This window comes from Podarcis tiliguerta (genome assembly GCF_965153285.1).
Source record: "Podarcis tiliguerta genome assembly, chromosome: 2".
Classification (NCBI taxonomy): domain Eukaryota; kingdom Metazoa; phylum Chordata; class Lepidosauria; order Squamata; family Lacertidae; genus Podarcis; species Podarcis tiliguerta.
This window is the reverse complement of record NC_139535.1, coordinates 100,286,526-100,402,249: the sequence shown is the minus strand read 5'-3', so window position 1 is coordinate 100,402,249 and position 115,724 is coordinate 100,286,526. Positions and strand designations below refer to the sequence as shown.

General features: G+C 42.0%; 3 protein-coding genes and 1 long non-coding RNA gene across 10 annotated transcripts; 1 reads left to right on the top strand and 3 right to left on the bottom strand.

The window, feature by feature from the left end:
• Nucleotides 1–5,156: 5,156 nt before the first annotated feature.
• DDX5 (DEAD-box helicase 5) lies at nt 5,157–11,979 on the bottom strand. 4 transcript variants are annotated; one of them, XM_083427569.1, is made up of 13 exons: nt 11,805–11,979; nt 10,406–10,571; nt 10,190–10,286; nt 9,962–10,095; nt 9,810–9,875; nt 9,023–9,164; nt 8,738–8,898; nt 8,456–8,628; nt 8,205–8,315; nt 7,712–7,773; nt 7,547–7,606; nt 6,147–6,371; nt 5,157–5,824 (listed from the first exon to the last, which is right to left on the bottom strand). In XM_083427569.1, exons 1-13 carry the CDS (start codon nt 11,810–11,812, stop codon nt 5,451–5,453), a joined length of 1,779 nt encoding a protein of 592 aa, XP_083283695.1. In that variant the 5' UTR covers nt 11,813–11,979; the 3' UTR covers nt 5,157–5,450. The 4 variants fall into 4 exon arrangements, with proteins under 4 accessions (XP_083283695.1, XP_083283693.1, XP_083283694.1 ...); XM_083427567.1 differs by having other exon boundaries at nt 11,781–11,955; XM_083427568.1 differs by having other exon boundaries at nt 7,712–7,777; nt 8,206–8,315; nt 11,805–11,954.
• Nucleotides 11,980–15,495: 3,516 nt separating this feature from the next.
• Nucleotides 15,496–16,818, bottom strand: LOC310671838. The gene is made up of 2 exons (XR_014508245.1): nt 16,484–16,818; nt 15,496–16,063 (listed from the first exon to the last, which is right to left on the bottom strand). It is a non-coding gene; the product is annotated as an uncharacterized lncRNA (long non-coding RNA).
• A 48-nt stretch (nt 16,819–16,866) lies between these two features.
• On the top strand, nt 16,867–44,380 carry CEP95 (centrosomal protein 95). Of its 4 annotated transcripts, none has more exons than XM_083427392.1 (22): nt 16,867–17,054; nt 20,453–20,581; nt 21,768–21,875; nt 24,046–24,159; nt 24,845–24,953; nt 25,561–25,676; nt 28,343–28,450; nt 28,886–29,091; nt 30,816–30,888; nt 32,220–32,308; nt 34,181–34,299; nt 34,562–34,697; nt 35,958–36,081; nt 37,457–37,638; nt 39,619–39,711; nt 39,971–40,121; nt 41,182–41,342; nt 42,023–42,097; nt 42,569–42,721; nt 43,473–43,619; nt 43,704–43,775; nt 43,991–44,380. In XM_083427392.1, the coding sequence occupies exons 1-22, from the start codon at nt 17,036–17,038 to the stop codon at nt 44,168–44,170; spliced, it is 2,664 nt and encodes an 887-aa protein (XP_083283518.1). In that variant the 5' UTR covers nt 16,867–17,035; the 3' UTR covers nt 44,171–44,380. The 4 variants fall into 4 exon arrangements, with proteins under 4 accessions (XP_083283518.1, XP_083283517.1, XP_083283516.1 ...); XM_083427391.1 differs by having other exon boundaries at nt 16,868–17,054; nt 24,842–24,953; XM_083427390.1 differs by lacking the exon at nt 16,867–17,054 and adding an exon at nt 18,375–18,447.
• A 3,309-nt stretch (nt 44,381–47,689) lies between these two features.
• SMURF2 (SMAD specific E3 ubiquitin protein ligase 2) lies at nt 47,690–115,007 on the bottom strand. Its single transcript, XM_083427461.1, has 19 exons — nt 113,599–115,007; nt 80,901–80,939; nt 79,776–79,884; nt 74,740–74,873; nt 74,465–74,530; nt 70,694–70,778; nt 69,516–69,599; nt 67,818–68,020; nt 65,814–65,898; nt 63,844–64,002; nt 60,556–60,766; nt 59,439–59,542; nt 55,531–55,645; nt 54,704–54,882; nt 53,935–54,072; nt 53,389–53,509; nt 51,361–51,562; nt 50,282–50,357; nt 47,690–49,795 (listed from the first exon to the last, which is right to left on the bottom strand). The coding sequence occupies exons 1-19, from the start codon at nt 113,648–113,650 to the stop codon at nt 49,696–49,698; spliced, it is 2,262 nt and encodes a 753-aa protein (XP_083283587.1). The 5' UTR covers nt 113,651–115,007; the 3' UTR covers nt 47,690–49,695.
• Nucleotides 115,008–115,724: the final 717 nt, after the last annotated feature.

Below are 115,724 nucleotides of genomic sequence, written 5' to 3'. Positions count from 1 at the left end.
GCTTCCCCCAACCCCAGCCCCCAAACAGGCAGCTCTCTGCAAGCCGTGGGAGCCCAGCGCCGGCTCCCGCTGCTTGCTGAGAGGTGTGCGAAGCCTGGACGCGCTGGGCTCAGCGCGTGCAGGCTTCAGCATGCAGGCAACTCTCCGCAAGCAGCGGTAGCCCAGTGCCGGGCTCCCGCTGCTTGCAGAGAGGTCCGCGAAGCCTGGAGAGCGAGAGGGGTCAGTGCGCACCGACCCCTATCGCTCTCCAGGCTTCAGTGAAAGCCTGCTTTCGCCCCATCGGACGCACACACATTTCCCCTTCATTTTTGGAGGGGGAAAAGTGCGTCCTATAGGGCGAAAAATACGGTACCTTAGTTCCTTAATCTCTTACACATATCAATAGTTTCCTCAGCTTATCAGATACTTGCCAGACAGTATTTGCAGGGAGGTGTAAGCCCCTACAATTCAAAGACAATTGGAAAGCTTTTCCCATTTCCTTCCTCCTTGCAGAGAAATATTTGAGGTCAATTTGGGAGAGTCAAAATGGCTTCAGAATTGCTCTCCTGTACTATTTCAGACACATGATTTATATACTTATGTATGTGTGTTTGCATTGTATATTGATGAACATTTATTCTGTATTTGAGACCTTAGAATTCATATAACACATAATAGCATATATGCAGTGACTTCCCTCCTTCCATGGTTCATTTTATTTGCCTAGCATTCCTGCATATTTTACTGTAACCATTTTAGTCATTTTCCAGTTTACATCATTCAAATATTAATCACACTGTTGAATTTCTCCTAATGCTGCATCTTCAGCTGTACAGTTATTTTCCAAAGACTCAGCAAAGATTTTCCACTCCTCTATTTATATAGAGTCTCTTCTTGTTCTCTTATTCTGTATGTTAAACCTGCTAGTTTTGCAAATTCTATCATCTTAGGGGAAGACATTAGTCTTTGTTTTTCATGCGAGACCTTTTCAGCACAATCATATGTATGCATTAATACTTAAAGGTAAAGGGACCCCTGACCATTAGGTCCAGTCGTGGCTGACTCTGGGGTTGCGGCGCTCATCTTGCTTTATTGGCCGAGGGAGCCGGCGTACAGCTTCCGGGTCATGTGGCCAGCATGACTAAGCCGCTTCTGGTGAACCAGAGCAGCACATTAATACTTACTGAGTTCAAAAGGGCTGGCTCCCAGGTAAGTGGGGATAAGATTGCAACCTCCTTTTGGGGCATTTCAAAGTGGTGTCTGTCAACAACTCAGCAGTCAAAGCAGTAGGAGGCCTATGAATCTAGCTGGGTGCTATATGTGTCACAGGAGGCCTGCGGTTTGGTGAGAGCTATCCTTGCATTTTAGGTTTTTCTCCTGAAAACTATTGTTTGAACAGGCCTTTGCAACACCATTCCCTGCCTCTTTTAACCAGCCACTATTGATGCTTTTAATTTGTGCTTTACTGGTTTTATTTTTTATACGTTTATAATTTTCATTTTTAACAAATAAGCATTTCAACAAAAAAATTAAAACAATTCTCACCTATCAAACCTCGACTTCCCTCCCCCCTTTCAGAGGTTCAATGAATTTACCTTCCTTTTCTACTTCTGCATATCCCGGTTAACTCTATTTATTCTTTTCCTCATCTGTTTCATATGTTTTAGAAACTGCAAGTTTTTACAATAATCCTGCTAATGTCTTAATTTGTTTACAATTGTTTGTAATTACTGGTTTTATTATGACCATGTATATACTTGTATGACCTTGACATACAATGAAAGAGCGGACTATTAATACATCAATGAATGAATGTAGACCGAATTTGTTGTAATTCGATGGGAGGGGGATTATATGGATGAATTTTGAGTAGAAAGCCATACAAATCTCAACCCCACATTTGACCTCTAGTGTTTACAGTATCATAAGCTTCTCTCTCGGGATCCTCAACTTGAAATGTGGGAGTAACAATGGACAACACTGCAGGGATGTTATAAGCTTCTCTCATACTCATTTCCAATATGGTAATAGAAGCAGAGTACATTGCAATGTTGAAAAGCAGTCTCCTGCCCACAACCTGACCTCAATTATACATTATAGGGCTGTTGTAAACCACTTTTTCAGTTAGTCTCCTTCAACTTGCATTATGGAGATATAGTAAAAGGTAAAGGAACCCCTGACCATTAGGTCTAGTCGTGCCCGACTCTGGGGTTGCGGCGCTCATCTCGCTTTATTGGTCAAGGGAGCCGGTGTACAGCTTCCAGGTCACGTGGCCAGCATGACTAAGCTGCTTCTGGCAAACCAGAGCAGCACATGGAAACGCCGTTTACCTTCTGGCCGGAGCAGTACCTATTTATCTATTTGCACTTTGATGTGCTTTTGAACTGCTAGGTTAGCAGGAGCAGGGACCAGGCAACGGGAGCTCACCCCGTTGCGGGGATTCGAACTGTCAGCCTTCTGATTGGCAAGTCCTAGGCTCTGTGGTGCCACCCACATCCCTCATACAGTAATGGATTACAAAAGACCTGAGTTAGAAAGATCATGAGTTCCTCTCTTTGCTAATGCTGTCCAACCACAGTTGTGATGAAATCTTGAGTTTCTGTATTGATTTATTTGCACAGTGCCCATTTGCACCCCAGATGTATTTTAAAATGTGTTCTCAATTAGAACCAAGGGGTGGCTCATTTAGGTAAAAAAATGGTTCAGTAGAAACATTTTGCATGCCATTGGGAAGCATCCAAGACAAGAGTAAATGAAACCATAGCCACAGTTCTGGTTTCAGATTGAATGTGGTAGGCATTGTTGGAGACAAGACACTCAGCTAAGGCAGCTTTCAAATTAAAAGTAGAATGAGGACTGTGGTGTGCTGTGATTGCTAGTAAAGACAGGAAAAGAAAGTTTTGTGTCAGATCCCATTGATCTCCATGATTGCTAAGGCTTTAGGAACATAGAGGCAGGAAGGTTAGAGTAACAGAAGCACCTTGCAAGGCTGTTTTTCTGCTGCTGAATTGAAGGTGTGCATACAATATTTTTCTATAGGTGTTTTATACTTCCTGCACCTAATAAATGGAGGGAATGTCAGTTTTCATTTCTTAGTAATGACCTGATCTGGAGAGATTTTTCCTATTCTGATTAATTCAAGAGGATTCTAGGTGGTTTTCTTTCCATGTGAAAGAAACAGGCAGAAGGTTCTTGTTTGGATTTGATCTTCTGGGAAGCTGAATACAGCTGGTTTAAACTGGTTGCTTGATCTTTCTGTCAAGGTTGTACTTTGCCTCCAGTAGCAGTAAAGCTCTGCTAGATGAAGTACAATTGCCTCTGGTCTATTTTTTGAAAAAACTGCTATAAGTTTTTCCCTCTTCCAGTGCTGGCGCGTCACTCATGTTCCTGCTGTATTGATGGTACTGGAGTAGTATCGACACTACCATGTCTGCAAGTGGTGAAGGCACATTTGCTTATTTGGAGCCAGATTTGAAGTAGCAATTAAATTAGCTTGGTCTTTGCTGCAACCAAAGGTGTACCTTTGGGTCTTTTTTAGTTGTTCCTCTGATTTCTTCATCACCATAGCTCAGTTCATGTGTTACTGATGTGGACAAATGTGTTGACTAGGTAGCAGAGCTGCACTTTTAGTGCTTCCTCCAATATTGCATCTGTACCTATGCAGTCACTTGGAAGCAAGCCCCATTAAACTAAGTGGGGCTTACCTAGAGGGATGAGCGAGATCTCCCTGCCAGGTCTTCAAGCAAGTACTGAAGAAGGATGCTGCTCTAAGCTCAAGATGACCTGCACTGATAAGTGTGCAGATTTGCTGACTGACACTGCTGCTGGACTGAAGGGGGGGGGGACGGGACGTGCAAGGGAGAGATCTGGGTTAGAGGGGTACAGGTAGCAAGCTGATCAAAGCAAGGGCCATTAGTAGGTAAAGAGCACAAATAGAAGACTGCACCATTAACAGATGCTTAAGTGATAACAGCTGATACATTTTGAGAGGAGGCGTGTTTGACAGCAAGGGAGCCAGATCAGATAGGTAGCTGGGACAGCTAATAGGAGCTTGTTAACAGGACTGTGAAACTCTCCTGCATAAGCAACATGTTCCTTCCTTCTTTCACCATCTCGGGATCTGTGAACAGATTAGTCAGATACGCACTTCCAATTCAGAACATTATCTGTGTAAACTTTGCACAGCAAAGTGTTACATGTATCTGAAGTCATTTGGCTGAAACTTGTGGGTCTAAGGCTGAAACTCCAGACCCCTTAGGGCCCTGCATTGGAGATTTAGGTATAAAGCAAACAAAAATAAAAATCTTGTTGTGGTTGACTGCCTCTTGTTGCGTTACTAATCGGTAAACCAGATTTAAAAGTATACTCCACTGGATGAAGCACGGAAGGCTGCTTTGCCAACATTAATTATTCTCGTTTGGCACTCTGACTCATCAGCAGGCCAGTGGAAATTTCCATCATACAAGATTTGTTAAATCATGGTTATAACCTACTTCCATTAGGTGGAGCTTATGGAGCAGCATTAAACCTGCTGAGCTTGTTATCAAGGATGGAGGGAAATCAGCATTGTTAAGTTACAGTGAATCCGAGTAATCCTATTATGGGTGAACCAGTAAACTGGAAATGCAAGACAAAGCATGTATGAGATCACTATGTCAAAATCCGGAGGTTATGAAATATTTTTAGCAAAGGAAATCCAACACAAAGCCAAGGTTCATCATCCTGCCTTCCACCACAGGCTGGGCAGGGGAGCTTCGACACTGGAAATTTGGTTACTGTTACTTTATTAGCTCATCGGGTTTCCCTGTTGCTGCAAAGGCTTTGTGTTACACTAAGTTTGAGAAATGATATTTTGTCTCCTAAACCGCCAAGAAAAATGTGTGGATTTGGGGGGGGGGGGGCGGCCGTTAAGACATGAAGGACTGATCAAAACATTAACATTGTGGGAGCTACTGCCAGTCCACACCAACCCATCGTTTTCAACCATTTAGTTGGATAGTAGCTAGAGCAAAATGAAGAGCTCAAAGTAGTTAAACAGCAGGGTTAAGCCACTTCATGAAGCTTTTCTTGTCCTTCCAAGTATGAGTTCCCTCCCCCCCCCCATTAGATAGAAAGCGTTCACCACTGATCGTCAGCTTGCTTAATTTATTTGTGCTCAGAATCATACAGAACACCAATTGTGTTTTCAAATATCTTTATTGGAAGGCCATGCATTGCCCCCAGTTGCTGTATTTCAAATCACTGTACATTTACTTTGTGAAAACACTGGCTGCATTTTCTAGTACAAAAAACTAAAAATTGTTCAGGAATGTAGAGAATATTCAACTTAAATAGCGGAAAAGTGCACCATAGTTAACAGCTGCACTGCAGACATGTCTGCATGTTCCATAAGATTTTAAATAACTATCCTGTCTCAACACACAATATAAAGAGCAATTATGAAAAACAAGACACTTAAATATACTTCTAAGTTATTGGGTATAGTTTGCTGGCATTGGATAACCTATCATTGGCGTGGTGCCAGTTGCAGGGTACGCATACTGCTGCTGGTTCATTGCACCGTGCATGTTTGCCATGTTATTCCCATACTGCTGATCATAACCATTCTGATAAGCTGGTGTGCCAGCCCTAAATCCACCCTGCATGCCAGCTCCTCCAAAGTTGTTTCCAAAGGCAGTTCCGTTACCAAAACCTTGAGCACCATAGCCACCATTCTGAGCTTTTGCACCGAAGTCTCTCTTGCCCACTGCACCATAGGTTCTTTCAAAGTTTTCCCTCTCTCTAAAACCAAATCCACCTCTTTTGCCCGCAGAGTATCTGTCACGTCGGTCACCTCTGGAACGACCTGCAGAAAAATTAGAAGGCAAATTAAGAAAACCCCTTGTTGCAATTTGGGACCTCCAACTCCTAACAGGAGCGAGCAAAGCAAAAGTTGTATTCTGAAAAAGCTTAAAAACAATACAACCACAAAGGAATAAGGACTAGAACTGAACACGTCATTACTGGTTACATATTTAAGCACTGAAAGCTACTGTTAAAGAGTTATTTTCTACTGTGATATTACAGGAAGATCCATTTTAGGGCAAAAAGGAATTCTGATGTCCATTAAATAACACATGCAATGGAAGAATCAAATGCTAGAAATATCATACTAAGACAAGATTTACCTGAACCTCTGTCTTCAACCAACTGGAGCAATTTTGGGTTGATTGCCTGATTTGCTTCACGAAGTACAGAGATGAGGTCGCTTACTTGCTTTATATTGTTAGGTGTAAAGAATGTGTATGCTGTGCCTGTTTTGGTACTGCGGGCAGTTCGTCCAATTCGGTGGATATAGTCCTCAGAGGAGTTAGGGTAGTCATAATTGATGACAAATTTCACATCTTCCACATCTGTAAAGTGTTGCAGTGCGGCAAAAAGCAATGTACAAAATTTTGCACACCACAACAGCCAGATGAAAAAGCAAGTTAGACAGTAATAGATTTTAAGATGGTAACTGCTGTAAAGAATGTTAATTATCTATTCCTGAAAAAAATAAAAAACCACAACACCTGAGATCATGGATGCTCTCCCTCCTCTGAACCTCTTTTCAATTCACCCCGTGATCTAAATCCTTACCAGAGTGCCCCTAACAAGTCAAGTGACATCTGAATGCTTCTTGCAGTAAGACCAAATAAGTTCACAGTAGCCTCTTCCGTGTGCTCCAAAGGACCTCGGTATAAAAAAATGAGGCCTTGCCACACACCAGAAGCTCTAATAGAGGGCCACACTGCTTGTCTTGCCAAGACCTTTCAACCGCAGCTGCAAGAAAAACATACCTGTCCCCGAAAGGTCATCAAGTTGTTTTCATGCACTGTGTCTCGTCTAGGCAAGCGCTTCCAAGAAGCCAGCGTTCACTTGAGTGTGTGTCTCTCTCTGGCAGGTCTCGACATGACGGTTAGGGTATAGGTGACGGAGGAACTCCAGGTTTGAAAAGCCACTGCTTTTCCCACCCCAACTTGTAAAATTGAGAGGTGGACTTTCAAATTTCATGTGCCAGTACTCACCAATTTGTACAAGGCTCAGTACATTTTAAAGCTGCTCTCTCTCCATTTCAAAGGTTGGAAAAAAAACCAGAGATCACTGTAGTTTAATTATTCTTCGACATTTCAGCAAACTCACTGAAATCCAAAGACTCACGGACCACAGCAAACAATATGCACACAGACTAAACAGCAGTGCACCATGGCAGTCATGCAAAGCATGGAACAGTAGAAATAACCGGGCAAAAGTGAACCGTGAATGATGCTACCGTTTGAGAGAACAGTTTATGGACTCGTAGTTTTTGTCTTTGCCTTTTGAAGATTACTGGCACACAATGTTCAACTTTCACCTCTCTATTGGACTGGAAGCGTCCAGACGATCACTTCCACTAGTCCTCCATCCCCCTCGAGTCCTCCGATTGTCATGCCTAGGCCTTGCCACAAAGACTGCACCTTTATGTGAAAAAACTTAGAAAAATGCAGAGGTTAAAGAAAGCAACGAACTTTCTTTAAAGTTGTCTGTCACCCAAAATAGTTGTACTAACCTAGACCTCTGGAGGCCACATCTGTAGCAATCAGGATAGGAGCCTTTCCGTGTTTGAATTCTGAAACAAAGAAAACCGTATTAATTCATTTAAAAAAAAACATTTGGTATTCTAGCAGAATAACCCTCTGAATTCATAATTTAGAAGCTGTTCTGAATTACTCACCATTTAGAACCCAGTCGCGCTCCTGTTGACTTTTGTCACCATGGATACCCATTGCTGGCCACCTGCAGTAATATTTACCGTCACATAAGTATCTTTTATCAAAGTCACTAAATTAACCAGTAATACATTAGCAGTGACCTTTTATTTTGTCCTTGCACAGCCAGTAAACGTACATGGCACCCCTACCCCAGCAAGTTCTTCCACTTTTATCAGGAAGACACTTCTATAGTCCTTATCCTGCTACAAAATTCACACTTCATAAAAATCTATTGGAAAACATTGCTCTTGAAATATAGAATTATATTAATCTTGACCTGACAGTTCTGGAATTATGGTAGGGAAACGTAACTGCTTTGGGTTCTGCAGCACCAGCATGGGTACCACGCAATAGGCTACCCCTCCCCACATTTCAGGTATACAATTTTTTTCATATTTAATTAACTGAATTATTCCTTCAAGTGCTATGCTAATTTGGTTCACTGGAAATATTTACCCATCTCTCCTCATTTTTCTAGTAAGATCATCACATCTTCTTTTGGTCTCCACAAAGACAATAGTTTTGTTTTCTTTCTCGCTCATTATTTCTTCCATCAACCGAATAAGCCTGTAAGAAACAGTAGTATCAAAAACTTTCATAAGTATGGGATTAATGCAAATTACTTTGTATAAGAGTATAAGACATTTAAAGATCTGCAGAATGCTTCAACTATTCTTTCAACTGAAAGCATTTCCAATTTTACTTACTTATCATCTTTCTCTACATCATGACATACATCCACTATCTGCAGAATATTGTGGTTTGCACTTAGTTCCAATGCGCCAATGTTGATGTGTACATGTTCTTTTAAGAAATCTTCTGCAAGCTGCCTAACTTCTTTGGGCCATGTTGCACTCCACATCAGAGTCTGCCTGTCAGGCTGGAAGTAAATGGATATTTTTTAACATTCTGTCAGTTGCCCAGCTCCTAGAACTAGCAAGTTCCTGGGCACAACCTCCCGACTGTGTCCAATAATAGTGTGAACTTACTCTAATCTGTTCTACAATTTTTCGAATCTGAGGCTCAAATCCCATATCAAGCATTCTGTCAGCTTCATCAAGAACGAGGTAAGTGCATCGCCGGAGATTGGTTTTTCCAGCTTCCAAGAAGTCTATGAGCCTACCAGGTGTTGCAATGCAAATCTCCACACCTGAAAGCAAAATGTAAGTTACTTAGCAGTCATTTCTCAAAATGATTTTACACTCTTTGTAGCTTATAAGCTATCATGGTGAGGCTTAACATACTAGAACTTTGCTCAGCTGTCATTTTCATACCTCTTTCCAGGTCACGTATTTGTGGTCCCTTAGGAGCACCTCCATAAATACAAGTAGACTTCAAACGGCAGGCTCTGCCATATTCTGCAGCCACTTGCTGCACCTGCTGAGCCAGCTCTCGAGTTGGTGCCAGCACCAAACACTGTGAACAGAAGTACAAATATAGTCATACTGTACTCTGGGTAATTACTGGTACAGATTGCACTGAAAATGATAGGACATTCTATTTTTTACTTCATTCTTTACTTTTTTACTTCATTCTTCAAAGTAAAGTAAACACACTGGTGCAGATTCACTTCTGGCAGTAAAGCTCATTACGACTTTATGCCTTTTGGTTAGCGTTTTTCCATCTGTCTGCAAGTTTGTGATGGACAAATAAATCATATGGCTTCAACAACTGCTATAGATGATGTAATGAACTGTGTTTATACTACTGTAACAGGGAATTTGGCCACTGGAAGGTCATAGGGAGCAAAGCAAAACTCATCAATACTGCAGTGGCAGTACTGTTCTGTGGCACTCTAGGAAAAAATGGAAGTCTTCTTCTCAGCAGCTTAAAAAGGTAATGAAATAGACATGCTCCCATTATTTCTTCGCAGAACTTTAACAGGAGATCCCTGCCCGTTTTAGCCCTCCTGTTCAAGCTGTACCCCCATGAGCCCAAAGTCAAAAAACCAAACTTTCAGCTTGATCCTATCACAAATACAAGTTTCTACAGCCATGACATCCAAGGTTAAGTTTTTGTTACCCCTGCCACACAACAAATTTCATGTTGCTCAATACTTACAATGGGCCCATCTCCTCGTTCTAGGAATGGCTGATGGTTTATGTGTACTATGGCAGGCAACAAATACTGTTGGGGAAAAAGGAAGGATCTTAGTTCAAGGAAAAAAATATCATTCATTTAAGTCATCTGAACAGCTAAACAGAAGTACTTACAGACAGTGTTTTCCCCGATCCAGTTTGTGCTACGCCAACCATATCCAGTCCACTCAAGGCAACAGGCCAACCTTGTGCCTGAATAGCAGTTGGTTCCGTAAAGTTCTGTCTTTGAATAACTTCCATAACGTTTGCTAAAATGCAAGAAAGTATGCTAGTTAAGTCCAACAACTTTATTAAAGAGGTGTATACAAATATGTATTTACCACCAATAAATTTACTACTTACCTGGAAAGTTAGCTTCATAGAAATTCATAACTGGTTTTGGACAATTGTGGCCTTTAACTGTGATCTCTTTTCCTGCTCTGTATTGTTCAATCTCTTGCTGAAAATAAAAAAACCACAACTCATCAGGCATAATATTCAATAAAACAGTGATTTAAGCACACTTTAATTACAGCACAATTCAAGCAACATTGTCCACAAAGTTAGTAGTTTTCATACCATAGGACGTCTGGCAACGTCAGGATGTTCCTGGTAAAAGTTCTTCTCAAATTTAGGAAGCTCATCTAGATTCCATTTTTTCTTTGTAAGCTTTTCTCCAGGGTTCCCAAACTTCTTCCCACCTAAAGATCCCCCTCGACTTCCTCCAAAACGAGGGCCACCAAACCTGCCAAAGCAAAATTTAATTCAGTGTCGTAAGTAGCCATGGTTAAGGGACATATTAAAAAACGATCGCTGGCATCTGTGTATCCCATAGCTTCCAACCCAAAAGTTAAAAACACAGTAAGGTTCAGAACTGTTAAGATACTAGAAAAGAGAACTGAAGTTGGGTTAACGCTACAAAAACAAACGTCGCCGTCGGTAATTGCCGGGCACTCCCTCTTTGCGTCAGGCTCCTAAGTGGGCGGGGATGGTTATGAAACCTACACGGTTCCGGTAAGAAGGTAGCTTTTTCAAGCGGCGGGATTAGGCTACTTCTCTTTTTAGACACATATCTTAACGCTTCATTCAGAGCCGGGGGAGAAATTCGAAGCACGGGGCTTAAGGCGCCTGCGCGCACCCAAAAAGGGCTTCTAAATCCCGCTTAGCCTACCCCCCGCCTGGCCTTCGTTCCCCTAAATTAATCCCATTTCTAGACTGGGCTTTTTTGTCCGGGGCGCGTGGCAGGGGAGAGGGGTGGCGCCGGGGGAGGCCGCCCGCCCAAACGCGCCAAGCCGCACACAAAGGAGGCCGAGAGGCGTCTCCCCCCTCCCTCCATCTCTCTCTCTCCCTCCCTCCCGCTTTTGTCTTTTCCGTCTACGCCACATTTTCTAGTCGGCGCGTCCATTTTGACGCCGGGGCGGGGATAGAGAGAAGCAGACCGAGGAGGAACAAAGGCAGCCGCCGGCATTTTGATTTCCCCCTCGGTCGCCGCATGGCGGGGCCAGCCATTGACATCCGCCCGAGTCCAGAGACAAAAAAAAAGGGGGGGGAGGGGAAACGGGTTTCGGCGAGAAGATAAATCCCAGCCCGCACGTCCTTTTCTGCTTCCTGCCCGCTGCGCTTCTCTTCCCCGCCCCCCGCCTAAATCGCCTTTTTTTCTCTCCCCCCCCTCAGCGAAACACCACCGTCAAATTAACCTCCCGCTTCTCGCCCCCCCCCCGCCCATCCTAACTATCGGGCCTCGGCCAGCGACGACGTCCCTGAGGCGGTCGGTCATCCTTCTTCCTCCGCCCCCTCCCCTCATTCCGCGCGCCTCGAGCGGTCGCCGGGAAACGGCTGCTTCTCGCCGCCGCCATTTTAACGACCCCCGCCATCCCAGCCCCAGACGGTATTTTAAGGCGGGAGCCTCGGGGAGCCGGCCGCGTGTTAAGTGAACCGAGCCCCTCAGGCTCACCCGCGGTCCCTCTCACTGGAATACCCAGGCATGCTGACGGCGACAGCGACGGCGGCGATCAAGACGTCGAGGATGAAACGGCACGGACGGTCCACAAGCGAAACGCCGATGACGAGGGCGACTGAATGGGGAGGGTCCGGCCGGGCGGATGCCGGTTATATACCCGGCGCCGCCGCGAATGCCGGGAAGCCGGCTCGTGACGTCAGCGACGAGCTCGTTCGCGCCCTCTTCCCCCGCCCCCGCAATATTCTCCTCTGCTGTTCCTCGAAAGGCGGGGCAGGGAAGGGAGCGCGCACGCGCACGTTCTCGTCCTCGAAGCCGGCTGGCCGGCCGGCGTGCCGGGTGGTTGTAAACTAGGCCAAACGGAAGCGGCTCTCCTTGTCCGGGTAGCCATCAGCGCCGGCCCGGGAAGAGTCTCGGCCTGAAACGACCTGTAGGGCTCCCCCCCCCCCCACTTTACGCTACTCCCCCCATTTAAAACCGAAAGGAGGGTCGCCCCCGCACACCTTAGGGAGCGAGCTGCCTGCGCCCCCGGGAAGAGAAATGCCGTGCGATTAACGGTAATGCTGAACTCCTCCCGGCTTAGGGAGCCTTTCAAAGCGATGGTAATGAAGGAAGCCCTTCATAGCGCATAGGTTTCCAGGAAAAGTACAGCATCCGCTATGGGCGTAGCCAAGGGAGGGGCAGCTGCCCCCACAATCTATTTGTTGTTTAGTTATGCCCGACTCTTCGTGACCTCATGGACCAGAGCATGCCAGGCACTCCTGTCTTCCACTGCCACCCGCAGCTTGGTCAAACTCATGTTCGTAGGTTTGTCCAGCCATCTCGTCCTCTGTCATCCCCTTCTCCTTGTGCCCTCCATCTTTCCCAACATCAGGGTCTTTTCCAGGGAGTCTTCTCATGAGGTGGCTAAAGTATTGGAGCCTCAGCTTCAGGATATGCCCTTCTAGTGAGCACTCAGGGCTGATTTCCTTTAGAATGGATAGGTCTGATCTTCTTGCAGTCCATGGGACTCTCAAGAATCTCCTCCAGCACCATAATTCAAAAGCATCAATTCTTCGGCGATCAGCCTTCTAGCAAACTCAGGTTCTGCCCACTAACAAAAGGCCTACTCACCACGATACCCGCTTTGGAAAGTCCAATCCTAATGTCAGAGCAAGAACCCCTGACTGCACTGCACTTAACAGCAGTAATAAAAAAAGTCTCGCGTCCCAATCCTATTAATTTTGTGCATCGTGCTCCTCTTCAGAGAAGTTGCTTCTAAATTTCAACTGCAGAGTGATCTTTCTGCGGGAATAGTGTTGCCCCAAGGCAACAGGCTCATTTCCCCATTCCCAAGCACCCCACTCTCTTCCCTTTTCGCTTGCCAAAACATGTGGCAATAAGGACTATTTTGTCTTGAATGTAGTTCAGAACATGAAACAACAGGTTATGTGGATGGCATCAGTGGTACAAAAGCAGCAGCAGAGGACTTAACACAGAATAGGAGAGGGGAAGGGCACACCCCTCTGGATGATGACAGCATCCATCACGATACTGGAATGTAACAGGCCAACTTGCAGCACTGAAAAGAGTCATTGCAGAGGTCACTACCACAAGTGCATATGAGCTGTAGAAAGGAAAGAGAGTGCATACATTTGTGTTTTTAACTGCCCTGGGGTCATCTGATGGAGGGTGAGCCAAAACAGGTATTTAAAAATAAATAAGACACATGGCATAAGACCATAGCATTCTGCTCTCACACAACTCACAGGAAACTTGAGGCTGATCCACACCCTATATTTAAAGCACATCTAACACACTTTAAAAACACATGACTTCCCCAAAGAATCCTGATAACTGTTGGGTTTTTTTAAAGGTGCTGGGAATTATAGCTATGGTCTTAGGGTTTTTTTGAGAAATGATGTGTATCGGATGTGCTTTAAAAGTTTGGTGAGACTACCCTTTGGAAACAAGATGGCAGCACAAAATTATTATTATTATTATTATTAATAATAATAATAATAATAAAATTTGTACACTTCCCTTTATCTCTAGATCTCAGAGTGGTTCACGACATATACAAGATAAAAAAGACAAAAGAAATAATACAAACAAGAATAACTCCTCCCCCCACATTTTATTATTTTTATTTACTCATCCAAAACCTATTTTGGTATTACCCAGGAATCAATTCAGTTTGAGAAAGGCTGCAGAACATGACTGGAGTGCCAGGACTATTAGTATTATAAAGGAAAAATGATGATTGGAATAGACATTGAAAGCGCACAGAGCCAAGCAAAGAATACCCATACAACAAACAAAGCAACAAACAAAGCCAAAAAGCAGAGTAACAGTACAGCAATTATCAGATTTCCCAGAAGACCTTCATGCCTCTGGATAAAGATACCAGTGGGACTCCCAACAGAAGCTACAAACAACACCATTTAAGTGCAGAATCCATTTTTGGAAAAGGAGAGCTGAGGTCAGGTTTATAAAATCAGCAGTGCTAATACTATACTGGTGATTGAGCACCCACACACCCCTGTACCCCCACACTATACCTACCTTGGGAATTTCAAATTATCATAGACACTGTGTGTGTGTGTGTACATGTGTACACTAGTTTAAGTGTCAGCTAAAGGCTTACAACAGACTAAGGGATTGCATCATCAAAGCAGTAACCACACATGGAAAATGAAAGCAAAAACTCAGCGCTAGCTCTAGTATGCAACAGGTCCCAGATAAATTCCCCAAGCATAAGTCTTTATTTCTTCAAAAGTTTGTAGCCTGGACTTTATTAGTCCTATCAGTACAGCATAAATTATAAAGAGAAATCCACCACACCCCTGGATCTTAAAGCACCAGCAGACTACTACAGGGAGAGGTACCACTTCGTGTTTTTAGTTGCAATGTAGGTAATTTAGGCAATGTAGGTAATATCAGCACCTTAGATTGGGCTTGTAATTGAATATGCAGCCAATGCAGTTGTTTTAAGGATCAGTGAAATATGAACCATGCTATCCATACCTATTAAACATCTGGTAATTGCATTCAGCACTAATTGACTCTCTGGCTTCAAGGATAATTTATTGCAATAATCAAAAGAGAAAGTTACCAAGGCAAGGACCACTGTGGTCAGACTATCCCTGTCCAGGAACGGTTGTAGCTGGTGAACTACTTGAAACTGGAAAGAGACACTTCTCACCACCAAGGCCTCAAGTGACAGTACTGTATCCACAAATACCCAAGAAGTACATACTTGGGTTACACAAGGTTGTAGCCAATGCTGAAATGAATGGACCCAAGTTAGCCATATTCATTGATAATAATGGGTCTACTCCAAGTACAACCTACCATAAGTCAAGATGTAGGATCAGTACTTGGGCAATGCCCAGGACAATGAATATTACTTTAGGATATTGCAAAACTATACACAATTGTGTAGTTCAGCAAGTATGTGTTGCTGGTATTTCCTGGACTAAAGGAAATACAACAATGTTTTGAGACATTAGACTCATTTTAATCAAGTGTTTTCAGTCTTTAGCTTTATCTCTGTTGTGACTGAACTCAACTACAACATGGATGCTAAATCCAAAACCATTATTATCAAAACTCAATAGTATACAAAGGTTATAAATCTAAAATCAAGTGTTATGTTTCTGGACAATGTGAAACATGAATGGATAAAACAGTGAATTCCATGAAGTAACAAATGAAGATTTGGGGGGGAAACTATCACGCTTCTCAATTTTATTTCTTTGGAATAGGCATTTAAGCAAAATGGTTCTACGACAGCTAGAGAATAGAAATTGTTAAGGTTAGTTTTATAGACTCCAATGGAACATTAAGAACAAAGGCCTGGGATGGGATATAGCAGAATTCCAATTTTGCATACACTCTAGAATCAAACGAATATCAAGCAAACTCCTCAGATCCCGCTGATGAAACGCTGAAAACTGTTCTCTTTCTCAGAGGAATCGCCTTCCAAGACTCCTGCAGTTTTGACCTTGCTAGGCTCGTCTTGGCTCTCCGTTAAGTCACATGTGCCTTAATTCTCCTGCCCACCTTCCCTTGCCTTCCAACCTATAAGCATGTGCTCCGTGGCTAGTTGGCAGCAGGAGCAGGCGCTCTCAAGGCTGGCACAATGTCCTTGATAATCAAAAATGAGGTCTGCCAAGGGGCCTGTTCCGCTGGTTTACATCTTTCAAAATCGACACGAATGCCACCATCCGAAGAGGTTTCTTCTGCCCTGTCTGGAAAACTGGCGGTGGACCCAGGCACCACTGGGCAGTGGCCTAGGTCTGCAAAAAAAGAGGACACCTTTGCTGACTTCTACTTTTAACTATGACAAGTCTCCTTTTACATACCCGTAAAAAGGAGATGCGGGTGGCGCTGTGGGTTAAACCAGAGCCTGGGACTTGCCGATCAAAAGGTCGCGGTTTGAATCCCCGTGACGGGGTGAGCTCCCGTTGCTCGGTCCCTGCTCCTGTCAACCTAGCAGTTCGAAAGCACATCAAAGTGCAAGTAGATAAATAGGCACCGCTCCGGTGGGAAGATAAACGGTGTTTCCGTGCACTGCTCTGGTTCGCCAGAAGCGGCTTAGTCCTGCTGGCCACATGACCCGGAAGCTGTACGCCGGCTCCCTTGGCCAATAAAGCGAGATGAGCGCTGCAACCCCAGAGTCGGCCACGACTGGACCTAATGGTCAGGGGTCCCTTTACCTTAAAAAGGAGTGTGCGTCCTGGAAAAAGAGGACGCATGGCAACCCTAGCTGGGCCGCATGGTGTTTTTGTGTCTCTGTGTGTGACCGTAGGCCGCTCGCTGCCTCTGTCTCCCTAGCCCACCTCACAGGGTTGTTGTGCGGATAAAGAGCGCGTGGGAGAGGGGAGGACGCCCTGAGGGGCCCCGAAGGAAAGGCAGGGCAAAAAACCAGCACGCAAATCGAACAAGGCAAAACGGGAGGCTCGTTCCCGCTCCATCCCGCCATCAATTCCCCCGCCGCCGTTGCCACGGCAACCGGAGCGGCCTGGAAAATAAACAGCCGCGGCAACAAGGCGGGCAGGAAGGGGGGCGGGGAAGGCGCGAGCCGACAGTGACAAAAGGAAGTCCTGCCTCTTCCGCTCCCGGCTGGCCAATCGCAGAGCAAAAGGCCGTAGAGTGGGCCAATCGTTTAAATATCCCTGGGCATCGCTTAAGGGCGAAGGAAGCGGGAGGTGAGGGGGCCGCTCGTTTGGGCCCGGCTGCGGGAGATTAAGTCGCCTCCGCGTCCCAAGATGGGCGCCGCTGAAAGAGGTGGGCGGGCCCGCTCCGACGAGTTCCGGGCGGGGGGGGGGGCGCAGGAAGGAACCCCCCCCGAAGGCGAGGGACCCTAATTTCGGAGGCGGGAGTAGGGAGGGCGACACCCATTTCCCCCCCTCACCCCATTCCCACGTTCTCATAACACCTGTTGCCTCTCAGCTGACAGGAGTCGGGGTTCAACGGCTCCGGGGTGGAGGGTCCACAGGTTCCCGTTCCCTGTGGTAATAATGCTTTCCGTAGGCTCTCCCTTAGCACGGGAGCGAGCAAAACCGTCGAGTCTCTTGGGCTTGCTGTTCGGAAGGTCGGCGGTTCGAATCCGCGCGACGGGGTGAACTCCAAACATTGCTCCGTCCCAGCTTCTGCCAGCTGGACTTCACCATCCAGCGGTCCTTTACCTTTTTACCTATGTAAAACAGCGGGGCCACATCAGCCCCTATCTCGATAGAAACACAGCTCAGTCGTCTGTGATGTGTGTTTTCTCTTAAAAGCATCAGATCCTCCCAGCCCCGTTCCTGTCTGGAAATCTTCTGGTGCTGTACTACAGTGTGATCTAATTTAACATGGTTATTTTCCCTTTTTTATAAAAAAGACCTAACCAACTTTGAAACAACCCAGTAAAGGTAAAAAGGTAAATTGGTAAAGGACCCCTGGATGGTTAAGTCCGGTTAAAGGCAACTATGGTGTTGCAGTGCTCATTTCGATTTTCAGGCCGAGGGAGCTAGCGTTTGTCCACAGACAGCTTTCCTGGGTCATGCGGCCAGCATGACTAAACCACTTCTGGCGCAATGGGACACCGTGCCAGAGCGCACAGAAACGCCGTTTACCTTCCCGCTGCAGCGGTACCTATTTATCTACTTTCAAACTGCTTTTGAACTGCAAGGTGGGCAGAAGCCGAACTTCCAATCAACACAAATACTGGGTTGCCCAATATTGTTTTTGCAATCAGTATCCATGAATGGTTGCTAATAATGAATTTGTTGGAGGGGAATTCTGCACCACACATCCCTGTAATTCATCTCTAGGCATACAATCTGACTCCACACTGGCAAAGTCAAGAGAGCTATATGTTAAGTCTATCTAGTATGGTATAAGTGTCTGTGGATTTGAACCAACTTCATCAGGTATGGTGAGGAGGGCCCTCATCTAGGAAAACACAAGGTGCCCAAGAAGCACATATATGTGACCAATCTATTGCATGTCTTTATTGCTCTTGCCTGTGAAGTGCTGGTAAATAATTCTTTTAAGTTGTCTGATGACACAGATGAGAAAGCTACTCTTAGAGGAATTTTGTTCTCTTAACAATGCACAGTTAAAAGGGAATCAATCCCTATGGCTATTCCAATTGTGAGTGCTTACAATAAATATATGATTGATTCCTTGCCTTCAGGTAACTAAACACCTGATAAAATGCTGCTTCTTTTAGCACATTGGAAACAAGCATTTTTCATTATATTTGTAATAACATGTATGTTTCCATTTAGCAATATAAGCAAGCTTTCGTTGGTTGTGTATGTTTTCTCTTTAATTTGTGCCTTTACAAGGTATCTTATGTGTATGAATAACACTCTTGCCTGCGAATGAGCCCCACTGAAGTTATTTGCACTTAATTTTGAGTATATCTGTATAGCACTGGGAGGGGGGAAGCTCATGTTCTTAGAAAACTGAGCACATAGTGCTGTCCTGGTTTTTGTCTTGGCTTCCTCACTTGGCACTAATCTAAGAGAGTATATTTGGCATTGCTCTGAGAGATCTGTTGCTTGCAGCTCCTTCCAACAGGTTTTGACAGAGACTATACAAAAACAAGTATGCAATTGCAACATGATATCCCAGAACTGGTTCACAGGGCTCTATATTAAACTTATATTATCTGGCAAGGTTTATCAGATTTCCATATATTTGAGAACAGAATGCATCCCAAATTAGGTAGCAGTCTTTTAACAGAGTTTGTTGCAGAAACTGGAAATTGGCTAAAAGTTTGCATGCTCACTAATATTTTTCTTTCTTAAACCATTTATTTATACTCAGAAATAAGATTTAGTACATCACAATCTAAATATAGTAGCTCACCAATGTTTTGATACCCATAGTGCTCTATATCATTAAAACAATGCCTGTAAAAGCTAAACTAAAATGGTCACAATGGCATTACAACCTTTATCATTCATCAAAATATATTTAGTTTTGGTTTCCTACTGCATGTTATGGACCCAACAAAATGCTAGGTCAGGGATGGGGAGCCACTTTTGTCAGGCCACATTTGTCAGGAGGGTGGGGCCACCCACCTGTCAGTCACCTGCAGTTATGATTCAAAGTTATGATTCTAAGCCATGCTCTCCTGATTGCTTTTCTGCAGCAAGGCTGACATTTGGCATTGCTTAAATTTGTCAGTGAATTATTATTACTATAAAATGACTGACACACCACTTAATGCCCGGTTGGCAAGTGCAATTACTTTTGGCAATAGTTGGATCTACTTAGGAATGCAAACGCCTGCTGAGAAGGAACAATCAGGAGCATACACTGAGCTTTATGTTCCTGGTTCTTCATTGGCACCCACAACTATACGAGTCTCACATCTGATTGGCGTGAATGAAAATGGCCTCACAGGCCAGATTAGGCAGCCTTGGGTGCTTAATTTGACCTGCAGATTCCCTACCAGCATGGTTAGTGTTGGGTAGAAAAAAATACTTTCCATTGCTGTTTCCAAAGGGCTTTCAGCTGAAAAAATATAGTAAAGACAAATGTGAAAAGACCAGATTCTTACATTTGGATGGCATGCAGCCTGAAGAGAATTGTGCAATCAACTATCATATTACCTTTTTTCTTTCTAGTAATCCCTCTAAGCATAAAAAAAAAGGAATCTGAAGATAATAAATCAATCATTAAAAGAAGCAACACTACTACATATTCCTTCCTGAATTGTCTGCAATATCATACCAGGCTGACAGAAGAAACACATGCTACATTTTAAGCTAGTATTTTACATGCATTTGTAATAAGATGAATGATAAGGTCTAGACTAGAGAGTTATTTTAAAAATGTGATAATATATTTTTAAAAATATATTTTTAATTACTAAACTTGATACTCCTATACGAGTTTGATATTGACCTCCAAACACCACTTTCCCTACCCAACAAGATTGGTGAGAATGTTGGTTCATCATGGGCTACTGCAGTGGTAATTAACAAATAGGCCTACCAGTTCAATTGCTGGAGATTAATATATGCATTATGAGATAAATGGCAATTTTGCACCCATTATTTCAATAAACTTGTTTTTGATGGAGATTTTAAAAAATTGTTAAGTCCTTGATAGAAGATTTTGTAGCCTTTTTTATGCAAACACATTCTCTGAAAAGCCATAATGTTTCATCTCTTTTATTTTAATAGAATGGGTCAATGTTGCCAATGATCTCCTGACAAAATGTAACATAGATCTGCATGTTAGCAATCTCTCTGACTGTGGAGCTAAAGTGTTTATTCATCTTTATGAATCGATACTGGGAGAGAGAGTGCCAGGTAAGAATGCATGCCTCCTACAATGTCTTTGTTTTCTAGGGTAATGTTTCCCCCCCTATTGTCTATGTATATTTGAAATAAACAGTAATGCTGTGAGATTTGGATTTAAATAGGCATCATATGTTCTATATCCAAGAGCTTTTAATAACATAATGAGATATATATATATATATATATATTTGCTTTCGTAGATTTTCACGGGTACAGGAATGCAGGTTTTGGTGTCCTCGGGTGTCTTCCCGTGTAAAAGTTGGGGTGTCTAGGCGACGTTTCGACGAGGTCTCACTCGTCATCTTCAGGCTGGTGCTTTCGGCTTCTTGTTACTGGAACAGAGCAGGATCTCAGTGTTTGAGTTCCTATAAATACTGTTGAGGAGGTGTGGTGTATAGCCTCCAATGTTCTGGGCAGAGAGGAGGTTCCCAGGTTAGTGTGCCTTTTCTTCTTTTGTTCCTTAATTACTTGAGGGATATCTTGAGTGATTTCTTGAGTGATTTCCTGAATCCAATTCCTGAAGCCAAGCCAGAGCACAACCAAGTGCAGTACAGCCATCTTCTCAGAAAAACTCTTCACAAAGTTCAAGAGTTCAAGACACGAAGGCTTTAGCAACTAATCCACACCTAATGACCCACCTAAGTGGGATTCAGGAAATCACTCAAGAAATCACTCAAGATATCCCTCAAGTAATTAAGGAACAAAAGAAGAAAAGGCACACTAACCTGGGAACCTCCTCTCTGCCCAGAACATTGGAGGCTATACACCACACCTCCTCAACAGTATTTATAGGAACTCAAACACTGAGATCCTGCTCTGTTCCAGTAACAAGAAGCCGAAAGCACCAGCCTGAAGATGACGAGTGAGACCTCGTCGAAACGTCGCCTAGACACCCCAACTTTTACACGGGAAGACACCCGAGGACACCAAAACCTGCATATATATATATATATATATATATATATATGAATATACCCCCAATTGTAGCTAAACACAAACTTTGCTCTAAACTTCTTTTTAACAACATTGGCACAAGAAAGCTCTGAACCATTATACACAATCCACTGTTATATAGATTTCTGCCAAGTGACTCATGGGGGTCTGTGCAGACTTGCTCTCAGATTACATGGAAAGCAGCTTACGCAGTATACCGTTCTGTGAAATAATAGCATGATGCACTCCCATTATTTTATAGATGTCATAGCCACACCTCTTTGCCCTGAAGACGATGCCCATAATGTGCAGGCCGTAATAGATTCTTTGGCTTTGGACTACTTGCAGATCAGCTTATCGCATATAACTGGTGGGTACCTAACATTTGTGATCTAGTTGAGATTCCTGCATTGCAGGGAGTTGGACTAGATGACCCTCAGAGGCCCTTCCAACTCTACCATTCTATGACTGCTATTGAAAAAAAATTAATAATAAAAAATTATATGTACTTTTATGGTTGGTGCGAGCAATAATTTAATTATGCTGGATGTATGTAAGTCTGACAGTGCAATATTTATTTATTTCATGAAGTTCATTAACCTTTATGAATTCACTTAATTATAAACAAAAGTTCAAAGTGGTTTACAAAAAGATAAAATTGAGAAAAATTTTTTAAAAAAGTTAAAGTACTAAAGCGAATTAAGATCACCTCAACTATCTAAGCATCTGGATAGGCTTTTCTAAACAATAATGCTTTTAGCAGGCGCCAAAAAGAATACAGTCATACTTCGGGATACGGAAGCTTCAGGTTGCATTTTTTTGGGTAATGGACTGCCGAAACCCAGAAATACCGGAACGGGTTACTTCTGGGTTTCGGCGGTCGCGCATACGCCTAAGTGCTAGGTCGCGCTTTGCGCAGAAGCGCTGATTCGCAACCTGCACATGCGCAGATACAGGTTGCGAACGTGCTTCCTGCACGGATCACGTTCGCAACCTGAGCGTCCACTGTACAGTGAAGGCACCTGCTTGATCTCGATAAGCAGGGAGTTCTGAAGTTTAGGCGCTGCCAAACTAAATGATCAAGTTTTTACAGGTGCAGAAGGGGTATTACGTGGCTCTTGTAGTAGTACCAATTCTGTTGATCAAAGGGTTCAAGTGGGCACCTGTGGGGTAAAGCGATCTCGTAGGTAAACTGGTCTCAAGTTGATACGGGCTTGATAAGATAAGTTGGCTTATGTCGATAAGATACTAAGAGTATCGCCTTGATATGATACAAGTATCCCCATTGCCTCCTGAATCTGTGGTATATAAAGAACTGCAGTCCAGTTTACTGAGGAACTCCATGTGTCTTGGTTGTGGGAACCAATATAGAGCATATTGTAGGAAAGGAAAGAAGAGAGAGGTTTGGGGGGGGGGTGCTTCTGCAATAACTCGGTAGGATATAACCCGGTCCACTTAGGGACCAGTATTTAGTCTCTGTATGAACTTGGCAGTTTCCTCCTCCCACATTTTTAATCAATGTTTTCACTTACTGGAAATGTGTGACCTGGGCTGCAATCCTAAACACACTAGGGAGTGCGTCTCTGTGCTTCTGCATAAAAGCACACAGGGGCTCATGCTGCTCAAAGAAGCACCTTTTCTCAGTAAGACAAATTGATAGGGCCTTCCTAAAATCTAGGAAGTATATCCGACTTACTGAAAGATTTAGGACCCATATCTTTCATTAGTTAAAACACATTCAGAGAGCAGTATCCCATGAAGTAGCTCTGTTAGCGTAAGGATTTTGTTAGTGCATGAAAGACATTTGGGACTCAATACCAGTTGCATTTCTTTCTGGCTGACTCTTCCCTCTATCAGCAGTTATCTAAAGAGGAAATGTCACTGCTTTGGATAATGGGTTTGTTCATGGATCTCTATTGTTAGCACCCTGAGGAGGGTCAAGCCCCCACCAAGGCATACAAATATACTTATGTCAGAAACGGTTATCCCTCTCCTAGCAAAACAATTGCACCTTGTTGGGGAGAGGGAGCTTACAAGAATTCTTGGCATGCAGGATTGTGCCCCAAGTGTTCTAATGCAGCTCATTAAACAAAGCCAGAGAGTTGACATTCCCTGCTGCTACCCTTTCCTTCCATTTTAAAACTGTGACTCAGAGGTGAGGTTACTTGAAACCTGTTGTGAGTTTCCTTTTCAACACTATTCTCCATGGAGCAGCCTCTGGTGCTTTCCAAGGGCTTCCAATTTTTTTAAAAAAGGCATTCTGAGGGATTTGGAATGAGAAAGGAAAACATCCTCTGCATAATTTTCTCTCACTGTGAATTTCCCTTTACTTCATCTAATTGTAATAAGCAGAAAGAACAATCAACAACACGGATCGCTTTACGCCAACTGTTGTACTAGGCTTGATTTAAGCAGGATTTTGAGCCATTTGCATGGAGCCCAGCCCTGCCCATCATTCTCCCGGTTGTGAAAGGCATACGCTACCCATGTCCCCCCCCCCCCCATTCTCTGCCAATCTATTAACACTGATTTTTGTCAAGGGGAGAACATTGTGAGAGGAAATAAGGAGTCCATCAGAAATCTCTTGGAAATATTTGATGGCTTGCTTGAGTACCTGACAGAAGAAATCAGCGAGACGGCTTCTCAGAATGGCGGTGAGAAAAGGGGCATAATCAATGGCATGTGCTTCCTCTGCGCAGCTAGCGTATTCTGGTTATTTGTATGTAGTAGTATCACTTTTTGCACCTAGAGGGGTATTCTTAAAAAGAGAGAGCACTTTCAATGCCTTGCTTAGCATCAGTATGTTGGTATAAAGTGAAAGGACTTGCAGTGCCTCTCAGTCACTGTCAGGCTGTAATTACAGGAACAAAAAAATAAGAGCATAGGAAAGAATAGAAAAGAAAGAAAAAGCTTATTATTAGTTATTGAATTCATATACCGCCCTGTACCCAGAGGTCTCAGGGTGGTTCACACAACAAAATCAAAATATAAAACCACAAAATATGGAGTAAAACAATACTAAATTTCTTAGCAAGAAGTTTTTATTTAACAATATTGGTTGCAAAGCAATCAAGCCTGTCAGATTTAAAGCTCAAAGTGGCTGGTACCGGATGAAACTGGGTTTTTACAACAGTGCCAGCACACCTTACATAAACAGACAGTGCATCATATAAGCTTCTGTGCCAGAACAAATATTTTGCTGCGTTAGTCATACGCTGACCGATATGCCACTGCAAATGTGTGGGCTGAGGAGGGGATTGATATTGTCACGGTCATCTTTGTGGCAGGCAGAAGTCTGTCTTGCTCCTTGCTCATAATAGTTTTGTTTATGAACAGAAGATCTTAACCAGAGGGCTGAAGATGAAGTCCAGACTACCGGTCTTGAAGAGGAAGAAGGTGGTGTTCATGATGTGCCAGTTGCCTCCCTGACACTTCCGTCTGCCTTGGGGTAAGGCAGGTTCATAGTTCCCTTAGCTTCCCAAGTCTTTACTAGGTTGCAAAGTGTGCAACACGTTAGTGCCACTGGTCCCTGCTTCCATAGGTGAGGCAGTGGTGCAGCTAGGTAATTTTAGACTATGGCCTTTCAATGACCATGGGCACCACTTTAGTTGTGAAGCATACAGTTAACACCTCTCTTCTTCTCGCTCCCCACCATTGCTTGCTCCACAACTGCTTCTGCATTTTTGATATGTTAGGCCCTCTGCAAGCTGATGGAATGCACTGAACTCAACATTTCTGCTTGGCTTCTCAGGGAGGGTATTGCTGCTGCTTTCTTCCTCCACCGCAATGCCATGACATGACATTGGCTCTGCAACCAACGCACTGGTGCAACCGATTGCCAGATGCTGTCCCTGTTCCCAGTTGTGTAGAATGGCTAAAACGTAGTTGTCACCTGGGAAAATGCGTTTTCTCCAGTTAATGTGGTGTCATAGCCACCTTCAGTTGATAAACATGTAGCGGTGATCCTGGGTGTTGGAAGTGTGCTCCTCTCAGCTAGAAGCACCACCTTGTGGCGAAGTCAAGCAAACAAATTTACTTCCTTTCATTCTGTTTAGGTCTTCTCCGTCATCAGAGATAGACGTTCCATCATACGAGGTAGATGGTTCGGAATCTACAAGTGAGCTCATTAAGCTTGGCGACACTGCTTATTTGTTTTCTCTAAGAAATGAAGGTGAGTTCAAGCAACACACAAGAGCAGCCAGATCCCAGTAACTGAATGGCTGCCGTGTGGAGTTTCTTCCCTGGGCAGACACATTCCCCGCAAACAAAAACTGTTGATATGCAGCAGCTTGCTACAGGGAATTGGCAATTTCTCTCCCCACATTCACAAATTACTTGAGATGAACAGGCATGAGACAAAGTAAGAGCTGTTCGACAGTGGAATTTGCTGCCAAGGAGTGTGGTGGAGTCTCCTTCTTTGGAGGTCTTTAAGCAGAGGCTTGACAACCATATGTCAGGAGTGCTCTGATGGTGTTTCCTGCTTGGCAGGGGGTTGGACTCTATGGCCCTTGTGGTCTCTTCCAACTCTATGATTCTATGATAAACGATTATGAAATCTATGGTTCGTTGTAATATCTTCTAGCGCAGTAGTAAAAAACTAGAAGAGTCACAAGGTCAGTCATTCCGAGCAGCAGATGAAATAAACTGTAACCCTTTAACTACAAACACAAATGAAAAAATTCAGATTGCATTTTTTTGGGGGGGGGGTAGATCCTGGTGTCAATTGGAAGTTGGTGCTCAAGGATCGAAATAGTGTAAGAGGTTGAACAAAGTTTGAGATCCCCACCAATTCTGCTTATTAGCATACAATTGAAACCAGCATCTTAATGGCCTGAAACGTGAAGCTGAGAGATGTAATTCATTTGAGTAGTCTGTATAACTCCACAAGTAATTAATACTTGAAATCAACACATTTGGCAGGCTATAAATAAAAACACCCATCTCTGCTGCAGATAGTATTAGCAGAAGTACGGGGTATAATGTTTATGTCAGATTCATGCAACAATATGCCGAGTCACAAAGTTATGTGGGGAAACCAGTGGTCCCTTTTGGCTCCTCTTTTGTGGGAAGATCATATCTTAATCATCATTTACGGAAACACTACTACTTGCTGACTTGGAATTATTGTAAATTCCTGACTTCCAGAGTTCATTGCTGGGTTTGGACTCATCCAGGACTTACTTACACACTACCGTCTACATTTCTCTGTCAATTTCTCTCTCTGGGTTCTTGGATATTTTGTGATTAAATAGAACGAGCTGGTTGATAAAAATGGTAACTTGCTGAGTGGTTACCGTATTTTTCACTCTATAGGACGCACCCGACCATAGGACGCACCTTGTTTTAGAGGGGGAGAACGCGAAAAAAATTCTCCCCCCTTCCATTTCTCCTGCTGCTTCGCTGAAGGGGCGCTGCGCAGAGAGGGGTCAGTGCGCACCAACCCCTCTCGCTCTCCAGACTTCAGCAAAAGCAACGCGAAGCCTCTGGAGCACGGAGGGAGCGCTCCCTCCACACTTCGGAGGCTTCGCGTTGCTATCGCTGAAGCCAAGGAGCCTGCATTCGCTCCATAGGACACACACACATTTCCCCTTAATTTTTGGAGGGGGAAAAGTGCGTCCTATAGAGCAAAAAATACGGTAAATTACTAACTTACTAAAGATTTTTAGTTGTTGGATCTGAATTTAAACCCATCAGTTTTGAACATTTACACTGGCTTTTGCATGTTCCCCAAACCTTAGCATGCATATTTTCGAGATATTGTTCAGGACCACAATACCACAAGGAACACCTCTTCCCGGATGAACTGACCTGGACCCTGCAATCATGATCTGAGGCTGTTATTGGTGTGCCTCTTCTGTGAGAGGTCTGGAGGGCAGCAACACGAGAATGGGATGTTTCTGCGGTGTCTCCCCGCTTGTTAAATGCTCTCCCAAGGGAGGCTCGCCTGGTGCCTTCCTTACCTATATTCAGGCTCCATGCAAAAGCATTCCTCTTCTCCCAGGCCTTTGGCTAATTAAACAGTCTGTGACCTTTAAAACTGGGGGAGATATTGTTTTGGTTTATTATTATGGTATGTATCTTTGTGGTTTTTATATTGAAAACCGCCCTGTAATCTTTGGATGGAGAGCAGTGTACAGTGGTACCTCAGGTTAAATACTTAATTCGTTCCAGAGGTCCGTTCTTAACCTGAAACAGTTCTTAACCTGAAGCACCACTTTAGCTAATGGGGCTTCCTGCTGCTGCTGCTGCCGCACCACAACAACTGTGTGGTTTCTGTTCTCATCCTGAGGTAAAATTCTTAACCCAAGGTACTATTTCTGGGTTAGCGGAGTCTGTTACCTGAAGCATCTGTAACCTGAAGCGTATGTAACCCGAGGTACCACTGTAGAAATTAAATTAAATAAATGTTTAAGGGCACTTACAATATGGTAACTTTCAGGATCACTCGCTGGGTTGAACCCCAAAAGTGCCAGGGGAGCTGTCATGCTATGGGGCTTACCTGGCTCCTCCTTCCTATTCCTGCTCTCAGCATCCACACATATATCCCAAGCTGCTCCTGAGGGTTAAAAGACCTTATGAAATGCAATGGGATGAAGCACTGGGGGCTGCAGCACGGTGGAATTGGCAGGATTTGCTATGTGCAGGATTCCTTGCACAAGGTGCCAACCTAATATTTTATTCTCTTTTTCTGCTCCCTGTTACAGCAATAGTCTGTTTGGATAATACATCTCCTTTGTAATTAGCAGTGAAATAGTCAAACACAAATGTTTGACTCGCGCGCTCCCTCTGCACGTAGTCACCTCCAAATGCTGCCCTTAAAATTTCAATTTCTTACAGAGTTACCTGCAGAAAGAGACATCTCAAAGAAGATTACAAAACCTGAAGATCTTGTGGCTTTTAGGGGACCATCTAGTGGCAGAAGAGCTCTTGTCAGAGAAACTCAAGGTGAATCTATACCAAAGAACCTCAGAAATATATATTTAAAATATATTACTGGCCTTTTCTTGTGTCCACTGTATTTTAATCAAGTAAGGGTTCTCTTTGTTTTACCACCTGGGCTTGATCTATCTTTGGTGATCTGGTGGGGGAAAGAGAACTGGCTTAAGTTTGTTACTATGTTTCATCTTACCTGTGCATCTTATTCAGTTAAATAAAGCCATTCTTTTTGTGTGTGAAAAGTCTGGATGGGCTAAGTTGATAGGACCTGTGGGGGAAATATCCTAATCAATTCTATGAAATCCCATAAATTGCTTGCTTCCAGCACTGGGCCCAAAATTTCTATAGGAAACTTCCCAGCGGAGCGATTAATTATAATAATTATATACCCCCCTTTTTTTAAAGTACATGGACTGAACCTCTAAACTGCTTGTCTTTCCTAAGGAACAGCCAAATCTGCTTTGTCGTCTAAGGAGCAGTTGTGTTCTAATGCAAAAAAGCTTGGGGAACCAATCCGCCCAGCTATTCCTTTGCAGCCACCATTCCAGCCTTCCGCATCCAGGCCCTCTTACCTAACTGAAAGAGGCGCTGGAAGTTCAGGCAGACGTTCGCCGCCACCAGCTAAACCTTGCAGACTTGCGTCCTCTGATGTAAGTGCTGAAGTTTCCTTTGTTTCTGTTAGTATTGTCAGCCTTTGTAGAAATGCATTGCCTTGGGATCCTTAATTCAGACTGCTTCCAGGTTAACGCTGCTAGGCCTTCCTGTGTTCAGGAAGCTCAATATGTACCGTATTTTTCGCTCTGTAAGACACACTTTTCCCTCCTAAAAGGTAAGGGGGGATGTGTATGCGTCTTATGAAGCGAATGCAGGCTGCGCAGCTATCGCTGAAGCCAGAAGAGCAAGAGGGATCACTGCACACACACCGATCCCTCTTGCTCTTCTGGCTTCAGGGATAGCCACGCAAAGCCTCTTCAGTGCAGCGGGAGCACTCCTCCATCTTCACTCAAGAGGCTTTGCATTGCTTTTGCGAAGCCTCTTCAAGGCAATGGGAGGAACACTCCCCCTGTCCTGAAGAGGCTTGGCGCGGCTATCCCAGAAGCCAGAACAGCAAGAGGGATCACTGCTTTCGCTGCGCAGCGATCCCTCTTGCTGTTCTGGCTTCTGGGATTCAAAATATTTTTCTTCTTGTTTTCCTCTTCCAAAAGCTAGGTGCGTCTTATGGCCTGGCGCGTCTTATAGAACGAAAAATGCAGTATGTTTCACTTTCAGAACGTAGGTGAAAGAGTGTATTTCTGACTGAGTTACAGTACGCTGTCTAAGCGTATTAAACCACCACCACGCCTGCTGATTTAAGATAAAACCAATATATAAGAATCATGATAGAGTCTCAAATGCTGTGTTTGAAACTGCCATTGTTCGAGGGTATTTTGCGACAGGGAATTTCATTAGGACATGCAGTTTCTGGGCGCAGAACTGCACCACAGATTTTCAGATTAAAACTGCAGAGTGAAAGCAAAGGAGGACCTTTTTCTGCCTCCCCACTTCCAGCTACTCTCTGAAGACTGGCGAAGAGACCCTCTTAATATTAGGAGGGTGGGGCAGGGGAGGGACTAGACCATGTGAAAAACGAACATAAGATTTTAGCTGCAGTTCATTCATTTTCAGCTTTGTATTCTTGTTATAAAAAAGCACGCCTAGACATTCCATTGTTGGGCCCACAACCTAGGTTTAAGGTGCCCTTTAGCTCCTAGCTTTAATATCTCAGTTTCTAACACTGTCCAAATGGTGTGGGAAGAGGCACATCTTCATAGTGACTTCCTCTTAAAGCAATAAGTAATTTAGGGGATATAGAAGATGTTGTTTGAACAGGACATCAAAAGGCAATGATTAATCTACTAGCAGTACCAAGGAATGAGATGACTAGTCAATGGAAGTAAGCCAAAGCCTTTCTAATTGCACAAGGAGAATCAGGGGTGTTCTCTGTATGTTGAAGCAAACTCGTATCTGGATGGAAGAAAAAGGATGAATTGTTAGGAGAATTGGCAATTATTTCACTTACTTTTGGAGTGTGTGTGTCAGTCATAATATACCATTGGTGTTATTAGCTATTTAGATGAGAAATGACAAGGCCTACACCAAACGCAAATAAATTTTAATGTGGTGTTAGTACATCTGGTTATTTTTACGGTTTGGATAATATTTTAGGCACAAGCAGTGACCATTTTGCAGGTGTTTGATTGGTGTGCGACTGTTGATGTGCACGATGACTTGGAATGCAACCCCCATGCAAACAGGAAGTTGCTCATATATGCATTTTAAAAAAACAAACAAGCAAATGCCACACAAAATTTACATGTCCCACGTTTTTTAACAGCCTGCAGAGTCCCTTGGGGAAGAGTCTGGAACCCTCTCAGGTGACATCCTTTCTTTATCCACGATCACTTCCGGTAAGAACATTCCTTGAGTTATTGAAAAGTGTAATCTTAATATCTCTTCTACTACTCTAATTAGGGACGCAGGTGGCACTGTGGGTTAAACCACTGAGCCCAGGGCTTGCTGATCAGAAGGTCGGTGGTTCGAATCCCTGCGACGGGGTGAGCTCCCGTTGCTCGGTCCCTGCTCCTGCCAACCTAGCAGTTCGAAAGCATGTCAAAGTGCAAGTAGATAAATAGGTACCGCTCCGGCGGGAAGGTAAATGGCGTTTCCGTGCACTGCTCTGGTCCGCCAGAAGCAGCTTAGTCATGCTGGCCACATGACCTGGAAGCTGTACGCCGGCTCCCTCGGCCAATAAAGCGAGATGAGCGCTGCAACCCCAGAGTCAGCCACGACTGGACCTAATGGTCAGGACTGGACCCAATGGACATAGGGAGAAAGAGACTTTTGAAAAGTGCTTGTAAAAGCGACTACTTGTGGATCTATCTTTCTTTCTTTTTAATGTAATTTCAAAATGTTCTCATTTGCCAGGGAGCATCACTGTATGCTTATGTTCAGTTTCATTTTTCACCTTCCCAAGGATACCTTGGGTAGTGAAGTTTTTATAACGGTATGGCAAATTCTGTCAGAAACTCCCTTCCCTCCAAGAGCTCTGCATTATCCCAAAGAGACTTTTCAACAAACCAGGAGCTGGTCCCACTGAACTCAGTGTCAGTTACTTTCTTTGGCAGATTATATAGGATTGCATTGTAAACCAGTACTGATGTTGCTGCATCACAACTCCCATCATCCCTGGCCGTTGGCTGAGGCTGATGGAAATTGGAGTCCAGCATTTGGAGGGCACCATGTTGCTACCCTTTATCACTTTAACACACAGTTCAAGTGCAGCATTAACAAAGGCACCAATTCTTGTTGGCAAGAACATTTGATTATCTTTCACCTTTAAGCCTTTCTTTTCCCTGCTCACCTTCTTGGGTAATTACATCACTGAACTAACATTAGCAAAAAAAAAATGCTGAACAGAAACCATTCTAGAAAATGTGATTAACCATCCTGTGATAGGCACAGCCAGAGAAAACAAATTGACTCCCCACCACACTTCTTATTTGGAGGTTTGTATTATGTTTACAAGTTAAACTTATTGTTGCCAATGATCCTTGCAGAAAAATCTATAGAAGTCTTCATGTGGAGGTAGTTTTACAAGTCACTAGTCACTGTGTTATCCTGTTTGCATATGCTGTGACAAGTGTGTTTAGTTTTTTGAGACTTGGGTTTGTCTCTATTTGCGTAAAGAAGTGAATTATGTAAACTAATTTCTTGTGGCTTCTGCTGTTGGCTCTTCCAGCTGTAGATAATGAACCTGCATCTGAAACTGGTGTGAATGAAGAAGCTGATGAGTCAGTGCTAGAAGACACCATAGATGATGCAGGAAAGGTAACTGTTAATTCATACCCTGTTGGGTGTAGATACATGTTTATATAGGGACGCGGGTGGTGCTGTCATCTAAACTACTGAGCCTCTTGGGCTTGCCAATCAGAAAATTGGTAGTTCGAATTCCCACGACAGGGTAAGCTCCCGTTGCTCTGTCCCAGTTTCTGCCAACCTAGCAGTTCGAAAGCACGCCAGTGCAAGTAGATAAATAGGTACCACTGCAACAGGAAGGTAAACAGCATTTCTGTGTGCTCTGGCTTCTGTTACGGTGTTCTGTTGCACCAGAAGCCATTTAGTCTTGCTGGCCACATGACCCGGAAAGCTATCTGTGGACAGACACCGGGTCCCTCGGCCTGAAAGCGAGATGAGCACTGCAACATCATATTCGCCTTTAACTGGACTTAACCATCCAGGAGTTCTTTATCTTTTACCTTACATGTTTATAGTATTTGAATTATAGTACAGTGGTACCTCTGGTTGCGAACAGGATCCGTTCTGGAGCCCTGTTTGCAACCTGAAAGGAACGCAACCTGCGCATGTGCAGGTTGTGATTCGCCGCTTCTGCACATGCATGAGTGGCGAAACCCAGAAGTAACCCTTCTGGTACTTCTGGGTCACCACGGGACGCAACCTGAAAAGATGTAACCTGAATCGAACGTAACAGGAGGTATGGCTGTATTTGAACAGTGTGATGCAGCAGCCAAAAAAAAGCTAACACTATTCTAGGTTGCATCAACAGAAGTACAGTGTCCAGATCAAGGGAAGTAATAGTACCACTCTATTGTGCCTTGGTCAGACCACACCTGGAATACTGTGTCCAGTTCTGGGCACCACAATTTAAAAAGGATGTTGACAAGCTGGAACTTGTGCAGAGGAGGGCGACAAAGATTATAAAGGGTCAGGAAACTCAGCCTTATGAGGAGCAGTTGAAGGAGTTGGGTATGTTTAGCCTGGAAAAGAGGAGACTGAGAGGATAGCCATCTTCAAATATCTTAAGGGCTGCCACACGGAGGAGGGAGCAGGCTTGTTTTCTCCTGCTCTGGAGGGTAGGACTCAAACCAATGGCTTCAAGTTGCAAGAAAGGAGATTCTGACTAAACATTCAGAAAAACTTTCTGAAGGTAAGAGCTGGTCAGTGGTGGAACAGACTCCCACGAGAGGTGGTGGCCTCTCATTTCCTTGGAGGTTTTTAAGCAGAGGTTGGATGGCCATCGGTCCTGGATGCTTTCGCTGAGATTCCTGCATTGCAGAGGGCTGGACTAGATGAATCAACCCTTGGGCCCAACTCTAAGATTCTAAAACATTTGACAGGTTTTGCTTGTGAGTCAAACTCAGGAATGCTTAGATTTTAAAAGGCTGCATTTCTGATTTTCATTTTGCTCAGAAAGAGAGGGAGTACACATAGCGCTGGCTGCTCAGAACCCAAAATATATTTCTAGGCTGACAAACAACACTGCAATACAGTGGTACCTCGGGTTACATACGCTTCAGGTTACAGATTCCGCTAATCCAGAAATATTACCTCGGGTTAAGAACTTTGCTTCAGGATGAGAACAGAAATTGTGCGGCAGTGCAGCAGCAGCAGGAGGCCCCATTAGCTAAAGTGGTGCTTCAGGTTAAGAAGAGTTTCAGGTTAAGAACGGACCTCCAGAACAAATTAAGTTCTTAGCCCGAGGTACCACTGTAAATGAATATCATCTATTGAAGGACTGCTAATGCCCTAAAAGCTGCTTTAATATTACCAGCAATTCCATTTGGCAGCCCCTCAGGATATGGTGTGGTACTCACTGCTCAGTTTTAACACCAGGCATTCTCTTTAATTTATTCTTGACTTCTTCAGTGAGAGCTCTTTTTCCCCCTCCCTCTCATCTAAAAGGAAAGGAATGAGAATGTTCCATACACACCAGCTCCTTGCTTTGAGAAGGGCAGGTTGCCAGAGTTTCCAACAAAGCAAAGCACAAGACCAAAACAAAGGAATCTGCTTCCTGGGAAAAGGTATGCATTTCCTAGATTGTCTGAAATCCTAAAGGTTTTCTTGCATTGTTTAAGACAGAGGTGGGGAACTACCAAGATTATTAAGTACAGTGGCGTAGCGTGGGGGGTGCAGGGGGTGCCGGCCGCACCGGGCGCAACATCGGGGGGGGGGGGGCGCTCACACTCGCAGCTCTCTGCCCCTACCTGGCTCACTCACTCTCTCACTGCAGTGCTGGCTGTGCAACGTTCATTTTCAGCCTGTTGACCCCATGTGGTTTCTCAGCCAGAAAGAACGCTCCATCACAGACTCGCTTGCAGAGGAAGCTTCTTCACACCAAACGGCAAAGGAAAAGCTGTCTGAACAGGAGCTGAAGGAGATGTCGGACAAACTGTCCCGCCGGATGAACGAACTAGAAGGAGTAAGTAAGCCCCATCTATTCTTGACAGCACCTTCTCCCAATATCGTGCAGCTCTCCTGTTGTCAACAGCTTGTGAGAAAACCTAGTTAAAGGGGTGGGATGAATTTAAAATCCTTTAGTAGCCCCTGGTATCCAAGGACCAGATGGGAAACCATTTGGTGTCCACCCTGGGCTTTGCTAAAGGTAAAGGTAAAGGGACCCCTGACCATTAGGTCCAGTCATGGCCAACTTTGGGGTTGCGGCGCTCATCTCGCTTTATTGGCCAAGGGAGCTGGCATACAGCTTCCGGGTCATGTGGCCAGCGTGACTAAGCCGCTTCTGGCGAACCAGAGCAGCGCACGGAAACGCTGTTTACCTTCCTGCCAGAGCACTACCTATTTATCTACTTGCACTTTGACATACTTTCAAACTGCTAGGTTGGCAGGAGCAGGGACTGAGCAACGGGAGCTCGCCCCGTTGCGGGGATTCGAACCGCCGACCTTCTGATCGGCAAGTCCTAGACTCTGTGGTTTAACCCACAGCGCCACCCACGTCCCTGGGCTTTACTAAACATTTTAATAAAATCAATATATGTAGCATGTTAGGTCAATTACTCCTTCCTTGTACTGACTTTTTCCAAAGAGAGACAGTTTAGTATTAAAACTGCTACCCAAAATAATGAGAAGTTTAAGGACATAAGAAGAGCCTGCTGGATCAGGCCAGAGGTCCACCTCGTCCAGCATCCTGTTCTCGCAATGGCCACCCAGATGCTTGCAGAAAACTCTCCTGCGGTACTCGGAAGCATTCCTGCCTGCATTTTGTAGTAGTACTGTAGCGGCACAGTCCGTTCTGCCACCTTGTGATTCTGCCAACCATTCTGCCGCATGCATAGGCCAGGCTGCAATAAATTCAAGCAAGTTGCCGCAAGGTGCCAACCTTGGTTTTGGTAGTAAATATGACACTATATACTTGAGGCTGAAGTTTTCAGACGGATGTTTTGAACACCGGACGGATGTTTTGAATACCCTCCCATCAGATGTCGAGGAAATAAACAACTATATTACTTTTAGAAGACATCTGAAGGCAGCCCTGGTTAGGGAAGCTTTTAATGTTTGATGTTTTGTTGTGTTTTTAACATTCTGTTGGGAGCCGGCCAGAGTGGCTGGGGAAACCCAGCCAGGTGGGTGGGGTATAAATAATAAATTATTATTATTATAATAAACAGTTAGTACTAGGTTGTGCCATTGGAATGCATTCTTGACAGATCTCTTTAAATGACAGATGTTAAAGCATGCTCTGGGCGAGCAAAGCAAGGAGGAGGAGGAAGAGTCATCAGCCGATGAAGATAATCTTTCTCAGCACAGCGATAGCATCATGGATTACCGCCGAAGGAAACCGGAATCGGGTAACAGTTCAGAGTGTTAAGTTTGACGACATCCTGGTCCCTTTCTTTGCCAGGTGATGTGCGCACTTTGTGGTGGGTTATACTGCCCTCTTGTGGCGAAAGACAGAGGATGCAGATGGCCACAAGAGGGGCAGCACAACCCACCAATGCTGTGTGTCCCAACACCTTAAAGAAACGCCTGGAGAAAACCAGCTGTTCCTTCTGCATGTGCATTTGGACTTCCTTCAGTAAATTGCAAGCCTGCTGCTGAGCCTTGATTGGCAAAGTGTGGATCCAACGCCTAAAGTGAAAGGAAGGAATGTTATATTGGAATATGAGGCAGTAGAGTATTTGATCCCAGAGAGTCCCACTGGCAACTGAAGGGCATTCACCGTAAAGAGCTCTCACTCCTCTGTGGCTCAGCTGGCACATGATGTTAATATAAACCATGACTTAACATAGGCTTGCCATAGGTCAGGAAAATTCCTGACATGCCCTGGTTTTTGGGTGTAAAAATGACATTGGGGGGAATTTTGCTGAATTGGCAAAATGTCAGGGGAAACCCAGATGTATGGCTATGCAATAGAAAAAGCAGCAGAAACCGCTCTGAAAGCTTAAAATCACAATTTTTGTGACAGTTTCCCCTAAAAAAGCTTAACAATGTTGGTGGGTTTCTTAAAAAAAAAAATCAACAGCTTTGCAGGTGTCACGAATTTTACTTTTTGAAATATGGCAACCCTAGCTCAACACAAATTCACAACTGTGTGGCTCCCTGAGGAAATACAGTTGCTTTGACCCTCCTTCAGCTGTGCTGAATTGCTACGAGCTAAACCATGGGTAGGCAAACTAAGGCCCAGGGGTCAGATCCAGCCCAATCGCCTTCTAAATCCGGCCCATGGACGGTCTGGGAATCAGTGTGTTTTTACATTAGTAGAATGTGTGCTTTTATTTAAAATGCATCTCTGGGTTATTTGTGGGGCATAGGAATTTGTTCTCCCCCCCCCCAATATAGTCTGGCGCCGCACAAGGTCTGAGGGACAGTGGACTGGCCCCCCACTGAAAAGTTTGCTGACCCCTGAGCTAAACTATGCTTTGGTTTAGCATGCTGTCCAAACCCAGGGACATGCTTTGCTTTGTTCCAATGAACAAACCTCATTCCACAGCTCATGGTTTGTCTGGTGCAAGACAAGCCATGAACCTGGGTTCAGACAACAGGCTAAGCCAAGCCGTGGCTTAGCTTGCAGGACCAAAGGAGGAGCAAAGCGGGAGCCAGCTTTTCTCTGCCCAAAGCCGATCTGGCTTCACATTACATGCGAACCAAATAAGAGCATGTCTGCAAGCGCCTCTCGTTTCTGCTGCTGCCACTAGAAACGCTCAGAGCTAGTTTCTTTTGCAGGTGTGCTACGTTTCGGAAGGGCACCCAGCAGACGGCGGTCACTTTCTGCTTCACCCCCTCCATCAAGCCACCACCTAACCCCTGAATCGGGTGGTGCACTTTGGAAAGAGGTACGAGGGCCAATGGGAAGAATGCGAGACCGTGTGCAAAAGGAAAAAGACCAGAGGAAGTTAAGAGCAAAGGTAAGGGCAGCAGGATTGCAAGGTGCAGCCTTCTGGGTGAACGGCCAATAGCCTCAATAGGCAGGTAAGCATACCCAACACTGAAGAGCCTTCCCAGGTCTCTGGCACTAGGGATGCAGATGGTTTATCTGCTTGCCCAAAGGGGAGGTTGTAAGGTTTTATTTTTTTAAAAGGGGGGTGGGAAGCATGCCCAGAGATCTGTTATCTGCTTCAACATCCACCCTGTGAATTTGCTAGAGTTGTGATGTGACACAGACACCCTGGAAAACAAGAGGCATTCAATTCTGTTTTGGATTTGTTACGTGGCTTGAGCAAAGTGCTTTGGCACCTATTATCAGCTTTCTAGCCTGTACTTAAGCAGCCAAGTAATAAAACAGCTTAAATAATTCTTCAGCTTTTATTTCTCTGATGTGCTGACTTCTGATGCTTTCCCTTATCAAATACCCTCTTCTAAACTGCGTCAGAGTTTGACTGGCTGTTAATCTTTGCCACCATGTTTCTGGATTGTTTGGCTTTCTAATTTCTTGAAAAGGATTTTATGCCCAGATTAGCATTGCAAGATCCAGCCCAGTACAGGCAAAGGTTTGGTTCAGGCCTTAGCAAAATTCCTGCCCACATCTGATGGGGGCAGGGGGTCCAGTGGGCTGCAGCCTCCTGGTGCTGTTAGCTATTAAGTAACTAGCTCTTTGAAATGTTCATATGTGCCAGCTTGGTATTTTTTAACATATATGAATTGGCAACGCCATATCCATTAACATTCCCAATATTAGCTGCAGCAAACATAGATCTCACTTTGTGGGGAGACACATTCAGTTTCATTTGCCAATTGCTTTGTTTTTATGGGTTGTACCCAGTGCTACATACATGTAATTCTGATGGGATTATGAGTCTTGCCCTTCCTTTATGACCCCACAGTCTACTCCAGGGGGTTCCCCCAACCCCCGTGGAGCTGATTTTGAAGGTGTGCAGGGGGAGGAAGGGGAACCTTAGATGCACACAGAGAAGTCCATTGGCCCAACAGAACTGCAGTGCTGAATATATTTTTGCTGACACGTAACAATCCAAGCATCATCCTGCAAACCTAAGCCTCTACTTCGTGGCTGTTCTCTGCACTGGTGGTATTGGGCTTAATTGGTGTGAGTCATACAAGGGCCAATCTGGCTGTTGGGTCTGTTTCTGAGCACTGTTCCAATTCCTGACCCCTACCTTTTTAAAGGAATGCAGGTGGCGTCGTGGGTTAAACCACAGAGCCTAGGACTTGCCAATCATAAGGTCGGTGGTTCGAATTCCCGCAACGGGGTGAGCTCCCGTTGCTCGGTCCCTGCTCCTGCCAACCTAGCAGTTCGAAAGCACATCAAAGTGCGAGTAGATAAATAGGTACCGCTCCGGCGGGAAGGTAAACGGCGTTTCCGTGCGCTGCTCTGGTTCGCCATGCTGGCCACATGACCCAGAAGCTGTACGCCGGCTCCCTTGGCCTATAAAGCGAGATGAGCGCTGCAACCCCAGAGTCGGCCACGACGGGACCTAATGGTCAGGGGTCCCTTTACCCTTACCTTTTTAAAGCTCTACATGGCTTGGGACTTTGGTACCCTGCATTCCTCTGCCTGTGCATTAAAGCTAACCTTTTTCGGGCCTCCTCTCAGTGCTCTGGCCTTCTGAGAGGAGAGTTGCAGCAACTGGGGAGAGCTGCCCTGCCTTAGCTGTGCTGCGTTTTCTTTAGGGAGGCTCGTCTGGCAGCTGTGTTTTGGGGCCGGTCTATTTTCCCAGGCCTTGAAAAAACCCAGACCTTTTATTCTTCTGTGAAGCTTTTATACCTTTATGTTTGGATTCTGCTTTGGTATGTTGACTTGTTGTTTTTATATGGTTTAATTGATGTTTAGCTGCCCTGAGAGTAGAAACGTGGAAAAGTGGCATAGAATGTTTTGCTAAATCGACACACTTGTTGTGGACATTGACCAGGCCTTGTTTTTTGCCTTCCAGCTCTTGACCAAAGCCTACGAGGATGAATTAAGAGCTTACGAGGCTCGTGAGAAATTCGAACTGGCAGAGCTGAAAGCCAAGGCGAAGGAAATTGTAAGGGGGAGCAGAAGAGAATGAAGGAGTTGGGGGTGGTGTGCCTCTCTTGCACTGGTCTCTGAATTCCTGGGATTCTGAGGGTGGGTTTCCTCTCTTTCAAGGTGCATAGAAATGCTCCTCTTCCTTGCTCAGAATCCAATTGCCCTACAGGAAGAATTTGGCCCAGTCCGCGTAAATCTCCTTACAAGTAGCCAGTGGCTATTTTTGGAAATGCTTGCCTTTCAGTAACTTGTTCTTCGTGTCTGTCTGCATCCAGGAACAAAAATACAAGGAGAAATTATTTAAAGAACCTCCAAGAGCCTCGCAAGCAGCAAAGATTTATTCTAGAAAAAATGGTCCTCGGAATCCCAAACTCAGCCAGTGGATTTCAAGAGGAGGGTTTGCAAAGCCAAAGAAAGCAGCTCCAAGTAAGAACTACAGAGAGCTCCTTAGTAGAAAGATTGGCACCTTTTGAAAGTGTCGGCTGAAGGCCAAGAATACTGGCTTCTTGCCTTATGACCTCCATATGTCTAGACTTGTGTAAGGGAAGCAAATTCATGTACCAGTTTCTAACCAAGGGCACACAGCTCATCCCAACCCCTTTCCCAAAAGCCATCAGAGAAGCCAAGGCTCCCACCACCACACTCCTCTCTGCTTCGGGAGCTCTTCGGAGTTCAGTGTAGTCACTGGCAAGGGTTTGTTGCTTTAAAATTAAGCGCCCAAGCAACATATGCCAGCCGTGCTTATACAGCTTGATGTTCTTCCGAAAGATACTGAAAGCATCTGTGCCAATAGGGGCAAACCCGTTTTCCTTTGCTCCACACCTGTAGCTGACTAGGAAAACAGAGGCTGCAATTGTGGTGGTCGCCGCAAGAATGCTGGGAGAGGTTGCTGTCAAAGAGAGCGCTCCATAAATTGCACGCTCACTTTTCACCTTGCATGTTCTCCATTTGCGGTGAAAAGCCACAGTCCAAGCGACTCCAGCTTTGTGGGTCAAGTGTGATACCTGCAATAAGTGTGCAGCTCCCTATTTCGAGGTATTGCATGGAGCAATATGGTATTTGAGAGACTGATTGCACATTACATGCACATGTCTAACAGAATCTGACAGCTTCTTTTTTTTTAAAAAAAAAAGGGAAAAACAGCTTTGAGACAAAGCACAGACAAGGCAATGTGAGCCTGGGTTAAATTTTCCAATGCCCACCATTTTTCTGTGCAGAGTTTGTTTCTTCCTGCAGCAAAGTAGCTGGTGGTGTTACATGCATGGAACATAATAGCTAGGTCCTACCCACACTTTGAGGCAGTTATTTTTCTTTTTTTCCTTTTTAACAATGCCCTCCATACATATTTATTCTCCAGGGACATAGACCTGCAACATCTTCCTTAGAGAAGATTCTGACGGCTTGAGGACTGGGACCTCAGGCTACGCTGCCCTGCCCTTGTCTTCCAGAGCTGGGTGGCTGACACCTGCCTCTCTCTCTCTTGCAGTGAAGGTCAAGGAGAACGACCTCTTGCCTCTGCTCCTGGAGGATTTCCCCCACCTACACATTTCCCGCCCTGTCATGAACAAGATGTGGCACCAGCAGCTGGCACAGATAGACCACCTGAAGTCAACCGGCAGTAAAAACAAATTCAAACTGCAGAGTGAAGTGAGTTACTCTGCTCAGGCCAAGGAAGGTCACGGTCTTTTAAAGATCAGGTGGGGCCGTGTGTACCAGCCATATTAGGCTCCAATCCTATGCATGCCTTCCAGAGGTGTGGGAGAAGGATTGCTTTTGAGTAAATGCATAAGATGGCATTGCAAAATGTGCTGATCGGTACCAGAGTCTTCTGCTTGCTTTTTTCTTCGCTGCAGGACTGATAAGGCTGTAAAAGGGGGGGGAGGGGGCTTTTCCGGATTCCACATGAGCAAATTCTTTCCACAAGGAGCTAGTTCTGATGAGATAAGGAGGTTGGGGCATAAAAGAGATGGGAAGCAAAGAAGGAACCGGACCACGCAGCTAGGTACCTTTGTGGCAGGGCTCAACTAACTCCTGCAAGAGATGAGAGAGGGTGACTGGAGGAAAACAGAAGGGGATTTTAGAGCAGCATGCGCCTTTCCTCTTGGAAGCGGATCAGCTTTCAGTGTGACTGCCTTCCTGCTCACAGAGGGAGACAGAGCATACAGAAAGAGTTTCTGAGAGAAACTGTAGATCCAAACGTGATGGGTAAAAAAAGGAGGAAGGGCACTTTTTTTACAAGGTGTTTCATGAGTTCATTATAGTATGCAGAAGATTGACATGTGCAAAACCAATATTAATCAGGTTTCTTTACTTCCCCCCACTTTTAGGCACTAGAAACATTGAAAAGGCATGAACTGCTTGTTGACCTCATTAAGAAAGAGCAGGCTCATAACAGGAGACTGGTATGTTCAGAGATCTTGCAGGAGGTGGGGCTGGTTAGGGCACCTGCTTGGGACCACAAACGTTTTTTCTTTGTGGGGGGGGGGGGGAGAACAACTCACAACCTACCAAACCAAGTGCAGTAATTTTCTCAGAGCAATGCTTTCAAGTTGGGTGAGCCACGTCCTCAGACACCCCTAATCCTGCTGGGTGAAGCATATTGCCACATCCTCATCTAGTTTCGGGATTTACCAGTTGCTCAGCAGGACATTGTGCTCGATAGTCCTGCAGCAAATGGGAGTGAAAAACTGGACAGCCGAATTTCTGAAAAACGGCCTTCCCTCCTAAACTCTTTTGTCCAGCCAAAGTTCCTCTAGATGAAGATCAAGGGATTTCTTCCTTTCTGGTCGCTGCACCTATTTCAGAAAATAGTTAATACCTTCTCTCTTCTCCTTAGGGAAACTTGAATTGTGTTTCTTGGTTTTTGTCTTTAGCAAGAGTTGAAGCAACACATTAATCGGCAGAAATGTGCCCAGAACAAAATGAAGGAGAGACGACAGCAAATTGTCCGAGCCAAAAAGTACTACCAGGATTACAGAGTTCAGCTGCGGGCAAAGATGATGAGAGCCAGGACACGCGAGGAACGTGTAAGTTGAGGGGAAGGGGGACTCCTGCTCTTCCACCCAGGAAAGTCCAGCTGAGATTCTAAGGACTGTATTGAGACTGCAGGCCAGCTTCCATGTTTTCCAACATGCTCTGATCGCAACTGCATAGCTCCTCCTCCTCCGTGGGCATCTCTCCCACCACTCTGGTAACTTAGGAATGTCTTCATCATGCGAGTAGGCTGCCATCATATGGATATTTCTTGCACTAGGTGTGCTGGTGCTGTTGGGGTTGTGACACTAGTTTGCAAGGTACCACATGATCTAGCTTACCCATTCCTTGGCATGGTGGGATGAGACCTACCCACTGCAGATCAGCTTTGTGACGGCGATAATACATAGATATTTCCTTTGTAATCTCCTTTGAGATTAAGAGCTAGGGGGAAACTTGTCAAGAAAGTAAAATGAATTGTGACTTTGTTAGCTTAAGTTCCTACACTACTTTGAGCATCTCAAAGGTGCCTTTTAGGAACACGCAAATGCACTTTCACATAATGAACCATGTAATCACCAAGTCTTATTTAATAAGCTAAAAAAATTATTAGTTGACACGTCGTAGCTACTGATCCACGGCCAAGGAAGCAAACCAACTTGACCGCCTGTTGCAAAGCAGGTTACGTTCTCTCGGAAATAATAGGTTTGAGCGCGACTAGCTTTCTTCACTTGGTCACCTGGGCTGAGGTTTTCTTGAACGGAGCTGTTCTTATGTTTGCGGCTGCCATGTTTTGTTTGGCAGATATTTAAAAACCTGTTTGAAGAAGGCTTGGAAATTCAGAAGCAGAGGCTGCATGAACTGAGATCGTATGCCAAGGACAAGCGAGCTGAGCAAAAGAGAGAACATCAGGCTGAGCTAGAGGCCATGGAGTGCTACTATAAGGACCAGGTAGGCTTGCTTCTTCCTTACAACACAAGGATAAACTAACATTATCTTCACCGAATTAATTTGTTTTTCTTGTGCTCTGCTTAGTTTTCAATGCTGGCAGAAGCTGTTTCTGAAGAACGTCGAGAAATCCAAACCAGAGAGAAAGCACAGGCAACAGTAAGTCTTATTGCTCTAAACTTTCTGTCTTGCTGACCAACTACTGGACCAGTGTTTCCCAAAATCGTCCAGCGGCAGTTGGACTACATCTCCCATCATCACTAGCTAGCAGGACCAGGGGTCAGGGATGATGGGAATTGTAGTCCAAAAAAACCAGCTGGAGACCCATGTTAGGGAAACCTTGTACTAGACTTAATCCTAATGGTCTCTTTCAGACATTAAACAAAGTGAAACGTGAGCTGAGATCAAAGATGGAGAAGGAGATTAAAGAACTGCAGGACATGATCACACGTGATGACGATGATTCATTCTTCCGAGAACTGGAAGCTGATCGCCTAAAAACCAGACTCCTAGTGGCTTCCTTTCAATATAGCAAAAACTACCAGTTCCTTTAAGTGTTGGAATGCCTCTTGTTTCTGGCAAATATGCTTTTTATATTTAAAAATGATACTGGGTGGTACACAACCTGAAGTATGAAGTTAGTAGCTTGTTTTGCTGCCCAGAATCCATAGACAGTGTCATGGAAATATTGAACTGATATTTTAAAAATGATTTTTTTAAAAACAAGACTTTTTCAATAAAGGTTACCTTCTCAACCGTCAAAACTAAGCTAGTGAAGCTTTCTTCCAGGTTAATCTAAATATTAATCTTATTAATCTTATTGCTTAAGTATAGCTAACTGATGATGCATTTAAATAAAGACTGGGCATGTTTAAAAGATAAATTCTAGCAAATTTAATATCAATTTGGCCCCCCAAAAAGGTGCGCATTACATTGGAGTAAATACGATATTTTATGACCATGCTTGGAACACTGTGTACATTTCTGGTCGCCTCACCTCAAAATGAGCTGGAAGAGATTCATAAAAAGGTGGTGGAACCAATCCCCTATGAGGAAAGTTTATAATATTTTGGACGGGAGAGAAAGAGGAGACATGATAGGGTTATATAAAATTATGCCTGGCATAAGGAGAGGAGAGACAAGCTTCTCTCCCTATCGCTTAACACTAGAACTCTGAGATATCTAAGGAAGCTGAATGTTGGCAGATTCGGGACACAGAAAGAAAGCAAAAAATAGGGCTGCCATACGTCCAGATCTCCCCGAACATTACCGGGAGCTCAAAGGTGGAAGTGGCGTCCAGGGGAGATTTCTGGAAGGAGGCAGTTTTTCCTGGATCTTTGGCAAGCAAACAAGCAAACAAAAAAACCGGTGGTTTTTACTTTTTGAAATACGGCAACCCAACAAAAAAAGAACTTCATGCAGCGCATACAGTGGTACCTCGGGTTAAGTACTTAATTCGTTCCAGAGGTCCGTTCTTAACCTGAAACTGTTCTTAACCTGAAGCACCACTTTAGCTAATGGGGGCTCGTGCTGCTGCTGCGCGATTTCTGTTCTCATCCTGAAGCAAAGTTCTTAACCCGAGGTATTATTTCAAGGTACTATTTCTGGGTTAGCGGAGTCTGTAACTTGAAGCGTATGTAACCCGAGGTACCACTGTACTTATAATTAAAACATTCACTCTCACAAGAAACAGTGATGTCCACTAACTCCAAACAAGGATTAGGCAAATTCATGGAGGACCAGGCTACTAAGCACAATGGCTGTGTTCTACCCCCAACTGTTGGTGGCAGTATCCTTTTGAATACTAGTTGCCAGGAATCACAAGTGTGAATATCCTGCTTTCCCCATAGGTACCTGCTTGGCCACTGTGGGAACAGGATGCTGGGTTAGATTGGCCATTGGCTGGATCCAGCAGGTTCTTCTTACATCCGTATATTAACGATCAATGAACTGACCTTCAAAATTTTCATTTTTTTCTTCATGTAACACAGTGGTTACAGCTGTTGCAAGCGATTATTTTTCCTCTACATAAAGCTGCTGTTAAGCATATCCAGGGAGCCTCTGCACGTATCCTCTTTAAAAACACACAAACTAAATTACACGATCACCAGTGTTGCTTTTACTTAAAAATGAAGTAAATGCAAAAAACAGATTTTTTAAAACCATTGATGCTGTGACAGTGCAAACAGCATACAATTTTATTGCTCAACTTCTGCATGAGTACATACTTTTTTAAAAAAAACAAAAAAAAACATTTTATACAGATGTATTGTTAAAGCTCATGTAACAGCTTGGTGAAAATACAATGTATATCAATGCTAAAAACACTCTGCAATAAATACAATAGAAATGCAACTAAAAAAACAAAAAAACCCCACCTGTCAGTCTGTGGAAGAAGGAAAAATCATACCAAATATAGACTAGTTTTAGCTATAGACAAAGCTCTTAGAATTTGGCAGAGTCGGAAATCTAATAAAGAGATTGTGTTAAGTACAAACTGCACCTGTTATCTATATGGTGCGGTTTAAAGTCTGAAGCAACGGGGTCATGCTACATTATGATGTATGATATAGAAGCAATGCTTTTACTTCCATTAATGCAGCCAGTTTTAATGCACCAGAGGTTTAACAGATGTAGTGTTGGGGGGGGGGGACATCCTGTGTGCTCTGGACTCCAGTACAACACAACATTTTGGTAAAAATATGATCGGTTTAGGGAAACTGAACCTATGTGCAAAAAAATAGAATACATACTGTACAAAGCACCATTACAAAACTTTACATCTAAAAATTAAATCTGAAACACAACTGAGTACTGTATATCTGAATCCTACAAAATAGTCACTATATTTAAAAAACATTCATTTCTGAAAAGGAAGCATGGAAATGTGAGGTGACATCTCTCTTATAACCATTTAATGCATCTCTCTTAACCACTTAATGCAAATTTAGGATGGATGAAAAAACCGTGTAGGAAGAGGGACAAGCTGGAAATAAATATTCACATTTAAATCTGGGTTGAAAAATCCAAAGGTCTTAACATAATATTGGGTTTAGCACTTGTCAACGGGAAAAGTGGCATGGCCGTGGGACTACACTCAATGGGTCTAGAGAAGCTTCTGACAGGTTGTGTGATTTAAAGCATTTTAATGGTTATGCAGATAAGAAGGCACTCAGGAGACCCGATATTCAATTTGCATCAGTCTGCTCAGCGTAGCAGTCAAAGCAATATGTAGAAATGTTCGTGTTTTGCCTATTAGAATCAGATTTTGCAAAGTTAGCCCTGTAATGACGGAAGAATCTCTGGACACAATGTGTTTAAAGCAGGACGACAATGAAATTGCTCTCAAGTTTGGATCTCAGACCCGACTCGAGTCCGCCTTATCAAAACCCTGTAACGCAAACTCCTTCCCGGAGACCTGTCAGTGCGGTCTGTCACAGGCTCTCGTTAATCGTTCTGTGGTTATTAGGCTACATCTCCTTATGAAATGATACAAGATATTGTAAGATGAGCAGTGGAGGCCACAACATTCAGCACAATCTGATGCAGAACAAGAGGCATCTTCCCATGAGGTAAGGGTGAGGCTATCATCTTGGATCAAGTGATAATTTTTCAGAGAAGGAAGTACACAGCTGACAAGCAGCAAGTAAGGCCTGGTACAAAACATGGTTAACAAGAAGCCCTACATCAACCTGTGCACAGGCAGAATGACAACTCCTGAAAGATATGCAGAACAGTAGCACGGCTGTGGATATGGAAACCAGTATTCTACCAGCTTTTAATTTAAGACAACAGTAGAGAGAAATCAACGCAATGCTATTCCTGAAACCTGAAAGAACAGTGGAAGCAGATGGATCTGCTCTGATAGAAAGGATCATATCTGCCAGCCTAGAACCAGAGCAGATTCCCTAACAGGGGCTTAGGCTTGCATTCCAAAATCCGCCTTAAGTCTACTCGGAGCAATCAATGTAGACTTACAGTTCTGCTGCAGTCCATGAGCAAAGGAAGACGAAGTCAGACTTAGCTATTCCAAATGCTGGATGATCTAATGCTAAACAGACCACCAGTCACCATTTTTAATTTATTTTTACTATGGCTAATTTGTGTAATTGCTTCATAATTCAATACGACGTAGGAGCGAGGCTGTTTCGGAACCAATGCAACCAATGGAAATGATCGTTCACCCTCGCCTCTCCCACTTCTACATCTTGAGCCTACAAGACTGGTTGTTAACGTACAACCTGTCGGATTCAAGTCAGAGCAGGCTACACACGTCTACATCTAGCGAATGTCCTTTTGACTTAACTTGCTTTCTCTTATCCCAATTTTAGACAAGGAAAAAGGCCATCTCCAACAAAACCTTCAATATAAGCAGGGCTGTGCTAATAGTTTTCAATCTGTTGCCTCCATATACGTGGCACACTTGATCGATCATTCACACAGAAAAAGTGGGTGGTTTTAGATGGTTACTTGTGATTAATTACTACCATGTGCCTTGCTGTTGTTTGTCATTCCTTGCTTTTGCACGAGAAGATGAGCAACCGAACAACTGGGCTGACAGTTCGCTAGACGTTCTCAATGTTGTTCAGCGAGAGCTAGTTTGCAGTTTGCACATGCAAGTTCCGCTTTCCTCTCCACACAGTTGGGTACATAAAACTATGAAGAAATATCTGTGCTTGCCAGCGTACCAGAAACAACCAGCAATGATTTCAACAAGAGAAGCTGCACTTTTCACAGCAACTAAACACACTATTGCAAAGAGAAGTGTACTTATGAGCTATCCCCAAGTTACAAGCTCAACCACTTTAGTTATTGGTATATAATTCCTTGCATGACTGCCGATTAACAGTGCAATATATTTCATCTAAACGTGCCCCCTTTATTTTAACTATTTTGCATATATTTACCCTCAATGCAAGGATGATTTCTGGGTGCTCCAGTCAGCTATTTATTGGAGCACATCAGAAAATTTACAGAAGCTCTGCTTTTAAGTCCATTGCATCACTATTTTTTCCCTTAGTTGTAGCTAGCACAAACCCATATGTCACAAGCCATTTAAAATAAAGACGTTTTAACCTGATAATATTGTTTTGCAACAACTAATATACAATGCAGATTCACTGTATCGGAACAGAAAAACTTTGGTTGGTATGACATCCACAGAGAGTTTTGAAAAATGAACTGACGACCTGGCAGAAGGCTGTTGATATCATCAACATACATTTAGGAGTTTACAAAATGCAGCAAGTTCCATTTAAAATGGAAAGCAAATTAAAAAAAACTCAAGTATTGACTTTTTACAAAAACGCTCATTTTAAAAAATGCTAGATGCTTTAAAAAAGGGGGGTTTCCACGTTTACCACAAAGTACTGTACCAAATACAGTGCAAGTTAACTCCGACTAGGATTCTGCTAAAGAAACTGGACAAGAGAAAAACAGGAGCCAAAACCTGTAATTCATGCTTGAGAAATATAAAAATCCTTACACAAGTAACATTGAAGTTTAACTCATAACAGAGAATTAAATCATTCACTATAAGAAAACACAGTTTGTACGTTAAGTGGCCTTAATTTAAAAGGGTTATGATTTGCTTAGCCAATTATATGAAAAAATTAGAATAATCAAAATATTTTATTTAAAAAAATAGCAGGTATAGATGCTGTTCAGTATCACATGTTTACTTAAGTAGGCTGGAACGTGACTTGTACCGACAGCTATATCTTGGACCTGTGAGAATAGAAATCAGGTAAGCAAATAGATCAGATCACCTTTTACAAAAATAGTAGTCGTCTTTTTGAGAGAAGAATACTGCTGTTGAAAGGAAGGAAAAGTCAGCATTCTGTATATTCAAGATACTTGTTTTTAATAGCAGCTGAATGATTCCTTGGCAGGAGCCACAGGACATTTTCTTGAATGAAGAACTCCAAAAATTGTCCTTTCCCTCATATCGTCCTAAAGTAGAAAAGGGAGTGGGGGGAAGAAGTTTCCTATATTTCAAGCATTTAACTGTGTCATGGCTGAGGAGAGGATTTTCTGCTTGACGGAGTATAAATACAGTCCCAGGTAAGTCTGCAAATGTTCATTCCACAGCAAACCCACATGTTTCTTCAATGGCGGTTAGCAGCTTTTCATAGAGCTTCTCATAGCTTTCATAAGGAGGAATGTCTATTCGATTGAAGCTGCATGCAGAGAACAAAAGCTTTAATAGGCTTTCAATAATATATACACACCGAATTTATGTAATAAGTAATATACTTCAAGCAAGCTGCTACAGTTAAAAGAACACAGTTACCTCCCCCACCGCTAACATTGTCTTCTAAATAGAACCATGCCTATGTTGATCCGTTTTGACAAAGAATTAAAAACACACATGGTGTTTGTAAGTAATGAATGGATCAAGACTGCTGGAAAAAAACAGTTTCCCAAAAAACGTAACACAGAGAATCTACTGATGACTAGGCTACGACGTACAGAAAGAAAAATCATAAATGCTTATTTCTTTCTTCTAATGGTTTTGATGATATGCTAATTATATGCAGGTAGATTATTCATAATAACCTATTTCTGAAGCTGGATTATTAATGAATTTCTTCTCTAATTAGTTGCAAATTCAATAGTCTCCATGTAGAAAAGAATGAGCATAGTAATGCATCTATAAAGCTTACCAAGTGTGAGCTTTTGGCAGGTTATTTGTGCTAGCATCAATCTGGTGAATTGTGAATAGTCTTGGACCAGCAGCACCTGCAATTGGAACAGAAATTGGACATTACCGTCCAGTACTTTGGAGCACAACCAAAACATGTAAAAGACTGGGCAGAGAAGCAAGCTTTGGAAGGTGACAGACAAAGCAGCATCCCTGGAGTGTGACCTGTACATCTCCAATTTGATATGTGCCAATTTAAGGCTTTCTAGAACGTATTAGAAAAGTGAATACTAGAAACCATATACCCCCAACCTTCCATTCCTTTCAGTAAGTGAAAACGATGGCTCTGATACACAGACATGCAAAGGGCTTTTGACTGCCCCTTACCATGTTACAAGAGCTGTAAGGCATAGTTGTCAACTTACAGATTTGAAAATAAGGGGCCAGCAGCCTCGAAAATAAGGAATCGGCAGCCAAAATAAGGGATCAACAATTATACTTTGGTGAAATACATATTTTGTTGCATGCAAATGGCTTTAGATACCTATTAGGTCCATAAATTACCATATAGCATATATTCAACACAAAAAAAAGCAACAATTTGTTGTTGACAAAGGACAGCTGGACATAGAAAGGGCCCCATTACCTTCAGTAGCTTATTTAAGGGACATCATCAATAAGGGACAGCAGTGGGACATGGCGCTGGGATAAGGGACTGTCCCGTCAAATAAGGTACGCTTGACAGCTATGCTGTAAGGTAGGCTATCTTAAGAGGCTTTCTGAATTGAGTATCATGTGCTGCCAGGTCTTATAACAGCCAGAAAATCACACAGAGCCAGGAACAACAGTTATCAATATATTTATGATAAAATGTTGCAGTAGTTGGACTAGTAGATGCATTTGGAAAACCAGGGCATCGGGCATACCAAACGAAAACACACACAAGCCTACAGATTTAAGACTTTTGACGGAAAGTCATAGCTATGCATTTCATAATGTACTCTGAATATATCACAAATGTTACAAAATTGAAAAAGCAGTAACTTGGGACTGTGGACAGCGATTCAAAAGAAATTTGCCTTTGTGCTTTTTTTTTTTAACCTTGTAATGCTTTGAAACCCTGCAGAGGTACTCTGGATGACCCAGTCACAAACTGCAGTAATCGGGCTCTCCTTTCTTCATCAAAGAGCTCCACGGCTTTCCAAAACCACTTCACAATGTTGCTGTCTGGCGTGCAGTGTTTTAACCTGGTGTTGGCCTTCCAGTCATTAACATCTATCTTCCCAAGGCCACAAATGATGAGCTGTTCATAACGGTACAAATATCAGTCAGTGGAGGACTGCATGAAGTCAATACACCCCACCCCCACCCCCGCAAATCTGCTACAAATAGAAAGTTATCCCTCTAAATGACAAAACTTCTCTTTTTCTTTTCTTTTCTTTTAAAAAACATTTGTTATATGAAATGTTGGCCAGTAGGAAATGACAAGTCCGTTTAAGCTTGCAAAGTACATAACCCTAGTTTTCTAAGTGGAATAGCAAACAATATAGTCAGCTTTATCTGTGCATTATAGAAGTCTTAGAAATAAGAAACAGATTTCACCGAAGGTGAGCATTGAACAGATCCTGATCCACAGCAAGCCCTTGCTACCCAGGCTCCTTTTGGCTTATATGCAGGTTTCTTGGGCTGATTTTTCCTTCTCCCACACATTCTATTGCTCTACACCTTTCTAACCCTACAGCCATGCATCTCCATCATCCCTTCCCGGAAAGAGGGTGAGAGGGGGTATTATAGCGTGCAACATTTAAAAGGTTTGAGATGAGTGGTTGGGAGCAAGGGCAGCAAAGGGAGAAAGGCAGCCTAGCCAAGAATAAGGTCTTCATGGGTTTTGTACAGGGGAAATGGGTGTATCCATGTGCCATTATCACCCCATCTCTCATGCACTGTGAATTCCCCTCCTGCCCCAACCAGGAGCAAAGCATATAAAAGTCTCATGTGTGTTTGCCTCTCTCACATGCCCTGCTTGGCTGGCACACATGCACAGGACAGTAAAAATGAGAGGTGTGGGTTTGCGCCTCTCTCCTGTCCGATTATTGTCTTCCAAAGCAACAACTCTATTCCGAACTTAAAAATGGAAAGTGTAACGCTGGTGGTCAACAAAAGAGGTTTAAAGACTCTCTCAAGACAAATCTAAAAAAATGTAGTATAAACACCAACAACTGGAAAACACTGGCCTGCGAGAGCTCCAGATGGAGAACAGCCTTTACCAAAGGTGTCATGGACTTTTGAAGATGCTCGAACTCAGGACAAAAGGGAGGAATGAGCTAAGAGGAAGGCATGCTTGGCAAATCCTCACCGTGAGCAACTCCTGCCCGGAAACCTATGTCCCCACTGTGGAAGGACGTGTGGATCCAGAATTGGCCTCCACAGTCACTTACAGACTCACTGTTAAGACCGTGTTCATGGAAGACAATCTTACTCGGCTACGAGTGATCGCCGAAGGAGAAGAGGGCAATGAAAGAGTTCCCATGGGTGTCTTGCATGTTCTGTGCTATCTTCAGCAAATGGGACTAATGGTAGGGTGGTTCAGACACCTTCCCCAATATGTTCTCTACAGGAAATAGAATATGTTTATCTATGGTTACCAGAAAATACTTTCCTACAGAGGCACATTTTAGTTTCCAAGATATCCTTTGACTCACACTGCACAATTTAGGTTTTTTTCCGCCCAACCATTAAGAACTACAAAATTTTACTATTTCAACTTTTATCATCCAGCGCTTATGATACAATATTAAGAATCTGTTTCTTAAAGGAATTGTAAAACTCAAAATAATGCTAAGGGTAATAAAAATAGCCCTCCAAAGTATGTGATGTATTCTATCAAAAATAGCATTTTAAAGTCATTAACTAGCAAGACAAGAGTATTATTAAGAAGCCTGTCTACAAAATGTAAAGAAAAAAGGAATCCCAACCCTTCGGTGATTTGGTATGTTAACCATGGTTAAAATTACTGCAAATCCTCCATCCCTAGAAGCATTGGGGATCAACTTTGCATACGCAAAATTTAAGAAGAATGCTTTTTTTCTTGTTACACTTGATGACCTAGCATATCATTAATGTACTGACCTCTAGCTCCTTCTCATCAAATGTCTTCAGCAGATGTTGTGGGATTACTTCATTAAATCCCTTCTGCAGAGCCAGAAACTGAGCTTCAATCCCTCGTAAAAATCGCCAGTTTACATAAAGCCTGCAATAAATTACAAGTCCTATTTGCAAAGGAGTGTCTTCCCACTCAACAACTTAGATGCTTGATCCCAAGCTGCAAACATTACTACAAACTATTCAACCAAGCATCTGCATAGACAGGCTAGAGGCGTGCAAATGTTGTTGGAATAGTTGGACTAAAACTCCCATCAACCCCAGCCAGCGTAGTCGGAGATGAAGGGAGTTATAGTTCAGCAACATCTGTAGGGCCAAAGTTAAGCAGCCATTAACATGACAAAGTCACTCTATTAATTTAAGCATACCATATTACCCTCTGCACAGAGCACTGTAACTGAAACTTTTTGGGGTTTTTTAAGACTATGCCTGGCGTGCTCTGGTCCATGGGGTCATGAAGAGTCGGACACGACTAAACAATTAAGCAACGACAAAGACTATAGTTTTTGATACCTGACGTATTCCTTTTTACTCTCCTCTGTGACAGGAATGCTTTTGCCATTAGGTTTCAGTTCATGTTGTATAATTTCACCATATGCATTATGTTCCACACAAAATGTATGGTCCAAGACTCCGGTAGTATCGTTCTCACTGAAGTAGAGAAAGCAAAATTATATGAATTCTAAACGTCTCAGGCATACCTAACCGTACATCCTATAGCCTGCCGTTAAAAAAAACAACAAAAAAATAATTTGCTTATACTGCCTCTATGAATCCAATACTCTGGAGGGTGTGTGTGTGTGTGTGATGTCTTCTTTAACATGGAAGTACCCCAAAATTGTTTTATTCCATGATAAAAATCCCCTCTGGTTACAAAGCTTGTGGAATGCTCAGAAGTAACAAGGGAGGACAGACCCTACGTGTCAGCACACGACTAAGAAGAACATTCTATAGAAGACTATGGCCAATTGTAGCCTATATTGTGGTTCCCTAGCCAGTCCTATGCAAAATACACACACATACCTCAAGTCACCCCATCGTGGCTCAGATTGCCTAAAGTTGGCAGGCTTCCCCAATGGGGCTACCAAATGTGTCACATTACATCTGTCCCAGTTTTCTAATAATGATTTGGATTAGAAGACTTAAGTTCCCATGGCTCACCTATAGTTCCCCCCCCCCAGCAAAAATTATATTCACAGCCTGCCCATTTATAGCAAATGAATTAAAGCAGAATATAACCATTATAAATGATAAGCATCATTTCAAAGAGATCAGTACATACAGTATCCATACTAAGCTGTTGTGAAGATCTGGGTCAACCAATTCCATGTCATCCAACGTAATTGGCTTTCCTAGCAACTGCTTGTAAAAAGGCAATGTGAAGCCCCCATCAATATAATGTCCATGAAACACAGCCATCCCCATGATCCGTCCAACAAAATGGAAGTAGGATAAGTGTTCCTAGAATTGAAGGGGAAAATGTACTCATGCCGGGGTTCTTGGCTTGATTCCAAAACTGATGAAGCATTCAGATTTTTCAACAAGAACCTTTTCTTTAGTATGCAATAAGATTTACTTAAAAGTTACAATGAAGAGTCCGAAAAATAAAATAAAAAGCTTTAAAATATGTTAAGGTGCCTGCTTCACTTCCATCAAGACTATCTATCTATCTATCTATCTATCTATCTATATGAGACTGTACAGCCCCTATTGCAGGATTTGCTGTGCTGCATCACAATATTGGCTTGTGAGCAAAGGTGCAGCCCCTAGTGTTGTATAAACTTCCACTTTCACTTGAAAGCACTTCCTCTAAACAGCTATTCTTAGGATTGGAACACTTCCCTCTTATATTTGACCTCAAAGTTTCCTGCTACAACTTAACACCTTTATTTCTTGTCTAAGGTTTAACAAACCTGCAGCAGTCATTAATTTTCATGATTATACCCTGCACTTCAAAGCAAAAACAAAAAGGGAACTCCCAAAGCAGTTTCTATCTGTTCTAAAAAAGAAGTTGAACGTCACTAAAGTAATTCAGATTTGCATAATGCTAGCACACCAAAACTATTAAAAAGGAACTGCTGGCCACAAACATGGGGTACATTTCCATACCGGGTTAACAGCAGAATCTGGGTTTATCTGTAGTGTATAGATGTCATCACGCGAATACTGGAAGAGGCCATAATACGGATTCAGCATTTCATGGGAGAGCAAATAGAGCCATTCCCTGAAGAAAAGAAAACATTTTAAGGGTCAAACACTGTTAAACTGATGCAGAAAAACACAGGTCTTCAGTGATAACTAATTTCTTAATCAATGACAACAGAATGTGGTAATGGGAACAGCATTTATTCACAACTGTCTCATAAGCACATTTTCAGAATTTCTTGTTTCAATTTCTCTCAACTATTTCTCTCAATGTCTTGCTGACGTGTCCAATCTCTTTAGTTGCATATGTCAAAAGCTGTGTGCTGTATAACTGCACTAGCTATGCACAGTAATCGGTTGTGTGCCCTTAATTAACAAGGTGTTGAAGATGGGCTTGAATTTTGGGGGGGGGGATTTGAGGGGGCAAAAAGAAAGGAAGCAACTATTTCCGTACCTTGCACCAGAATAAAAAGATGTAAAACAAAGAAGCACACAGGGAAGGAAGCAGTGACAAAGAAAAACTTATATAGAACGTGACTTACCCTCCAATAGGGTTGCCATATTTCAAAAAGTAAAAACCAGGACATCCCCAGAATTGTTGAGCTTGGAAACCCCAAAGTTGTTGGAAACTCCAAGGAAACCCCAAAGGTGTGGAGCTTTTTTTTTTTTTTTTTTTTTTTTTTTTTTTTTTAGACAAATCCCAAAGTTTGGCATGATGGTAACTAGAGCCCCTGTTTTGCATGCAAAAGTTCTCTAGTTTGATCCCAAGTGTCTCTGGTATGTAACCCGAGGTACCACTGTATAAGATACCCTTGCAGGACCACTGCAATTGCAAGCACTGGTTCATCCTCCTCCCTGAACTCCGTGGCGGCACTGGAGGGGGGAAATGGGATATCCCAGAATCAAATCAGAAACCAGGGGGGCTTCTGAAATTCCAGGAATGCACCAGGGGAATCGGGACACTTGAAGGTTATGGCATGATTCAAGCAGGGGTGAAAAGACAATCTTTTTTAGATAAAGGGAGCCATTATTGTCTTTCATTTATTAACAAAACACACAGATTTGCAAATGTACAAGAAGGAAAAAGAATAAAAAATATGTAAAGAAAGTTTTTAAGATCATTGTTCCAATCATAAACAATGTTGGAGTATCTATATATTGTTAAATGTGAAACTTAAGAGCTTAATTGACCTTCTAATTCACAGTTCTTTTGGAAAGCTTTAAATTAACTGAATACAGACCTTCTACTGTTTCAGCATAGTGTGAATATGACTCTGATTGTGATATATATATGCATATATATATTTTTTAAAATGTCCAGTAGCACCTTAGAGACCAACTAAGTTTGTTCTAGGTATAAGCTTTCATGTGCATGCACACGTCTTCAGATACCTTCTTTAGATTGTGATAGTCACACTGAATGCAGTTTAATGCACTGTACTGAACAGAGATTAACAGTATGCTGAAATATACCCATTACCTGAAGGACTATTACTTTAAAAGCTTAAAATTTAAAGTGCTAAATAAATTTGCTCCAGTTGGTAAATATTGGTATAGCTAACAGCAAAAAAATTCACAGAATTTCACAGCGCTTCTGAGATTTACTTTCCTGGCACGGGTCACTAAAGCTCATTGCCAACAGGCCAGCTTATGCCAAATGGAATTGATGGCAGACTCCTCAGGTCACCCGAGAGAACACTCCTCTGCTTCTGGTCTTTGGAATTGATAAGCAACTGAACTACAAGCATTTGTTCAACTCTTAGGTGTCCATAATGAAAGCTGGAGGTAAATGCAGGTGCTTTGGAATTTAAGGAGAGGGAGACTCATATCCTGCCAGTGGAGTTAGGGGGAGGAAAGAGAGAAAAGGCCCACTGGTGATGTTAAAGAAACCCAATAAAAACATCTGCTGGGGACCTCTGAGCAGCGAAGTTGAGGGCAGATATTGAAGATTAAAAGCTACCCCTGAGTGGCAGTCTTAACGTATCTGGATGTGAAAAAAAGAATTCTGTTCCAACAATGTGATAAGAAATGCACCTGAAATCTGAAATTAATTGCCAACCTTCATCCCTGTTCCCCTACATGCTTTGAGGCAGTTTTGGGCAAACCATTCCCACCTGCCCTAAACCAGACATCAGGTGTGGGGCTGAGAAGGGAAGGCCTTGGCTGGAGAGGGCTTTGTGGGCACTGAAAAGGAATAGTCTGTGAAGGAATAGAATTTTATGTCATTTTGTGGTGGGCTTCTGGTTGGAAAACTTGGGCTGCAAAATGGTTACTTTTGGCTTGAAAGGGTTTTGTGCAAATGGGAATCAGAAGTTCAAGGAGAGTTAAAAGTGCCAAGGGGTATCTTGCTCACATCTGCACAGAAGATTTATCCTGACAATTAAGGGGGAATAGAAACACAACTGAAACACTCCTCTCCTCCTGATTCGCGAACACATTTGGTGGAGAAGTGAAAATATTGTGCGTAAGTCAAGCTAGGAAACAACCCAGTTGGTCAAAAGGTTGCGGAGTCGGAAACTTCAAGAGCGGGAGTTGAGAAGCTGCAAGTGAGAAAAGGACCGAAACCATGAAAAATGTTAAGAGAGCAGAGTTGGATACTGCAGGAGAGAACTACGAAGGGATGCAGAAGCTCAATTAAGGGATGCAAATTGATGAGTATTGGCTTAGATAGGGAAACATAATAGAAGAGCTATAGTAGGATGCATATGTTTGAGCTTATGGATAGCTATTCAAACTGTAAAACTAGTTCCCTCCTACTGAAGACATCCACTTGGTGGCAGTGGTGAAGAAAAAGGAGGGGTTGGTGCTTGGGTGATTTGTTTCCCTTCCCTCTCATGTTCCAGGCTGTAGCTTGTGCTCTTTCGCACAGTCCCTTTTGTGAACAGAAAAGCCACAGCACACTAAAAACACTCCACATTATATTGTTTCACAATCAGGGGTCAGAGCCTACTTGCATTGCTGATTCTGAAAATGTAGTGTTGCTCTCCCCAGCCCTATTCTGTTACTTGGAATTACGGCAACTTAATGTTTAGTCCAAACACACGGCAGAAAAGATCTCATGGTATGCAGCAAGCAGGGAAAGGTCATTCCCATTTCCTTGTTGGTTTGAAGCCTACACAAACCTTCCTTCTTGAAAGAAATTATTAACACAGAATGCAATTCTTAACATTGCAAACCTTAAAAAAAAATTTTTTTTTTTAAATTGCAAACTTTCTGTTCTCTAATCTATACTAACTAGATGGGAAAAAATCACAACATATTGGAGCCAAGATTCCATTCTGGGAGTGGAAGAAGACCACCATTCACAGAACAGTTTTATCCAGCCTGTTACCTTGAAACGGATATGCTCAACAGAGTTGACAAAGCTCTAACATAATCCGTTAAACCCTTACATACAACAATTGATTTCCCCATTATTAATCATATTTTACCATTTGTAGTATGTTGAGTGTTGGCAGATAACATGCCTTGAGTATGTAAAGACTCCTTGACATCTCAAGGTCAGTAGGACCACAAATTACTTCTGACCATAGAGAGGTTCTTCTGAGAGTAAGAAAAATTGTGGCTTATTTTCTAAGAGTAAATATATACTAATGCATTCATTCAGTATAAGATGGCAATCAAAATAAGGGGTGGGCTTTGAATACAGGCTACTGCTAGAGATGAATAAACTTGGGGAGCCATGAGATAGGGGGTGGGGAGAGAACCAGCATAACTGTTTTTCCCTCTCCCCAGACTTGCCATATATTACAGAGCTCTGCTGTTGTCAGTGCCTTCACATCAATCTCCAAGTATCAGAATTTATTTCAACAGCAACTCTGGATGCTGCTTGATTCTGGTTTAGGAGACAGACCTAAGGCATTATTATTTACCTGGCAACTCCTCCATAGTCAAGGCCTTCTTCCCCACGAAATTTTATCATTAATCTCTTCCACAGGTCTTTGGGCCTCATCTTCATGACTTGTCTGTAAGACTCCTGGAATTACACCAGATAATACATTTATCAATATTATCATAGCCCTTACTCTGATGTTCCTCTGCTCAAGATCCTAAAGAAAGAACAAATCAGAGTATCCAAAACTTACAGCAGGTGGCATCATAATATATAAGCAGGCATGTGAGGATCTTTTGTCATTGCCACATGCACTTAAAAATGCCTTTTAACCTGCAGGGGTATATTGCCCATTTTTTGCGCAGCTTACATGAATTGCTAATGTTTTGAGATTATTCTGGGAGTAGTTCTCCGGACGTGAAAATTAGTTTGGCATAATACATTTGTGGTGAGAAGGTTTTCACAATCCCTGCTGAATGAGAGCACAAGAAGCAATCCTGGTCCAACATGGCTGGACATTAATTCCTTACAGCCACAAGAAAAGGGGGTAGTTCATACATCAATGCACAGAAACCCGTTTGCGCAGCCCGATTCTATGCCCGTAAAATTCAGGCACTTGCTTTATATCATGGGTAGGCAAACTCAGGCCCAGGATCTGACCCAATCACCTTCTAAATCCGGCCCACAGACGGTCTGGTAATCAGCATGTTTTTACATGAGTAGAATGTGTGCTTTTATTTAAAATGCATCTCTGGGTTATTTGTGGGGCATAGGAATTCGTTCACCCCCCCCAAAAAAATATATAGTCTGGCCCCCCACAAGGTCTGAGGGACAGTGGACGGGCCCCCTGCTGAAAAAGTTTGCAGACCCCTGCTTTAAATTATAGATTGTGCTTCCAAGAAAGCATGTATAGGACTGAAGCTTAGATTCAGTAAAATAATGCCTGACGATACATGTCGGATATACACAACGAATTAAGATTCAGCCTCCTCACTTTATCACATTGCTCACCATGAAATCTCAAAAAATGTGCTGTAGTTCAGATGTTTCCACATAATCTTTGTCCATTTACATTGCCAAAAAAAGCAAGAACCATCCCGGTGGCAGGATGTTCCCCCGCATTATTTAACACCTAAGATAACTCTACCGAAAGTTACCTCAAAAATTTCTTCCCTGGAGACTTCTATCCGGCAGTGTCCAGCTTGGGGCTGCTGCTGGGATAGCTCCTGTCTCAGAATCTTGAGTTTCTGCACAAGGTCCCGCTTATACCTGGGCACAGTCAGGCACTCGGCCTCATCTGGAAGCTGGCAAAGCGAGACTACCTGCTGCTGCTGCTGCTGCTGTTGATCCTTAAGTTGGTTCTGACGACTGAAAAGAATGGCAGCTGCTGTCAGTAATTCAAGACTTCCCATTATTCCCCCCCCCCACACACAACAAATTAATATGCCTTTCAACCAACATTCTGAGGCAAGTGTAACAATGGTTTCTATGTGAGTGCCCTGCTTTTCCACTAATGTTTCCTAAAGGAGACTAAGAACATATCCATCTGCCTGTCTTGATCGTTTTCAACCAGCTTTGAGGGGTTTTGAACATTTCTGCTAAGCAGATTGCAGTACCATATTGACAACCCGCTGCTCAAAAGCTCTTTCATATTTGTTTTGCATGTTTTATCGATGTTCATGTGAATGTTCAGGGTTAGTTCGAGGCACAGTCAATTTAAATTTGATACAACCTTACACTTTAAAGAAGAATTCGCTTGCAAAAACTCTTGTACAGAACGCTTGACAAAGATTGTACCTGGGCTAGTCGGGACCACAGGATTGTAAGCAGATTGGTAAGGTGAAAAGGGAAACAGATTGACATGCACTCAACAGACACAAATAAATGACTATTTTTTATTAGCTATTCCAAAAAATGTATTGAAATGAAGTTCAGGTTGCAACTGGGGAAGGGGGAGAAACCTTTATAAAAAATATTTTCTACGTGAATGTTCCTGGAGATTTGTCATGCCAAATTTTGCTGCACAGTATGTTCTGCGCTGGGAAAGGAGCATTGAAGTGGCTCCAAGGAAGGCAATCTCCAGGTTAAATGGTTCAGCTTAATCTGCAGTTCTGCAAAATTCTTCAACACACGGGTCAGGGCTGCATGTAAACTCAGAAACATGTCAGGGCTGCATGTAAACTCAGAACAGCGGGCCTTGGTATCCTTACTGAAAGTAAAAGTAGCTATGTTGCCTACAAGAAAAGTTGAAAAAGCCATATTAGCGCAACAAAATCTTTGGGGGGAGGGGACCATTGTGTGTTCCTTTTCCCCAGCAGCCCTTAGTACCACCTGAGATCTGCATAGAACTTAACTGTGATTCATTGTGACATGCAAATGAAGCTCTTGTTAACGGTTTACTGGGAATGCCCAGGTTGCCCAGGTGTGAGTGTGGGAAGTGAACCTCAACTCCTTGCTTAACATTATGTCCAAACCAGGGATTGCAATTTGTTCCGCTCCAAAATAAACTGCAACTGGTAAGACAATGTCGGTTCTTGGGGCTTCGCTAATTGGTCCACATTCACCATGAAGATCTGTTTCCAGCTATGCCCTTGGGTTGGGCTACAGTGGGATTGACTTACACTTGCCATGATAACAAGTCATGCCTTTTGCTCAGTTATCCATCCGTCTGCCGGGACAGCAGACCCTGAAAGCACTCAGTATGTCAGCAACAAATTATTTACACCCAGTCCACTTTATGCTGAATAATTTAAAAATTGGCTTTTTTCCCCTTTTCTTTTCTTTTCACACTGACTTCTGAAGTTTCTGTTCTTCCACTGCATAATTCTTAAATTTAGAGTTCCCTAAATTTAACACTACATGCTAAACTTACGTACTTTGAGGTTGGACAGGCAACTGAAGCCATGTATAACTTCACTGAGACAGATACATTTGGTTTTTTAACTAATCTAAAGCTTTGGATATATCGAAACCACAAAAATTATCTTTAGTGAAAAGAAGGGAGAAATCATCTTCACATATCTCGCCTTACTGTAGCAGACAGTAACACACACTGGAGAAAATTTATCAGACTGAGGACTTTGCTGATAACACTATTGGACTATTGGTTGGATTTCTGAAATCCTTCCATAATGAAAGACAGATGTATGAATGAAAAAGCTTAAATGTTGTAGCAATAGGCTGAGAAGTGCAAAAAAGATCTGTGATTTTACAGCTTGAGGTTTATCCTACTGAAAGACAACCTGAAGGTTGTCACAGCTATCTTGGAAATCTATAAGGATCACAATTTTATAGATGTCAATTGGTTACTGCTAGGAAACTGAAAATTAAAAACAACAACAAATGCAAATTACTATCTTAGAATAGTAATATATATTTTTTTAAATTACATTCTTCTTCAGTAGGTAACTACAGACTCCTCAAATATCACACGTTATATTTGAATTCGCTTGACATTCTAGCCAAGAGATGACCACAGCCCTGAGATTTTAATTAACTAATGTTTACTCAGAGTAGACCCATTAAAACCAGTGGGCCTAAGTTAGTCGTGGTCATTAATTTTTATGGGTCTGAGTAAAATCCCCACCACCCAAAATTTCCAAACAGATTTGATTCTGTAAGAAATAGCTTCCAAAACTATGTGCATATTTGCACATAAGGTACACTAAGCGTTTTCAGATATACTGAAGACAATTTAACTTTTACTTTTTTACCTTCTACAGCCTCCCTTCCTATAAAAAAGTGGTTCCAGAGTCTCATCACTAGTCTAGCTCTGCGGATTCTTATGCCCAGTCACATTCTAACCACCCAGCTTTTGTGGAGTATTTACTTAATGCTATGCAGGTGTTTCCCAAAATAGCATTTAAAAGGTGTTAAAGCGAAGAACAATGAAATAAAATTCCAGGAGTGTCTGAACAAACGGATCGTTCTGTCTAGACAATGGCAATTTTGATTTATATAGTCTCTTCTGCTTTTGGAAACATGGCTAACAGAGTAAAGCAAGGAAGGCATTAAATGCAGAAGTGAATGGAAAGAAGAGCTCAGATGGGGACGAAAAGGCCATTTTATTGCCCTATGTGTTTCAGATTAAAACTCTTCCTCAAGGGCAACTGAATCAGTTCTTTCAAAGTGAAACTAAAAAATCTTGCTGCCAAGAATATTTCAAAGCACTTATTTTGTATTGGTTTAAAATATTAAAGGCAGACAATGCAGATCACGAAGCTTCTGCAATACCTTGTTGTGTAATTATTCTTCCGCATACTCCCTCAATAATATATATTTCAGATTGCTTCTCCCCAGGACTACAAAGTCTCAAGAGATCTTCAGTCAACACAAAGGAGTTATATAACCCAAGGTGGCAGAATCAACCTATTGCACATTCCCAGAGAACCACTTTCATGCTCCAAAACATTCATCTGCATGTGCTGGTGACATCATGAACTCACTTTAGAACCAGGTGCAAGTTAGCCGATAGCCGTGGATCTGTGAATTGCGTTGTTCTGTTGTTATGGTCAACAAAATAAACTCTGCCTGTTGCTGTATTCCGGATCTCCCATCCAGGAGGCAAAGGACCAAGCTCTTCACAATTGATGTTGCTAAGATCCCTGCAAAAACAAACATAAAAATGAGAGAGAGAGAAAGAAAAAACCCTCAGTATTTGGCCTCTGAGCCAAACCAGTGTAAAAGTAACATTACAATTCCATGAAGCCTGAGAGTATGCATTGTTTTGGAAACTTGATCTATACAGCTGGAATGTCTACTCTCAAGGAGCAAGCCCACCAAAGGAAAAGCAAAACGTACTCTCAGAAAAACATCCCGCTACACTGGTCTTGGAAAAACTGTTATCGCACAACCTATGTTTTTGGCTTTAAGAAGAAAATAACTACATCGGTAATTAATGGGATACTGACTTAAAACGAAAACAAAATCCTTTTTCCTACAGGAGCTGCATGTTCTTAATGCCAGTTTTTAAAGGACATCGGAATAGTTCTGTTTTTTTTTAGAAACAGTGGAAGGCGGACAGACACATTTGTCAATACCGGTGTTTTCCATGAAGATTTATGCATGTGTGCCACAGACAATTTCCGCCAACTAAGAAAACTAGCCACTAGATGTCGTAAAAAATCATAATCCCAGAAGGGTTGTGTCCAGTTATTGCATGACTAGAAAGAAGGCAATCACACCGTCAGGTGGAATCTACAAATACATAAAAACTGTTCCGAAAATGTTTTTTTTTTTTTAAAAAAGCATTTAAAAAAATACACTGAATTTTCCTTAAGGCTCACCATCGCTATCTAGTGTCACATTGTATGTTGCACTTAAAACACACTTAAAACATTTTATTTGCAGCTGTGTAGTAGCTGAGCCCTCAGTCTCGCTTTCCCTCCTCCTGTCCGCCCCCCCCCCCCCCGCCAAAATGCTCTCCTGGGGAGTAGGGAGCCTGAACAGAGCTGCTGTGGAAGGGGAAGAAATTGCCTCAAATCAGGCAGGGGGATCTGGGGCTAGTGATTTCAGGCACTACATCGCTAAAGCTCCGTATAACACAGTTTTCACTGTACAGGACCTCCCAATCTACTAGAGAGATTAAACATCCTAACCTGTAGCAATGTTTATATCATTCATATCCCGTCTTCCTTCCAAGGAGCTGAAGGTAGCCTACATAGCTCTCCCCAAAAACTTTGCCCCACTACCACCCTGTAAAGAAGGGTAGGATGAGAGACAGGGACTGGCCCAAGGTCTCTTAATGAGATTCATGGTCGAGTGGGGATTTGAACTCAGATCTCATCGGTCCAAGTCAAACCCTCAGATCACTACACCATGCTAGCGCTGCAAGGAACTGAACAAGTTAGCTCTAAATATGTACGCAGCAGGTGATTTACCAAAATTATTTTATGCCCGTGTCAATTAATATTAAAAGAAAAAATGCATAATCAACATTTCAGCGATCAGCCAGCGCTGTGCATACTGTTAAAAAATATTTGAATATTCTGTGCCCAAAAAACCTCCCTTAGAATTCTGAGGCAAGTTGATAAAAGTATGCAAAAGTTCCGCACAGGTCTGTTTTAAACTACTCACATGACACAGAAAGGGAAAGGATGGAAGGCACTAAAATCTGATCAGTGAAAAGTCTTACTCCGTCCCTCTCAGATCTCTGTGAATTCACTAAGCACTGCAAACACTACATTGCTTCAGAGTCTGGGGCTGTAAGCTTTCTGTTTCTCTTGCTTTAAATTATATCAGAGCTTCTTAGGAGTCTGAATTTTCTGATACCACTTCCAAAATCTGGGCTTGCACAGATTCATAGATAACATACCTCCTGCCAACAGGCTATTATAGCCAATGTATATATTACTAATTTGATTTGTACAGCAACTTTATTTAACTTACAGCATCAAAGGACAGATTATCCGCTTACCTCGGTACGCGTGGATCATGCCATGTGCTTACACCAGTCTGAGTATGTAGGAAATACACCTGCCCTTGCTGAGTTGTCCTTTGCTCTGTTCATTCAGACGTGCCAATGTGGAAACAAAAGATTGCTTCGTTTACTAATGAAAATCCCATGCAAAAGGTTAACAAGTTCACAGACTTGAAATAACTATATAAATTCCCTTCCCCTCGAGATTTGTCAAAACCTGAATGTCTTTGAGAAAAACAGTTAAAAAGACTTTTGTGCTTGGTCTAGCTTTAATAGCCACATCAAAGCAAGAGTAGAGGTAGCTTAATTTTTAAACAATATATCTCCCCTGTTGGCTTTTGTATTCTGGGCTGGATCCAACAAAATTGTCCCCTTAGCAAAACGCGTTTCTGCCGACTCAGCAGGACATTTCCCCCTCTTTCCCCTGTACCCCTCATCTATTCTGGGGGTTTCCCCTAATCCTCTGGAGCAGCTTGGGGTGGGGTCTCACTTTAGAGGTTAAGTTTTCATGTATTCGTCTTATGATTAGATCATAGGGCAGGAGACACACATATACACAGAGAGGAAGGTAACGTGGAAACACTGAGCCATAGCAACAGAAGTGAACTGCAATTTTAATGTGGGTCTCAAAGGATTTTGAAGTATTTTATGAACTGAAAATTCTGAAGAATTTCTTTGGAAGTCAAGGGTAGTATAATAATGCACGAGTTAATTTTTCCTGTGAATTTTTAACACATATGGAGTTACATTCTTAAACTGGTATAAAAAGTTAAAGATAAAGGACCCCTGGACGGTTAAGTCCAGTCAAAGACGACTATAGGGTGCGTCGCTCATCTCACTTTCAGGCCGAGGGAGCCAGTGTTTCTCCACAGACAGATTTCTGGGTCATGTGGCCAGCATGACTAAACCGCTTCTGGCACATCAGGACACTGTGCCGGAGCGCATGGAAATGCCGTTTACCTTCCCACCACACCTATTTATCTGCTTGCACTGGTATGCTTTTGAACTGCTAGGTTGGCAGGAGCTGGGACAGAGCAACGGGAGCTCACCCCATCACATGAATTCAAAGCACCAAACTTCCAATCGGCAAGCCCAAGAGGCTTAGTGGTTTAGACCACAGCGCCACCCGCAGCCCTAAACCTTACCTTTACCTAAACTGGTTTAACGATAGAGGATCATATTAAACAGAAAGTTGGAAATTTGCATACTTATGGCCATACCATAAAATACACTGGACTGGATCCAGACTGAATTAGCCATTGCTAACTTGTCCCATTAGTTTCAATAGGCCCAAAGTAACACACTTCAGTCAGTTCCAACCCATTGCTTTGTACTATAGGATATGTCTCTTAGAATCTCCAGAGAGCTAGGTATTTTAAAGGTGTTTATTAGCCTTCAAGGATACAAGGAAAAATGCAACACCAAAACTGTCTCTCAAAGAGTGAGAAAAGCTTTGTTTCTTGTGTTTCTGCACTGCCTTTCATGCAATGGCATTAATGGTGGGACGTAACCTGGAAGCGGTTAGCATTTAATGCAGTTCTCTAAGGCCATTCCCAGTTCCCTCATATCATCTATTGATACTCTGTGCCATATGCCTCTATCACCATCTGCAGCAAAGGCTCTGTTCGTTAACATGTCTTCCTGGATGTTTCATTAACGCCTGCCAATTTTATTCCTCTACAATGTCTATACAAGGGATCAGAAACTGATTAAATTAGAAGCCTGAGATCTGGACTAGTGAATTGCACCACTCCATGGTTCAAGGAAAAGAAGCAACGATCAGAATAGGAATTAACAGGATTTTTCTCTCACACAGCAAAGCTCCAGCAGTATACTACACCCATACAGTAATTAAATCACCAGAGCTGGACTGAGACCAGTATCATGAAAGCGTGAAGGGGGAAATCCCTCTCATTAGATCTTCAGAATAATAGTCCTTTGAAGTACATAGCCTTTGAAAAACAGACAGACAGATAGTTACGCTGTTTTAAAAATGCGTACCATATCCTTCCGGTAAATCTGGAGGCGTATGTAGATGGGTCCTGCTCATGTAATTCCTGTGCCTCTGAGACCTCACTCTTCTCTCTGCTAGCCTGGGATCTGATGCCTGTCCACATGTCGCGCCGTTTATTCCCGTAAGCGGTGTGTTCTCATCCACAAAGCAGCTCAGTGGTCGACCTGGACTTGAATATTCCGATGCTGGCCTGTTAACAGTAATAATGTTTTTGAGACCTCTCTGTTTTAGAGAACTGTGTCTAAACCGTAGATTCCCAACCTTTTTGGACACATGGGGCAATCTGCAAACGGGAGAAATCATTCTAGGCAACCACACATCCACAACCGTACTCTCTGGATATAAAATCACCCTTCTTTCAAGACTCATTTCATCAGCAAGGGCAGGGAATTCTGAGCAAAGTCCTCTCTGAGTACATGTATGCCGGCAGTCATCGCACTGGTGACTCCTAAACTGAGGGGAGCTTCAATTAAAAAGTTATGCATCACTGATATAATACACATGCCGAGGCAACACACAAGTTTGGATTCCAATGCTATTCAGAAGCATGGTAATAAAAATCAAGGGCTGCTTGTGGCCACAAGATGCCCAGAGCTACTTTGCAGAGAAACATATGCCCTGCTTGTATCCTATTACAAACGGAGCAAGTGGGAGAGCGTGCAGAGATAAAGGACCTGACAATATATTCAACAGAAGCACCAACATAATACGTAATACTTAAAACCAAGTAAGGAGCCAACAGAAAACTGATGTGTGACAATTAATGTACAGACTAATCCTCACTAAATGAAATAATGGCCTGATGGCAACAACTCAAATATGGACCAGTCCCGATTCCCAATTCCCTTCTCCCATATTACTAAATCACTTTCCACAATGAAAACTATACTAACCTGGCTCATAACCAAGTGTCATTTATCTAATACAAAACAGTAATGCCAACATTGCCTTCTTATTTTACAGTTTTCATTTGTGAGGAGCAGGGAACCTTTGGGGGCCAGTGGGCCAGAACCCTATCTGTGGGGCAGGGGTGAGGGGTTTCTGGGAATGGCCTTGCAATATAAACTCTAGTCAGGAAAGGGTAGGTAAGTCAGGAAAGGTAAAGAACCCCTGGACGGTTAAGTCCAGTCAAAGGCGAGTATGGGGTTGCAGCGCTCATCTCACTTTCAGGCCGAGGGAGCCGGCATTTGTCCACAGACACTTTCCAGGTTATGTGGCCAGCATGACTAAGCTGCTCCTGGAGCAACGGAGCACCATGACGGAAACCAGAGCACACGGAAACACTGTTTACTTCCCCACCAAAGCGGTACCTATCTATCTACTTGCACTGGTGTGCTTTCAAACTGCTAGGTTGGCAGAAGCTGGGAAAAGCAACGGGAGCTCATCTGGTCGCACAGATTCTAACTGCCAACCACAGCGCCACAGCGTCCCATTTATAAACTCTAGTAATGCATCACAAGTCCGTTATATCTACATCCGACTCTGTAAGAGGGATATAGGAAGGATTTACAATATAGGAGCAATATTTGGGAGGAACCTCTATTCAGGAGATGTGGAACTGAGGTAATAACTAGCAACAATTTCAAGGAATGATGGACTCCTACCAATTAAATCCACAAGAAGCCCAAGTGCTCAGCTTGAGTCACTGAAAAATTTACTGTACAGTGTTCTCTAATAATTCTTACCGTGTTGGTCGCTCCCACTGTGTTGTTCGTGTAATATGATTTAAATACTGAATTCTTCCAGAGGCCGTCCTCCTTTCTTCCCAACTAGAATTATACATTGAAAGAAAATCACCATATTTAGAAGAAGTTTGTTTTAAAGAAGTTTTTAGCCAACAGACACCATAACATGAACATTACATTTGGCTAACTATCCACGCTATTTTTATATTACTCATTTTTATTTAAATGTATTTTTACAAAGATAAAAAGAACTATACAGTTTAAAATAATGTTAATGTTACAGAGACAAGCCATAATATAGGGCAGTAGCATCAGGGCTACTAATCAACTTCTACAACACGGCTACTACTAAACTTCAGAAGTGCCCAACTACTGGTACCTCCCAAATCACAGGAGAGGACATTCCTAAGGGTAGGAACCACCAGGGATAAGGCCCTTTTTTTATGTTGCCAGTAGGTGGCATTCTGCATATTGCAGAATGCACCATCAGAAAGGCCTTCTCCATATATCTGACTGTATAGGGGGCTGTACAGAGAAGGACAGTACTTTAGCTAACCTTGACCCAAGTTGTTCGGGGCTTTACAATGCCACCTAGAAGATCATGAGGTTAGCAGTGCATATATCATAGTTGCTGAACTGACTCTATCCAGAAAGCCGGTGGTTGGCAAGGCAGCCATAGTAATAGGTACTCCTTGCTATCAAGGTCATTCGCCCATCAACTGAAAGGGATAAATCTAGCAGCAGCCCCAAATAACATACCTGCTCTTTCAGGGACAGCAGTGTTGAGGGTAAGCAAACATACAAGTTACTGGATGTGGGGACTTACTGTGTCTATCTTATCAGGATTTAGTTTCAGTTTTATCAGGATTCACACCACACACACACACACACACACACACACACACAGTTTCTTCTATCGGTGAAGCTGCCTTTTCCAACCAATGCTGTCCAGATGTTTTGAACTTCAACTCTCACCAGCCATGGCAAATGTTCAGGGATAATGGGAGTTTGCAGTCCAGTATTTTCATGAAGTTAAATTGCTGGTTGGCATCTCTAACTCCAAAATAAGTCTACATGTAAATATTTTTTTAGAACACACTGGTATTCTTCCCTCCATTTTTCATCACTGCAAATATCAGACAAATATGTAAACGGCATTTATGAAAATGTTATCTTACCCATCAGGTAGATCATTGTCAAATAATCTACTGCAGTCCACAACTTGCCCTCCAGTACCTATCCGGTCTCTGGATTGAAGACTTACTAGCAAACAAACAAACAAAGGCCAAAATTAGAGGTACGACAATACAATTCAAATCACGACTATTTGGAAAGAAATGACACAACTTGTTGATAGTCTTAAAAGCCTTCTTTTCAGTTGATTATATTTTACACACCATTTCAACAGAGACATGATGAGACTGGCCCCACTCAAATGCTGCACTGAGGCAGGATTGACAGTTTATTCTGGTTTATTGGGAATAAGCAGCGTACTGGGGCACTCTACTTAATCATTCCAACTTTGCTGCTGCCTTTGAACAAGCGGGACCAAAAAGCTGCAATAACCTTGGGTTCCCATGATACATGAACCCAGGATCCAGGTATCCTCTCTGGTAAGAGTGCATTTCATCCACTGAGGCTGGTATACCAGCTGCAGCATCACTTGGTGACATCTAGGTGTGGTTGTGCATGAGGCTGCCTCAGTAGACTACAACAGCTGCGCCTGTTGACCATGATTGGTCAATAGTATTGAAATAAATTCACTTGGCTTCCGGTCTGTTTCCAAACATAGTTCAGAGTACTGGCTTTTAAAGCCCTATAAAGCTTAGGACCCAGGTACATGAGGAACACCTACTAATATTCCCATATGCTGAAGTCATCTCTGGAGGTACCTCTGCCATCTAAGGTAAGGTGGGTGGCAACCAGAGAAAAAGCCTTCAGTGGTGGTGCCCTGTTTGTGGAATTCCCTCCACAGGGAGGTTTGGCTGATTGGCTTGTACTTAAAAATGAAGTAGGATCTCAACCAACTCATCACTCCCTAATATTTGGGGTCTACCCTCCACTGACAAAAACCCTATAGGGAGAAGATTATGTTTCTGTAAAGACCACAGCACCAATAGTAAACATGGCTTCAAGAATCCTTAAAATATGGAATCCTCACTGAATTTAGAATTACTTTGCCCTTTAACATGGACTGGCACTTGTATTTTAAAAGATGGAACCGTATTTAAATTCTTGATCAGCATTATGGAAACAAAGCAGTGTATTACTTTTAGACATTAAATACGCCTATAAGAAGTGCTGGACAGAGAACACTGTAGAAGTAAGAAGGGTCCAAATAGGCAGCTCACAGTTCCAGAAAAAATACATACGAACATCTCTTTAAAAAATGGCAAGCTTTGTCCATTTGGTAGTATTTCTTATGTCTGAAGATTTTTCTCAATAGAACATCAGCCTGGCAATTTTGTGCCTGAAGTGCTGTAAACAGTAAAATAAAGGCTGCCTGTGAAAGCCTAAGTAGCTAGGTTTATTTTATAAACAGGTTAGTCAAGAATGAAACTGAACACACGACATTATTTGTGGTTTCTGTGGCATTAAGATTAATGTGCTTTTCCTAATCCTGTTTAGATTGGAAGTGAATGCTTGTGTCTAGACCAAAATAAGCACCTGTCCAGCAAAAGATAATAAGAGAAGCTGGGCCCCCTTGCAACCAAAAGACACACCAACTTTCTGAATGGGAGGCACCATTTGCAAACAAAAACCTTGCAGATCCACTTGCCCAAGTGGCAACATTCCCCAGGCAGACCTGAGTATCCAAATATTATGAGATAACCAAGACATCAATTAACATAATCTAGTACTTTGCTTTGTTGCATCATTTAAGTCAAATCATTTCACTTCAACCACTTAAGCACATAAGTGAGTTATTAAAATTAAATCAAACTTGAAGATATTCTGGGTTGGATCCAAAGCCTCCATTTTGTGAAGTCTCCTCCTATGAATGGAAATTCATTCCATCCAAGGACCTTTAGGTAAAATCCACTGTTGTTCTTTTTTATCATAGATGCAGTAATGGTCTAAAAACATAATGTATAATATATAATGTGTGATTTTTCAAATAGCTTCCTCTTTCAGGGCACCATCACTTGAAAGCACCAGAGCAACATTTGCAACCGTAACTTTTGTCTGTTCCTATTCAAAGAAAACACTCACATAGGCAGCAGGTAGGTTTTCAAGGGCTGAAATATAATGGATTTGATCCAGCTCAAGTTAAGCAATGTTAAGGCCTACTGATTTCAGTGGGGAAATAGTACTCTGCTTATCTCTCTCCCACTGAAAATTAATGAAGCTTCAAAAGCATTCAAAGTAGGTTGAATTTTAAATCTCTGAAAAGAACCTTAATCCCTGCCTCATCATTGCAAAATCTATGGGTGCTAGACATTTTCCCAATCAAATAAAGGTAGTAATAGTAGCACGTTAGGAAAGGCTCGCAATGGAGTTTATTCTATTATCCGTGAAGAAAATCAAGATAGTGTTCACAAACATAAATGCAAGGAAGATGATACACAGATTTAGAAGATTGCATCCAATGCCATCTTTCCATTCACAGAAGGTAATTTAAGCCAGCAGACATTTTCATGAATAGAACAGGGAGAGGCTATTATTCCTGTTTCCTTCTGCGCTCCCCACTCCCCGCCCCCCACAATCTGCTACAGAGACTTGGATAACCCTTGAGAATAGTTTGGGACGTAAACAGGGGGTTGCGGGAGAATCTGAAGAAATGCCGCACTTCTGCTTTTGTTCATGGGATACTTCACTGGATCAAATAATCTTCTGTGAATACTGGATACAACCTGGTTTAAAGGTAAAGGTAAAGGTACCCCTGCCCGTATGGGCCAGTCTTGACAGACTCTAGGGTTGTGCGCTCATCTCACTCTATAGGCCGGGAGCCAGCGCTGTCCGAAGACACTTCCGGGTCACGTGGCCAGCGTGACAAGCTGCATCTGGCGAGCCAGCGCAGCACACGGAACGCCGTTTACCTTCCCGCTGGTAAGCGGTCCCTATTTATCTACTTGCACCCGGAGGTGTTTCGAACTGCTAGGTTGGCAGGCGCTGGGACCGAACGACGGGAGCGCACCCCGCCGCGGGGATTCAAACCGCCGACCTTTTTTTTGATCGGCAAGTCCTAGGTGCTGAGGCTTTAACCCACAGCTCCATTTCTAAGAACAATATTAGAGCTGGCTTGATCAGATCCACAGCTCAGCATCCTCTTTTCACAGAGGCCAATTAGATGCCCATGAGAAGCCCAAAAACAGATCTGAGTCCAATCTTGTGATTCCCAGCATGTTCCATTCTGCCCCCCCCAAACCCTCTTTTGGACACTGTAAACCTTTGTACTGACAGCTCTCCAATAGGCTGTCCTGCCTCACATGTCCCATATGCAGGAGGAGGAAGAGAGGCAGGAACAACCTAGTAAGACACAGTGTGGCATAGTGGTCAATGCGTTGGACTAGGTCCTAGGAGCCCGGGGCTCAAATTCCCCACTTGGCCATGAAGCTCAAGGAGTGACCTCAGTTCAGTCACTGCCACTCAGCCTAACTCACTGGTTTGTTACGGGGATTAACTGAGGAGGGGGGAAAGATAGGATATAAATGCAATAAATAATAAAATCATAATTACAGCCAAGTCTGTACCATGACAGCCTTGCCTAACTTTTGCCCATGTTTCGTAGCCACGGCACCTGCGTTACACAATGTAAGTGGGATTTTCTGCCAAAACTGAGTAGGGATTCATCAAACTCCATGCCTCTCAGATTGCAAGCTCTCCACACAGGAGCCCAAACACATGTCAGTAATAGGGGGAGCTTTTTCAAATTCAGATGCTAAAATCTTTGATATTTTAACTACGTGTTAAAACCACATATTCGAATTAGCAAAATCTGCACTTACCTACAATCTGTCCCCTAACGGTATCATTGTCATTTGGCCCAAGTTTGCACAGATCCAACCTCTGATCTATGGAGGAAAAAACAGCACAGCTTACAATCTACAACAATCACTTAATACCCGCATATACTATAAAGTTTTGTGCATCATTCTTTGCCTAAACATGTCTGTACTTTATTAAGTGGGGGGAAAGCATGCTTGTTTTCATAAAAGATTGCTTTTATATAATAATAAATTTTAAATTCTAAAAAGCTCATTCCAAAGCAGGGTCTACTCACAACCAGTGTCTTTAAGGCGGTTTATGGCGTTGGAAAGAAGTCTTACGCAGCCCAGAAAACCAGCTCCCTGTTTTTTATGAATTTTCTTGTGGTTCCATACACTGATTGTTATCGAATCTGACTTCCCAATGTATCTGAAAAAGGACAAGAATTGGAGCAACACAAATTGTTAACTGCACTCTTTGGATAGTCTATGGAATACACTTTATTTTTTTACTTCAGTGTGTTTTTGCAGCTAAGAAGTGTAAACATGGTTTCCCCTGGCAGAAGAGGTCAGATTCACAGGAACTGCATGCTACAGATTGGCAAAAGCTCCCCTAGTAATTTATTTGTAAAACAGATTTTACACGAAGGAATTTCAAAAGAGCTTTTCAAAATGTCTTGCGTAAATCAAACACGGTCGTCCTTTGGCTAGACAATGACAGTATGTCTAAGTGCAAATGGCTGGTATATCATAGGGTGTTTAATCCTGGGGGGGATATAAAATTTAAGAATTATGGTTCTCCCTGAGAGATGTTTAGCAGTCTTCTTCCATTACACATTCCCTGTTAGTACAAACATCCAAGTATTCCACTTACTAAAAGCATATCCTCCTACATTCACCCATTTAAATTATCTACTTCCCCCACCCGCAGAGCTGTAATATATCTTTAGTTATCTAACCATAAATGAAGCTGTCAGGACTGGCAGACCAAAACCCTGTTGTACCTTCCAAGACTCACAAGGGTAATTTTTTTTCAAGTTCAGGGAACGCTTCCTCCCACCTCACTGCTGCCCCCGCCCTGCTCCACACTATCTGAAGGCCTACATGCAAAAAAAGGCCCAAGATTTCTGTTGGCAGCTTGCATAACAATCAGCAAACAATCACAGGAGGGAACAGTGCTACTGAGCAGGGGGAGAAATTGAACTCTAGTTATATTTAGATTAAAAGCAATGCACAGTTTTGTATTATTTAGTTATTTAATGTTATTTATTTAGTTATTTAATTTATATCCCACCATTCCTCCCCAAAGAGGGAGGCAATAAATTATTAGTTGTCAGCAACATAAACAGAGATTAATGTAGTTTTCTGACAGGTCATATTTTGATTTCATCCACCATGACTATTCCAATATAATTCTATTCAGAAGTCAAGAGTGCCTGATAAGCAATAGGAAAAGTGAAGCTGATCTTGTTTCATATTCTGTCCGCCTGCTTTAAAACCAAAACAAGTTACAGGGCGCTAAATAAAAACTGTGCTCACTGTAAAGCCTTTTCCAGTGCTCTTAAAAAAATTCATAACATGAAGGCATATGGTAAATGTATTTAATACATAACTTTATAAATATATTTACGTTTTCAGCTATTACAATGTTCTGCGCAAGTCTTGTTTGTTCAGGATAGAGGCTGCTATGCCTCTTGGATCTAGCTGGTTCAAAGAAACTGAGGAATTGCTAAAGGACACACAGTCCCTGTGTTTAGCATAGGAATCAATGCAAAGTCGTCTTGCCAAGTAAATAATGTTTTTCCAGAGGAAGAAAAACATTTCCTTTATGGTTGCGTTGAGCTTTTTGGAAAAAAAGCTTTTCGTCTAGCCTACTGTTCACTTGAAGGCTGATAAAAGTATGTATCTTTATTTTGAATCAAACTGAAACGAAACGACAAAAAAATGAAAAACCAGAAATTGTATCAAATAGCAGCTAAGACCAATCATTCACTTGACTCTCTCATTATTTATCCATCTAACGCTGCACATCACTCCTCGGTCTTCTAATCTTTGACATATGGCAAATTTGGATAATGGAAGCATGTATGTGGGCAAAGACAAAGTTATGAATGCTAGTGTCCCAGAAACTAGTTTCTAATCTAGACAATAAATCAATATATTTGTTTCACTGGATCTGATTTTCAACAAACTGGTTAACCAACTGTGTTCTACACCCAACTAAAAATCTGTGACAGAACTCTGTTTGGGAGGGGGAAACCAAATGTAGGCAGCCACTAAGAATGAAAAATCTGTGTTGGAAAAGCCCACTTTGCTTGTCAGGATAGAGACAATATTTCTATCTACAGTAGAGAGCAAGAAACCAACAGAAACTGATTTTTAATCCTCTCTGACAAAAGCTTTTTATTGCCTTGACATCTCCATTTACAACATCAAATTGATCTAACCAATGTCATGCTTGTTTTTTTGAAAATTCTACAGAGGCATGCCATTCTTTAAGCACTGGAAAAGCTATAAAACATACAATAAATGGGAAATAAGAAGATTGCATTAGAGGAGTGCTTAACAGAAATGGGCAACATTTTGTTGACATTCAAGTTAATGACATAAAAGAGGACATAATTCTGGAAGAGGTCCTAGATTTTTCCACTAACTAATCTGAACTAATTCTATCATCTTTTTATTTCAGTTCCCTCTCATCAAAACCTTAGTTGGATATTACATTAATTTCATGCCTCTTGTAATGCCAAAATATAATTTAAAAGAGTTTACAGAAATCCAAGTACATGAAACACAATTTAAACATTGTTTCACATCACAACAAATCCATTTCACACTTAGGCTGTGTACACACCACACATTTAAAGCACATTACTTTCCCTAAAGAATCCTGGGAACTGTAGTTTCTTGAGGGCGCTGTGAATTATAACTCGGGGGCAAACTACAGTCCCCATGATTCTTTGCGGGAAGCTATGTGGTTTAAATGTGTACTGTGTACACAGCCATAGTTTCAGTATCCATAAGGGGGGAAATGTTCACTGACTGCCAAGCAAGTTATTTCCTATAACAATGAATGTGTCATAGGTCAGAGACCAGCATTCCCATGCAACAGTGTGTTGTTAGGGTAAACACTATTATACTTTCAGAATCTACTGTATGAAATGGATAGTACAGCAGATAATCACAGACTTCTGGGTTAATCGCCAATGTTTGGCAGAAAACTACATATTATCTGTACTATATTATTTTTTTAGCCTTCTGTGAATGAAAAGAAATACTGAATATATATTCTCCACAAAGAGTTGGGAACTTACAAGAGTTACGTGAGCCTTCTGCAACCTGCTGCCCACCAGATTTGATTTGATTTTTATACTACAACTCCCATCAACTCTATCCAGTGCACAGCTGATGGGAGTTGTAGTCTGAAACAGCTGAAGCTCATCAGAAGGCCAAGTTATGTTGAAATAAATACATTTAAATGACATGGGGTTTTTTGGTGGGGTTTTTTGCATCCTTTCTCCATCAACATCCTTAATTACTGTAAGGTTACTTAAAAGCAAAGATCACCAGCAAAGTCCTATGCATGGTTGCTCAGAAGTAAGCCCATTAGATCCAACCAGACTTACTCCCAGGACTTTTGTCCTGACGTAGCAATGTATGCTGTTAACATACATTTGTCAACATACAAACATTTGAGCTGGGGACCCAAGCACTTCGTAAACCAGGGTGGTCCAACATGCAGCCCTGAGGCCCTCAGTAACATCTGTTGCCCCCTGCCCCAGCCCTAGGGCCTCCTTCAAAAAGCCCAGTGCATTGCTCAGCCCACTTTAGGAAGGCAGCAAGAGGGGAGGGTGGGTGTGTCAAATTTTGACTTCATCGCCTCCCACTGGATGACAAGGCAATGTGCGGCCCGTGTGTTCAGTATCAAGGTACTCTTGTGGCCCAATTGGTATGGAAAGTTGGGTCACCTTGTACTAAAGCTTCGTGACTCTAGGGAATCACAAACCCAGGCTAATACAGAACTGCAACATTTGCCCCTCTGCTGCAACTATTTAAGTATAAACCGCAGAACTTCCTGGACAACGCCATTGCCACAGCTAGCCTCATTTATGCTGTCTGCAGAGAAAATGGAGAATCATAGAAATGTAGAGTCCGAAGGGAACAAAAAGGTCATCTCGTCCAACTCCCTGCAATGCAGGAATCTTTTGCCCAACATGAGGCTTGAACTCATGACCCTAAGATTAAGAGTATTATGCTCTACACAGAATCAGCTACCAAGGCAGATAAGGGGACAACCAGACAGACCCCTGACCCCAGTCGGGGCTAATCAGAGGCTATGGCTAGCTGTCTGACAGGAGGCCTGAGGAGCAGACTGGAGAGAGACTTATACAGTCCACTTCTGGGATATAGATTTGTGCCAACAGCTTCACTCAGAGGGCTGAGGTAGGCTGCCACACATTCATGTGTGGATGGGGCCAACCAGAGCAGACTGCATTGCAGTGGGTCGAGGTTCTAAGTGCCCAACGGCTCTTTCCCCTGAAGGCAGGCTGCGGAAGAAACATCTGCCAGTGGGCAGGTTGTCCGACAGGAGGAGTTTTGCCCTATGCATGAAAAGTTCTGATATGTTGTAACTGATAAAGTTGTGGCATGTTTAACTCACTACCGGCCTCAGTCTGTTCGCTGCTCCTGGACCTCGCATTCCCCTGTGTGGTGCACAATACAGTCTAGCATTTCCCTCACCAATTTTCCTTCTGTTCAGCTCAGTTGGTAAAGCATGAGATTCTTAATCTCAAGGTTGTGGGTTCGAGGCCCACACTGGGCAAAAAGATTCCTGCATTGTAGCCGGTTGGGACCGTAATGGTCCCTTCCAACTCTGCAATCCTGTTTCTAGGATCTTGAGTCTTCTTGGGCTATAATGCAAGTAGATGCAGAATATTTTACGTATGTATGAAAGAGAATATTACAATAAAAGCCTAACTAATTTTATGCCAGTAACTTACTGCACAAATAAACTGAGAGACCAGAAAGAGGTGGGTGCACGTTCATGTGTATGTATGGTAGCACAGCTGTTCATCCCATGCCTGTGCTCATCAATTGTCAGAAGAATAAAGATACTCACCATGTCCATTAAGCACTTTGATAGCTACAGATGTAAAAGCACCACAAAAGAACTAGCTAGTTTCTGTGCTTTTAAAGCTTTTAAAAGCTAATAAACATTTACCAACTCACAGATAAAGTATCAGGGGCTACCTAATGCTATACATTTCTAGTCTATCAATCAATGCCCAGCTCGAATTCTAGCTATATTGTGATCACTCCTATCAACACCTACAAGTCATAATGCTGATTCCACTTTGGATCAAGGGTATTCTTCACAGTATCTGTAGAATGGCACTGGCCAGATCCGTCAACCACCACTTTAGCAAATGGATCAGGAAGCCCTGTCAGAAGGGAGGAAAAATACATAATAGGGTGGGAGTATAATTAAATTAGGTCATCTTAATCATGAATGGCTGCCAAATATTGGCTTTTTATAACATATTTTGATTCTTCCAAGTTATCTCTTTTTCACTCAACAGTACTAGTATTCTTACATTATCCAAGGAATTTTAAGAAACCTAGAGGCCTTTCAGCTTGCTTCTATACTCGGTCATCTCTCTTCTTGAAGGCATCAAACCTTTCAGTATTGTTGCCAAATGTAACATTGGAAAAAAAGGAAAAAGAGAGACCCCCTGGTGCTTTTTCTACAATAAAATCCATAAGTCAGTCCATAAGCCTGGCCTTTCTATTTACTTATTTATTACAACTCAGATGCCATTCAGAGTTTGCTTGCTTGGACTCGTGGCATAGGTGCCTCAAGACACAGTAGGCCATGATCCCAAATACTAGTAGAAAATTGGTTCTTCACAAATGTTCTCACTAAAATACTTCAAAGAATGGGAAGACTCTTTCAATAGTTCCAAAATCAATACACCTGATTATGTAACCACAGACTAAGTAATGTATATAACAATTTACAAATTTATAAATATTACATAGTACACAAGAGACTACAGCTAGAACCAAGGCTCGTTACATGATCTCACACCACATTTACTAAAGGGAAACCTGAATGAAAGCATTTTTCACACTAGTCTGCTGTCCCCCTGTTCAGCTCCTCTCCTAACAATTTCCACCTTTCTTTCTGAGTTCTTTTCATGTTTTGAGATAACAGCTTCTAAAAAGGCAATACTACAAAAAAAACCCAACTGTGTGCATTGTTTGTGCAATAAACATGCATAGCCCTTTGGATCATTGCCTTGAACCTTAGATTCCCACAAAAATTGTGGCCATGCATTTAAAATCACATTAGTGCTCTCTGACTTAGCTGGCTGATTACCACATAGTAGCCAAGGCAAAGAGACATTCAAACCTTGTGTAACAGAATTCGGAGACAAATACATAAACATTTACTTACGGAAAAAATCTTTTTTCACCAAGTTTTTTGCACACAGAACTGTAAGAAAAACAAAACACATTATGAAATACGTTTAGATTTATCTACAAAGCATTTACAAAAGAACAGCAACACAATCACATGTACTGTATTGCTAAACATCACGTTAAACCACATTTATAAACTATGACTTAAATGTGAATGCAAAGAGTTCTCACTCTGCCGCTTCCCTGTTCCTACCACTGCCATGCCACCAAAAAGAAGCCAAAGTCTGGCTTGTTGGGACATCCAAACCTAGGCTTGTGGTTCATTTCTGAACATTCACATTAAACCATAGGTTTTTTAATGTAACATGCAAACCAGGCCCACATCTGTATTATGATTTATTAGAAATGTTCATAGGATTTTATCAGACTTTTTATCAGATTTTATCAGATTTTTTGGTGCAATCTTAAATAATAAAGAGCAGACAGTAACAGTCTGAAAACACCTGGTGTTAATCCATATTGTGGAACTACAGTGCTAAGATTGGAAATAAGCCTCTCCCTGCTTCCAGACTGAACTTTGAATCCCCTGGTATCCTATGATGTCAGGTGATTGACAGGTGGTTGGTCCCACCCACATGTAAATATGGCCTGCATATTCTGAATCTCTTGAATTAAACAAACTGTGTTTTTTTAAAAAAATCTTTTTAAAATCCCCAGTTTTCATTTGAGAATCAAAACACAGAGCACACCAGATGGAATACAAATAGTTTATCTACATATAATCTCCTAACATGTATTGCGTGTATCTTGTATATATTGTAGTTGTGGTTCAATTTTCATCAGTGGAAGCTAACAAATTAGTACTAAATGTCACTATCTGTCCAAAAATGACTTATGTTTGAAGACATTCTAAAGACACCCACATGCCAAGACCGCCTGAAAATAAAAGCTTCTACTTATTATTATAGTGTTCCATTTGTGTTATGGAATTCATGCTCAAAAGATATATTGATGGTCACTGATTCAGATGGCTTTAAAAGGGGACCAGATAAACTCACAGAGGATAGGTCTATCAATGCCTAAACAGAACATTTCAATTCAGAATATGCTTTATATAGCCTGACCAAATCCTAGACGGATTTCCAACATTTCTGATTGGATATTACCATTGTCTCAAATTCTATGCACCCAAGACTCAACTGTGCCAAGTAATTTCTTCAACTGTTCCCCGTATCAACTGATATTGTCACCATCCATTTTGCTGACCAAGCATGAAACCCAGGCTTTATCTTTGATTTCTCCCTTTCCTTTGCTCTCAGTATTCAATCGACTACCAAGTCCTATTGCTTCTCTGTGCATATTACCTGAACTATGTTACTCCATCTCCCTCTTCTTAGCTAAAAATCTACTTCATACTTCAAATATCTGCTATCTTGACTACTGCAACCTTCTTGTCCCTGATCTTTTATCTCCACACCCCAAAACAGACTCTATTAACAAAAGAACTAACTTCTCCTGATCAGATCATGTGATCGTCTTTCCCAAATCTTGACATCAGTTTCTCATCCACTTCCAGATCCAGCAAAAATGTATTGTCTGTACATTCATGGTTATCTAGAGCCTTAACCAGTATTGGTCTCTCTATCCTTATTTCCAATTATGCTCTTGCCTATAATTATTGTCCCTGCAACTTTACCACCCTCTAGACAATTCAGTGTCTCCTGCCCACTTAGATGATGCTATCTATTCTGCTGAAACTCACTGCTACACTCCTTGAATAGTTCTTTCTTCAAATCCCTTCTCAAAAGTCACCTTTTCCTTGAAGACTTCAGCTAAAATAAAATTTGAGTTAAGGACTAGGGATCAACCCCAACTCACGTCCTCATTTTCATTCCTTTCTACTAACACCACGCTCCTCTCTTGCTTTTCTCTTTATGAAATGTAAATGAAGATCCTCAGAGAGACAATTGTCTTTTTGCTTATGATACTGGGTAGAGGGCTATGTATAATGGCAATGACAATTGGGGGAGAAGGTTGAATGATTGTGACTTGGAGAAAAGTTCACCAGTTGTTTATTTTATAGCAAACACTATTTCCTTAGTACACAGGACATACTAGTGTTAAGCCAGCAAGCCAGGCAATTTAACACCACAAATCTGAACTCATTTGCATAATAGAAAACCATGATCTGTGAAGATGTACCAATATATAGAACCATTCACAGTGGGATCAGGTGTTAAACAGGGATGTGTTATCGCCCTAACTCTATTATTTTCATTGCCAGGATCCTACACATTGTCGAAGGGAGATTCCCCACTGGGGTAGAAATCGTATATCAAACAGATGGAAAGCTCTTTAACTTGAGTAGGCTGAAAGCAAAGAGTAAGGTGACCATAACTTCCACCACAGAGCTTCAATGTGCTGATGAAAACGTAGTGTGCGCACACTCAGAGGATGACCTCCAAGCCATCCTAAATATCTTTGCAGAAGCTTACAAAAGGCTTGGTCTATTGCTCAACATCCAAAAAACCAAAGTGCTGCACCAACAAGCACAAAACAACCCATCTGCAATGCCACGAATCTAATTTAATGGTGTAATGTTGGAAAATGTTGATCACTTCTCCTACCTAGGCAGCTATCTTTCCACAAAGATGCCAAAATCCAGCACTGCCTGAGCTCTGCAAGTACAGCTTTCTCCTGACTGAAGTTTAGAGTGTTTGAGGACTGGGACATTCACAGGGAAACCAAAATGCTTGCTTACAAAATTATTGTACTACCAACCTTACTGTATGCTTGTGGAACACAGACCACTTATAAACGCCATCTCCAACTCCTCTAAAGATTCCATCAACGATGTCTCCCAAAAAATTTACATATCATTTGGGAAGACAGGTGAACTAACGCCAGTGTACTGGAAGAAGCAAAAATCACCAGTGTCGAAGCAATGATTCTTCAACATCAACTTTGCAGGACTGGTCATGTTGTTTGGATGCCTGATTATTGTCTTCCAAAGCAACTATGCTATACTGAACTTAAAAATGGAAAGCGTAATGCTGATGGTCAACAAAAGAGGTTTAAAGACTCTCTTCAAGGCAAATCTTAAAAAATGACAACAACGACAACAACTGTGAAACACTGGCCTGCCAGCGCTCCAATTGGAGAACAGCCTTTACCAAAGGTGTCATGGTCTCTGAAGACACTCAAACTCAGGATGAAAGACAGAAACAAGCAAAGAGGAAGGCACATTTGGCAAAACCCTCACCATGATCAACTCCTGCCCAGAAACCTATGACCCCACTGTGAAAAGACATGTGGATCCAGAATTGGAATCCACAGCCACCTATGGACACACCATTAAGACTGTGTTCATGGAAGACAATCTTACTTGGCTACAAGTGATCACCAAAGAAAGAAGAAGATATAGAACTAATATATTAACACATCCGAAATGTATTTTTGTCTTCTTTCTTATTCTTCCTCAAACGCATGCCCCATTTCTCCACACACTTGCATCATTCCATTAAAATGACCAGGGCTTTGACCTCAGTTATGGTTGCAGTCATTGTTTTCATAGAGTGCTTCCAGACAATATGCTTATTGTCCAATTGCCATGGTTTGTTTCTTTTAATTACACCAAAGGGAGCAAGTTGTTATGATCCATTTGTACAAAACTTGTATTTTCCCACTGCTGCATCTTTTTTCTTACCACAGAAAAATCCATTATGGAGGGAAAGAGCAACATAGCAATCTCTCTCCAGGTGCAAACAGAAAAATGTACAACTGAGGTAAGGTGAGAGAAGTGGTCCCTGGGGAAATTGGATGACGTGTTGGTGAGGCCCTTCCTTTATTTATTGCCATCAGGTTTCTTGCCATCAACCAGTTGTAGAACCATTTCGCTTCTTTTACTGAAAGTCCTTTCCCTAAAGAGCTTTGCTTTTTTGGCTCCTTTGCAATGTTTTGCTTATGGATCTCAGCTCTCAAAAAGTTTAATTGATTGCTTCTTCTCTTGGTATGAGCTGTCCTCAACTCCCACAGCACTGCTTGCTTCCCTGTCCTTTCTTTTTTAGATTATAGTGAGAGTGGAATAACAATATTAACGAACGGTGTTGTGAAACTGACTAGAAAAAACAAGTGGGCAAGTTTCCTAGTTGGGTGGTGAAACTTACTAGAAAAACTCAGGACCTGAAGTCTGAATGCAATAATGTTTATTGGAAAGTAAGACTGTAATCCTCTTGCCCTCTGCCACAAACGGTTTGTAAAAACATCCAGTTCTCAGAGCTGTGCAATTGCACTGTGGTGGAATACACACACAAAATTAAGAACAGTGCATGTGCACCAATTTGAAACTCGTAAAAACAAACATACACCCACAATGCTAAAATGGTGGTAACAAGCACCCACTTCAAAGTGTTGAGAGAGGGTTGTGTGTCAACAATGAAGAGTCAAGAAAGGGGAGAGAACAACACTGTCCAATGGGCTATGTCCTGCCAACTGTGTGCATGGAACATAGTGATCTGAACACACACACACAAAATGTTATACCCCTTGAGTTGTGGGCAATGAACGACAATTTCATTTGCATCTTACAGCGAAGAGAAATTATCTGGTAGTGTTAGGAGCCTCTCCTAGTCATTTAGAGGGAACAGTATTTTTAGAGCATCTCGCCCACACTCAAATAAATATTTTCATTCTTGCTAGTGTGAACAGATATTGCTTATTCATTCCAAATATGCATATTACTTGCATATTAATAACATTTACTACAATCCTGACAAGTATACATTGCAATTTCACACATTTTGTTCATAATTGGGGTGTGGGGAGGGAAGAAACACGTGGCAGAAACATCCTGTGAGCAGAACTCCACGCAGGGAGTCTCTGAATCCAATCCCTATATTTTAATAGAACTTTCTTTGGAGATTGGTTCATATTATAAAGTGACAACATGTAAGGAGTGCAAGGTCTAAACCTCTATGGCAAGCCGGGTCTATACAATCCTAACCTTAAGTATGTCACAAGCAGAGTAGGTGTTCCACAGAAAGATACCAGCAGAACTGCAGATGAAGTAATCAAACAAGGGCATACACTACACACTGAAGGCAATCACATTCTTCTTAATTTGACCCAAGGAAAATTCCTTTGGGATCCTAAATATGGCATTCTGTTTCTGGTTCAAGGACTAAACGAAAACTCCACCCAACTTGACTTTTAAAGAACACATGTCCACATTACCCAACATTCTGTCTACAGCTATGGCAATTTACGGTGTCTCCAGATTAATGGGAAGGTACCCAATCTTTTTTAAGGTCCTTAGAAATTTTTTATAAATCATTTGCCTTTAAAAAATGAGTGCCATTGTCTTCCCTTGCCTCCAAACCAGGAATCCTACAATCAAACTTTCCAAAAGGAAATTCATAAACGCTAGAGCTGTCAAACATTTGAACTGTACACTCCAAACAATTTTAATGTAGGTGCCTTTTTGAGACACTGGAGGAAGCAAGAGAACTCATTATTAATTGCCAGAAACCAACATTACTATTATCTTTTGTTCCCAGTTGTAGAAGGGCACCAGAACAAAAAACGAGTAAATGAGCCTTTTTACTATAATCAAGTAAAGCTTTAGTTTATGGGGGGGGGGGCACAGAAGCTCTCTCTAAGCAACATTTGTTGCAGGTGTAGTTCTGCATGTTCCTTTCTTGCAAAACACCACAAAATCAGGGGGCAGGTAGTAGAGAGAGAAAAGTTGATAGAGGCGGAACCATTTTTGAAACTGCTGTTCTTACTGACTATAAACAACAATCAATCTGAACAAATATTATATCGCTGGAGGCAGAAAGTACAATGCCATTAAAGAAGGAAAAGGGGGGGGAGGGGTTGCAATTTTAAGGAATCCATGTATCTGGATTTAAATAGTTGCGTTCCCACTGAGAATTTGGAATTTGTTAGGTACACTGTTGACACTCTAATGTTTAATTCAATGCTTGCAAATAATTGTTCAGGAGACAGTCACCCTACTTGCCCAATCCACATGCCACAAGCAAATGCATGCACTCATCTGCTTTCCGAGGTAGCACACGATGTCTTCCCCCTTAGAACAACACAAGGACCAGACTTACTCCTAACACTACAACACAGTTAAATTTAACAAGAGTTTATAAACAAAAAACCCATAGCTTACAGGTGTGGTTTGTTCAAAGTTAAAAACAAACAAACACAGTTAAGCCTCAAGGCCAAGCTCAGATGATGACTGCCTACATGAATTTACTGTTTTCCATCCAGGGTAACTGCAACTTGCCTCAGGCAAACAGCTTACTTGACATTGAATATTTTTCAAAACTAAAAGTCTGCAGAAGCAGAAATAATCCAAGCAAAAATATTTTGGTGAACATTTAATTGAATGAGAAGCACTTTTCTGGGGATAGTTTGAGTGACAGCTTCTTTTCATTAAAAATGGAATGCAACTAACATTATTAAAATTATACTTTTTCTTGTAGATTTTCTTATGCAGCGCTTACTAAAGTTTCCATGCTAAAACACTGCACAAAAAAACCCCTGAAATAAAATCAATAATATGTCTGGAGAAATATATCCAATTTCTAGGAACAAACTGAGAAAATGTTTACATATGCAGGCACCAGCATCATGGTTTTAGAAACCTGGGCAACAGAGCACTTGGAATTTTTAAAGGCCCATATACCGTAAATAACTTAGAAGACCTTAAATTAAAATGTCTTTAGCATCAACGCTCCATACAATTAACATGCTTAACATCAATTAACATAGAACAAATGTTTATAATCCTGTTTTCATTTTTATAATTTTACACCATTTTAAAACAAAAAAATCAAAGACAGTCATTAAGTCTTATCCACTGTTGAAACATAAGGCTGATCTATGAACTGTTACATTATTGTTATTACTAATGTCTGAAAGTAACAAATTTCATGCTGGCAAACAGCAACATTACAGCAGAAAAAAATAACTTGGTCCAAAGATAAATTTGTTTTCTAATCCTCTAGTTTTCTGATGTCATCACTGCAGGAAAACAACTGAATCTATGTGAAGTCGATCATTAGCTCCACCAAAATAAAACAAAAGATTCCATAATACAACATTATTCTTGCTTCTCAAAGGATGCATTTTAAAATTGGTAAGAAAGAGGACAAGACAAAAAAGGGCAAGTTCTGCACCACAAGCTTGAGGGGGGTGGGTGGGAAATCCCTAGGCTATCCAAAACAATCTTTCACTGAAAGTCATTACCATGGCTTTTGCTGATTGGTTCCCAGCTGTTTTGCATGCATTATGCAAGGAATATAATAATTAAAAATAGGTCCCAGCTGTAGAAACACAATGCTACACTGCTGTTAATGTGCGCTGCGCTGATAATGAATAGACTATGCTTTAATCTGAATAAATCTCCCAACTGCTCTGCTGCCTCTTGCCAAAAATTTCCTTTCCTCCTCCAGACTGTGGTTGCATTCCAATTACACTGCTGATTGGAATGAAGCTACTTGGGCAGGGGGTGGGGGTGCGCTGGAGAGAAAAGAGAGAAAAAAATAGGAAACTCTCTATTTCAAAATATGCTTCTGAAACCTAAGAGCAACACTGGCAATTTAAACCCATTGATAATACATGTTTAAATGTTTGCGACATTTTACCAGGCTTTATAGAAGAGGTTTCTTAAAGAAGAAAAACTTCAGAAGAGAGCATAGAGAATACCCTAGGCTTTTTTTCAGTACTTCTAACCAAATTCCTATGTTTTTGCTGAACTGCTGGCAAGCTACACAGCCACTTACATTTTTTCTGTGATTTGCCTTCCAGAGCACATCACAATTCCAGAGATGATATGAACCAAGCTTTCTAAAGGGAATTGTAGCTAGCTGGAAACACTTGACAATAAAACTTTAGCCATTAATATTCTCCTTTCTAGAAAACATGTGGCAAAAGTGAATTAAATTTGTTGAGAAATGTTCCGTCTACCAACTGCAACAGCTCCCCACCCTTCACATAATGGCTTGAATCCAATGAAATGACAGCTCAAGGGAGGGTTCTCCACTTTATACCAAGTCTCCGTTCCTGCTACATCCACTATGTAACATCACAGAGTCCCTAGAGCAGTGGTGGCGAACCTTTTAGAGACCGAGTGCCCAAACTGCAACCCAAAACCCATTTATTTATTGCAAAGTTCCAACACGGCAATTTAACCTAAATACAGTAGAACCTCTACTTACGACTGCCTCTACTTGGGCCCAATCCAAGTTGCGACCGCGGCAAACCAAGACGTAAATACAGTGGTACCGCAGGTTAAGAACTTAATTTGTTCCAGAGGTCCGTTCTTAACCTGAAACGGTTCTTAACCTGAGGCGCGCTTTCACTAATGGGGCCTCTTGCTGCTGCTGCTGCGCCGCTGGCACACAATTTCCGTTCTTATCCTGGGGCAAAGTTTTTAACCTGGAACAATCACTTCCTGATTAGTGGAGTTTGTAACCTGAAGCGACTGTAACCCGGAGCAAACTGAGGTACCACTGTACCGGGTTTGCTGCGATTCGCGCACACGCAGAAGCATGCTGCCACCAAATGCGCTTGCGCACAACGATGCTTTTACCAGCAACCCGGATCGACTTACAGACGGACCTCTGGAACTGATTACAGCCGTAACTAGAGGTTCCACTGTACTAAGGTTTTAGTTTAGAAGGGAAGGTTGGTGCATCCATGTGGAGAGAGAGTGGAGCAATACAGTGGTACCTTGGTTTTTGAAGAGCATAGTTCTCGAACTATTTGGAATCCAAACACTTTACACCCGGAAATGAGTGTTTCGGTTTCCCAACTTTTTACGGAAGTGGAACATGCTCTGTTCTGAGTATAACTTCCGTTTTCAGAGTGAGGGAAGGCGGGCCGGGCGACAAGTGAGCAGGCACCTGCCACCCTCCAGCGTTGGGTCCCTCTGCGGCCGCAGCCACAAAAGCAACCACCCCCTCCTCCAGCTCCAGAGGCCCCGGCACTGAGTGAGCAAAGGTTGGGCTGGGGCAGCAAGCGAGCAGACAAGGGATTCGCCGCCGCTGGCCGCCCCCCTAGCCTGCTAATGCTTGCAGGCAAGTAGGAGTGGGATAGGGCTGCTCTGATAGGCAGCGTTGCTGATTGCACAGGAACAGGAGCTGGATCAGGGCTGCTCAGTTGGGGTGGTGCAGCCTCTGTCACACTTTCCATTGAGGGGTTTATGGCTGCACTTCCCTCAGGAGAGAAGTTTAAAGGAGCCCCCACCTCCGCATCAGATCCCCTGCAACCCCATGAAGGCAGCCAGGCTGAATAGTAGCTGCCAACTTTTCTCTTTTTTAAAGGGAAATTCCCTTATTCTGTATAGGATTCCTCACAAGAAAAGGGAAAAGTTGACAGTATGGATACTACAACAATGCACTAAACATTAAACTTCCTTATAGGAACGATAGTAAAGTTTGTAGGCTACCAGCTAGTCTTAGTTACCACTGATGCTTAGGTGAAAGAGTTAAGCATCTGCTTAAATCTTTCCTCTGGCTGGATTATGCTCCAAACATAAATCTGAGTGGGATTTCAGGAGCTGTTGGCACAGTAGGGCACTGCCATGAAGCCAGCCTGCTGAGACAAGTGTCGCTATCTATGTATCTGGACGAAATGGTGGGACATAGGCAAGGTCAGGGGCAGCAATTTCTAGGAATATTTGAAATTACCAAACAAAGACTAGTTTTAAATAATAAATAATCTAATCAGATTTCTATTTGTACTTTAAGTTCCTACACAAGTGTGCATAGGTAAAGGTAAAGGGACCCCTGACCATTAGGTCCAGTCGTGACCGACTCTGGGGTTGCGGTGCTCATCTCATACGAAATAAAATGTGACTTGCAGTTACACAGAACTGCCTAACTACAAGAGCATATTGTAACTTTTTTAAAAATCCAGGCCTAAATAAATCAGAATTGTTTTCTGAACATTATAGCATTCCAGCACCTAAATCAAATGATATTACTAAGGTACTGCAAAGTGTAACAGTGACTACTTGATAATGGAGTGTTTTTAAGTATATTATTAAGCTTATAATTTTTTTAAAAAATAAATATTTTAAACTTTGCATAGGACACCAAAAAGGGGAGGAAGACGGAAGAGCTTTCAAGCAAATTTAAGTTAAATTACAGTATATTTATAGACGCATATGAACAATGCCTGTCTTCTAATTCAGTGATAAAATTCTGGGGTAAATTTCCTCTTAAAAGTAAATCTGAATTTCCTTAAGAAATATCAGACTCCAGCAATCTGCACTTAGGATTCCTGAGTAACTTGTGGACACAGTCTGCCTACATTTGCCATGTTTAGACTCCTGTTTTAAACATCATGTCTACTTCACAGTATTGTTTTGAAGTAAACAAAAGGCTTCCTTTTCCACTCCTCCTCCCATTTTCTACTTTCTAAGCCAAAATTAAAAGAAAAAAGAAAACATGCACACTGAATTCCCAGAGACATAATACATTCATATTTCTTCAATGCAATCAATGATGAATTCATGTCATTTTTGCACTAGTTCTGCTCGCTAATTTAATACAGTTGTCAAAAAGAACACTGGAAATTAAACTTGAAAGCACCTTCTATAAAAACTTGAGAAATAAAGTCTTTGTCTCTAAAAGTTCTTTCAGATGCCTGCTTCCACACCAATGGCAACTCTGTAAAATGTTTAAACCCTGAAACCAAAGAGTACCTCATATGAACAGGATTTCACAAGTATTTGATGCCATTGTTGTTGGTTTCGCACTCCAGAGTTCACTCCCCCTGTGCACAATTTGCTGGCACTTTTGACTAACATGGGGAAAAGGCACAAGCAACATCCCAGGTAAGGTCAACCCCTATTTAGCATTTAAAAAATCTAGGATATTCAGCAAACAGAGGAAATTTCCACTGCTTGTTGCTGTTTAGTGTATATGAATACATCATGCCTGCTGAAAGATTCAAAATCCCAGTATATCAAAGCAATCTTTCTGAATATTTGCCTATCAAGCAACATGAGCAGGCACTACATGAGGTCTAGGGGTCCTCAAAGTACGGTCCGCAGGCCAGATCTAACCCGCCAGGGTCTTGAACCCAGCCTGCCCGGCCATTGCAGAACCCGCCGCTGTTTAACATGCAAAGAGCCAATCCGAGCACCACAACGTGTTTGACGGGCTTTGGCGCCAACCAATAGGGCGCCGCCTGGCAGGGTCGCTCTTGGACTCCTCCTCCTCATGCCCACCGCCAGTGGTTGTGTGCTGTGTTTGGGTGGGTGAGCGATTTCAGAATCCCCCCCCCCAAACAATCAAGCAGATAATAGCCGCTTACAATCTTGGGCTCGCACTTCGTTTCAGCAGATGACCGATTTTCGGCATTGGCCTTTTGATTGTTGGGGGGGGGGGTGTGCCAAAAATTGCTCACCCGCCAGAAAGCAGCACACAACCATTCATGTGGGGAGGCGAACTTCCTCCTCTGCAGGAAGGCTCCAGGGAGAGACGGGCATCTCGAGGATTCAGTGCCAGCTAAAGATGGGACATGCTTCCAGCCAGCTGTAGCAAAGCCTCCCTGCGTTTTTGCCATAAGGCTGGGAAATGGGAAGGCCACAAACCTTCAAAAGCAGGTGAGTTAAATATTTGTTCATATTTTTTTCAAACTATAGTCTGGCCCCCAACAGTGTCTGAGGGACAGTGAACTGGCCTGCTGTTCAAAAGGTTTGAGGACCCCCGTCTAGAAATTACTAATTGCTACTTCTAGGTGCTGGAGGAGACTCTTGAGAGTCCCATGGACTGCAAGAAGATAAAACGTATCCATTCTTAAGGAAATCAGACCTGAGTGCTCACTAGAAGAACAGATCCTGAAGCTGAGGCTCCAATACTTTGGTCACCTCATGAGAAGAGAAGACTCCCTGGAAAAGACCCTGATGCTGGGAAAGATGGAGGGCACAAGGAGAAGGGGACGACAGAGGACGAGATGGTTGGACAGTGTTCTCGAAGCTACAAACATGAGTCTGACCAAACTGCGGGAGGCAGTGGAAGACAGGAGTGCTCTGGTCCATGGGGTCACGAAGAGTCGGACACGACTAAACGACTAAACAACAACTTCTAGGTTCTTGGAAAACTGCAGTGTGAGATACATAGTATCTGTCAAACTACCCATGTGTTTGAACAAGCGATGAGTTGTGTTGCTCATGCTAGCTCCCGTTTAACCTTACGCGCACTGTTTAAATTGGATTATGTTTATTTTATTTAATCAGAAGACACTTACTAAAACCATCACAACTATAAGTTAAGGCAACAAAATGCATCTTTCAGAATGAACACTGAACTCCGATTGCCTAAGCAAATGAAATTGCTTACTTTTGTGTAGATAATATTCAATCTCCATTGGTAAACTTTATTTAAATAGTCTCAGCCTTTCAGTTCCTTAAAGGAAACTAGACAACTAGCTAACTAGGTAAGGTAAGGTCAAGGACCCCTGAACGGTTAAGTCCAGTCAAAGTGGACTATGGGGTTGTGGTGCTCATCTCGCTTTCAGGCCGAGGGAGCTGGCATTTGTCCGCAGACAGCTTTCTGGGTCATGTGGCCAGCAGGACTAAACTGCTTGTGGCACAACGGAACACTGTAACAGAAGCCAGAGCGCATGGAAATGCCGTTTACCTTCCCGCCGCAGCGGTACCTATTTATCTACTTGCAATGGCATGCTTTCAAACTGCTAGGTTGGCAGGAGCTGGGACAGAACAATGGGAGCTCACCCTGTCGCGGGAATTTGAACTAGCTAACTACTATACTTGGAGGCAACAGCCTTTTGGGAGCAAAATAGCAGTCAACAATATTGCTTTTGAAACTGATAGATTGGCCTCTCCATTACACATTTCTTCTTTCTTCTAGAGAAACAACATTGAAAGTGCCATGATACTTACGTTATTTTGAAACTTACTGTTTGATTCCTCAGTTTTCAGTAGAGAAAGTGTGGCAAATATAAAAAATATATACAAAAAAAGACAACTACTGAGTGAGGAGACATATTAGGGGGTGCCCAGAAAGGACAGGGTCATCTCAGTGGCAGCACCCTGTTTATGGAACTTTCTCTCCAAATCAGGTTCCTTCTGAACAATTAGTTCACTATCAGAAATATATGGTTGCATATGCCCAAGTGCTTCAGAGTAGTTGACTGAACTCAATTTTTTATTTCTTTTCTTGCTCCACTATGCTTTGTAATTTTTTTTTAAGCAGTTTTAACATTTTTGAAATTTTAAGTATTGATGGAACTATTATTTATAGGCCACTCAGGGGGCATTATGGTAACAAGGCAGGATACTTAAACAAATTCACTTTTAAAATTAAGTTGAGAGCAATTTTACACCTTCTGGACAATAGGGCATCACAGCTGGTATTTACCATCCTTTGCAGAAGTGGGCACCCATACCTGTCAGTGCTATTCCTTAAATTCTGAATATAATACGGTGGTTCTCATATTACACTGAACAATGAGGTTGCTTGTAGTCATTCAAGGGATGCTTTAAGATCTAAAAGACAGAATCTTTGGGATACTGGTAAGGAAAGTGTATGAAACAGACAACGTTCTGTCCCCTTAATGGAAATCTCTAGGGGAGACGGCTAAATGTAGAAATAAATAAATCTAGACTCCATTATACAGTCGTACCTCTACTTATGTATCCCTCCGGATATGTAAACTTTGGGTTGTTAACGTGGCAAACCTGGAAGTGTATACTTCCAGGTTTCACACCGTGTGTGCATGCAGAAACGCTCTATCACGTCACGCATGTGAGCAGAAGCAGCGCTTGTGGACGGACCACCGGAACGAATTAAGTTTGTATCCGGAGGGTCTACTGTATTCTTTTAAGAAAGAATTTCAGTGCTGCCTCATATTGGGATGACCCATTCACACAAGAGTTTTAGGAATTTTATCTTTTTGCATCTCCCTCAGAAATCAGGACTGAATTGTACTGTTTTGCATTTTTGTTTCTCAAAACTTATTTACAATATTACATAGCTACCTCCCAGGATTAGCATGGAAGTGACTTTCAAAAATGTAAATACTATTCATATTTTATATGACCCAAGAAATACCTTCAACTCTCAGGGTAATTTCCAACTAAGTCATACTCAAAATTGGCCTATTGAAATTTATGGACTTGTTACTTAGTGGGTCTACTCCAAGGGCGACTAACATCAAATGTCACTCTAAGACTTGCTCATGGGTTACGTTTTAAAACCAGGAGAGAGATTACACCCTTTTTTAAAAAAAGCACACTCTAATATACAGTTTAAAAAGAAAGCTTTTTGACAATAAGATTTGGACGGGTTATGCTGGATCCTGAATTGAAAGACACAAGAAATCCTAGCAATCTAGTTGTTACTGGATACAACTAATGACATTTTACTGAAATATTTACAATAGTGATACAGAAGCTTAAGAGACTACCTGCAGTAGTTCTAGAAACTATGCTCTCTTTGCAATACATAGCATGGATTCACAGAGCTTGTGTGAAAAGGTAAATGGCTTAAATATTAACCAGTGTATATTTACATTTACAGATAAACTCTTCAGGAATAGGAACGTTCCCTCCCATTTCCCTGCCAAGATCAAGGTTCTCTTTTCTTTAAGAAAAAACAAAGTTTATAATTTTGCAGATTCCCTTCCTCTTCCTCCTTCAATTCCACAAAAGACAAAAATCCACTACCTTCAGTGTTCCATTTTCATGTTTGTGATCTTAGTAACTACTCTAAGGGAGGAAAAAAGAATGTGGAAGCCACACGACTGCTACTGAAAGCAGCAGACCCCTATTTTCTCCTCCTGTCTCTCTTCTAGAAGCGAAGCAAAGACACAGTAAGACATTATTGTGCCTTCCCACTTATTTGTTTGCCTCTTCCTGAAGCAAAGAACCTCAGAGTACAAGGATATATTATACATTTTGCTTTACTATACATTACTGGAGAAAACCTTTTGACAGAACTTTTAAATTATAGGAATATAGCAACTAAAGCAACATGATAAATGCACATCATCTAGACACCCTGATGTATGTAGATATGAGATTATTTCTAATAATGTGAGAGGTCTGAGATTAGCTAAGGATGTTGTCATTTTCCTCACTGAGTGTGTCTATAACACGTGTCTGATATTTTCTGTGTTCAACATAACTGTAGATGCCTTCCCACAAAAATCAACCTGCCATATGGATTTGTAACTACATAATCAGACACTTAGAAAGAACTCCCCAAGTCTATGATTCTATAATTGAACTTCCTGAGTATGAGTGAGTGTTCATTTCCTTGTGCCATGACCAGCTGCAAATCAAATAAAATGCTAACTTATTTATTTATTAAATTTGTCTCCCACCCTTCCTCCCAACAAGCCCAAGGTTAACAAACAATTTAAAAATTTTATTTAAAATAATTATAACGCATATGCAAACTGGGAAAGACCACAACTTAAAAGGCTTGTTGGAAGGGAAGGTCTTCAGCAGGTGCCCAAAAGACAACGTAAATGCCTAATATTCAAAGGGATTAAATTCCGAAGGGTGGGTGCCACAACAACTAAAGGCCTGATTCCGACATTGTGAAGAACAATTTCCTGGTAAGCGTTCGAAATTAGCCAGGCGCCAGGAGCATTTTGCAACTGGCCTTTTGTAACTGGATGGAGATGTCCATTGCCACACTTGACACCTAGCATCTCCACCTGCCTGGCTGCAGTCAGCTGGTCTGCTGGGCACAGCAGCAGCAAAAGGCATGTTACCCCTGATTTGCCCATCAGTTATCTGAACATGGCATCTCCTAGAATAGATCCTGAAGATTTAATGGTATAATACTAAGCACACCTTTCTGTGAATAAGTCCCATTGCGCAGAGGGGGAGGAATTTAATATACTAACGGAATGACTTCCAAAAAAGAATGCACAGGAAGTCAGCATACTTCTCACGGCTAGCTGTGCAACAGGAAGTTTCTGCTAGCACAACTGTTGCACTGAATTTTATACTCCTCTACCATTATTGTTGCCCTTACAATCTAGGGTTGCCATATTTTGAAGAGCAGTCCACACTCCCCGAGTGTCTCCCAGACAGGGCCGTCGTAATCACACAACCTTCAGCGGTCAAATCAGGAAATGTTATTAACAATAAAAGGTAGATCAAAATCAGGCAAAAGGTCAAAACAGAATACAAAATAAACCAGAGCACTGTGGCTCCAAAACCGCACTTATTCTACCCTACTCACTACAATATAGTTGTTCTAGTTTACTCACAAAAATTGAGTAATGAAATGTCTAACAAAGTTTGTCAAACTCTCTTGCAGCTTCCACTTGTACACCCACCAAAGCAAATCTAAAGCTGTCCAGTTAACAATCTGCTCATCAGTACTGACTTCCTTATACAAGACAATGTGGTGCTGAAGACAATTTATTTCGGTGATCATAGCTGCAGCATTTAATTCTGTGTATTTAGCATATGTGCGCTAAATTTGTTCATTGATTAAATCATCTTTTTCAGTATCCAACCATGTCTGGATTTGCAAGAAAGCAACCGCAGGTGAAGCACATTCATCTGTATTGTATGTTTTATTGTCATTGTTTGGGGGCGGGGGGCTTTCTTGACAACTCTCCCTCTCTCAACATGAAGAAGGGAAGGGAAAGGATAGTATTTCGGACACCTCTGTTATAGCAAAATTTGCAATGGGTAGCTATCAACACCTCCATCAAGAAAAATGTGTTACCAAGACTGTAGGGCAGGGGCGTTTTGTTTTTACTCTCTTCTTCCCCTGCTTTTTTCTTCTTCCTAAAATTGCAGCTAAAGATAGGAGGCAGGCTCTCCCTCATTCTGCAATCCTGTTAGATATACTTGCCTCCTGCAGCAACAAAACTGCTAGCACATTTGCAAAGCTAAGCAGTGTCAGGTATGGTTTCAAATAGGATGGGGGACTATGTGTTGAGATTATTGCATTGAAGGGGGTTGGGATCCTTGGGGATGCTTCCTGCTATACAATTCCATAATTCCACTGACAGTGATATTCTCAGGGTGGGGCAGAAATCCAAGTGTCAGAATAAGTAGGAGAGCTTCTCAGCAGTCATCTACCTATTGAAGTAAGTGACCCTCACAAGGGCAAGAGTCCAAAATGATTTAACTGTCCCCCTGTTCACTGAGTTCAATGGGATTAAGCCTCTTGGGTTAAGTGAGTCTAGAATGGCGGCCCAGGATCCTTCTGGGAATTACAAGATGAAGGAAACTACTGAAATGAGGAGGAAGGTGCAGAGATTGCAAAAGGGGTTCCAAGTGGGGTGGGGGTAGAATGAAGCTTGCCTTAATTCTCTCCCTCTTTCCCCAACATGTGTTTGAAGAGGCTAGCAGGACATATGCGACAAGCTGCCTTAGAGAAATGGTGGGGCAGATCAGGGTCTTTCTTCACAAGCAGAACTTCTTTTCAAGTAAAGATGTGCAAGATTGAGATGCACACACTCTTAAAGGTTTGTGCACTTGTCTACGCATGTGTTGCATGCACATACATGACTGAAACTCAGGAAGATTCCACATTCTGAAACAATGAATCTGAGAGTCTGATTGTCATCTGAATAGCTGGCATGTTATATTGTGTGGTTTTCACCACATGCATAATTTACAAAGGCCACGAACATCTGCTGAATGTAAAAATATATACCTCACACAAACTAAACTGATTTCCTTGCCGCTACTACACTAGCCTTTCATCCATGTTTCATTAAGAATTTTGAAGCACAGGGCACACTGAGACATAGGATAAGATGGATACAGGCATTATCATATACAGTCGTAACTCTGGTTATGTAAACTTCGGGATGCACATGCAGCAAACCCGGAAATATTTTACTGGGTTTCGCTGCGTGCATGCGCAGAAGCGGTCCACAGGTTGCAGAAACCTCAGGATCCAACCGGACCTCCGGAACAGATCCCATCCGCAACCGGAGGTACCACTGTATTTGGTTAGTAATGCACTAAATGATAAGGTAGAAATTCAACATAGAAGCAAGCAGAATGCTTGGGAAATACAAGCATTTCTGCTTGCCTGATAGATCTCCCCTCTCCTCCCCTTGCATGCAGTTTTGGAGGTTCTCCTGACCCCTCCCCCAGCCAATTTGGGGGACCCCCATGGAGAGGAGACAGGGGAAACCCCACTGCAATAGCGGAAGTTCTTATGCAAACTTCCGCTAGCAGGACCAGTTAGTTGAATCCAGCCCAAAGTCTGAAATTTAAACTGTTTCTGCTCATTGCTCATCCCATTCGGAGACGGTGAATCATTTCCCATTTGGCATCCTTTCTGCCTACATGGCTGACTTGTGAGGCTTTTCCTGTATCCTTGTTATAGGTTAACTACTTCTGTATACCTGGTTTTATGTAAAACTCGTACTGCCAATTGACAGACCAGACCTTGTGCTGTTTTATCAGACATCATTACTCATCCCTTTCTGCTAAAGTGACAGAAGCACTTTAGAATAATCCTAGTTCGCCATTTTCCAAATATTGTACTCTAGTTTTCCTTAGTCTGAAAAAATTGAATAAATCACAGCTTTTCCCCAACAGAAAAAAAAATAATTTATTGACTGCATCTGATTTAAGACACTAATTCTGAAGGCAGCGCTATACAGAAAAGTGTAAAATCAGAGTTTCTTAGGGTTATTCTTGTCAGCTGAATAGTTCATCTTTATTTTTGTGTGTGTGGACAGAAGCTTAGAGAGTAGGAGAGGAGAGGAGAAAGAGCATTAAAAAATTACACTCTGTACAGACTGAAGGAATTTGGCAGCCCATCTGTTTAAACATAACTAAGCTAAATCTACAAAGTCATACTTTAGAGAGAACCAACATGTAGCAACACTTAGGTTTTACAAGTCATTAGCGTCTGTTTCACAAAAGTAAACCTGTTTCTGTGTTACTGACCTAACTCCAATCTGGATACTTTTAGAGGGCCCATCATTATACCTTAAGGGCCTTGGATAAACCAGCTACTTAGAAGCAATGATAGCTATTGCTGTGATTAAACTCAAATACACATATGGAAATGTGAACCTTGATTCATGCCATGCAAGTGCACTAGGATAACTGATGAAATGGCTAGTCTTGAAAGCTGGAAACACAAGTTATATTTTTGCATCTCCAATAATGAATACCCTTAAATGCCTTAACAATGCATTTTGATTAGTACATTTCTTCCTCTGTTGTAGGAAGGGAACATTTGGATTCAGCCCAACTTTGGGAGGGAGAAAACATGTAAGGCCAAAGCAGTACCAAAATTCATTTTTTGCATCACCACATCAGGCTCAAGTTAACAACTTTAAAGGGGTATCGTTCTACAATGAAATGCCCATTTTTATTAGCAAAGCTTGTCTAAACATCTTCCTGAAAGTCTCCAAGTCACCCTCTACCTCTGTCCCAACTGCCTAAAAATACTGAAATCTAGAATAAGAAACAATTTAGCCTTATCGCTCTTGGTTGTACCCAGAGGGTCCCTTGTATAAATGGAAGGGTTCATTGTGGAAGGGGATTGAGGTCTATCAGAGGCTCCCACCAACGGCTTTTTGACCTGCACAATCTCCACACCAATCCACAGAGTCCTCCACACACAGAGTGGATCAATTTAAATAAGGGTGGTTCAAATCTTCAAGAAAAGTGCTGATGTAAAATAGATTTTCCACTTCATATATTTCCTCAATGATGATGCAAATCTGGCTACTAAACCATGTTAAGTTACAATTAAGTTGAGTATCACTTACATAATTTTATTCTTACAAGCAACCGTGCATCTCTTTGTTGTACTTCATTCATTTTGCACATTCTACCTATGAAGGAACTGGGTTGTATCCAATGCTACCACTGTATGAGTGGAAAAGGCTTGTTGGGTATCCTATGGGAGGTGGGGAGGCTGCAGGAGAAGGGAGGTCCTATTGTGTGAGCAGAAATCTATCCATGAAGCATTGAATGCAACACATAGGGTTTTTTTTAATATTCTGATACAGCACCCATGACAGTTTGAGAGATCAAATATGAGAATACAGGAATCTGTATGCTGAACAATGCTATTGTCTTCTTTCCAGTGCTTCTCTTTTACCCTGCTACCACAAATCCAAAGCAGCAAGCAAAAAAAAAATGTCCATGACTGATATGTTGAAACAATACCTGATAGTTACTGGGAAGACTACATTTTTATGAGGTGAAAACAAAATACATAAGTAGAGGGTAAATATTCATAGATGAGAACTGAACAAACTGGTTCTTCGTTTACATAGAAAAGGCTCCTTTAACTCTGTCTGGTAAAATCAATTAGCCTTGTTCACACATAGGAATCAACCACTGTTTAGGGTTCTGTGCACAAGCTTCTGTGAGCTCCAACAAACTTCAGTTGCAAAAAAGCAGGCTTTGAATTATGCTTCCAAAACTGGTTTAATATACTTGAGGAATTATGGAAAATGAAACTGAATTGTGGTTTATTCTTATTTGTAGCCATGCAGTAATAGAGGGATGAGGGAGCACTTGAGTCTCAGGCTTCACTGGGGTTCACAGAGGCTGGTGTGTTTAATGGTACATCGTGGTTATTCATTATGTTAAAAATGGATCACTGATTCAGTTTAGAAATTAAATGTAGAGTTAATGCATTGATATCCAGATTCAGCATTGCTAGTTATTAGGAGAAATTTGAGTGTGGGGCACAAATAGGCATATAATGTGGACTCGTCCTCCACCCTGTCGTTCAATTTCAAGTCAGAAAATATTGTTCATATTAATTTTATTTTGGAGAAGTCCTTGATATTGGTAGATATTGACACTCTTAAATCATATTCCTATGGCATGGACACTAACAAATGGACAACAAAAGTGGATCCTGTGAGTCCTTATGGTGGCAAGGCTGAAAGGATTAAAAATCACCATCCATTAATCTGTGGCCTGAAGCTCTCACTGGCTTACAATCATGTTTAGATACCTATTTGAACGTATGGGCTTCTTGTATTAATTTATACATTTAAGACAGGATTGATAGATGATTCTTACTGTTAATATAAAGTGGCAATGTTTTTACCCTTTTTCATGTCATATAAGCAAAACTTTAACAAATTATATAGATTAATTACAAACACATACTGACATGCAATCTCACTGTAATGATGCTCACATAAACTCCTTTTGATGTAATTTCTGGGGGAACCTTCCATCGAGAATGTTGAGAACTAAGTGTGAGAATTATACACCTTTGGTGATGTAGCTGACGTCCTTAGTAAAAACCAATAACCACAACTGTGCACCTCTTTCCCACAGGATTATACGTGCATAACAGTGAAGGACTGTGGTAGGCTTACACATTTTGATTCAAATAATTAGAAACGTAACTCAATTAATATTTATTTCACAAAAGAGCTATGAAGTTTAAAATCTATTTGCACAGGAAGCAGCTGATTTGAAAAAAAATTTAAAAGAAAAAAAGGGTTGTATTCAATACTACATTTCTGTTCCATAAAGAATGTTGGTATCTACTATCTGCACATAGATAATCTAATACATCACTGGAAAGCAGAAAAATAATTGTTCCTTCTTTATGGCACTCTGTAAAGTGTTTTCAAGTTAATAATGTAAGGCAGTGCAAGACTGAAGGAAATAAAAAAACAGCTTGTTATAAATATAATAATAAAGGCATTTTTCTATTAAGAATTGAAACACAGACAACTGAGAAAACCATGGAAGCCAACCAATAACTTGATTCTCTTGAAATTAAATTACCGTATTTACTTGAATGTAATGTGCACCTTTTGGCCAAACTACTTCGCAAAAATTAAGGCATGTGTTAGATTTGATGGCACATTTACATTCATCAGCAAATACTTTTTTAGTTTCAAGGTTTTGAAAATTGATGCGTGCATTAGATTCAATTGTGCATTAGATCGGTGTAAATATGGTACATTTTTAGGGTTATTCACAGAAACAATTTCAGCAATGCCCCCAAATATTTTAAGCACTGAAACAATTTGCCTCCTATTGTATCACAAAATGGCCAGTAATAGCAGATAATCCTCTGGTACCCCCAAAGAATGACTGTAATCATTCAGTGAAATACTTTGAGGATACAGTCATTCACCTCCAGACAGACTTTGACACTGACACATTGTATCAAATCTGGACTTCTATTTTTGTAACTCTAATGTAAACTTTATGAAATCCAGTTATGTTTCATATGCTGCAGGCTAAATTGTGTTTTATTGTTCATATATAATTGTTTTAGAAAGTAATAAAATAATAAACTATAATCGGTGACAAACTAAAAATAGATTAAAACACACATTAGCATTCTACATACCTGAGTAGGTTTGTTTAAACTGATGTCAATAGACAGGGAGTTCCGAAGTCTAGGTGCTGTCACACTAAAACACTGATTTATTGCAAATGTGGAATGAATATTATGTGGCACCTTGTAACAGTGCCAGTTCCACAGATTGAAACAGTCAAGAGGGTACATACGGGGGAAGGCGACCTCAAAGGTAAACTAGTCCCAAGCCGTTAAGGGTTTTATATACTAATAGTCACACCTTGAACTTGGTCCAGTAGCAAATCAGGAACCAGTATAAGTCTCTGAGCACAGATGTTCTATTCTAAAAAGATCTCACTACTATCAGCAAACGTGCTCCAGGATTCTGCCCTGACAGCAGCTTTCAGATCAAGCACAAGGGAAGTCCTACATAGAGTACACTGCAGTGAACCAGTCTTGAAGAATCAAATGCATGAACTACTGTGGCCAAGCTTTCCCAGTCCAGGAAGCGTTGTAGCTGTCATACCAACTGCAGTTGATTAAAGGCACTTTAGGCACTGATAAAAGGTGCTTCTAGCTTTTATTCCAAGACCAAAATAAAACGGAAGGAGGAAAATCATACATACAGTATTACATAATATTGTTCAAAATAAAAGAAGTGGCTGCTTATAGCAACTGATACTGGTGGACAGGAAATTAGAGAGCTAAGGCAAAGGAAACTACTATTAACTTTGTAGTTACCGCACATTAACAGACACAAAAGTAAGTCTGAAGTCACTTTTGCTACTTTCTAGACAGTATAAGTTGTTTAGTAACCATTTTCATTCTGTTTGAAAGACTGCAGCAGTCTTACTATATTCACTGTGGCGACTTGTGCTTTTTACAACAAGCACAGATGTTTTAACAACTATACAAAATGGAATGCAACTACAGCAATCAGCTGAGATCAGCAGTGTATTCAGAAACCTGCTTTTTCCTCCTTAAGAACCAGGAGACATTCCCCAGCATTTTGGACCCACTTAGCACAATCAAGGATAATTCCTGAACCATACTCTATGTGTTATCCATAAATTATTGCTCTCTCTATATTATACACATACAGCAAATAAAGAAATATACGCTTATCTGTTCAGTCAGCTTAGTCAATCATTAGCACTGTGATCTACTGGTTTACTTCAACTCACATTGTACAAAGGGGGAGAGGAGATTATGTCATTCTGAACAACTGGGTACATATCTATTTAACTAAAACACTTAATATCAAAACTCAATCATTCTAAAATCACAGAAAATGTGGATGGGAGAAGGAGAGGTTTAATTCATTATCAATATTGATTCATGAGTTACTTATCCCTAGCTTTCCCACAAATGTCACATGTCACTTTAACTTCAGAAATGATTTAAGACTGCATAACTGTAGATGACCATTACACTTTGAATTACCCACACTCTTGTGGAGCAAGACAGCAAACAAATGTAATGGTGTCAGGACACAAGGAAACTATGGGGGATATGGGGCATCTGACACAATGCTGTAATTCCCAATGGCAGTCTGCCACATTTCTTATACAGTTAAATTGTGTCCACAAACACCTTGGCACAGTTGCACATATTTTCAGCCAGTCCTGTTCTTCCATCCAAAGTCTTTTTTACTCTTCCACTTCTCCAGAAAGCAAACACCTGCTAAAAGCATCTCACATCTTAGAAATACTCCTACACTCGCACACACACATTTTTTGCTGTAGGAAACAAGATTTTAGTTGCCATGTTTTCTACCATGTCCTATTTCTGAAAACAAACACATGAATGTGCATAACAACTGTTAAAACCTCAGCCACCAACAGCCAGTTAAAAGAATTTTTTTTAAAGACAACATTTCTAAGAGATATGCAAAGATGAGCAAACTTCACAGGCATAGGAGAGCTAGTGAGGTCTTACGCCTTCTCAAGGGCCTTTGTTTTCCTTGCTTGGAATATAAATAAGACCCTCAGCAAGAAGACTTTTGGCAACAATCTCAGATGTACTGGGCTCATATATGGCACTAGAGGACAAAACCAGCACTACAATTTGTGTCCACACGTTTGCAGAAAGATACCACACACAGTGCTGCTTTAGGGACTTACTCACACCATAATCTGCATCAGTTTAATCCAAGTATAGCATTTTAATGTAAGGAATCTAAGATTGGTTCAGATGTAATGTCAGGAATCCTGATCTATAATCCTGATTTGATGAACAAACACAAGCCATAGTATGCTAGTTTTTTATTTATAAATTTATTTATAAATTGGGTTTATACTGGTGGCCAGGAACTAGCAAGTTGCAGTTGTTTTATGATTTTCAAAATCAGAAAGTTGACTTAAATTGCTGATTTAAGCATCTCTCTTTTTTCCAGGGTAATTTAAATCATGATTTCAATCACCAGTTTAAACCAATCCACTCTGAGATATCCTTAATTCATGACAGAGAAAAATATAGAAAGGAGAGGGTGGCAAAGATTCCAAAGGAAGGGTTTTTTCAGTTGCAGGTTCAGTGAGAAAGGAGCAGAAATGGGACACAAACACAGGCTTACCATTTTATTTTATTTTACAAAATTTATATACCACTTGATTGCAAGAAAGCGCTTAAGCAGTGAACAAAAACAAAAACCAATCTGGTATAGGAACAGAAGTTCCTGAGGAAGCATTTCCTGTCTTTGACCTTATTCTTCCCTGGTATCATACCAGCTAGCTGCTCTCCGCATGAACATGAAAATTCTTCCCTCCCTTGCCAACCTCAACTATGCTTAGTCATAGGGCTAAATTAACATCAGCCATGGCTAATACTGCCCCCTACATAAATGAATTTTGAGAATTCCATTGTAAACTATATAAAATGTTATTTGAGTCACACCTGCACCCAAATCCCTATGAAGTTAAATTGGAGAGAGATCTACAGATAAGTACTTCTCTAGGCAGCTGGAATTGTATATAAAATTCCCACAAATGACTTCAAGCATAAGGTTGCTATATGTCTGAGATTTCCCGGACATATCTGGAATTCTGCAGTCGTCACTAGTGTCCGGGCAGAAATCATTAAAATGTCTGGGAAAATCCGGATGTATGGCAGCCCATATCAGCAGTGCCGATTTTGGTGACTTTCCATAAAAATACCTAAAAAACTGCTCAACAACTTTGCCAAAAGAAGCTCAGCAACTTTCCTGTGTATTTTCACTGTTTGAAATATGGCAAGCCTACCTTAAGGAAAGTTCCCATAAAAGCTTTTATAGATGGTATCTAACACCACTGAAACCAAGTAGAAAATACCCAGGAACAAAGGACACTTGTTGGCACTGCCAAGCAGACAGAGCAGATCTCATCAATATATATTACAAGACTGGCTAAGCTATGATCCTCCAGGTGTTGTTGGACTACAGCTTTCGTCATCCCTGACCATTGGCCAGGATGGCTGGGACAGATGGAATCAAGCATCTGGACGGCCACAGACTCCTCATTCCTGCTCTAACAGAAGAAAGGGATATAAAGTATAGAAAACAAACAGCAACATTTAGTTGGCAAATGGTTGGAGAGTATGGAAGCTGTAGTCTAACAACATCTGAATGCAATAAGTTAGCCACTCTCAATATATATTGGGTTTGTCCTAAAAGAAATGCATTTTGGAAATCAGTTGTGGATCATATAGAATACATTAAGGTAAAGGGACCGCTGACCGTTAGGTCCAGTCGCAGACTCTCATCTAACTTTATGTGGCTCTCATCTAACTTTATTGGCCAAGGGAGCCGGAGTTTGTCCGCAGACAGCTTCCAGGTCATGTGGCCAGCATGACTAAGCCACTTTTGGCGAACCAGAGCAGCACACGGAAACGCCATTTACCTTCCCGCCAAAGCGGTACCTATTTATCTACTCGCACTTTGACGTGCTTTCGAACTGCTAGGTTGGCAGGAGCAGGGACATTACAGGCTATTAACTCCCAGTAGATCCCTTGCACATTCTTTTTGGTCACATAAATGAAACATAATTTCCTGGTGATTATAATATCTATCAGTTATACAGTAGTACCTCGGAGGTCCGTTCTTAACCTGAAACTGTTCTTAACGTGAAGCACCACTTTAGCTAATGGGGCCTCCTGCTGCTGCTGTGCCACTGGAGCACAATTTCTGCTCTCATCCTGAAGCAAAGTTCTTAACCTGAAGCACTATTTCTGGGTTAGCGGAGTCTGTAACCTGAAGCGTATGTAACCTGAAGCGTATGTAACCCGAGATACCACTGTAATTGGGAAAAGGAGGGTACCTTTCAATTGCTATTGAAAATTTGGTGTTTCTAAGTTCAATATAGCTTACTAATCTTGTTAAATTATTTTGTATAATAGTATTACAAGATGAGCCCACCTATTAAATCTGTGTGCAGATGACCTGGCCTTATTGGTTACAGACCCTTTGACAACATCCCCTTTAAGAAGGAACTGGAATCTTTTGAGATCGTCTCAGGCCTTTGGGTTAATCAGAAGCTTTATGTTTTCATATTCCTCCTAGGGATATAAGCTCATGAGAGACAGCTTGTTTCAATCGGGGCAACAAATCCATAATAAATATGATGACAAATATGAAGAAGCTGAAACTGATAATGACAGCTCAGAAAAAGAGACTGACTGAATTTTACATAGTATTCATTGACTCTTAGTTCCTTCCCTCCTTTTTTGCAGCTCTTTTCATGGAAATGAAATCACTAGGTACTGGCATATAACATATAACAATCACTAAGTACTGGCAAGATTTAAAGAGAACTACTTTAACCTTGTGGCACCATAAGGTATGGTATTTACCTATTACCTATTTACCTTAAGCTATTTACCTATGCTATTTAGAATATATGGAAAAACTAATTCATGAAATCAGAGTACATGACTCTTCAAAATCAGATAAATGAATTAAAGATTGGTATAGTTTTATTACATTTGTAAAAGGAAAAGGAAAACCCACCATCTCATTATGCTAGGATATGGAATGCATAATAATTTTAAGTAAGTATGATATTGTTTCTTCTATTATTTTAATGTTCGTGCCATCATTTTCCCATCAAATCTTTCAGGTCCTTATATGCCTCAATTTCTAATCACTTGTTCTATCTACTTATACTGTCTGGATTGAGGGGGTGAGTTCTTTCCTGATTTGGGGGTCCAGTCCTTTGGAGTTAAAATATTCTCATGGTATATATTTATTCTATTTCTTCATTTTTTTGTTTTGTTTTTTTGTAATGTTTGATATTAGAAAATCATTTTTAAAGGGTTTTTTTAAAGTCCCTGGAGGGAGAAAAGAGAAATGTTATAGTTTTTTTTAAAGAAAGAAGATATGAAATTACAAATGGTAGAGACAAGGTTATAGAAGGGGGAAAACACTAGTTGTTTATAAATAATGTAATGAAGAACAACCTAAAAGAAGGTTTAGAGAAGACATTTTACTCTACACTTTAGCAATCCTGACTGTCCTACTTTTGAAACTGCTCTTTCTCTAGCCAACAGAATCACAGGAATTGCTGTCAAGCCTACATTCACATTATAGTCCATACATGTTACTGGATGCAAAAAGTCAGGATTTCTCACGTAAAGTACGGAAGTATGTGTGATATAGTCCTTATTAGGATATATTCCTCAATGGAATCTGCTTCCCCAGTAAAAAAAAAATCCCTTTCAGTTGCCTTTAAAAGAGAACTAAGAATCTAATATGATTATACTAAAGCTTCACCACCAGCAGCACAGTCTCATTAACTAAGTGGCTATCCAATAGTTCTGATGTTGTCCTTAATGATGCACCACATCTATTTAAAAAGCACAAATATTTCACCGCTAAGGTTAGGAGTCAGCATCCTTGTGGACCCATGAATTCATACTGGAATTGAAAGGGAAATATCCACAGTATTTACAGTTACCTGTGTAAACCGAAAGCATCAAAACATCTAACCAGCACATTTCATCCAGATTGGTACTTTATCAATACAATTACCATCCCAAACATTTAATTACTGCTATCTCAATTTAGAGCATTTTCATGATACATGCAGCACAATCTTATGCATAAGTAAATCCCACCAAGTTAAATAGGATTTCAGCCTTACTTTTCATCTGCAATGAAACACTTCTGAATGCTGCAGTTTCAGTATAGGCAGCAAAGCAAAACTCTGTTTTAAAACTAAAATACATTATACACAACATAGTTTTTCATAGCATTTTGGATATCCAACTTAATTCAGTAGTCAATTTTGGGGGGAGGGGGGAAAAGAGCCTTCTCAAACAGCTAGCCCATTTTCAACATCCAGTTACAGAAGGCAGATGGTGACCCATCCCCATAAATCAACAGTAGTAAAAGTGCAAGTTCAGATCTGCTTGAAATACCGTGCACAACCAGAAACCTATTCTCATTCTAATAATATTCTTAGTGTTATTTTCATATATCGGCGCATTGTCAGTAGCCAAACACATGGCAACTTGTTGTAGACTGCACACTGATGTTTTGACAAGTAAATAAGACACACAGTGAACAAAGATACAGAAGAACTATGAATAAGCTGGACATCCAGTAAAATTCAAAGTTATGTCTCTACAGTGGTTATAAAACAGAGATCTAAATAAACTGTTAAACACTTAGTGCAAAGGTATGCCAAACATTTCTCAGAACATTCTTAAAGCCTCAAAAGAATCAACCTTTTCTTCTAAATCAGGCCTAGGCTAAATATTTTATTTGGCTCCTCAAGATGGACATAGAAGTTGGGCATTAGCTCCAAATCAGTTCCTGGCCTCACATCAAACACTATCCTGTCATTTATCCAGTCAGTCAAAACAATGTTTCCATCTAAAACTTTTAATGTTTACGTCTTGAAAACTGCTAATTGAATCCAGTTTTCCCAATCCAGTTTTCACAGTCTATACTATCAAATACCAAGATAATAAATGTGAAATAAATAAATACTACATATTGCTTACAGAATTGAACCGGGACAAGAAAAAAAGGTTGAAGCCAAAACAGAAGACTGCTAGCCTCATAAAATTTAAAAACACTGAAACTAGATATGTCAACATTTTTATAGTAAACTACTTCTAATCACACTCAAGGAAGATCTTTAGCTCAATATAGTTTTAGCATTTAGAAGTTTCTGAAGTATGTTTCATACCAAAATGGATGAGATTTAGATATTCTAAAGCAAACCCTAAGAAAACCACTTTCAGCCACTCCTATACATGTTTACTTAGATGTCCCACTGAGTTCAATATTACTTACTTTCAAATACTTAACAATATTTTTTCTATTGCAACTTTCCTTATGCATTTAAAGCTTCCCTACAAAAAAGAATGTGATGCATGACATGCACATTTAAAGTTAGCCAAAATACAGAATATTTAATCTTAATAGTATCAAGGGTTTTTGTCTGCATTTATTTATTTATTTATTTACTTACTTACTTACTTACTTACTTACTGAATTTATATACTGCCCAATACCTGGAGGTCTCAGGGCAGTTCACAGAACAAAATCAAAATATAAAACCACAAAATATATAATCAAAATAAAATGAACAACCCAATAACCCCCCCCCCAAAAAAACACATTTTCAAAGGTCATAGGGTGTCGGTTTGCTGTCTATAATTTTACAATTACCTATAATTTTTTTCTAATACTTAAGTAGTGTAATGTACTCTGAATACTAATTAATCCTTCCCCTGAGACAAGCTTCTATAGTTCCAAAATTACAAATCTGAGAGCATTAGAAATTGTGCAAGGGGAAGGGACAGACGTAATGACTACCTATCCACTTGTTGGTTTAAAAAGATTGTAAAACACGTCTTTGGTGAACTTCACTGTTCCTTCTCCAGAGCAGCGGCAATACCAGCTGCAAAACAGTCCTTCAGCCAATTTTTAGACCAAGGATGTTGCGCTCCACAAAGTGCATTTGCTGGACATCATATGAACCACAAAGAAGGCTGATCACTGAAGAATTGATGCTTCTGAATTATGGTGCTGGAGGAGACTCTTGAAAGTCCCGTGGACTGCAAGAAGATCAAACCCCTCCATTCTTAAGGAAATCAGCCCTGAGTGCTCACTGGAAGGACAGATCCTGAAGCCGAGGCTCATGAGAAGAGAAGACTCCCTGGAAAAGACCCTCATGTTGGGAAAGATGGAGGGCACAAGGAGAAGGGGACGACAGAGGACGAGATGGCTGGACAGTGTTCTCGAAGCTACTAACATGAGTTTGACCAAACTGCGGGAGGCAGTGGAAGACAGGAGTGTCTGGCATGCTCTGGTTCATCACAAAGATCACAAAGAGTAGGACATGACTAAACGACTAAACAACAACAACAAATGATGCTGGACTACAACTCCCATCACCCCTGACGAATGGGCTATGCTGGCTGGGGTTGATGGGAGTGGAAGTCCAACAACATGTGCAGGGCCACAAGTCCCATCCCCCAATAAATATGCATATATCAACTTTGGAAATTTTCCAATTATGTTCTTGCAGAATTAGAACTAGAGCCACACAAACAAGAATGTATATGTTAGTAAAATGCACAAGAGATTATAGAGACTGCAAGATGGTACCATTCAAAAATGGTTGATGATAATACAAGCTATTAGTAAGAACAACCTCTGCCAGGCTGGGGACAGGTCTGCTTTTAATAATGATTTACAGCCATCATAGTGCTACCTGAAAACAATCTTGCTCTGAGGGGAGATGCAATCTAACTTGCACATAATATTAATCCAGGGCATACATATGTGTGTTTTGTTGGTTTTAATTCATGCTTACTGTTTTAATATTTTATGTAAGCTATTTCATGAGGTTTACCTGAAAATCGCTATATAAAGAAAGCATGATCATCATTTGCCCAAGGCTCTCATCTAGTAGACGAGACACTGGCTTAAAAGCACATACCTTTTTTGTTTAAAAAAAGTCTTTTTTTACTGTAACAAACAAGCATAGATATGAATCCTAAATCCTAACATGCGAGGTGGAAATAGAAACTGAAGTAGGAGTCCTCCAGGACAACTGCCTCAAAACATTTTCCAATCAAGGCATCTGAAGATTTTCAAAGATATGCTATTAAGGTTAAGACAGAGAATATGAGGAGAAATTATTTTGAGGAGATATGGAAGGTATTCGTAGAATTTGTACTGTTAAAATGGAAACAGGTCAAACCATCGCAATAGGTGTTGACATGTTGGGAGGCTGGATAGTTACGATGGAATGGTCTCGGGGGTGGGGTGGCACTTTTTTTTATTACTTTGTAAAAATAATAGCAACAGTAATAAACTTGAAAAAATATGATTTTCAAAACTTAAAAGCAAGTTTTTGCTCTGCGCTATGGTAGCATAAGCATCAAAACAGAACCACAGCTATTGCACATTCCAGTCAAACCAGCTTGTTCCAAAAAGCCTTTCCTTCTATCTCCAGACTTCTTTAGAGACCCAAACACATACAGTATTAGAAAGAAAGAAAATACCCAAAAGGTTCGTGCTTTTGCCCTCTCCATCTCATCAAGGCACAACCTTACACAACCTTCCTTTGCGGAAGTGGATTTCCAGCAGGGCGAAAACAAGGGCGCAAAGCGGCAGAGACTCATTCAAGTTTAAGCTGCCAGAGGAAAAGGATCAAACTCTCTCTAACCCTCCCCCCGCTTCACAACTTACACTTAAACCCACGTCCCAAAGCGGCCTCACATCCTAACGAACCGATTGAGCAATCCAGATGCTGGAGAGATAGAGAAAGAAAAACCTCTCACGATGCTCGAGCCCTGGAGTTTCAGACGGGCTTTATCGGAAGAGTCCGACGCTTTGCAGGATGCGTCCCTTCAGGGCGTCGTGTGCAGCAACCGTTGCACCTGGAAGCTCGCACCCCTCGGCAAACTCTTCACCCCCCACTCACGATAGCTGAGATCGCGGGGTGGGAGCGTGGGGTGAAGAGCTTACTTTTCTCCCGAGGCCTGGAAGCTTTCGAGAGAGTCTCACATACACAAGGCTGTGGGGGAAGCAGCTCGCTCCTCGAGGCTCCCGGCCAGTGGGTTGAAACACAAACACACACAAACACCTCACGTTTCCCTTATTATTATTTTTGAAAACAAACGGCGAAATTCTCTCTCCTTTCCTCACCAAACCTGGGGCCCTTTTCTCTCCCCACCCCCACTGCCCTCTTCAGCGTCCCGCAACTTCCGAACGGCTTCTCCACAGACGCGAATTATATTCCCCTCGCAACACCCTTCTTCCCCCACACAACGCCTCTTTCTTCTCGGGTGGCCCTTCCATTGTCAAAGCCGACCCGCTTTCCCCCCCATACCCCACCCCACAAGGCAAACGAGGCCCCTCGGGCCTCGCTCTCCTCCTCGTAACGTGTGTATGGGGAGCGAAGCGTGCGCGCCGCCTGCCTGACCGCCCGCCCCGCCGCGCGCAACGGCTCCTCTCACCTGTCAGTCGCAGCTTGACGGGCCCGTTCCTCCTCGCCCCTTGGTTGGACATGACCCCCGGGAATCCCTCCCGAGAGCCCGGCGGTAACCCTCCTTCCCTGCCGCCGGGGACGGGGGCGGCGCGGGAGGGAAAGGGAAAGAGAGAGAGCCTCTAATGGAGTCGGGCTGGACGCGCCTCACGACGCCGAATGGAGAAAAGCCCGGATGTGCCCACTGTCGCCATGAGCGTCAGGAGGCGGAGGCGCAGCCGCCTTGCCCTTCCCTTCCCGCCCGAGGCTGAGGCGGCGAGTACAACAAAGCGGCAGACGGGGGAGAAGCCTGAGGGGGGAGCGGCGGAGTCGCTCGCGCCAAGGCCGGTCGGCCGCTTCGCTCTCCTCCCCCCCCCCCGCTTCGCCGCCTCAGGCCCAGTTCCTCACAGGCCTCGCCTCCTCGTGAAGGAGCAGCAGTAACGACAGGGCCCCCCTTTCAAGGCGGCGGCGAAGCGTCGCGGGCGGCCCTTCGCTGAAAGGCTCCCTCGTTCTGGAGCCGCGCGGAAGAATATCGATGGGGGTCCGACCCCCAGCGCGCTTTGCGAGAACTCCAGGCACGGCCAGCTCCGTGATGCCGGCTGTCCAACAAAAGAAGCTTAAAAACTCTCTCAAAAAATGTCATATAAACGCCCACAATGGGGAAACAATCTTCCAGCGCTCCACTTGGGGAACAGCAGAAGCTTCCTAGAAAAGGTGGGCCTGTCCCTCGACATCCCCCCCAAAAAGCCAAAGTGTGGCATCAACAAGCCCTCTGCAGCGCCACAAACCCAACTCTAGGGCGGTGTAAGGTTGGAAAGTGTTGATTGCTTTTACCTTTCCACAAGGGCCAATGCCAAAATCCGGCATCCTCAAGCACAGTTTTGTCCGGATGGAAGCGCAGAGTGTTTAAGGACCGGGATGTTCGCAGGGAAACCAAAATGCTCATTTACAAAGTTATCGTGCTACCAAGCTTAGCTTACTGTATGCTTGAACCACTTATAAACGCCAGCTCCTCAAAAGATTGCATCAATGGTATCTCCAAAAAAATTTACGTATCACTTGGGAAGGCAGGTGAACTAATGCCAGGGTACCGGAAGAAGCAAGTATCAGCAGTGTCAAAGCAATGATTCTTCAACGTCAACTTTGTTGGACTGATCATGTTGTTCGGATGTCTGATTATCGTCTTCTAGAGCAACTACTCTATTCTGAACTTAAGAATGGAAAGCGTAATGCTGGTGGTCAACAAAAAAGGTTTACAGACGCTCTCAAGGCAAACCTTTAAAAATGTAGTATAAACACCAGCAATTGGGAAACACTGGCCTGCGAGCGCTCCAATTGGAAAACATCCAGAATTGGCCTCCACTTACGGACACACCGTTAAGACCATGTTCATGGAAAACAATCTTGCAACACATATAGAGCAACACAATGATAATGTCCCCTATCTAGACAGGGAGAGCCTGACTACTGTTAGTATACTATGCTCTGCTAACCTTGAGGTTAGATTACTGCAATGCGTTATATGCAGATGAAGATGATTTGGAAACTTCAGCTAGTGCAGAATCTGGCAGCCAGGTTGCTCGCTGGAGCAAGACAGTTTGAGCATATCGGCTACCATTGAGTTTCGGGGCCCAATTCAGAGTGCTGGTTTTGACCTATAAAGCCTTAAACGGCTCAGGACCACAATATCTCAAGGTCCACCTCTTTCCATATGAACCTACCCGGACCCTGACGTCATCTTCTGAGGCCCTTCTTCGCGTGCCTCCTCAAGAGATCTAGAGGGTGGCAACACAAGAACGGGCCTTCTCTGCAGTGGCTCCCCACTGTGGAGTGCTTTCCCCAGGGAAATTCGCCTGGCGCCTTCATTATACAACTTTAGGTGCCAGGCAAAAACGTTCATTTTTAACCAGGCCTTTGGTTGATTTGATCGACATACTATGCTCTTTTGAAATGTGGGGTATTTTTTTTGGGGGGGGGGTTATTGGGTGGTTGTTTTTATTTTGATCTATTATTTGATTATTGATGTAAACCTCCAGTTTTACCTCTATCTTCAGTACGTTGTATTTTATTTTATTGCTGTGGCTAGTGTCTGATGCAAATAAAGATTCCTCTGAATTC

Bases quoted from the DNA above. Each gene is read 5' to 3' on its own strand.
- DDX5 (XM_083427566.1), bottom strand. From the start codon at position 11,812: ATGCCTGGGTATTCCAGTGAGAGGGACCGCGG. The intron at 10,096-10,189 runs GTAAGTAGTAAA...CTTGCATTTTAG, and splicing joins CTATGAAGCTAACTTTCCAG to CAAACGTTATGGAAGTTATT. The intron at 9,165-9,809 runs GTAAGTATTGAG...TTCTGTTCACAG, and splicing joins AACGAGGAGATGGGCCCATT to TGTTTGGTGCTGGCACCAAC.
- CEP95 (XM_083427389.1), top strand. From the start codon at position 18,390: ATGGCTATTCCAATTGTGAGTGCTTACAATAAATATATGATTGATTCC. The intron at 18,448-20,452 runs GTAACTAAACAC...TTATTTTAATAG, and splicing joins GATTGATTCCTTGCCTTCAG to AATGGGTCAATGTTGCCAAT. The intron at 40,122-41,181 runs GTAAGAACTACA...TCTCTCTTGCAG, and splicing joins GCCAAAGAAAGCAGCTCCAA to TGAAGGTCAAGGAGAACGAC.
- SMURF2 (XM_083427461.1), bottom strand. From the start codon at position 113,650: ATGTCCAACCAAGGGGCGAGGAGGAACGGGCCCGTCAAGCTGCGACTG. The intron at 74,531-74,739 runs GTGAGTAGACCC...TTTCCTCCATAG, and splicing joins CCGCCTTAAAGACACTGGTT to ATCAGAGGTTGGATCTGTGC. The intron at 50,358-51,360 runs GTTAAAAAAAAA...TTCCAATTGCAG, and splicing joins GGGTTTCAAAGCATTACAAG to GTGCTGCTGGTCCAAGACTA.